This window comes from Miscanthus floridulus, chromosome 6 (assembly GCF_019320115.1).
Source record: "Miscanthus floridulus cultivar M001 chromosome 6, ASM1932011v1, whole genome shotgun sequence".
NCBI classification, from domain to species: domain Eukaryota; kingdom Viridiplantae; phylum Streptophyta; class Magnoliopsida; order Poales; family Poaceae; genus Miscanthus; species Miscanthus floridulus.
In genome coordinates, this window is record NC_089585.1 from 125,224,659 (window position 1) to 125,368,324 (window position 143,666).

Genomic DNA, 143,666 nt, shown 5'->3' on the forward strand with positions numbered 1-143,666 from the left:
AAAAAAGAACTACTAGTATTAAACCACACTAGTTGGCAATACCCTGATTTTTCTATATGCATGTATGTACACACCTCAGGTCAATATATTAATGGATCAATACCAGATGCAAGCATATGCAAATAAGGATGCAATCTAAGCTATGTTTGCAATCTCATTAATTTACTCTATTTTATATTTTACAAGTCTAGCTTTTTTAAGTTGCTTGATTAATCAGCCTACAATACGACCATCGCAATATCACTTCAAAAACCCTGAATTACTAATACTGCTAGTCGCCTACGTAGTTCTACTAGCAGAAAAATAATCTAGACAAGCACTGTGTGTATCGCTTCAAAAGCCACCCATTCTAAATTGTTGGACCAAATATGATTGAAAGCATGCACTTGTGACTTGTCTATATAAAGGTGCTCATCAAAATGGCCTTCTAGGGAGGATTACAGTTTCTACTATTTCAAGACTTATGCAGCGAGGCCAAAACAAGTAATACTATTCCTAGTATTACTAATTTACTATTAGTTCCAACTTCTTATCGTTCAGCCATTGTTTGCAAAAAATTGAAATAATGTCAGTCTGATTTCTCACATAAAACCTCATTAATTGTAATTGCAAAATATCTTCTTCTGGATATAATGCAAGTATAGAAGACGTCACTGTAAGATATCTATTGAAGTACTTCTCCCTGATATGGCTAGCCTTAGAATGCTTCTTCTCCATAACGCAAGGCCTAACAAGTTAAGAGTTCAGTTATGTACTCTGAATAAAAATCTAAATTTTGTGAAAATATAGAACAAGCGTGTAGCTGAGTGAGAGCATGTTGGAAATTAGAGCTGAAATTATCAGTCTATCAAATACAATTTTGAAAGAACAATTGCACAAATTGTAAGATAGAGTTGTTATGCCATGGTTGCTACTTGGTAAAATTACCATTTTCACCCCATCCATTAGTTTTCTGAAAATATAGATTAATGTTAAAATTGATGTAGCACATCAAAAGCTTTTAGTGGTATAATTTTAGTTTATTCAGACAACCCTTAACTCAACAGGATGCGTATTACCAAAAGAAAAGTAGTATGTCAACTAACTAAAACTCTTGCGAAAAAAACTAACTAAAACATCGTGCCTAAATATTCTCCAAGTCTCCTAGTAACAATCAAATGGCACCTGAAATTCAACAATTCCCTCCATTAGATGCATAAAGTTACACTAGATTTATTCAAAATTACACCTAATATATGGAGCAGCAGTAAATGTTGCACACGTCTTCCATGTAAATCCAGAAGTATGCATTCTGCGAGAACATAATCTGTCAGCTATAAAACAACCACAAGAATATTGCAGTTCTTATTAATGAATCAGACTGCCAAGTCTTGTGCTCATATAAATGTCCCAGCAACATAGTAGTAATTAAATAAGTGAATAACTCAAACAAATTGTATGGCCAATCAGAAAAGCACAATACGTGAGACATTACATAATTCAAAAGCTCATAATACCAAGTCTTGATCACTTAGATAATTCATGCTAAAAAACATAGCCACGAGCAGGCTAGCAGGTCACACCTCACAATAACACTTGAGACATTAATCGTTTTCCAATTTTCTACTAAAAACTGAAGTACTAATGCACAAATTAAGTAGAATCTACGAAACAATTAGCTAGCTAATTGAATAATCATAAATCTGATAAGATGATGGTGAGCTACGTGCACTACACAGAAGTTAGAATCAGACATTTATGAGCCAACTAAACAAATTTAGAATGACAAAATAACCTTCACTAAAAACTTTACTATATGCAAGGTATCCTGATAACAAATAATTAAATATATATTGATGGGAAGACCTACATACCTTAAAAAAGCACGTGGACCATAAAAAAATTAGTTATTTGCACCGGAACACATGTGTGACTAGGAAAACATCAACTATTATATGCAAATCTAGCACGTTAAAGTAAGTTTTCTCGTCACAGACTCACAGATAATATGTAGATGCAAAAACCTCTTATTCTTCAACATGACAGGAGCAGACAATAAATAATTAAATTATTTGCACACTACCCTAATTGAAATCTTGTCATGTGTGAACTAAAAAATTAGGGAACCATGCATAGAAACCTAATGTGTGCCCAGAAAAGGCATTATATGCAATCTGGATTTTGAGTTCTGTTGTTTAGGAGCATAATCCATGTGAAGAGCGCCAGCCAAACTGTGCATGTGGGGAGAAGTAGTAGAAGGCAAGAGTCACAAAGAGTCGATGCTGGAAGTTAGCAGCGGACGATATGGGACGTGCAGTTTGTAAATAATAGTAATTTATATAGACCAAATTTATCTGCGATTTATGCATGAACTGAGTTGTAGGAACACATGCATGCAGTAAATATCTTATATATAATTCATATTTCCACAACATTCGTCTATATAAAATCTTAAAATACATTGATCTGCACATACTAGACTGCCGCAGAATGATCAGAGAAATTGGATTTTCAGGGGATACTAAATAAAAAAATTTATCAAATAAAATAAAATTCAGAGCTATGAATAATCATACTTGGCTACAAGAGCCAAACCCTCCCTCCTATCACTGTATAACACACAATTATTGGTTGTAGATACTCACAATCAAAACATCAGCATCAGTATATTTAGAGGGTTTGAAGGTGGCTTCGGCTGTGGCGCCACCTAATAATAAGAGTCAAAACCAAATTATCCACCAGTCATGGTTCACTATACAAAATAAAATGAATAAAGTCTGTGTCGTAAACCCATGTATGAGCAGCAAGGTTAAAATAAAATATAGATGCACCTATAATAATCACACAGAGTGGTGAGCCTAGAATAGACTTACCAACTAAGACAGAGCGTGTCAAGCATGCATACCTGCATTTGCAGAACAAAAATGAACTTCATTTTAGATTGCAACAAATATATTTCTCATAATAGATATGTTTCAGACATCACTTCATGCCATAATATTTAAGATGGATTTAACTATACATTTCTAACAACATTTAAGATGGTTTTTTCTCATAATATGTGATCAGTTTCCAATACATTTGTAATGCTAATCCAAACTACAGACCTCCGAGGTATTAGTTAGCAGGAAGCTACATACACTATTATGGAAGGGACATTTCACTCAAAAGTGAATTGATGCTTAGCTATAGTCGCTACTACCTGAGATAAGAGCAAAGCTACTGATATGCTGCTGTCCACCTGCTTTTGCACAAGAACTGAGCTAATGCTGAAAATCGATAAACAAAGGACCTCCCATCCCACGGTACTCTTCTGAACTGCTGAAAACTGAAAGCAAATAGAAGGTAGGACGGATAACTCAAATTATGTATGTATAATTTTATTTTTAACTTGAGCACTAGTGATCACTCAGCTAAAAAAAGAACAGATAACTCAAATTGGTGGTTGTGCATATTCTAGCATGATTTTCTTTTTGGACATCTAACCAATCAAACAGCATGATGACTAGCTCCATGATGAGTGAGGCTAGAGGGCTAGGTTTTACCCAAACATGGCAACAGACCACTAAAAATGTGCTATTAATGTGTTTATTAATGTGTTTATGTAATCCTGCTTTAACCACTGCATGAGCATAGCAACTATTGTTCACATAAGCATATATCTCAGATTTGTCAATAGTTCTAGAGTGCATTACTGTTCAACCCTTCTGTATCTATAATCTCTCTTGATTATCTCGTATGTTGAGGTTTAGATAAAAAAACAATATGTGGATAGATTGTTTACACCAAGTGTTGGTAGCCAAATCATTTCTCGATGGGATTGTTGACTTACTATGCTAGCATTGCAGATTACTAGATTGAGAAACAGACATCCCTTGGTTATTTTTAAACAAGAATTTAGGTTAGTATAAAAGTTTTCCCAACACTTATTTGCTTTAGAAAATATGGTTCTGATAATTTTTAATTGCATCGGTCTGAATAGTAAATATATTTAGTCACAACTTTGATGCTTAATCTTTTCTTATTTATCATTTTGGGTTTTCTTACCGGTAAGAAGAGAGATCAAACGCACTATGTATAGAACAATTGAATATGTCTAAACAGTAATATCGGCGTCCCTCTAGTAATTAGCCATTTCTATTTTTTTGTTGCACCAATAAATTAACTATTTAGATGTAATGATTTTAGGAATGATGTACATGCTATGCTTACTACAATTCAACAAACTTCAAATTATTTTGTTCGAAGTTGCACATGCTATGCTTACAACAATTCAACGAACTTCAAACTAGAGAAAAAAAACGGGACCAAAATAGTCCATGAACATGAGCTTTATACTGTGATTTTTTATACAATCCTAGCAGTAGCAGCAACAATGCTCACTTGAAACAAGAGCAATGGAGGGGGAAGAATGGAGGCAGAGAGTAAGGATTAAGGAAGGAGCAGTGACTGGTCGCATACCATCCGAGGCTCGGGAGCGAGCGGGAGGAAGAGCATCTTAAAGACGAGGTGGCTTTGAGGGAGTGGAAGGCGGCGAAGCAGGTGATGCTGCCGTGTTTCTCGGTGACCGCCTAACCAGCAGCCAGGCATCACGCAGGTCGAGCCACGTGAGGTCGCCGATGTCCTCTAGGTACCACGCCCGCTTAGATCTCGCCATCGCTGCCCGTAGGAAGATGAGCGATTCCCAGGAGCACTCCACCATCGCATGCTTCTCAATGGAGAAGGGACGGCGGTGGGGAGGTGGAGGAGAGTGAGCCTCACCCACCGAGAGGTGGCGGGGATCACTCTAGTGGGGTTAGGGCGGCGGCGGCGGGGCTGGGGTGAGGTGTGGCGACGGTGGGGCTCGGAGTGCGGACGGGCGGTGCCGGTGGAGGGAAGGAAGGAAGGAGGAGTCCAAGCAGAGGGGCCGGACTAGAGGCAGGGCACGACGGTGAGGGCGGTGGTGAGGCATGGAGCCGATAGGTGCGGGGTGGAGCCGACAGTAGTGCCGGTGCGGGCGGACGGGGTATGGAAATTGGAACCGCAAAAAATCGTGGGTGGGTGGGGGGAGTTGAGCTATTGCGCTTGACCTCGTTGGTGGGCTAGGCCTGTGAGCCTTCCACCCGAATGACGGGTCAGGCCTGTTTGACTGTCGCTGAGTACTGAATGGCTATTTGGTATCCGAGTACCATATAGTAATACTATATATACACACACATTAATAATTCAGTAAAGGCTTAAAGTCATAATGCATAGGTAACGTACAAGGGTCATACAGAATTTAGAACGTCTCACCTTATCTCTTTGCCTGTCCTTAAGTAAAAATAAGTGTAATTATGAAACAAAACTTCAAGGAATAGGTACGATGCTAGTATAAAAGTTATTCCAAATCAGGTTTTAAAGTGATTACCATGTCGCTTTGAGCAATTGAAAAGTGGAACTGGTCTGATACCAAGTCATCACTATCCCTCTATAAAGCGTTCTTAGAGTTTTTATATCTTTTTATAAAAGAAAACATAGCTTGTACTTCTCAAATGGTACTATGTCACTCAGTGGTGTTTAAATTCTCACTAAAGGATTGATGCTTTACCATTTCTTCCTACTTCTAATAGGTTTATGTAATGCTTCAGGTAGGATAAGAGTAAGACATACTTGCATTTCATATATTGCTAAGTCAAACAGTGGATCCATGGAGAAACATGTCATACCCTAGATCAAGATGTGCGTGTGTATGGTATATGATAAGAACTTTGTTGATACTCTTTGTCAAGTATGATCTCTCTATGATTATTATACATAAGGCATGTCTATCTTTTCTTTTTCTTCTAATGGACTAATGCATGGGCCTCCATGTGCTCAGATATCTTCCTTTTTCTATGTATCGACTTTCATGTACCCATTACTTTTCCAATACTTTTGCATAGCTCGTCTCTTTATAAAACTATTGGAGAGAGAGATGATACTTTGAACTCAGAGTATTTATATATGGGAATGAAAGACATGCTTTTGTGTACTTTCAGTGCAGAAGCAGCAAGTGTATGTGGCGTGTAAGCGATCTTGATCATGGGGTCACAAAAATTTTCTCTAGAGCTCAATGCAAAAACAAATTCAACTCGCTTTTGGAAGCTAGACTAAGATGCCCTATGGGCCATGTAATTACCCAAAAGCCTAGGAATATTTCAAGGATATGAGCTAGGTGCAAATTATAATTAGGGAGGTGAAAGGACCTAGGATGTCACCTAGAGGGGGTGAATAGGCGTTTCTGAAAAATAACACCTTTAAATGCGGATACGATTAGTAAAGAGAGTTTCCAAAATGGAAACTCCAAATTAAGTGTAGTACCACCCCTCACAAGTTAGCCACCGAGTAAACAAGGTATAAAGAATATATATAGAAGTTACAACCCTGTTAGAACAGAGAATGAATATATTCAGCATAGGCAGAAAATACCAGACGTGCTCGGTATGCACATGTTCTGTAGAAGAGCTTGTCACAGTGATCAATACCAGACGTGTCCGGTAGCTATACTGGACATGTCCAGTATACACGGTTTCAGTGGAACAATCCTAAACTTGCTTCTTTCGATTTCTAACTTCAAATCAAATTGCGGGTACCTACTAGATATGGCAATATACACAGATAACCTACGCAAGAGCAAGAGCAACACAAATATAGAATGAAATGCGAATTGAGACACGATATTTGTTTTACCAAAGTTCGGACTCATTCAAGTCCTACTCTCCATTGAGGGGGCTACGGGTGACCCCGCGAAGGTCAGCCCTAGACGATATCACGAAGGTCACTCTAGCTAGAGTCTTTTCCAACTCCTTTTCCTCCTTTCACTAGTTGATTCTGAGGCGGTGGAATCGACCGTTACAAACTTTCTGAGGCATACCACAATCTCTCGGGTGCTCTCTGGCGACGCCTAACCGTCTAGGACCGAAGAGTCCAAGAGTAACAAATGCAAATCACAAAATAGATAATATGCACAAGTGCTCAAGTGGTGGCTGTCAACGAAATATGGTCGACAGTCTACCTAGGGGTATGCCCAAGGTAGTAGATTATCGGCAGACAGATGCATAAGCTACAAATAAGATGGTGACACAAGACGAATTTCCTAGGTTTCCAGGGTATTGGGTAGTCGTTGCATTGTTGCCATATCAACAGCTATGTTGGCGCTTAGGGTCCTAAAGACCTGCTTGTCCCCCACCCTGTCAAAGGCATTGTTAAGGTCACGTGGCTGGACCCTTATGCATCGTGCCTCCTCTTCTGCCTTGGCTTCGATTTGTCGGCGATTGAACTGGTCAATATTGCGTGCTTCGCGTGCTAGCCTTTCTTGTTCTGTTTTGCCAACTGCCGGTGGTTCGTCATTACTGACAACATTGATCAAGTCTCCTCGCCTTGGTGGGAAGGATGGGAATCATGGGAACCCTGGGGCGTGGTCTAGGATATCCAGATCATATTCAACACCTTTATTGTCATGATGCTGGAGCTCAGTGTGGATGGAGCCATTAGATGCGATGCTGGACGAGGAGCTTGAGCCACCCTCTTTATGTGTTGACCGATCCTTCTTGATAATCCTCAATCCAGACCATGTTGATGAAGTTGCGCAGGCCATAGGGCTAGGCCTGGTAGTTCTCCATCGAGGCTTCATACTCGAAGAGCCAGAGACCCGTCGTGGGGGCTAGCCGGTGACGAATGGAGCGCCCTTCAGGAGTAGATATGACCACGAGATCCGTACCGAGTCGTGTAGGACGACTAGCCCAAGCTGGTCGGGTAGATTTGTTGTGGGTAACGGTTACCTGCTCATTAGGTTGACCTTAAATCAAACTTACCAGAGCTAGGGTTTTAGCAAGTTTGGTGCCGACCCGATCAATGGAGTCGAGCAGGTCAGTGTTGTCTATCTATCTCCCTTTGTAGCGAGGAAGCGGATGACGGGTTGTCAGCGTGGCTGAAGATGATGCTAGCATGGCCGAAGCCAGATCCACCATGGTCAGAGCCATAGCCAATGCAGATGAAGCAGTGGTCGACGTAGATTGAATTCGTGCCTCCTTCGTGGTCATGGCGATGTAGTCATCGGAGCCAGTGGTCCAGGTGATCTGGTCGATGGTGAGCATGAGGCCGTTCGGCATAGCCAAGGAACCGGGGATGATGACCATCTTGTTTGTCTGGAGAGCAGTATGCATACCCCCTACCTGGCGCACCACTATCAACGAAATATGGTCGGCAGTCTACCTAGGGGTATGCCCAAGGTAGTAGATTATCGGTAGACAGATGCGCAAGCTACAAACAAGATGGTGACGCAAGACAAACACAAGGTTTTATCTAGGTTCGGCCACCATGAAGGCATAATACCTATGTCCTGCATCTGATTGTATTGCTATATGTCAATGAGAGGTGTTTTTAGAGGGGTCCCCTGCCCGCCTTATATAGTCTGGAGGGCAGGGTTACAGATCTAGAAACTAATCCTAACCAGTTATAACTGCCATAGGTAGTCGGATAAGGATTCCTATTCTAACCGACTAGGATCTTGCTTAATCTCCAAATCTGCCTTGGTTCCTTGCGTGGGACTCCGAACAGATTGGTCGGGCCACACGTCGTCTTTTAGTGGGCCAGACCCCCTGGTCCGGGCCGGCCCAAGCCTAGCCATAAGGGTATAGGGGTTAATACACCTACCTGGCACGCCACTGTCGATGAAATATGGTCGCCAGTCCATCTAGGGGTATGCCCATGATGGTAGATTGTCGGTAGATGGTGCGTGTAATCCGGAACCAGATGGTTACAGAGGCACAAGACACAAGATTTATATAGGTTCAACCACCGTGTTGGCGTAATACCTATGTTCTGTGTCTCATCATTCTATATTGATTGAGGTGTCCTCTGAGGGGGACCCCTGCCTCTCCTTATATACTCTGGAGGAGGGTTATAAGTAAAGTATCCTATTTGGTACTATTACAATATCTAGTACAACTTGTAATCTTGCCGTGCACGCCTCGATCTTATGGGCACTGTTCGCCTAAACGGCCGTTTAGCCCGTTTACACACCGTTTAAACGCTACACGGTGGTACACCGTTTCCATTTAATCGGTTGTTTTGACCGTTTAAACGGCCGTTTTTCCCGTTTAAACACCCGTTTTGCCCGAATAATAGGCTAAACGGTAGGTGACCGACTGTTTACCGTTTAGCGTTTAGGATAACACTGCTTATGGGTCGGGCCACCTCTAATGGTGCGGCCCATGTCTTGTCTTAAGGATACCGGGGGCCATACCCCCACAGCTAGTCCTCAAGCCTAATAGTAGGTGACATAGTCGCGTGGTGCTAGGGTCAGAAAGTAGAAGACCAGCCGAGCAGGCAGCCAGTCCCTGGGCGTAGCCTTGAGATGAGAACAAGCATATTCACCACAAGGTGAAGTGTGCTCACTTAGTCCCTAAGCCTGCTGGAAGATGAAGAATGAATCTTGTAACAGGGTCAAAAAAGTCTAAAAGCTTGCCGACGTCATCCGACCTGCGTGTATCAAGACCTTAGACGTGCTGCCCAAGATTAGCACCCTAATCCGAACAGCATGGAGCAGCTTGATAGCACATCGATGAGATGTAGCAAGATCTGAGCAGCAAGGGAGTCCCCGGCGTCGTTGGCGATGACCGAGCACCGAGGAGCGAGGAGTCCCCGGCGTCGCTGGCGATGATCGAGCACCGAGGAGCGAGGAGTCCCCGGCGTCGTTGGCGATGTCTGAGCACCGAGAAGCGTGGAGTCCCTAGCGTCGCTAGCGATGTCCGAGCACCGAGGAGCATAGAGTCCCCGGCATCACTAGCGATGACCGAGCACCGAGGAGCGTGGAGTCCCCGGCGTCGCTGGTGATGATCGAGCATCGAGGAGCGAGGAGCCCCTGGCGTAGGCGGCAATGTCCGAGCACCGAGGAGTCCTTGGCGTAGGCGGCGATGTTCGAGCACCGAGGAGTCCCCGGCGTAGGTGGCGAGGTCTGAGCACCGAGGAGTGAGGAGTCCCCAGCGTCGCTCGTGATGACCGAGCACCGGGGAGCGAGGAGTCCCCGACGTAGGCGGCGATGTCCGAGCACCGAGGAGTTCCCGGCGTAGGCAGCGAGGTCCGAGCACTGAGGAGTCCTCAACATAGGTGGCATGGTCCGAGCACCGAGGAGTCCTCAGCGTAGGTGGCAATATTCGAGCACCGAGGAGCGAGGAGTCCCCGGCGTCGCTGGCGATGACCGAGCACCGAGGAATCCTCGGCGTAGGCGGTGATGTCCGAGCACCGAGGAGTCCCCGGCGTCGCTGGCGATGATCGAGCACAGAGGAGTCCCCGACGTAGGTGGCGATGTCTGGGCACCGAGGAGTCCCCGACGTAAGCGGCGATGAAGCACGAGCAACGAATAGTCCGATCAACTGGTCGGCGACAGAGTCCATAAATCGAGTGGTCCGACCAGTTGATCGGCAGGGAAGCCCGAGCACCAGGTGATTCAATCACCTGGACGATGATCCTGTAATGCAAACATGTAGAACAGGTAGTACATGACACACAATAAATAAACTCGGAGAAAAATTAGCAATGGTGATGAAACGATGTATGCAGTTCGGCGATTAGTTGGTGTGAAAATATATTTACGTTTAATATAAACCGCCCAAATAGTTAGTGTGTAGCTGAGTCTCTAGCCCTAGCTAGCCCATAGTCCATAACATCGAGCGTGGAGCCCGTGCATGTGTAGGAGGAACAGACGTCACCAAGGAGCCACTACCGACCACCCATAACGCAGAGGGCAGACGCTCATGCACGTGTAGAGAGGAGTCAGAGACAAGGCCGTCTCTAGAGGCGTATGAGCATTAACATGACTGTTCGATGGTTCGCCTTAGACTTAGCTGTATGTCATCTTTAAGATGGTATACATGAAAGAAAAACGTTTGGAGAGTAAACATGGAGAAAATAGCTCGGAGAAATATTACGGCGATATACGAAGATTGGAGAATATTTAGGAAAATATTAAAGCGTGACTTAGCTTTAGATAGAACGTCTGGTCGGCGGCATATGGTGTTATCTGATCGGTGCTGACGAAGTTTGCCCAGCGGTCGAGCTTTTCGAACTGTGGCCATGGCGGCGGTTGTGGTTGTCACAGCGCCGTTCTTCGCGACGACCATCATTGCGACATGGCAGGTGGTCGGAGTAAGTAGTCCGAGCGACATCATCTTTATGTTACTGGTCGACGATGCGGGCAGCTCGCTTAAAGGCTCGCTTGCCGGCTCGGACGGTTCGTTCGATAGCTCGGACGGGTACGCAGAGTCATAGGTGAAAGAGCATGGTCGATCACTGTGGTCGAGTAGTCGAAACTGCCTACCGGTAGATTCTCGATCAAGTCGAGCAGTTGCTGAGTAGATCTTGGTCGTGTTCCAGGTCGCCGCCGTGCATCTTGCTTGTATACGTGCATGCAAGCCTCAACAATTGATTAGCTTGTACGGAGTTAGCTTGCAATGCATGGCACTATAGACATGGCCTTTGCTTGCTCATGATCATCTCACATAGACGTGCACGTGTGGACTTGATGCAAGGGCATGTACATCGCCTCCAATGGTGACGTGTCGTCACTTGATGGTGGCGCCGCTTTGCGTGCAGTCTTGTTGAGATCCATTAGACAAAGACTCTGAGATTGGCCCCTGCAATGATAAGCTGTAACCTACGGATGTCCTGAATTCCACGGAGAGCCAAGTCACCGGCTTCAGATTGGAAAATGCATCTGAACCTTGTGTAAGGCGGCGGCGCAGCAAATTGCTGCTGATACTGATCCGGTCGTATAGGGCATGGAGTCATCCTATCCAATGAGGTGTTGTTTCTAACTCTGAACACCATCACACGTCACCAACGTGTTGCCTCGGGGCTCATCGTAGGTGTTCATGAAGGTCGCCGAGGAGTTGCCACGAACGATGTAGATCTTGAGGTACGCCATCTAGTTCATCATGGGATCAGCACGCACACCCCCTACCTAGCGCGCCACTATCGATGAAATATGATCGGTAGTCTACCTAGGGGTATGCCTAAGGTAGTAGATCATCGATAGACAGATGCATAAGCTACAAACAAGATGGTGACGCAAGATAAACACGAGGTTTTATCTAGGTTCGGCCGTCGTGAAGGCGTAATACCTACGTCCTACGTCTGATTGTATTGCTGTATGTCAATGAGAGGTGTTTTTAGAGGGGTCCCCTGCCTGCCTTATATAGTCTGGGGGGTAGGGTTACAGATCTGGAAACTAATCCTAACCAGTTACAATTGTCATAGGTGGCTGGATAAGGATTCCTATTCTAACCGACCAGGATCTTGCTTGATCTCTAAATCTGCCTTGATTTCTTACGCGGGACTCCGAACAGATTGGCCGGGCCACGCGTCGTCTTCTAGTGGGCTAGACCCCCTAGTCCAGGCCGGCCCAAGCCTAGCCGTAAGGGTATAGGGGTTAATACCCCCATAGTGGCTTGCTCTCTTTTTCAAATTCTCTCTTAACCCACAAATGGATTTTACTATTTGGATCACACACTCACTAAGAAAGGGTTTGGGAGAGTTGGCAAGGCTCAAAAACGTATATAGCAACTAGCAGAATCAGCAGCCTCCAAAGGTGTAGGCTTGGGGGTATTTTATAGCCCCCTTGAAAAACTAGCCATTTTATAGCCGTTGCCTTCATACCGGACACGTCTGGTATGACTTGCACTGTGCCAACAGTAACTAAGTTACAGTGTCAATGTGAGGCATCGAAACTCCTGATGAATGTCAGAACTCTCGACCATTGGAACTCCCGACTCACGTTGGAACTCCTGACCCTAAGCCTATTTGAAAACCATGTAACTGAGTTAAAGTATGTGAGGTGTCGGAACTCCCGACTCATGCTAGAACTTTCGACTGTCAGAACTTTCGACTCTTAAAGGCATTTGAGAACTAGCTATTGGCCTCTGGTCGTCTATACCGGACATGTCCGGTATGACCACCACAGTGAACTCTCTAAGTCAGTTAAAGCGCGAGACGTCGGAACTCCTGACCATTGCCGGAACTCCCGATCGTCGGAACTCCCGACGAACCAACCCAAGAACAATAATTTTACCATTGTTGGGTAAATATCGGACACGTCTGGTATTGCCAGACCAACAAGAAATCAGTTAGCTCTTTTGTCTCTCAAATACTCAAAACTCACATGGGTTGGCTTGAGCACTTATAAAACATTATCTATCAACATGATGCATCTCTCTTAATAGTACAACATACCTATTAAACTCAAGATTAAAGGAAAAATGAATTTATACCGTTTGAGTTGACCTCTTTTGAATTAATGCCGTCTCTTTCAATCTTCATCAAGTAAGGGTGCCAACATGTTGATATTGATCTTGTCATTTGAGCATAGCCATCTTGATCACATGACTTGATTCCATTCATCAAATATGAATAACTCCAAATGCATCAAGTCACTTCAAACACTTGATTAGTACCTCAACTAAATGTAAGTACTCCCTTCTTCACCCTATCTAGGTTCTTCGGCTGACAAGCCGTCGCTTGCCCTTTACCTTTGCTTAGTACCTCAAAGCCTTTCCTTGCTATCTTCACCATCTCAAGCCATCAAGTCATATCTTGTGTTGAATCAACCATTCATTTGTATTGTTATCTTTTTTATTTCAATTTAGCAAGCTTCAAATATGACATAATTCTATATGCAATCCCTCATGTCTCATTAATTAATTCTTACGAGCTTGCTTTCACATAGAACATGAAAATCCCATAATAAATAAGCATTTGCATGAATTCCATTTGCATTGTTGTCTTATGCTTGAACTAGATTATTTTATACAACAACGCATCATTTTGGCTTTCATTAAGTACCTGTGAGATAACATATTACCTGTCCATACTTAGCAAACGGGTTAGACCTTTAATCATGTTGTCATTCAACCATTCAAAACCCACTAAAGAGCTAGATGCACTTTTAGGAGGTAACTCCTCAAGTCCCTTTATTTGAATACAAACAACACAGTAACTAGTGGAATACCTGAGAATAAAACCCTAATTTCTATCTTTCCTTGTGCATTGGCTTCTCTTAGCTACTATGTTGCAAGCAAAGTTCTCTAGCTCTCTTGCATTGAAGAGAGTTTCGTGAGCAAAGTCCTCTACCTCTCTTACATTGAAGAGGGTTTGTGGGCTTCATGATCCTAATCGGTGCTATATCAGTCTCTTTTGGAATGTTCTATTACACATTTATGCAACATACCATGTAGGTCATGTATGTTTCGATGTTTCTTTGTTCACACACTGAGAGATTAATGAATAATTGCATCAATTTCAGGGCATTTGTAGCTTGATGATTTGTTTTTTGGTTGGGATGGTTTGTACGGTTGAAAAAAAGTAAATCAAGATATTATTTATTTTAATTATGTGTTCTAAGAATACAAGGATGATGCAATCTTGGAATTTTGATTTGACTTTAGTCATGCATCACACCGTGATTAAAAGGGTTAATAGGCATATGGCTCAGATTATTTTGGTATGTATATTTCGTTGCAAGGAACAATATTATATACATTCATTACATATAATTTTTTTTTATAAACATGTTCATGTTGCGCGTGCATATGAGATAAATGCACTATTAAAAATATTTTTTAACTAACCTAATTAATCTAATTTATTGTTGTGGATGTTTATGTATTTTTTAATAAACTTTGTCAAACCTAGATTCTAGGATGACTTGTAGCTTAAAATGGAGGGAGTATATTTGTAGTGCGTATCAAATGAATATAATCATGATTGATTTTTTACTGTTTAGTGTCGATGATTCCTTTATTAGATTTTTATTACTATGATTATGGATTTATGGATTTTGCGATACTTTCCTTTTCATTCCTGTAATCCCCATGCCATTACCTTTAAATTACATCATAGTATGTTGCCTTCTACATTGACTTAGCACCTTTAAATAAAGCAATTAGGCGATAACATACTAGCAACTTTCTATAGACACGTGCGCATGTGCATGTCTACTAGAAATATAAAAAAGTAATAGCATTTATGGTACAAAACAAGTACAATTAACCGATTGTAAAATATATTTTTTAGCAAACATAATTTAAAGTATAAATTTTAATACTATTTAGTATAGATTGATCGAAGTTAAGCTAATTTGACTTTTATTAGTTTTATGATAATTATATTCTTTTATGAATGGAGGGATCCATTCTAATTTGTATATTGTTTTGATATTTCTAGATACACAATTTTATTATGTATTTAGACATATGGTATGTCTCGTACATGCCATTTTGAACCCCGTTCGCATGGCCACCGCACGCTCACCTCCCCCATCTCCTTCCCTAGCGCGCGTCCCACCAGCATAGCACTGTTCATCTTCCCCACCGCAACACACGCTCTCTCTCCTCAACTTCTGTGTTGTCATCTTCCCTAACTCCGACGGCCACGCTCCCCCCTCTCGCCCCACTCTCTTCTTCCCCAACTCTGGCGGGCTTAGAAGAGAAGAGATTCGGGGGAGGTAGGCCAGCCATGTGGCAGGGACGACAGGAGGGTGCTTTAGGTCCCGGTGGTGGTGGAGGCATGGCCATGGTGGCGGCAACAAGGGATGGGGAGGGGAAGAAAAAGAGATCGCCACAGACGCGCTAGGGTTTCGCCAAAGAGAAGAAGGGCATCGGAGAAGAAGACGCTGGCGCGAGGAAGAAGATGACCGTGCCTTGCATTAGTAGTAACCTAATTAAAATACAATACAAACAACTAATCAATCCCTGTATTAGTAATATCCTAATTCATAATAGAACTAACGTGGGTGCCCACGCTTCGCGTGGGAAGGAGGGCGGAAAAAAGGGGAAAAAAGATAGAATGGGTATGTAATGTTTCATAACGGTTGTGTACCGTTCCTTATCGGACTTATACTGTTCCTTATTGGGTTAGTACTGTTTTCTTATCGGGTTGGCACTGTTCACCCCGGTACTGTTGATCTACAGTAATCTGAGTCTGGGAGGCTTCGGATGACCAGTGAAATGGCACATATTTAAAGATATATATATATATATTTAGCCCTGGATAACGAGCCGGCTCGGCTCGTTTGGGCTCGTTAAGATAACGAGCTAGCTCGGCTCGGCTCGTTATCCTAACGAGCCAGAAAGCCAGCTCGGCTCGACTCGTTAAAAGCTCGAGCTGGCTCGTTAAGCTCGCGAGCCAGGTATAAAAAATACACAAAATATAATATTTGCATTTATCTAAAGTTTAAGAATAATAATAATACAAAAGAAATGCATCTAGACCAGTTACCAGTTAATTTATAGGGTCTAGACCAGTTACCAGTCAATTGTAAAGTGCAAGACATGAAGTAATACAAAAACTAATACAAGTTTTGATACTTTTTTTTTCTGAAAGCTTGGCTCGTTTAGCTCGTGAGCGGCTCGCGAGCTGGCTCGAGTTGGCTCGTTATAGCTAACGAGCTAAAATCTTGGCTCGGCTCGGCTCGTTATCATAACGAGTCGAGCCGAGCCGAGCCGAGTCGAGTCAGCCACGAACCGAGCGAGCTAACGAGCTTCGAGTTTTTCGTCCAGCCTTATATATATTATATAGATAGATATAAATATAAATATAGATGCAAGCAACTAATCAACCTATCTCGAAGTCTCTTCCTTCTCACCGGTCACCCGAGGCCCCGAGCAACAGCTGGACTTCAAAACCACGTTGGATAGCCCCCGAAACCGCGGCTTGACTTGACTTGGGGGCTTGGGCCTTGCTACGTTGTTTGGTGAAGCCGCAAGCCCGCAACGCGCGATCCTCTCCCTCCCCCATCTCACCGTACCGCAACCCCAAACCCTAGGACGCAGCGCCGCCGCCGCCGCCGCCGCCGCACCACCACCACCCGCAGCAAGATGAGGCCGCGCGGAAGGGGCGACGACGTCGAAGACGACGATGACGATGACGAGGACGAGTACGAGGACATCACGCCGCCTCGAAGAACGCCAGGGCCCGAGGCCGACCCCGCCCCCGCCCCCTCGCCCTCACCCTCGCCCTCGCCCTCGCCCTCGCCCACCCCCGCCCCCGCCCCGCCGCAGCCCACGCGTGCCCCGCTCAGCAGCCTCGTCGTTAGGCCGCCGCGGCCGCAGGAGAACGGCGGCGGATCCTCCCCGTACTCACCCTCCGCCCGCTCGCCCTCTCCCAGCGCCGGCGGACACCGAGGCCGCGGGGCCTCGCTCCCGCGGCGACGGCGGGACTTCTCACCGCCGCCTCCCCGCGGTTGGGAGAGGCGCCGGTCGCCTCCGCGGCCGCCTCCGGAGAGGCGGCGTCCTGGGAGCCCGCCGCCTCAGCGGCGACGCTTCACGCCACCGCCCCGGTTCCAGCCACCGCGGCATCCGCGCTTCTACGATGAGCAGCAAGGTTTGTTGGAAACCCTCCAATCTTTCTATTTTCTGTATAGTGTCTCTCTATAAATTATGGGAAGTTCGAACCAATTTAGTCGATTTGTACTTTTCCTTGTGCACTATATTGCTGGATTCGCACACCAGTATTTACTTTACTTTATTTTTATTTGATTCTGATTAATATGCATCGGTGCGATGCTGATGATTCCTTACCTTGAAGGATATATACATCTCCTTCTTTTTCGTTTTTGAAGGATGGATCTTCTTTATTACAACATGTGGTTGTGTTCCTTGCCGTGATATTGATTGGAAGTTATGTGATTAGACATACTGACATAGTTGTGTGGCAATATATGTGGGGGAAGTGTTACTTGTTTTAGGCTATGCAACACGCATATTTAAATTGCTATCTACTTATTCCATGGCTGTTCAATAGCAGCACCTTTTTATTCTTTTAGCTGCACCTTTTCATCGAGTGAAAGTTGTGCAATAGTGGTGTAGAGGATTAAAGTTATGTAGTTGCTCACATATATCTTTTGTCCAGAGATGATTTTGGTTCCAGTACTTCAACTGTCATTTTGATTGCAAAGTTTACAAACAACACTTGCTGTTACTTGTTCTTGCTATTACATATTGGAAACCTAATGACATGAAAAGTGTTTGTCTGTCGGAATGTACTAATATTGCACGGGACGAATATAAATACTTTTGTGTGGTAAAGTTTCGCTGAGCAATTTTTATATGTTTGAGGTTGTTATTGCAAGCGCTTCTGTTGCTTCTAATGGGTTGAAGCAACTAGCAAATGCTGTCTGACTAATCTTTTATATTGGTCTAAAACTCGGAATGATATTTGTGGTTCATGTTGCTTGCTAGATTTAATATGAAATTACCATGACTCTTAGATGTGTTTTCCCCTTTGTGGATTATTGCATGCTTCATTTGCAAGAAGCCATAGAAGGCATGTATCTTGTAGCTGGCTTCAAATTTCATATTAATGATATCAAGCTTGTTTCAACAAGCTTTGCATGATATGTTGTTGTCCTTGTATTATGCATGATTCCTCATATCTTAGGTGCTAATGTGTTGTGCAATTTGCATCACTCAAGCAGTGAAGCCACGAGTGAATTGTTTTACTTGTTTCTCTCTTCTGTTTGATTTTATTTTATTGTAAATGTAGAACTGTACTTTTTTTTTCTCGTTTGAACTGTTCACTAAACAGACTGCTCATCATCTTTGAAGTATAGTATGTATGAATAGACTGCTCATTATATTGGAAGTACGTACGCAAGATCTAGCATTTGAGGAACTGTGATGGAGTACAGTTAAGACCTTTTTAATCTAATAGTATATTAGTATTGTGTCATCGTCATGATAATTTCATGCATAGTTTACAACTATACTATATTACTAATTACTAGTTCAGTTCATCCTTAACTTTTCAGCTTCCTTCATTTACTAAATATAAGATGCCTTGTACCATGATTTCATCATGTTACACATTATGTCTCTCGAGTTCTAGCAGTATCCTGCCAGCTATATAACTGCTAAATGGTTTATTTAATTTAAGCTAATATATTATTGTTAAAGAACCATAATTCTAGGAAAATGTTCCACACAGCGTGAATGTCTGAAACCACCTGATATGCTTGAAAAATTCTAAATATCTTCTAATATTTTGGTGGCTTGGATGTCCAGTGTAATGGCCAAGCACTGCAAGCTCCAGTAAAATATCAAATGAAGTATGGAGTTTGCTGTTCTACTGGAACACTTTCCAACTTGAGTTGCTTGGATGCCATTCCTTTTCAAGATGGACAATATTATTGATGCTTTGGTATTGTGCTACCTGATGATTTGATTAAATTTGCCAGCATAGTGATGTGGAAGTATTTTGCCTTGCTGACACAAGTTTTGTGAAAAGGTAGACACATTTGCATGTGCAGTATGTTGTGCTCTGAAAGGTTTGAAGTTTTGAGAATTGAGATAACATGGAATGAAGGAACGAGATGGACTTGAGGTCATAGTATTAACACAACTTGGGTGTGTTAGTGTTTAGGCAATGCCTAACAACATAATGAGTGGAATTAGCTGTGAGCATGGATATGTAGAAACTTGAGGAGAACATCATCAGTTGGTCCTTGCTGTCATCAATATTTCAACTGTTGAGTTTTGGAGATCAGGGCAGAATTCAGGAAGCCGTGGTTCAAGTGCTTATCTAAATTATAAATCGTGAGTTTGATGACGTTAGTATGGAACTTGGATAATAGACATTTATATAATATGAATTCGAAAATGAACCCACCCTTTTGAGTTCTTTTTGGCAATTTGTGTTTTCTGCACAATGAGCCAAGTCATCAGGTATATTTTAGACATAGGATTATGCCATTTTGTTTGCCGGTCTTTTGAACAACTTGTTAGAGGCTTCAGAGACTGGGACAATGATGTTGGGAGAAGAAAGTAACTGGCTGCTCTAGAGGCTTGTTTGCAAGTGAATTGCTGGCCACATTCACATCTTCATGTTTGAAGCCTCAAGGGAGGTTCATATAGCATCAATATTGGAGCTGTCTCCTGTGCAGTGTGGGACATTCCAACAACTACTTGGTATGCTTGTAAGCTGAAGTTGCTTTTACGGTTGAGATACAGAACCAAGGTGATTGGTATGGAACACCACTTTGTAGCATTCACAGTGACAGCATGCCTGGAGCTTGAGCTTTTCCCTGTTCAAGTTGGAATTCTTCGAGTAGGTCCCAGTGGGGATTAGCTTCGTGATACTTGATGCTTGCTTAATCTTGTGCAATCATGTGGAGGGAGAAGTATTTGGTCATTGGAGCGACCTGCTTGATTCTAGGTTGAGAAACAGAACCAAGGTGATTGGTATGGAACACCACTTTGTAGCATTCACAGTGACATAGCATGCCTGGTGCTTGAGCTTTTCCCTGTTCAAGTTGGAATTCTTCGAGTAGGTCCCAGTGGGGATTAGCTTCGTGATACTTGATGCTTGCTTAATCTTGTGCAATCATGTGGGGGGAGAAGTATTTGGTCATTGGAGCGACCTGCTTGATTCTAATATTTGAGATGCCATCAAGAAACTGTTACAGTGGCCTATATGTCACATAGTTATTGATCTGTCAAATATTTGTTTAACTTGCAAATGGAAACGGGATCCTATATTGGCCAAAGGAACTAAGATTTTCTTAGCAACATCAACTCCACTCTCTGGACACGTAGCTACTAACTACATTGTGAACCACCAGAAGGCTGCTACCTGCTAGTTTCATTCAGTTGAGCTGCAGTGACAATGGTATTTCCTTCTCAGAAATGTGGCCCTTCGCAATTATAACTTCGTTCAGCATATGAAGAGTAGCAATTTTGAAAGTAGTTCTCATGAAGTGGTTGCCTGTTTCAGTTCCATGTGGCTGGTGTAAGCATTTCTTGCTAAACGTTAGTTGGCTTTGTCTTTTAGTGCTTATTTGGATTTTTTTATACTTGCTTTTCAGGATATGGAATGCATGCAGGCCCTTCGCCACCACGCCCACGCAGAGCAGAAGCCAGCAAATTTGATGATGATGTTGGTCCACGTTACACCCATGGATATCGAGGGAATGGTAGAGGAGGTGCAAGGTTCCGAGAGGGTTCTCCACCATATGGAAGAGGAGGCAGATCGAATGGGAGAGGCTATGGCGCTCCACATGGAAAGGATTTCATTAATATTGATGGACAATATGTTCACCGAAATGACCCAAATCTTTCGCCAAGAGAAGGTGACTGGATATGCCAGAACCCTAAGTAAGTTGCTTTTTAGCCTGTCAAGTATGCTTTATTAGTCACTTAAATCTTGGTTTTCTGATTTTCCTTCTTGCATTCTGTGTCAGCTGTGGAAATCTCAATTTTGCTCGGCGCACTCACTGTAACAACTGCAACAAGTTTCGCTATTCAGCGCACGACGCATATGAGCCTAGGCGCAGCCCCCCCTTCAGGAGTTACCCCAGCTCTCCACGAGGGCCTCAAAGGATGGTTGGCCCACCTGGTGATCGTGCCCCTGCAAGAGAGATGACCAGGTACAGATCACCACCTCATGGTTGGGGAGCAAGTGATCCTAGGGCATATGCAGCTCGATCCCCACCAGAACGTGCAGGACGGTTTACAGATCCATCGCCTAAGGAAAGAATGGGCTTCCGTGGTGAGCGCGACCCAAGGGACCGTGTGAAATTTGAGTGGTCTGCCACTGATGACTACATTCAGACGGAGCGCCCACATGATGGTTATCTTGACAGGAGTCGGCGTCACTCAGGATCTCCTCGTGGTAACTGGGGAAATGATCTGCGTGACAGAAGCCGCTCTCCTCCAAGGAACAGGCCTATGAAGAGTTCCTTCAATGGCAGAGGTCGACCTGATGACTATGCTGCTGATCTATATGCCAGCCGAGGTAGACCCAATGGTATGGAGGCTGGCCGTGGGCGTGGGCATGTTTACAGACAAGGCAGTGGCCCGTACCCTGGTGAGGGTCGAGGTGACCGACGTGCTAGGAACGAAGATGGCTATTAGATCATCTTCATGAAGCTGTTGAGTGACGTCATTTTGTCTTAGTTGGTCAGGAAAGGAAAACCTTACGCACGCTGGAGCTTGAGAATATCTGCAGCTTGTAATATTAAAGATCGTGTACTGTGTCCTAAACCATGGTAACTGTTCGGCACAACTGAAAAATAAGCTAAAATAATGTGAGAGAAAATACTGTAGTGTCTGAAAACACTGTTCAGCCGAACAGTGCGCGTGTGAGTGCGCGCCCCGGCCCCAGCCGTCCAGCCAGCCGAACGCGCCAACAGTGTTACTGCATGTTGTGAAGTTATGATTTGGCTTCTGTCATCCTCAGTGTCGGATCTAGTAAAGGGACATGGGTGTACGTGTACCCTGTACACCCAATAATTTCTGCAAAAAGAACTTGGTTTTGCACTGCAGACGGGAAAGAGAAGGGGGTGGAAATACTTTGTTTTACGCCAAAGTATTTCACAAAACTATGTTGTTGTTTTTTTCTTCTAAAAACTCCAAAAATACTTAGGGCCTTAACTGGGTAACGTACAACTGTAGTATCTGACCTGTGCGAACACCCACCCACACACACACACCCCTACGTACATACGAAGACCTACAGCTACACGCAACTTCAAGATCGTCTGTCCCTACTGAGATCGACAGAGTTACACATGGACCATTGTGTCACTGCACGAGTAGGCAGCGAAATTTATTTTGGGGCCATGCCCCGGTGAGACAAGTTGATTCTAACCGGAGTCGAATTCTGGTGGGTGGGATGGAAACCACCGATTCCAACCACTGGGCTATCAACCTGTCCTCGGGGTGGTGGGCACTCTTCATCAGTGAAGAGAGAGACGGAGGCCTCGGCACCTGGTGTAGGAGAGAGAGAGAGAGAGAGAGTTCATCAGTGAAGAGAGAGAGAGAGAGAGAGAGAGAGAGAGAGAGAGAGAGAGAGAGAGAGAGAGAGGAGGAAGGGAGGGAGGGAGGGAGGGAGAGGGAGAGGGTGACAGATGCAGCGGCGGTGGCAAACGGAAGAGAGGAACGCGAGGAGGGAGACGGAAACGAGGGTCGTGGTCTCGTGGAGGATGGTTGGGCTTGAGATGGGTACTTTCAATTGGCTACTCTATCTGACAAGTTGAAGCATCTTTTGGAGCGCGCGTTGCAGCTAGGAGGGGAGCTGCCTCCGATGGTCCCCAGCAAATAAAGCCGAGTACTTGCGCCAGGGAAAGAGATAAAGTTGTTCGCTTGGGTTAGACCAAAGAAGCTGCCTCCGTTGTGAGTTTTGAGAGCTCGATTTTTTTTTTGTCCACGAGTACTGCTGCTTTTGGCTGAGGCAACAAACTTGGGGCCTTTTTAGTTCCTCTTCAAAACACCAAATTTTTCAAGATTTTCTGTTACATCGAATCTTTAGACGCATGCATGAGGTATTAAATATAAATAAAAAATAAAACTAATTACACAGTTTAAACGAAATATACGAGACGAATCTTTTAAGCCTAATTAGACTATGATTGGACACTAATTGCCAAATAACAACGAAAAGCCTTGTTAGCCCGCATTGGTGAAGCCATTAGTCACTCAGTCTCACAACCACATGGTCACTCAGTCACTTCGCCACTGCCACTCAAGAATTTAGAATGGATTATAATGCATACGCATGTGAGTTTATATTTTATTGATATTAATGGCAAATGATGGTGGGAAAATTCACAACCATAATCATCAAGAGCATCATATACAAAAAAAAAACTTTTTAAAAAATATAGTAGTCTATAATTATATAGTCCACCAAAAATATATAGCATGCACACCACGAAAAATATTTTATACACAGTAGTTGAATATTAATGAAATTTTCTATGAGTGAGTTCGTATATCACATATAAAAATGAAATTGGTCTTTCCAACGGTAGAATCGGATACGACACCATGTCCAGCTACAACTCAATTATTTCCAAAGCCCGCTTTCATTTATCCTTGAATGCCATAAATATCTGGGTAGGTACTGCATCAGCAGGTAGCAACACAATGAAAATTCAGTACTCCATAAAAAAACACAATAGAGTTAAACATCCTGTTAAAAAGAACCATTCTCACATCATAATTCATCAGGCTGGATTCGGTTAAGAGAATGAAAAGAGCAATACATGTTTTCATTTCTCATGTCAGAATATACATACATAAGGATTAATCTGCATACCTGGCCAATATCAGCAGACTGATGATTAATCATCTCCATATGCTTTTTCTATTGTTCCATTTTCATAGCTCAATCAATTTCCATTAAAAAAGACGATATTTTGGTGGGTGAACAATCAACAACACCTTATATACGTATTTTTATGACGCAGGCACTAACCATGTTCTTCTCGCTAATAATTTAAGCAACTGGTTCAGTTTAATGAGTGTTCAAAATCATGCCGCAAAACCAAAAGCATGCAAGCTACCTCGACATCTGGTTGGACACGGGGCCCGCCTGTCCCACATTCATCTTTCCCACCACCACCAGCAGATTAGTAGCAATGTATCAGACCACCTAGTGCCGGACGCCCGGCTTCCACGCGCGTCCGGACGCACCTAGCGTCCGACCGGCTTCAGCGTGTTGTCCCGTTTCGATTCGAGTCGAACGCACCAAATAACGTTTCGAGTTGATCCCACCTATCCAAACAGAGCTTCACTCGCCAATCGCGGCATCCCACGCTCGTAGGCGGCCGGTCCCTCCGCCGTGCTGCCCGTCCCCCAGCCAATCCCCTTGACTTGAAGGAGTCATAGAACTCGTCGTACTTAACGAGGAAACCAGATATCTCAATGAAAGGTGGCCTTTTAGAAAAGAAAAGGCGATATAATTACCACAACCGATGTAAAATAAACAATGAACATATAAGCAAAACCTACTAGAACAAAGATGAACGAAGTGTTAAACCAAAAGAAGCTTCAGTTCATAAAACTAAATTATGACCAATAATAAACTTCGTTGTGACAATCAATGAACCATATATTACTACAGAAGTGTTGAAGCAAATGGTCAACAGAATGGTTAAAGTCTCACTTAAGCTAAATACAACTTTGTCTTTAACTTATAACTTCATGTGGCTCATATATACATTTATTTTTGTTGAAGCAAGATAATTCTATAGCTTTAGCTCGGTGTCCCTGAGATGCTTTGCTGCTGCCACGTATTTGCATGTCTCTACACCATGGCCTTCTTCGTGGCATACCAAGCACGCCGAGTCTTTGGCTTTGGTCTTCCTAGCCTTGGACTTGTTCTTCTTAATTGCTTTATCTTTCGCTTGTCGAACAATGGTCTTCAAACGGTCGACGTTGTCCTTAGGCCTTCCCTTTGGATCTTTTGTCAGAGGGTTCTTGAACTTTGTTCGATTCACCCCTCCCCTTTGGATCTTTTGTCAGAGGGTTCTTGAACTTTGTTCGATTCACCCCTCCCTCCACCTTCTTTTCACTCCCAACTGCACGTGGTGGATCATTTTGCCGCGAAATCAATGCTCAGGTGGTTGCCTTCACCTTTTCCCTCAGCTGGTCGATCCCTTCTAAACCCACCATGTACTCTTCTGGCTCGACACAAGCATCAGCTGCAAGCTGTGTCATTTTCCTGCACATCGCATTGTATCTCAACTTGTTTGTCACTGGAACACCAAACACTGGTTCAGACCTGACAAATGTTGAGGCACTTTCAGCGTTGCTTCTTCTGACCACCTGTGCAGCAGGTACTTCTGTGATATGTGCTGCACATCAAGTGTGGTAAAGACTTTCAGGATGTGGGGACATAGGAGACCATCTTGATCGAACATGTTGCAAGAGCATGTGTACGTTTCAGACCCCTGATTCGCAGCAACATTGTATGTTTTCAATGTCGCCTCACCTTCCTTGTATACTCGTTTCACCACTTGGAACACAAAGGAAATATTGTATGTTTTCAGAATAAGAAACTATAAAATAGGGGTATCATGGAACACAAAGGCAATAGAATTCTTGTTGCAGTAGATTGTGGTTAGTGTTTCAGTAGTAATGTAATACATATTCCAGTATTGGTAAAACAGAGCATCTAGTCATGGTATACATAGGCACCCAGAATTCTTATTGTAGTAGACTATGGTTAGTGTTTCAGTACTAGTGTAATGCTTGTTTCAGTAGTAAAACAGAGCATCCACTGCAAAAAGTATGCTACAACAAAGATGTGCAGTCTGAAACAAGACAATTCAAGGAAATTGAGGCATGAATGTACACCTTACCTACACTGTCATTTGGCCACCCTCTTTAGCAATCGAACCTATAGTTAATGCCGTCGAATCACGCAGGAGCTCTTAGAACTTGAAGAAAACACTTCTGGTGTAGAACTTAGATGCTTGCCTCTCAATTTCATACCTCCCCCACAACGGCGGATTTGTCGTTTCACCTTTGGCTGCTTCTTGATACTCCTTCTCAATCTTTGTTTCCATTATGTACTCATACTGGGTAAGGAACTACAACACTGAGTCCCGTGGGTGCACCATTTTCTTGAATAATGCATTCATACTCTCAGATCTCCCTGTTGTGCTTGTGAAGGGAAAGAAGCATTTCCTGAAATATGCAGGCGCCCACATAGACTTGGTCGAAGACATGTTTTGGAAGTGTTCGTTGCCATGCATATCATTCTTCACCTCTATGTTATGCCACAACATTTCAAACTCTTTAGGTGACTCAGTGAAGTTAATGCAATAGTCAAACTTGTCTGCAAAATCTGGGTTGTTCCTGATTAACCAACCAAACTTCTCACAAGCTTTGCTCACCACATGAAACTTGTAGCACTTGTGTGTTGCACAAGGGAATACCTGTGCTATTGCAGCTTTCATGGCCCTGTCCCGATCAGTCATGATGTTGGTTGGTGCCATCCCTCCCATTGTAGCCTTGAGTGTTTGTAGCACACACACAAAGGTTTCAGTAGTCTCATCCTTTCGGGTTCATAAACCTAGGGTCCCCAATGGACCCGCTTCCCCACAAAAAACTTGACCTATCAGATGATGTTGCGACAACGCACGTCGGGCCGGCCTAGATACATAATGACAGGCTAGGGCAATGATCCGGTCCGTGACTGGAAGGCCTGGCCAAGGTGGGGATACAATCTGACTTCGACCTCCTTTTCTGACCAGGGATACACCGGACCTCTGCTCATGATTCTTCCTCGATCGATACGGTCGGGGCCAACTGGGAATGACTAACTGGGGACGCCCGCTCGGTGAGGGCCTAGGGATCAGGCAAAGCAGATAAGGTAAGGCGCTCAAGTCAACCACAATACCGAGGACCATACCCTGCCATACCCTGTGTACCTGCAGGATGGTGTGAAAGGACCTAATGGCTAGAGGGGGGGTGAATAGCCTAATAAAAATTTCTACAACAACACTTAACCAAATGGTTAGACAATTATGAGGCGAAGCGAGTGTTGCGCTAGCCTACTCAAAATGCAAGCCACCTACCACAATTCTAGTTTAGATAGTGTCAATTCACACAAGAGCAATGACACTACCCTATGTTAGTGTGCTCTCAAAGGCTAACTAAAGAGCCACACCAACCAAGCATGCAAGCTCTCACAACTAGCTACACTAAAGAGCTTGTCAACTAGTTTGCGGTAGAGTAAAGAGAGTGATCAAGAGGGTTATACCGCCGTGTAGATGAATGAACCAATCAATCACGAAGATGAATAACAATGATGACCAATCACCTCGGAATCAATGATGAAGACAATGATTTTTACCGAGGTTCACTTGCTTACCGGCAAGCTAGTCCTCGTTGTGGCGATTCACTCACTTGGAGGTTCACGCGCTAATTGGCTTCACACGCCAAACCCTCAATAGGGTGCCGCACAACCAACACAAGATGAGGATCACACAAGCCACGAGCAATCCACTAGAGTACCTTTTGGCGCTCCGCCGGGGAAAGGTCAAGAACCCCTCACAATCACCACGATCGGAGCCGGAGACAATCACCACCTCCGCTCGACGATCCTCGCTGCTCCAAGCCGTCTAGGTGGCGGCAACCACCAAGAGTAACAAGCGAAACCCACAGCGAAACACGATCACTAAGTGCCTCTAGATGCAATCATTCAAGCAATGCACTTGGATCACTCCCAATCTCACTAAGATGATGAATCAATGACGTAGATGAGTGGGAGTCCTTTGGCTAGGCTCACAAGATTGCTATGTCAATGAAAATGGCCAAAGATCTGAGCCACAGCCGGCCATGGGGCTATAAATAGAGCCCCAATCAAATAGAGCCGTTATACCCCTTCACTGGGCAAAACGCGCTCTGACCGGACGCTCCGATCATACTGACCGGACACTGGCCCTCATCGTCCGGTCGCCCGATGGACGCCACGTGTCATCACCTTCAAACGCTGTTCGTCAGATTCCAATGGCTACGAAGCTGACCGGACGCTCCGGTCAAAACTGACCGGACGCTGAAGCCACAGCGTCCGGTCGTTTCCAGTAAGCTCCCCGAGGCATGTTTTTCCGACCGGACGCGTTCGGTCCACCTTGACCGGACACAGACCAGCGTCCGGTGCTCAACCCTACCTACTGTGCCGTCTGACATCTCGACCGGACGCAGCCTTTTAGCGTCCGGTCGCTGAGTGACCCAGCGTCCGGTCAGTAGACCGACGCCAGCAACATTTCGACCAACTCTATTTCAACTCTAACTTCTTCACCCTTGCTCAAATGTGCCAATCACCAAGAATTTTGCATCTGGCGCAATAGAAAATAGACATTTCATTTTCCCAAAAGCGCCGAATCCCGCCTTGCAAGCTCAGCGGGAGGAAGAGAGGGACCCAAACCCATCTCAACCCTACAACCACCTTGTGCATATGTGTTAGCATATTTTCATAAATATTATCAAGGGTGTTAGCACTCCACTAGATCCTAAATGCATATGCAATAAGTTAGAGCATCTAGTGGCACTTTGATAACCACATTCCGATACGAGTTTCACCCCTCTTAATAGTACGGCTATCAAACCTAAATGTGATCACACTCTCTAAGTGTCTTGATCACCAAAACAAAATAGCTCCTATGGTTTATACCTTTGCCTTGAGCTTTTTGTTTTTCTCTTTCTTCATTTCAAGTTTAAGCCCTTGATCATCGCCATGCCATCACCATTGTCATGCTATGATCTTCATTAGCTTCTCTACTTGAAGTGTGCTACCTATGTCATGATCACTTGATAAACTAGGTTAGCACTTAGGGTTTCATCAATTCACCAAAACCAAACTAGAGCTTTCACGGTGCCACCAGGTCATGCCAGATAGACACTATGCAACCTTCCAGACGTGTCAAAACCCAAACAGTGTTGTAGGTGCCAACATTTGCCTTACAGTATTATAGGTGCCGACATTTGTCATACCAGGCAAACATGGTAAAGCCTGCCAACATACATCTGGACATGAATAATATTATGGGCGCTGACAACCGTCTCGTACCCGACAGCATGGGCAACAAGACTAGGTAGCACACGTATACTTTCTCTCTCTTTTTCTGACTTGTAAGAGCCCATCCCCTTTGACTATAAAAGGGATGAGCTCTCTCCTAAAAAGGGATCGGTTTTTTGGATCTGAATAGCTCTAGAATTCTAGAGCAACATAGAGCATACGCTCCAATACTTAGCGTACGTTAGAGCCCCCGTCACTCAACCCTTCGGTTTAGAGTCTGACTAGACCTTTAGCGTCCCCCTTCTTATTCCTACTCGTTTGTAACCCCACAGCAAAACTTTGAGCACCTGGGCTCAGTAATAAAGTCATCGACCGACTAAAACTAGACGTAGAGCATGTTGCTTGAACTAGTATAAATCCTGTGTCATTGAGTGCTAGGCCACATCTAATCACAATACACGGCAAAACTACAAATATTTACTTGTTGGTCACTTTTCGCACCGACACATCCAGAAGCAAAGCACAACCTAGTAGGATGCTTTGGGTGTGATTGTTGATCCCAACAATCGGCGCAAAGGACATGTTGAACCAGTTAGTGCAAAACATCGTGTCAAAGAATATGCAATCCCTGAAGCACTTGTATAACTCCCTTGATCTACCATCAACCCAAAACAACCCCCTCGCTGCATTCGGAACATCTAGCATGACAGCATAGAAGAAGCTGGGGCTCTCGGCTTGCAACTTCTGGAAGTACTCTAGGACAGCATCCATGTCTCTGTACCATACTCCTGCCCTCAAGTGTGTCCTCATATTGGAGACATCCTTACTGTTGAATGTTAGGTTTCCCATGCCTCCATGAAAGTCTCCTAACACCGACATAATCTGCATGGTGGATATGTTCTGATGGTGCAGTGTCTTCAATAGCTCATAATCTACCCATGATATCCATCTGTGGGACTGCAGCTACTTTACCCTGCCCTTTATCTTCACCATAGGGTGTGTGTGCTCTGCTTGAAACACCACAACCCTCCACCTTCCCTCATGCAGACCCACAACCATGTGTGCCTTACAATCTACCTTCTTCAATGTGCTCTGCTTCCTTGTTGCAGTAGTCATTATGGCTGTTGCGCTTTTCTTCTTCGATGTGGCCGTTGCTGCTGATGATGCATTACTTGATGCATTGTCTTCCTTTTCACCAGGTGTAATCCTTGCATGCAAACACTCAAACTCCTTCCTTATCAATTGCTTACTCACACAGTTGTTTCTCGATGAGCCTACCCTAATATTGAATCCCATCTTGAATGCATAAGCATTGTACACCCTCCTTGCTTCCTCTAGTGTATCAAACTCCATTCCTTCAAATGGAACCACCGGCTAGGAGCTTACAACGTCCTCTTCTTCTTCATACACCACCTCATCATCAGTTATATCCACCTCAACAACCTCACATGGCTGACCTTCTGCCCCATGAGAAAGACTCTGATCAAGATTAGGACCAACGGAACCCTGCGTTGCAAATGTGTTGTCAGATTACACATGCAGTCAATAGCAAATAATTATTTTGATGTAAACAAACAAATTTGGTTAGAGTGTGCCCAGAAACATACTTCTAAAACATAGACAACCATGTTAGCGCTTGAAGTTCTAGCAATCTGATGATGTCCAGTGACGGTATTTTTCCCATCAATCATGCCCTTCTGCGCATTTTAGAGTGTTGCAAATTTGGTTTAGTTCACATTTTGTTACAGATGTGAGGAAACTACAAAATAGGAGTATCATAGAACACACAGGCACCTAGAATTTTTGTTGTAGTTCAATCTTGTTTAGTGTTTTAGGAGTAATGTAACACATGTTTTAGTAGTGGTAAAATAGAGCATCTAGTCATGGTGTACACAGGGACCCAAAATTCTTGTTACAGTGGACTCTGGTAAGTGTTTCAGTAGTATTATAACACATGTTTCAGTAGTAAAACAGAGCAGCTAGTCATGGTATACACAGGCACCCAGAATTCTTGTTGTAGTGGAATCTAGTAAGTGATTCAGTAGTATTATAACACATGTTTTAGTAGTAAAATAGAGCATCTACTGTAAAAGTATGGTTCCAAATCGCCAATGTTCAGAAATTTGTAGTCTGAAACAACACAACTCAAGCAAATTGTGACATGGGGTCATAGATGTACATCTTACATGCTATTTTGAAGAAGGGTTCATCTCCACCGCCTCCTTGCCCCTGGCAATTGCAACACGAGACTCCAATCTGCCATAGACGAAGCTTGAGCCCTCCTTGCGTCCCTCTAACCATAGATTTGCTTCACAGCCCTCAACAATCGGTGGGGGACGATGCCCCGTGGGGATCTCCACGTTGGAGAGGAGATGAGACATCTTGATGCGGTGATTGCTGTGGAGGGGCGTGGTGAGGGGATGGGCTGATGAGGACATGGCACCTTCAGATACGAACAATGATTATAAGGTGCGCTCGTTCCTATATTTGCATAGTGGCTTTGGTTATAATTCACTTGGTTCCACATGTACATGTCACTATTTGAATGTAGGTACAAATATGTCTCAACATGCAAGTTCATCAAAGTTCAACTTTTGGTTTGTCGGTAGCCCGACAGTGCCTCATTGGGAAGGCCATAACTCATCCATCCGGAGTGTGATCGAGGTCAATGAGCACTTGATGGAAAGCTTGTTTGATAAGCTTTCAAATAGATCTGGTCCCATCTCAATATCAAGTCGTCCAGGCCTCCAAATCACTAATATATTCTGTCGCTATTTCTGGCGGGAGCTACACTGTCGTCATGGGCTTGTTAGATATCCTTGGGACCCAAGCCCAAGTTGGAGCACGCTCCAAGAAGATGGAGAACACCTAAGAGATGGCCTTGGACGTCCTCCTCCTTGGCCACCACCTTAGGAGGCCAGCAAGGACGTCCAAGCCAAGCTAGAGGCCCAGTCCAATCCGAGTTCGAGTTTGCCTCGGCCATCAGGACCAGTCTGTAATAAAACGGAGACCCAGGATGCATCCGGACTCCGTTTTTGATGATCCACATATGGATGGAAAGATATTTTGATAAGGAAGCCAATCCAAGTGGTTTCACATCAAAATCTCTTCGGAATCAACAAGAATCATCGAAACAAGTCAGTGTCCAGAATCTATCAGGGTGCTGTGACACCTTCTTTTGGGCTGTTGGGCCTTGTAACGTGTTGGGACACCTTTAGGACGTGAAGAGGGATCCTTGGACGTCCTTTAGGCTATATAATCAGTAGCCACCACCTACTTTAGATTTTGGGGTTTTGCTTAGATTATTCTGTCAAGAAATAGTTTTGCTGTTCTTCGGTTTGTGAGACCCCAACTTCGTGAGTTTAATCATTCATCTATAATTTGGTTGCATTCTTTCTTATTCTTGCTTGTGTTCTTCGTTGCGCAGGCAGGGATTAGCCTTCTTGGCGAGGTTAACCTGGTCCATGACTTGGTTGATAACCAGAGGAGCGGTGGTGCTAAGATTGCAGGGTTCGATCTTTTGATCTAAAGCCGGATCGGTGTGTCATTCTCCGCCACAACGATAGTTACCATCACCTGACGGAAGATCGGGATTCCCGTCTCCATTAAATGGTATTATAGCTAAGGTATACCATCAGGTTCACTTTTATTCCCTAGTTTGAGTGTTTCGTATTCGTCCTATAGTCCAGTGCCATACTTTTATTTCCTGTCCTATAACCATCCGTGCCATAGCCTTTGCATGATTCAGTTTCAGAGTCCGCTTTGTTGAGTTTGTGTCCTAGGTCAAAGTCTTGTTGCTGATTTAGATTATGTTCTTTTCTAGTTTGTGTTGATACATCCACCCGCTGCTATTCCGTATCACCATTGGTTTGCATCTTGTGTCCACTAAAACCCTTATTCGAGCAGCTTCCTTAAAACAGTCATAACTTTTGCATTCGAACTCGAAACGGGGAAAAAATTTTATCTACGGAGAACGCCAGAAAATTTTAGATCTATTTCATCCCAGCATAGCTGGATTCACAAAAATTAGATTTGTGAAATTCGATTAGGAAAATTGAGTTTCTGGGCCCACAAGTTTTGGTATGTTTTTTAGAGCACAGTCCTAATTTTCTATAGACCACATCTTTTATTCAATTGAGCTCAAATTTTTTGTGGTTTATTCTTGTGTGCTCCTTGCTGAGAAAAAAATATCAAAAGAGCAAAAACAAGAAAAAAAAGATTGGACAAAAAAATAAAAGAAAAAAAATAGTAAAAGAGAATAGAAGATATCGAAAAGGAGCACATAAGGAACACTCAATAGCTCTATTGTTTGTGGTACCTTTTGCTTTGTTCATATCCGTTGCTACCTTTAATACTTGTTTTCTTTTATCCTTGTTTCCTCTCTTGTTTATCACAATTGGTGATATGAACACGTATAGGCCAGCAACTAGGACAAGTGCTCTGGACATTTATTCAATATTGCTGTCTGTCACTGACTTGTGTGCCACATATATATATTTGTTTTTTTTGTGCCTCCCAAGCTCCACATATATACTTCAGATCAGTACAGAAAAAAGGTTCTTGCAATCTTGGTACCACTACCTCATAGGTATCACGAATCAGCCGCCAGTTGTACCGCCCACTGCTTACATTGGTAAGAACTTTGTAAGAGCTTGGTAAGACGCTTCCACTTGCTGTCAAAAGTGACACCACTGCAACCACGTAGTCATTTGATAGGGATAATATTTTTATATTGTCTTTTGCTGTCTTCTAACAATGACAGGTTGTTCGTATCCACCGACTTATGATGGTATAGGTGCTGATGAGTACATGGAGTGGGAAATTGCCATCGATAACATATTTGCTACTCGCTTTATGTGTCCAAGGAGAAAGGTAAAAAAATGCAGCTAGTGTTTTGCTACATTCTGCTTTATCTTGATGGGAGTCTTTAGATCCTTCTGATAAGCCTCAAACTTGGAATGATATGAAACTTCTTATGCGAGAAACCTTTGTTAATCCACCTCCTATTTTGACTTCATATGATGAGGTGCACCATTTAGAGGAAGAGTTTGTTGTTATTCCTTCTACTATGCCTAACCTTTTGCAGGACAATATAGAAAAGAGCAAGGATGACGTGATAGAAAATGAGAAGCTCACAGCCTCATGTGAAAATTCAGAACCATCAACTATTACCCCTGCTGAACATGAGAGCAAAGGTAATGCCCTTGATGCTAAACTCACAGAAGGTGAGAGTTCTCTTAATGTGCTGAATTTTTTCCACCAATCATGCTATGATAGAGCAAATTTTAGTGGAGCATTCGCTTGATTTACCTTTGTCACAAGATGATTTGCTTGATGTTTCTTACGACGAAGATGACTTGCATGATGATATTTATGTTATACCCATGCAATCATTGAAGAATGATCACGCTATATGTGTGCTAAAAATGAGCACTTGTGCTGAAAATAGACTTATTATTCATAATGCTAGTGAAGTTGATGAGCTGAAATTATTGTCTTCTTTAAATACTTTGGGTTACATTGAATTTGATGTTCCGTGTAATCTTAGTTCTTTAGAGGAGAAACTTTATGCATATGCTGATTTGCTATGGTTCTCTAGACATACATATCATTTTATTAGAAAATATAATTGTAAAGGAGAGTATATGGTGCATCGTGTCTATATTTGTTCAAATCTGAAATCTCCTTATATTGTGCAAAAGTATGATCAACCAAAGGATTGCAATTGCTATAACCTTGTCATGTCAAGTTCCCCTAGTTTTGTTATAAAGAAACATGTTAAATTTCAAGAAGGAGAGCAATGTTGGCTACTACCGACAACTTGTCCACCAGCTAAGCTCAAACCGAGGACGGTTTGTTGTCAAGAAGGGGAGGATGATGAGGACATGGCACCTTCAGATACAAACAATGATTATAAGGTGCGCTCGTTCCTATATTTGCATAGTGGCTTTGGTTATAATTCACTTAGTTCTACATGTACATGTCACTATTTGAATGTAAGTACAAATATGTCTCAACATGCAAGTTCATCAAAGTTGAACTTTCGGTTCGTCGGCAGTACGACAGTGCCTCATTGGGAAGGCCATAACTCATCCATCCGGAGTGCGATCGAGGTCAATGAGCACTTGATGGAAAGCTTATTTGATAAGCTTTCAAATAGATCTGGTCCCATCTCAATATCACGTCGGCAAGGCCTCCAAATCACCAATATATTCTGTCGCTATTTCTGGCGGGAGCTACACTGTCGTCATGGGCTTGTTAGATATCCTTGGGACCCAGGCCCAAGTTAGAGCACGCCCCAAGAAGATGGAGAACACCTAAGAGATGGCCTTGGACGTCCTCCTCCTTGGCCACCACCTTAGGAGGCCAGCAAGGACGTCCAAGCCAAGCCAGAGGCCCAGTCCAATCCGAGTTCGAGTCTGTCTCGGCCGTCAGAACCAGTCTGCAATAAAATGGACACCCAAGATGCATCCGGACTCCGTTTTTGATGATCCACATATGGATGAAAAGATATTTTGATAAGGAAGCCAATCCATGTGGTTTCACATCAAAATCTCTTCAAAATCAATGGAAATCATTGAAACAAGGCAGTGTCCAGAATCTATCAGGGTGCTGCGACACCTTCTTTTGGGCTGTTGGGCCTTGTAACGTGTTGGGACACCTTTAGGATGTGAAGAGGGATCCTTGGACGTCCTTTAGGCTATATAATCAGTAGCCACCACCTACTTTAGGTTTTAGGGTTTTGCTTAGATTATTCTGTCAAGAAACAGTTTCGCCGTTCTTCGGTTTGTGAGACCCCAACTTCATGAGTTTAATCATTCATCTGTAATTTGGTTGCATTCTTTCTTGTTCTTGCTTGTGTTCTTCGTTGCGCAGGCAGGGATTAGCCTTCTTAGTGAGGTCAACCTGGTCCGTGACTTGGTTGATAACCAGAGGAGCGGTGGTGCTAAGATTGCAGGGTTCGATCTTTCGATCTAAAGCCGGATCGGTGTGTCATTCTCTGCCACAACGATAGTTACCATCACCTGACAGAAGATCGGGATCCCCGTCTCCATTATGGGCTGCGTGAGGTAGGATGGCTAGGGGACGAGCGACACGACAGGATGCGGCGTGGTGGAGGGTCTGGCCGCCCGTGAGCGTGGGATGTCGCGATTGGCGAGTGAAGCTCTGTTTGGATTGGTGGGATCGACTCGAACTATTATTTGGTGCGTCCGACTCGAATCAAAATGAGACAACACACTGAAGCCGGTCGAGCGCTAGGTGCGTCTAGACGTGCGCTGAAGTCGGGCGTCCGAGCGCTAGGTGGTCTAAAAAATGAAGGCCCAACATTAGGAAATTGGGGCTACAGTATATGGAAGCACATGTAATGAAACATGTATAGATAGCCACTGCAAGACATAAGGTAGTACCGATGAAATAGTAGAAAATTAGGGCTAAAGTATATGGAAACATATATACTGAAACATATATAGATAGCTACTGCAACACATGAGGTGGTACCAATAAAATAGATTAGCAAAGTTATTGCAATGGGACTACAAAAAGAATATAAGACGAAAGGAAAAAATGAACATACCGCCAAAACAGCAAGGCAAGAGCCAACGTAGGGGCTTGCGACAACACCTTTAGCTTGAGGATCACGGGTCTGGTACTTTCGGACTTGATTCATCAACTCATCAAGGATGTGCCCAGCCTAGTCAAATGATTTGATTTTAGAGACGTCCAGTAAGTTGTACAAGTACCTTGGGGTGGTTGCATTATCTGTTTCTGGGCAGAGTACATACCCTAAGGCAAGCAACATGAGTGCCCTCATAAAAGAGTCATTGTCCTTAGGTTTAGTCAACACCTCCATGCACTTGGGCTACTTCCCTTTGAATCCATCCATAAAAGGCTCACGAATCTTCTGGAAGGCTTCATATTGATTGGTGGTGGAAGTAAGTTTAACAGGCTCTTCTCCGCTAGGCGCACCAAGAATGTTGCAAACAAGCTGCTTGTCAAATACAATGACTTTATGTTTGAGCCTAAACTCTCTCAAATCAACGTCGATGTGCTTCATGATCCATGCAACGAGCTTCACAGGGATAGAAAACTTAGACATGGCAAGTAAAGCACAAAAACCAACATCTTCAATCCACGCTATCTGATCTTGACTGAACTCGTGGTCACGGATCCTGTGGACTGAAAATCTTGTTGTGAAGGGGTCGCCATTGCCTTTGCCTTTGGTTTTGGGAGCATTAATTCCTACGTAAAAAAGACAAAGAAACAACATATTAAAATCAAATTCAAAAATTGGGATACACAGTTCATAATAACGCATAAAAAAGTAGACACAAGTTGCTACATGTTCCAACACGCAGATGGACATCATAGATGTGCCGATAACACATCACATTTAAAAAAGAGTAAAATACATCATAGGTCTATTAACTTTTTGCCCTGTGTCACTTAGGTCCAACATCTTTCGAAGTGCAGGTTTTAGTCCTTAAACTTTTTATGATGTGCACTAGAGGTCCGTACCCTTCGTTTATGTTTTTATTTTACACAAACCTCCCTCTATTTCTTTTTCTTTCACAAGCATATCCCTCCTGCGGTCCAGCTCTCCTATGCGCGCACTCATTGGCTCACCGGCCATGCCCTAGCCCCGTAGGCCCTAGCTCGCCGCCAGCTCGGCTCCACGCGCATCAGCCTTGTAGGTTGCTCTGCCCGGCCGCGCGCTCAAGCTCGCCGCCATGTGCCCGCATGCCGCCTTGCCACGCCGCGTGCGCCAGCGCTGGTGCCCTACATCTCACCTCCCCGCGTCGTCTCAACATGTCGTGTGGCCCTACGCATGTGTCCAGCGGATTAACCGAGAACGGTAGCACAGTACCAAGAACTTGGTTCGGAGCGCCGACATGTGGTTGCCATGCATGCACGCTGCCGCTCGTAGCGGGATTAGCCTGTGACGTGCCGGTCGTGGAGAGCGTCGTGTGGACGTGGTGACAAAAACGTTGTAGGTTTGTTGTAGCACCATGGTCATGTGAACTCGGTGGCAAGGATCAGATCGGAGGTGTCGGAGCGTTGGCGTCCATGGACATGATTATCACCGGCACCGGACGATCAGAGAGGTCGAGTATTAGCATCTCTCGTTTGATCTTGAGACTCTAGCTAGTTCATTCAGTTCACTCCGTACCTTGAAACCTTACACCAGCTAGTTCATTCAGTTCACTCCGTACCTTGAAACCTTACATGGCATCGCATTCACGAATTGACTGACTCGGTGTGCAGGCGATCAATGCAGTGCGTCAGCGGCAGTGTCGGACAGCGAGGTAGCGTCGGCCACGGTCGGCGTGCATGGTCAAGGCCGTCGACGACATCGGCGGCACAACAGACTGCGCAAGGCGAACATGAAGTGCGCGACGCGACAGGGAGGAGAAGCCGAGGCTACGCAACCCGTACGTGCCTCTGCTGCGAGCTGTGCGCGCGCAACGCCGGAGAGAGGAGGGTCCGATGACGGTGAGGGGCGGTGCTGACGACGTGTCTGCTGCGAGGAATGTTGGTGACTATGTGCATCTTGTTTGTCACGGTTCACGCCGGCAGCGGCGAATAGGGAGCAGTAGGAGGCCCCGGTTGTCGTCCGCGGCGAGGTCCTATGCCGCGGTGGCGAAAGGCCTCGGGCGTGGCCGACATCCTAGAGCGCGGTCGTAGCGGCGCCGAGGCCCATGCCGGCAACCACGGCCTAGCTGTGCATGCCGTTCAGCTGGTTCAGCGCCGGCTACATGATCTCGTAGAGCACCCACCCGATGGCGAGCGCCACCACAAAGAGCAGCAGCTGGCCGCGGTTGTCGCTCTCGGCGTCCGTCGCCACGTCCGCCACAAGCTGCACCCAGCGCCGTGTCCAACGACGCCAGCGACGAGAAGAAGACGCCCGCGAGCGCCGCGGCCGCCGCCAGTGTGGTAGACAACGACGACACGGCCACCGCGGTCTTCTTGGCCTGTGTCGGGACGTGCAGCGAGACGTTGCTGGTGGCGGTGCTGCCGCTGGTGGACGCCGCTGACTGTGCCACGATCTTGGCGGGTTTCAGCAAGGCCATCGTGGCTATGGTCCCCATGGTAGGTAGGTAGGCGAGCGTGCTTGAGACTTGCAAGAGCAGAGATGGCGGTGGCACCTGCTGGCGGCAGATGTGAGGTGTGGGTGCGTAGTGCAGTGGCGCCCGACATGGAGGGGCATGCATGTGAAAGAAAAAAAATAGAGGGAGGTTTGTGTAAAATAAAAACATAAACGAAGGGATATGGACCTCCGGTGTACATTATAATAAGTTTAAGGACCCAAACCTACACTTTGAAAGATGTTGGACCTAAGTGACACAGGACAAAAAGTTAATGGACCTATGGGCCCTGTTCGGCTTACTCCATATTCGGCTTGTTCGGTTTCTTTTTTCAGTCGGAACAGTGTTTTTCTCTCACAACAATTCAGCCAGAGCAGTATTTTCAGCCAGTTTCAGCCAAGTTTCAGACCAGCGAACGGGGCTATGGTGCATTTTACTCTTTAAAAAAAATGAAACATGCCAATATATAGACGCCCTATAGCTGATTGTTGCAATATATATATATACACACACACACACACACACACACACACACACACACACACACACAAAACGCATGACAACATAATGAAACATATTCAAAGTTTTTATCCAACACTAACCCTAGCAGGAATCAATATGTTCAAAGTTGCTATCTGACACTAGCCTCAGTAGGAATTAACATACATGTGACCATATATGATAAACAGAAAATCCATTGGAGATGCAATAAAGAGTAATGGCATGTTTGATCTCAAGATTTCAATTATATTCCTTCAATATCTGCAGTCACTGGACATATGCATCTACTGCCTAGCAAGCACAACCAACATACATTGAAGACGCTATCATCCTGTGTGTTGCATTTACGAATTCTGAAAATGTGCATATGAGATGCTTCAGGTACCCAGGAGTTACATGTTCGATGCCATATCTCGCTGGTTCAGGACCTCCTTCATTGGAGATTTCTTCACAGGGATGTTGGTTCGTCCTTTGCTCGAAGATGCTTGGCCTGCCTTGTGGTTGGGGACCTTGCTCGTGGCCAGACCCCCTCGTGCCTTGCTGTTGGGGACCTTCCTCGGCTCCTCGCTGCCAGACGCCCGCGACCACGTCCTCGCCCAGCATCTACCTCCTCGTCGCTGCTGCTGGGCGAGTTGGCCCTGACGGGCGACACATCCCTGCCTGATCTCGTGTACATCACTCGCAACCGGCGTTTGGTCGCGGTGGAGGAGCGGGCGAGAGGCAGGCAACCGGCATGGTACCTGGACAGTTAGGGTTGGGGTGACAGGCAACCGTCGCAATCCCTGTGAAGGCGGGCCGTGCTATGGTCGTCATGACGGTAGGATGACACTGTGGAAACGGTCAGCGACTGTCGAGGCGGAGTGGAGCGGCACGGTGGACCGGCCGTTGTAGGCAGACGCCGCGGCGAGCGGGGCAGGCTTGCGGTGCGGGCCAGGCCGGCGGCGCAATGGAGGCCGCCTCGGCGAGTGGATGGCGCGGTGGAGGCGCCGCGCCGCGCGGTGGAGTCCACGGACAGCGAGGTGGATGCGGCCGCGACCGCGGTCTGGTGAGGTGCTGATTCAGAGTGAGCGAGGAGTGGGGAAAACTGTTCCCTGGTGCCTTGGCCGCCCGTCCACAGGCCCAGCGAGGATGCGTCCGGACGCGCGTAGATCGGCCGGACGTCCTCACCCAATCAATATCGGCAATGTATCACTTTCGTTTCGTCTGGGACAGGAAGCCAGGACCGTCCGTTGCTGGTGGGCACCGCCGTGTTGTGGAGCGAATGAGCACGTGTTTAGTTTCAGGAAGTTGGAATTTGGGGCTATTGTAGCACTTTCGTTTTTATTTGACAATTAGTGTTCAATCATGGACTAATTAGGCTCAAAACGTTCGTCTCGCAATTTCCCACCAAACTGTGCAATTAGTTTTTTTCGTCTACATTTAATGCTCCATGCACAGGCCGCAAACATTCGATGTGATAGGTACTATAGCACTTTTTAAAAATTTAGTGTGGAACTAAACAGGGCGTGAATCATAGTTGTCAGACGCAACGAACGGCGGGAGCAGACGGGCACGAAACGAAACCCCCGCGCGCGCGGATCCTGACGCGCGAGACCAGGAGCAGGAGGGCAGGGCCCCGGCGACGAGCTAACTGCCACAGTCACCACGACCACACAGCCACACAGCTTGACAGACACCCCGCGATCGGCGCGTCACTGCCACACACGTAAAACCACTCCAGAAGTGGCCAAAGCGCAGTGGCCGCCCGCAGCCCGCCTGCGGAGGCACACTGGCACTGCGCAGCTGACGACGACCCGGCACGGCACGGCACGCCGCCTCTTTCCGTGTAGGCTGGCAGCCACCACCACCATGCATCCGCCGAGCTCGAAACCGATGGAAATCGCGGCCGTGGCGTGCCGCGCCGGGCTGCTAGCGCGGGCCCGTCCTGGCAGCAGGGCGCGCAGGCGGGCGTGGGAACACGGCGTTGCCGTCGGCCCCGCCCCGTCCGCCGCTCGAAGAAGGCTGCTCGTCGCGTCGCTCGGGGTCGGGGAGCCACTCCCGGCGCAAACCCTGGTCGAGGAGGCCGTGGTGCTGGAGGTTGGGGTCGTGGAGCCACTCCCGCCGCAATCCCTGGGCGAGGAGGCCGTGGCGCTGGAGGTAATCCGATGTCGTCTTGCCGTAGGTCGTTGGCTTGTTACCAGAAGCTTCGATCGCGAATTCGCGATCACAGATTCACACAACTATATGAAGTCCATTGATTTTGGTGCAGGTGGGTGAGGATGATGATCTGGACTCGCTAGTTTCGGCCGAAAACCTACTGCCTCCCGCTGCTGCTATTGCTGACGGTATGAGCTCTACTCCCAGTGGTCGTGCGAATAGCCGTTTAAGAACAATAGGTTCATGTCAGTGGTGTGGTTTATACGGACGACAAAAAACACTAAACTAACGTTGGCACGTCTCGCGAATCTGACCCTGCCAGTTCCTGAGGCCAGGACAGTGAGCGTCAAGTTCGTGCTGAGGAAGCAGTGCGCCTTTGGCCAGCAGTTCCTCGTCGTCGGCGACGACGCGGCGCTCGGACTTTGGGATCCAGCTAAGGCGATCGCCTTGGTTTGGTCAGAAGGCCACGTCTGGACGGTGACGACGGTGAGCTCCCAGGTCGTGTGTAAGTGCGTTCCTTCAGCGACCCTGCCCATGTGAGTCTGACTCGATCGTTTGTCTGACCAGGATTTACCGGCGAACAGGTCGATCGAGTTCAAGTTCCTGCTGCGAGATGCCTCGGGGCATGTCCGTTGGCAGCATGGCACTAACAGAACTCTGCAAATTACTGAAACCCCAAACACCATGGTTGTCCACGAAGACTGGGATCACGGCAACAAACAGAAAGTATCAGAGGAGGAAGAGCTCTCCATCGGGGAAGAAGATGTGATGTTTTCCGAGGATCTTGCAGGAACAAATGGCGCAACGCCGGTAGATACGGCAGATAATCCCCAAAAGCATCAGAATCTGGAGACCGACAGGTCGGCTGCGGTGGTTGCAGATGCTCCTCTGCAGGGGGAAATGGTAGCAGCCAATGGAACGGACCAACCACAGGTAACCACAACCCCGGCACCACATCTTGTTCCGTATAGAAGCATATATACCTGACAATTCTTCTCTTTTCTGAATCAGCTGATGGTGGACAAACACCAGACGATTCTTGAAGAGGTCCCCGGAGAACAAAACGGCACCCCTTCTGCCGATGATTATGCTGGCAATGGCAACGACGACGACACTACCTTGTATCAGGGAGGTGATCTGCTGCCGAATAGGCCGACAAGTATATTTGAGAACGACTTGGCCTGGGCCGGGAAAGCCATGCAGCAGATGCTCCGGATCCTTGGTTTCCAGATCGGCACAACAAGAACATGATATTCAGCTTCAGCAACCGTCGTGTATATGTTGCAAACCTGCTGTTTTGAAGGAATCACCTATGCCTTCAAATCACATTTCTACGCTGAAAGAAACGTCAGCACTGAGGATTGTAACTGAAACTCCAGTAACAGCAGCAAACATCAGCCGTCTTCCCCTGCACTGTGTTGCATATAGCAATTACTAGGAGATAAGTAACTAGTACTGCAAGTATGTTAAGTTTAGAAATAGTGACTAATAAGGTGAGAATCATCCACTTCTTATCCACTTGTTGTGAAGGCAGACTCCCATCTGTACAATATGGCAAATCTCAGTTCCATGAGAAGTCGAATCTGTGGTGGTAACTCCAAAAGAGGAATAGATGTGAGTGTATTACTCAACAAATATTAGCACTCGAATGAAAATGTATTCATGGTTGAACTAAGTTTGTAAAAGATTTAGCACCATTTATAATAGACATGTAAACATGACAACTGGTACAAGCATTCCATTTTTAACGATCCATAACTGTTAATAATGAGTCACCACACCCTTCAGAACAGTTTAGAATTTTAGATCCACATCTACTCTCCTACTTGTTTACAGCCAACTATGCACTATCCTAAACAAGACAGAACATCCATACTTGTATGGGAACAAGTTGTACATGGGAAGATTCTTTGATGAAGATGGTCAAAAGAATCCATAAAGCACCATCTCCGCTCTCTATGTTACCACCTTCAAAGCCAGGCTTTCCAGAACAAGACATGTGCTTACAGTTTGACACACATCATGTGCTCGAAGTGAGATGCCAACCATACTCACAGAAAGGGTGATGCACTTCTGCGAAATCAATATCTGTAACAGTGAAATGAGCTGTTGCCCTCACATTCCATCCTTCTTGAATATTAAACTCATTTGGTTGTGGAGCTCAGAGCATGGAAGGAAATCAGCCATTGCATCTGAAATAGACAGGACAAAAGGAAACTGTAAGACTGACCACACGATAAACATTTAATATTCCACCCAAAATGTCCAAATATGACGATTTTCTACGAAGGATACAAAATACACCACAATAATAAACAAATTCAAGCTATTCTGTACTCTACAGAAGTTACAAAATAAACTGAAGAGCGAGAACATCCTAAAAGCAAAAAAGTGGAACTGTCAAATTATTACCTTACAGGTCTCAGATACTTCTTAATTTGTGGGTCAGTGGTTGATTTTAAGGTCTTCAGTGCCTCTTCTGCAGCCTGCAACCAAAAGAGGTGGGACAAGAATAACTGAGTACAAAAGTAAAATATAGTGCTTGATACCCGTCAGCCTTCCGCAACAAAGTGACATATCACCATGTAATTATGCTAACAATTATTTGTGTATTTGAGGGCAATTACATTTGTCACGATCCTAGCTACATAGTAAATTAACGAATACTATATTTTTCAGAGGAAAGAAACACATATAGCATGCATCATCGTTTGAAGGTGTCCCGCAAGACTATACATTCCACTATGGGTCAAGTAGCCAATTTGACTGGTAACTGGCATGGCATAAACCCTGAACAAACTGCTCAAATGAGATTTCTTATTTTGATTAAATTTTCAGTTGAAACGATTACTGTTTAAACCATGCTGCAGTAATTTGTTTCCAAAGATACAAGCGCGGATGAAAGTAATCTTTCCATTGCTGCTCTGCAGGTATAATTTGTTTCTTTGTAAATCATATGCATAATTTGTTCCCATTTTCCACATCTGAAGTTTTGGTTTGGGCACCCAAGAAATGACCTAGTGCAGAGAAATTTTCAAGGCTAATTGTTTTGACATGTAAAGAGACAACCATCTCCCAATAGAAACGTGAAAGTAAGTTTGAGAACTTGTCATGACTCTATATCAAATTTGAGATCTCGAGTCCTATAAAACTGTACCATGCTGAGTTTTTGCCAGAACAAAATAGCACATTCTTTTGAATAATGAATGCAGCACGTTAGACAGTCCACTCAATTTATTTTTGCTTTTCCAGTTAGTAATGATTTGGGTAATCAATTACCTGCAGAAGTGCATGTAGAATATGGAAACAATTTGAAATTCATTACTACTTAGGTGAAAATGAATTTCAATTCTAAAAAAAGGTACATAATATGTTCACAATTCTATCTAACTTTGTTTCCCCATTTTGATAACGGTTTACATACAGTAACAGAAGACTACTTTCACCTAAACCTGTGTACTAATCTCCTCTAGACCGGATAGTTGTTGGTTGGTTACCAATGCAATTCTGAACTGTGATCCCATCTGCATAAAATTTAGTGCACTTCCAGATGCAAAAAAAAACAATTTAATGTGGCAATGAATGCAGATATACAAGATTTTAAAAAGGGAAGCACTAGAAAACACATTACCAGAAGCTTCGCAGCTTCTCTGTCCGAACCAACACCCCTCCCGAGAATCAATCCTGCTAGTTCAACCTTCAAAAAGAGAATATAGCGGCTGATTAACAAGCCAGCAAAAGGTGCTGGGGCCAAGCCATCCAAATCAGATCAGTTTCTTAAAAACTGCCGGCAAGTTAAATTTGAATGCAAATATTAAATTCTGAACAGCCGTCAATAGTCAAGAAAACAGGTGGTAGCCAGCCAGTTCCCAATAATGGTTAGGTTGTGTCATCTTTTGAAGAAAAAAACAACAACTGTTTTTCAATTAGCAAAACCTGGCTGCTCTTATATTTGTTCATACACTTATAACTTATAAGCAGTAGAGACAAAAGCTAGTAACAGTCACAGGTGCGACTCAAATTTGTGTTTTCAAGTTTAGAACTACAACACCTTAACACATTACAATATAAGGTGGCCACAAGGCCCAGAACTATCAGGTTTAAGAAAAAATTAAGCATGAACAGTAACTAACCTGGAAATGATATTCTTCATTTCTGGCTGGGCTAGAATTCTGGACTCGATCTCGAAATACTACATGTTGGTCCTCCAAGCACTACAATATTAGATGCAAATTAACATTTAATGAAGGAAACAAAATTTGGAAAAAAAAAGGTACAGCGCATCAAAATAGTATACGGACAAAAATAATGGCAAGTGCAACATAGTCTCTTACATGTTCTCTAATAAGACTCATAATAGACGACAACTTATCCATATTATTTGAATCATCCAGTTTCAATGTACTTAAGGAAGGTTCTCGCATAGAGATATCATTGTCTGAACAAGGAGTGTCCTCCAGAAAGCCATTACCACTCCCCGGGGACTTCCTTGAATCTTTCTTAGGAACTCCGGCAACTGGAGCAACAGATGACAAATAACTGCCTGCAATTCAATCCACTAAGTTATTAGTGCACATAAAACTAGCCGCCAAGTGCTCTCAAACAAGAAAAATTTGGAAAGGAGTTCACAAAGGTAAGTAAGCTTATTATTATTTACAAACTTGTACACAGATAGTAAGGAAAAGCTGAAAACTCCCAAACATGCCCAGTAAAGAATGATCGATTGTTCTTTCGATGTAAAAGAGTTATCCTCTGTTTCTAAGAAACCAGTGTTTTCCTAAACAGTAAATGGTAACGGTCGGTCACCTACTGTTTAGTCATTATTCAGGCTAAACGATCAATTAACAGGCAAAATGGCTAACAGGATAACGGTCAATTAAACATAAATGGTGGACAGCAGTATAGCATTTAAATGGGTTTAAACAGGCTAAACAACCGTTTAGGCGGACAGTGAAGAAAACCTACCCACAAGTTACTTTACTTTTCAAATAAAATTTCTTAAGAGGATATTGAATGAAGTGCTGTTTCCAGATTCCTAGGAGTAACATCTATTACTGGAACGTCCACCAGAGTGGTATTGAGAAGTATGCAAATTAGTGAATGAGTTATTTCAAATATACTGCGTTATTAAGCACTCCCGGTCAGCTGCTATTCTTATTGATGCTAACTGCCACCAGAAATTTCACACTGCAATGGGGACCCAGCTGTAATATTTGGTTTGCATTTCCGTGGACAAGGTGATCTGTGTGCCCATTAATCAGACATGATATAACCAGCTTATGTTATGTGCCTACAGCTAGTCTGACAAACAGTACCAATTGACAAAATCTAAAAACCCAATAGATAAGCCAAGATGAAAACTGATCCATCGCATGAAAAATCATAGGCTGCCAAAACATAAAACACAATGATAGTAAAGCATTTACAGATCATCTTCAGATAGTTTACCGACACTTAAAAGGACGTTGTCTATAAAACTACATGAAAGCATTTTAGTGCTTCCAGGATGCTCGGTTGCTCAGGTGTATCTATTACAACTTACAAGTAACTTTTTAAGTACATAGCAAAGCCTGGTGTACACAAGATGTAGAGGATATATACTCACTCTCCAAATTTTGGAGAGCTTTTTCAGCAGCTTGAACTTGAGCTTCATCTCTTGTTTTTCCGATTCCTATTCCAATTTTTTCATTACTAAACAGAACCTGGAACACAAAATAGATAAGGTGAATGTGAAATGATTAAGCAAAAATTTGGTAGTATCCCAATATAAATCTAAGAGTAAAATGCACCTGGAGACCTTAAACTTTTCTTGGATTCTCACCTAGGCCCATAAGCTCTCAAAATGAGGATTTAGGTCGTTAAACCTTTTAGGTGGTTCACTCCAAGCGAAAACCAGGTGCATATCGAGCGCACTCAAAATGTTGAAGGACCTATAATCCTCTCTTTGAGAGTTTATGTACCTATGTGCAAATCCGGGCAAAGTTAAGGACCTTGAGTGCATTTTACTCTGAACCTAAAAATGCATAACTAAGCTACCACATAAATTTAACCTATAGCAGCTTTACTGCTTTCAAGCCTTGTTACATCTAGAGCAGCTGTAGACACTGAGGCTACATGCTTTTTCAAGTGTGAAATATTTTACCAATCACCACAAAACAAAACTTCTAGAATGAAGATGTTGTTGATGTGCACTCAGGCGGTACGCTAACATAGCTCTTTCAATTCAAAATGGATACAATTGTTGACAAGAGAATATATACTATAAATACTGATAAGTCACAAATTCAAAATACTAACCTCTACAGAAAATAGCATACTTTTGCCATTGCTCACAGTAGATCTGAATTCCACCTGTACGAGAAAGGGTTTAGGATTACTTCAAGGCCAAATAGGAAAACAAATATAAGCTAAAACAATAAGATGCGAATACCTTGGAGTCACATAGCCGCCCGATTTCTTGCAACACTGTGACATATACCGAGGGGGTTATTGCTAGTGATCCCCCATTTGGCTGGATAGTCCTAACTCCTCCAATACCTCGGATAGGCATTCCCTCGTCATCTAGACCGAAGATTCCAGTGAGTTAAGCCACCAGGTGTTGATTCTTATACAGCATATGCAAGGTTGTCAGGAATAAGAATCCTAGGCAGGAATGCATTCAGGATGGCATTATTAAGATCATATGATAACTGGCCTCAAATGAGAAAGGCCATATGGTCCACCAAGTCAGGACTGGAGAATATGGTATCTCGTAATTACATATCTATCCCTAATATTAAAGAGCAAAAGGTTTCTTCATCATTCATCGCTCACAGCTGTCTGATGGGGAACAGATCGACTAAATCTCTTCCATGCATGTACAAGTTAGAGTAGTGTGTCCAAGCACGGTACAAGTTAGAGTAGTGTGTCCAAGCACGGTATGGGGTCCAATTCTGAAATGAATTGGAATACGAAATGTTTCCATGGTCGGCTACTCTCTCCCATACCCGTACGAGTTAAGTGTTTGGGCATGATGCAAAGTCCAATGCCAAAACAAATTGGAACTTGGAACGCATGACACGACATTGATAAATCTCTAAACATCTCGTACCCATACGAGTTAGATCAACATGGGTCCAGGCATAGTACGGAGTTCGATTCCCAGACGAATTGAAACGCATGACGCGATATAGCTAAATAAATCTCCAAGCCGCAAGTCATCTAGGTAACCACGCAACAAGCTGAACATCCTGTTGCAAAGTATGGGTATGTTTGCTAGTGAGATAATAAAAATAGGATCTGAGATCCAGACAGCCTTGGATAAAAGTCTTAGTACTGATTTAAAAAATGAATAACAAATCATGGGGTAATGGGGGTAAATGAAAGAGCAGCACAATTCCTTCATATGTTCAAAGCATGGCCAGTGACAAAAGAGAACAGACCATTAATAATATTAAGTAAATACGAACCAAGTGCAATGTTCTATCAAGCATCAGACAAGAAAATTTCTTCTCATGCCAAATGGCTCAAGATAAAGTTCACCATGAATAACACAGTAACATTTCTTTGATAAAGGAAAATGGCAGAAAAAAAGCCAAATCCTCTTAGCAAATAAACACAAGAATCCAATCAGTGGAATTTTTTGAGCTAATAGACAAAATAAATATATCTGGAGATGCCTAATATAAACATAAAAGGTAACAGGAATTGCCAGAAAGAGAAACCAAAAGATAGCTAACCAAATTTATGAAATTGAGAGGTACCTGGTGAACGGGTTAAGGATGACATTTGCTGTCCTTCCCTTTGCTCCCACCGATATGACTGATAAGGAAAATAATTGAAAACTCATCCTCTTGAGTTTATTTCGAACGTTACGAGATTAATAACAACAATTAGTCAAGTGAACAGACTAGAGTACTTGGGGCCCTAAACTTTGTAGAGGTGCAGATCCATTCTCAAGAAGAGCAATGTAGTAAATAAAAAGGCATATAGTTATAAGTGGCTAAAAGCAGACTGCATGAACCATATGTTGCCATTTAAACAGTGCTTGCTAATATATTCCAAAGGAAATAGGGCACTATTAGCCTGCATCCGCTAATTAGATCCAAGTAACACGAAGATATAAAAATTCACCTGCCCATTTAATCTCTTCTCTACTTCAGTTCCCCTCATGCCCTCAGGTATAGGAGCCTGATCTTTGTTGCCTGGTACAAAATTGGTCTCCTGTAGAGAAATTAGAAGGTAGCATAAAATTTCAGAAAAAATAAACTGGAGGGAGAACATATCCAGAATATTAATACCTCGCAGACTAAATAGTCACCAACATCTGGAGCATATGGAAGATCCAGTAACCCATTTTCATAGTATAGTTCAAACACTTTCCTCAGAAGATTCTCATCAAACTCTCTGCACGAAGAAGAAAAACATGCCCAGTATTGAAGAAGTAAGAAATATATAATTACAATACAGAAATTTCATTACACACATTTACCAACCTGAAAAACCCACCACGAACATTGCAAGCAACATTCCTTGCAACACATAGAACTGGAACAGCATTGGCCATCTAAAATTTATAGAAAACACACATATCATTCCATAATGGGTATATGTTCAACACAAAATACACAGTAATTAAATAATAAGTACCTCTGCCTGTGGAGCATAGTATGGAGTATATGCAGGGACAACATGAACTCTGTGTTGATCTTTATCATCCCAAACATTAAGTCGGTCATCAATTACCATGGCCATCTTTGGATGGCATCCTCTGTCTCGGAAAACATTCTGCAGGGACTTTCTGGAACCTGCGATGCAATAAAGAGAAAGGATGCAATAGATGGTTAACCCAGAAAAATTCTGGAGGAAGATGAAACCAGAGTGATAGGAAGGTTGTGCACTGTTCCATCCAACCACACTGTACGCTATTTCATTTACTCCTATATATTACTACATATATTACAGCAGTTCCACTGGGAACAAGTTATTTAGGAATACAAAGGATGCTGTATAGATAAAATGGAGCTAAATACCTTACTCATAAGTGTATGCATAATGACAATATGTTCCAATAAAAGGAGGGCATCGTAATATTAGGAAAGAAAAGCAAAAACAAAAAGAACATTTGGAATATAAAGTTTATGGCAAAAAGGTGTTGCTGGTGAGTTTGTCAGGATAAACGAAACAAAACAGATACAGGAAATCATTGCACAATAGTTGAAACAAGTTCACTTGCCTGACTTTACACAATTTACGCGTTCTGAGAGCTGTTGTGGACTTATTAAGTTGCCTTCTGGATCAAGAAGTCTCCACATTTCAAGAGCATAATCTCTCTCAGCCATTGTACATACATAAACCTCAAATCTTTTTCGTCCTTTTGCAGTTAGGTAACTCCTCAATTCTTCCCAAGCAGGCCTTAGCTTTACGAAAACACTGGTATCACGAATCTGAAAAGAATATATCATGTAAATGGGTAAGATGATACTAAGCATGAAAAAGGTAGAGTAATCACAGAACAGTAAGTTAAATGAAAGAATTAAATCTCTAGATATCCAAAATTGTCACCTTCCAAATATAAAAGAATTTATGCTGAGTGCCTCAGTCCAATAGTTTTGTATTAAATCTCGAAAAGCTTAGTAGGGTCAATAAATCATGTCCCCAAAGTAGACAAGGCTCTATTGCAGCCCACAAAAAGCCAACAACAATATCATGGAATTCATTCTACTAATTGAAACATACCTCTGGATTGATGCGAGTCAAAATTGCATTCCTGTCAGGCAGTCTGATAACTGGACGAAGAACACGCTCCTGACCACCAGACATAGGTTGAACCTCCTCTTTCTGGGTTCCAACTATTTTGCCATTGTCCGTAACTGTATCGGTGTCAATGAATTCTTTGAGAAGCTCTTTGTCCTCAATATACCGTTTGATTTCTGCAGACATCCCTGCTATTCTGTAAGGATCATCTTCGACATCCATTCTGCGGGAAAGCATCTCAATCCGATCCTCAAAGGACTTCATAGTGTTAGCAACGATAAGGGTCTCATCAAGATCAAACACAATGGCAAGACAGCGCAAGTTGAGCATGCCAACGGACGCTGCATAGAGCCCAGAGCGTGCTGAGCAGCACCAAAAGCATGGCACCTTCCCTGATTTGGTCGGCATTGCCACCAGGTGCAGCTCCTCATCCCCAACTACTACCACAGCGCTCTACACAGACAAATGAGAGAACGTGTTATACAAATCTTAATGTTCTGTGTAAAGTCCTATCAAGAAGAAACAGTCCCTGAATCTAACTACATGGAACTTACAACCCATGAAAGACCCGAAATGAAATGTACACAATGCTTCAGCATATGAAACTTGTCTCACGAAGTACAAGTACCACCTCAGTAAGTTACGTTTTCCGCTTCGACTTCAAATGAATATGGCAATGATATAAGCACATCGAGCCAAGACACCTATGATAACCCAGAATGAAATGTGCAAAATGCTAACTCCTGATACTTGTTCGACGAATTACAAATACAGTGAATAGATATTCCTAAGAGGTCACGCTCTTAAATATGTATACTCCTTCGATTTCAAATGAGCATAGAAACTACAGTCACATGACGACAAAACCACATATTCGCGGTTGTCCAAAAACAATTGGGGACAAACCTTGAACTCGTTGAAACAAGTGAGATACAAGCGCTGGAGGCTCGGGTTGGGAGGCGTCAGCTTGGTCTGCAGCTTGCATCGCACGGAGAAGGGCGCGATGGTCTGCAGGATGGCGAGGGGCGGGCACCTCTCGCTCGCCGGTGAGAGGTGGCTAACGCGGATCTCGTTGCTCGGGAACGGGAGGCCTCCCTCGCCCCCCTGCTTCATCGGGAATACCTCCATCTCGCCGAGGTACACCTCGCCGTGGAACATCCGCATGCTGACTCCGGCGGGCGCCCCGGCGGCGGGGGCGGCGCCACCGCTGCCACCGACCCCGCCTCCCAGTGCCCCCGGCGGCGGGGGTCGAGGCGCGGCCATCGCGAGTGGGGAATCGGAGTGAGAAAAGAGAGGGAGGGGGAGTGTAATTTCACGCAGCGGGAACAGGAGATTGCCCCCGCCCGCCTCCCGCTTCGGCGGAGACGCGGAGCCGCGGGTTTTGGTGTTTGGGGAATGAGGGGGCGGAGAAGGGAGATTGCAGGAGGGGGGCTCGGCTGCGTTTATATAGAACTTTGGGACCGGGCGGCGGGGTGGATGGTTCCGATAGTTCGGTCCGGTCACCGGTCTGGCTGCGGACGCGCGGACCAGCCGACCAAGTCGAGTCCCGAACCGAGGCTGGAGCCGGCGCGTCAGTGACCGTGACTATCTTTCCGTGTCGCGTCTGGCTCGGTGCGCCGCGTGTGGGAGCACCGGGAGTCCGGGATGATTCCGTTTCCTGCTGATTTGGCACGTCTGGCAGTCTGGGGCATGGCTGTGGGTGCGTGTCGCGTGTGATTCGTGAGTGAAAGTGGATTCAACCGTTCAAAGATAGTCATTTCGGACAACGTTTTTGTACTCACGACAACACAAACAGCAGCAATGCGGCGCGGCCCTGAATTATCGTGCGGGCTACGGGGGTCAGGTACTCTGGTTTGTGATGCTAAAAAGACATAGCCATCAGGGTGAAGAGGACATCAATGAAAGATTTAATATTGCGAAGGGCCATATCGTCGATGACGAAATATGTTATCCTTAACATAGCCGCAAAACACTAAAGTCAACGGTGGACTCTATCCCCATCCCTCGTGTTCTTCTGTCCACCGCCCCAATGGCCACGCCCACTACCCCATATGATTAGTTGGTTTTCATTTCGTTTGAATTCGCTTAGCTAACATTAGCTACGTTAGTCGGAAGAAATCAGCCAATACTTATTTTTTAGTTGGGTGGCAAGTAAAATACGAGTTGATCTATCCATTAGCCGAGGGTCCGAATAGAGTCTTTGCTAATTTTTTAGCAATTAACTATAGTTGTATGGGAACCAAACAAGTTTTAGTAAATCATGGCTAGAATTAACGATATAGACTTTTTTTTGTAAAACAAAATTTTGATGATACAGTAAGCACATTATCTGCCACATTAAACTACCTTGTAGAACTTATGGGTCCGTTGCTTTCAGCTGTCATTAACAGCCTCTGCTGGTGGTTGCAGCTAGTACTGTTCGTCTGTTCTACAGAAACCCGTGTCGCGAGTGAGAACGCAACCTGCAGCAATGGCAGCGGCAAGTATATGTAGCTACGTACATATACCTATGTATATTGTCAATCTTTCGTGACAGGATATGTAGCTGTCATTGCCTAACAGCCCGTACAGAGGACATTTCAGCAAAAACCATACACCGCGGGCTGTCAGGTTATCTCAGCCCCTGGCTCACCATGGTTGCATGAATCAAATATATTTGCTGCTCCTCCAGCAGCTGTCTGACTGAATCATATATCTATTCAATCAAGATGAAAGATGCAGCTTGATCTCTCGTACCATTTTGAGTTTATTTCCTACTCTCACAAGAATTAATTGACTGCATACCACCACTAATAAACGGCCATCTACGGATGTTGGTCTCTAGGAGTCCCCAGCACCATTTGTGAGTTGTAGCAAACACCGCCGCGTCATGCTAATACCATGGGCCCCAAACCCATCATCATCCACTGACCAACGCTTACCTGCTATTGACGGTTCAAGCACGCCTTCCACATGGCGCTGCCTGCCTCAGCGCTACAATTTCCTTACCCCGAACCGCCTGTCTCTGCTCTGGAAGGATACCAGTGCCTCGAGGCAGTCGGCCTCTCCGAAGTCGGGCCACAGCGTGTCCGTAAAGAAGAGCTACGCGTACGCCGACTGCCACAGCAGGAAGTTGCTCAGCCGCAGCTCGCCGCTGGTTCTCATGAGCAGGTCGGGGTAATCAGGGAGCTCGTTGGCATGGCTCGTCTCGAGCTCATCGGCGAACAGCGACTCGTCTATGTCCTCCGACTTCAGCAGCTTGTCGTGCACCTTCTGAGCGAGGTTCCGCCATGCTTGCACCATGTCCCTCCGCCCGCTGTAACTGATTGCCAGTGTCAGGTCGAGCCGCGAGTTGTTCCGTGTGGCCTCCTCGGCTTCTCTCGCGGTCTTCTGAAGAGAAACCGGCATTTGTGCCGTCAGATGCATTTTTGAGGAATGCATCTGCCGGCAGTAAGTGTGAGGCTATTATCTGACGGCGCAAATGCATACCTCAAAAATTCAGCTACGCTTTCGCGGATCGCTCGCTCAAACTGCCCCATCAAGAATTCCACCTCCACCTGCGAATTGGCAAAGAGAACCGCCAAGCTCGTCGGTGACAAAGAAGGCGACGGCGCGCGGGGGCAGGAAGCATACCTTGGGCCGGCTCCAGTTCTCATGGGAGAAGGCGAAGGCGGTGAGCGCGCGGACGCCCCAGGCGCGGGAGAGCCGCACCACCTCCTCCAGCGCGCGGCGCCCGGCCTCGTGTCCGGCCGCGGACGGCAGCCCGCGCGCGCGTGCCCACCGCGAGTTCCCGTCCATCACCACAGCCACGTGCCGCGGCAGCAACTCCGCTCGCAGCCCGGCGGCTAGGAGCGCAGCTTCGGCGCCGGTGCCGCCGCCGGGGTCGCGCCGGCTCGCGGGCATGCCAATGGCAATAGGAGCGTGCGGCGGGAAGGGGCGAGTAGCTGACTTGTAGCAGCTGGGGAGTGGTGGGAGAACGGCATGGGAGCTCTCGTTTTGGGCCTCCTGGTGGTGTCGGGTTGGGTCTTCTTGGCTCAAACTTCTCCAGCACCACAGCTCAAAAATCACCCGCGGCAGCGCTGCTATGCCTTGCCCAGTGCGGAGTGCGCCGAACGACTTGGAGACCGGAGACTTCAGAATACGAGAATACAATAAACATAATAGATTAAGAACCTACAAAAACAAGCAGCACTCTACCTTCAACGATAGGGAAGAGAGGCAGAGAGCTGCTTCCAGGAAGGCGATGCGTGCGTCAATACCTATTTTTCAAAGACCTCCATCTCCATGCCACCTTTCAAGAAAAAGAAGACATCCCTGCCAGTACTCCACAGCCAAAAAATCAGCCTGATCGGAACAGCTTGCTGCAGCAGCAAGCCTCAGCCGGCACAGCCATTTGAAAAGGGCAGCCGAGCAGGAAGACACGGACAAAATGCCACGCCTTCACTGATCAAAGATATTTAACGCAACGCACGCGAGAAGACACAGACAAAATAGTCTCTCCTTCACGCGCATAACAGCAAACACAGGATTTGATATAAATTTAGTTATATTTGATATTAATTGACTCCTCATCAAATGCATTCTTTTGGTACACAAAGCGAGTACTTCTTTACCACGTGTGCACTGTTGAACGAGGTGGGGAAGAAGAGCTACCTGGCTAGCACCTCATATCTATTTGCAAATTGCAGTCCAACCTATGTCATACATTCGTTGTGTCCTTTTCTCATTCCCCCCTTTCCTTTCCCCAAAACTGTACTTTGCCAAGATAGAAAAGGATATCAATCTCACATATCACGCCTGAAAAATCATATGCATTTAACAGTTCACATCTAACACTAAAATTGACATGGTCCTTGAAATTCCTGGAGCCTTGAATGTGCAAATTTTACAAAGGAAAAGGCACTCCAAATGATCATCTGCTGACTGGCACTAGGGAATGACAAAATATATCACATCCATGCCACAAGGAAGGATGACAGATATCCCAGAGGATCTTTTTATGGAATATTAAATTTCCGGCAGGAGCAAGGCAAGCAGATGATGTGGACATACGTTCTTTCATGTGAGCTTAGTGTCCTTTAATTTGAGATTCGTGTCCTTTGTCACCAGTCACCAGTCACCAGGTCGCCAGCATGCCACAATCACCGGTGTCAGTCTCCCTGTGCATTTCCACTCCTCCAACAGCCCCTGCAATAAATCAGCAGCTGTTAATGTGCCGTGAAAGCTTATGATCAGATTATCAGGGAAATTTTGGTTTCATGAGCGTACCACGGAGATTACAAGAAGAGGCCTCCACTAAGTCAATTGTTCCACGTATCTGTTTGGAAGTCAATGGCGAACCTGCTGACTAAATTCCATACACAGTTCACAACTCCATCTGACATAATGGAAAATGCATTTTTTGCAGCTCTTTGACGTGCTCCTAGAGTGCTGGCATCACCAAGCAGTTCTTTTAGTGTTTGCAGAAGTTCGAATTCTCCTGACACCTGAATGAAAAAAGAACACTCTGTGAAAGAATTTTCAGGCCCAATTCCCTCTGTTAAACATCAATTTTATCATGCCCAACTAATTTCAGCAAGCAGTAGGAAAAGAGGCAAGTCTAGAACCCAAAAAAAAATCACTCATCATACGACCGACCTTGACTGATTACTTTTATGGAGAAGCAACTGAGCTAGTGATCAAATTTACTATGCAATGGTGTGCTAGTCACAGAATGGTGTTTTGTTTAGGTAGCAAAATAGCTGAAAAATAATTTTGTGACTTTGTCACCTGCTTGACAGCTAAAGGATTTATTTGCCACATTTCAACCAGCATATGGTAGAAGTGTCCAACATGGGGTCCTGCATGCCAGAGTTCACTTTGTGAACAACAAATATTGTGACTTTTCACAAAGAAATGCCAAACATAAGTATGTCAATACCATTGACTCACCAGTCATAACAGCACAACCAGCTGCAGCAGCCTCAGAAATATTATGGACAGCTAAGCCAGATAGAAACGAACCGCCAATAACTGCAACTGGAGTGACCCTATAAAGCATTCTTAATTCCCCTGTTTTTCATGGTATTTTACGCTGTTAGCTAATACTCCCTCCGTCTTGGAATGATAAGTGTATTTTATACAAGGAAAGGCAATTTTACAAATTTTGACCAACAATTATTCAAAATAGATGCAACTTTAGGACATAAAACTAGCATTGCATCAATAGATTTTGTATTCAAAGTGCCTTTGAGAATTGAGATGATGGTGATTCTGTTGAGGTCACTACTCGTTCCTCTCAGGAAGTAACCGTGGGAGATGGGAGGACGTGGCTTGGGGTCTCGGCGGCGAGCGTGCGACGCCGTCCTGAAGGCCGGCGTCGAACACTGAGCGGCAAGGGGTTAGGAGCAGAAGAGGTTAATCCAATCTCCAGCTTACCCCTTTTATTATTCCATCTGTTTAGGCTATATAGCCGAGTGTTCCATACTTTTCTAACTGACTAACAAACTCAACTGACTAACAAACGTGAATCTGAGATCCTAAACTCAAGGCACTGCTGGAGCCCGTGGCCGTGACCCCCATGCAGCCGCATGTCGTCGCTTGGCCGTTTAGCCACGGCTCCGCTTGCGGCGCTGGTAGACGCGGCCCACCATAACAGATTCTTTCGCAAATGACGACATGTTCTAATAAGAGAAATTAAGGGTCCAAATCTATTTTGCATGACTTTTTCTTGATCAAAATATGCCTATTATTTCGGTATGGAGGGAGGAGTTGAAACATGGTATACACAATTTGTGCAGCAATACATCAACTTTCAGAAGGAGATGATCACAAACCTAAAGTATCGACCATGTATACCCTAGTGCTTGAAGCCACCACTTCCCTAGTTGACCTCAGCACAAAATTGACCTTTTGTTTCTTTAGTGACTGCAACAACATACACAAAGATGTGTTCAGATATATTATACTATCATAACGAATAGCATCTCATACCAGAACAAAGTTGGAATCCTAAATTAAAATGCTTAATCTCTTCACGCTGAAGAAATTCAAATTTTAAACAGTGAAGTCAGTCACCAGTAACTTACCTTTGTGTGTTCAATTATTTTGACTTGAGTATCCAACAAGATATGATACTATAAATACTGGTAACAAACAAGTATTAAAGATTTAAAAGGGGTAAGAAATGCACCATTATCATACCAAGGAAATATTCTTGCAGTCCTCAGGATGTCTTGGCACAAGAATTAGTAGTAGAGTGGGATACATCTTGACTAACTCATCATGAACGCGGAGGATGACTGAAAAAATAAAGTAAGAAAATCGAGATGGCTTGTGAAAAACTGAAAACCATTTCCTTCATGTTGAGAACGCGAGAATAATAAGTCAGCAATGTAATTCCTCCATGTCACTCCACATTGAAAATGTAAAAATGATGAATAAACAACTGAGATATAATTTCACAAAAGCTACTCCATTTTTCCTGATCAGAGTATGAACAGAAATACAAAAAATGAGGCAGAATAATGATATGACAGACGATCATTCATAAGAAACTACATGAATATTGGTCACGGCAAAAAATAAAACTACATGAATGAAACTATGGCAGAGGTGATTCTCTAAAACAAAGACAATTTTAGTATTACGTTATTAAGCTTGAGGATATAGAAGCATCCACTGACACAGTACTCCTGTATATTTTGAACAAATAGTCCATCAGTATGACAATTTACATGTATACGGCATTTAACTACCTTAAGTAAATGTAAGTCAAACTTTCAATCCTGGTCAGTATGTAACAACATTATATATCTGTCATTCAAAGTATTTTTCTTGGTATAATATTCTAACAGCATTTTCAGCAATTAATTGAAGGGCGGGCCTGGTGCAAGCGGTAAAGTCTTACCACCTGTGACCGGAAGGTCCTGGGTTCGAGTCGCGGTCTCCTCGCATTGCACAGGCGAGGGTAAGGCTTGCCATTGACACCCTTCCCCAGACCCCGCACAGAGCGGGAGCTCTCTGCACTGGGTACACCCATTTTCAGCAATTAATTGTTGCAGGAGGTGGAAATCGAAGTTGTTCAGTTGTTCTAGGATAACTCGAAGAAGTCAACAAAGTTAGGGATAGGAGTAACCATTATTATGAAAATGTGAAATGCTAGCAGTTTTTTGTACAGCTTACTGGAAGTGAAGTGATATAATACATTGTATTAGTCCAGGAATCAGCAAAAGGTTCAGCTCCTGAGTTCTTACCTTCTTCTTCACCTCTGTGAATAGAAGCAGCCATCCAGAGGGGCCTATTGCTAAACTGCTGTTGCAGATCTTTTATTTCATTGACCTGATTCTCCCCGGCATTAACATCTCCGACAGCTATGTGAATTACATGAATCCTCTAATAAATCATTTGACTTGTAAACCTGGTTATCTTTCAAGCTCCCAAGACAACCTTTGAAACTAAATCACTTATAGGATCACTTAAAATCTATTCTCAGGAAGGACTAGACAAAACTTGAGTATACCATATTTTAAATCTCCAGCAAAATGTATGATCCCTGGTTGTGTATGTAGCAGCTGAAAACGAACAGCCTGAATAGTACTCTGCAACGATAAGAAATGAATGATGGCAGCAGTAATAGATGTACATAAAAATAAGGTCAGCATTACCATGGGTACTTACCAATGGGACAACAAGTGATAGTTTAGAGAGCATCAGAGCAATTAATGGGGACCCTAGAGGCATCGACCAGTGGTTGAAAGATATCAATGATATGCGAGCATTTAAAAGAGCCACTGCAATCTGCAGATAAGTAGGCAATTCATAACAAATAAGTAACTACAGCTTACAGCATGAATGTGTGATGCAGAAACTACGAATAGTACAGACAAAAGTTCTGCTCTTGCAGTATGAAAAACTAAAGAGAAGGATGAACACTAGGAACTAGAAAATAAGCATTATCATGAACAGTGATCTCATGCTCCAGAATTATGAGAAAGCCACTTACCCCTTTTGCTGCTGCAGACGTAATGAGGTTTGGCCAGAGTTCACTTTCCAGAAGAAGTATCAAACTTGGCTTCCAGTATCCAATAAAACTGTCTATTGCATTAGGACAGTCAAGAGGAGCAAACTACACGCATAAAAAAATGAGGTTGGAAGGGAGAAATAAACAAAGCATGCAAAAATTGCGCATGAAGCTGCTTCCAATGTACATTTCCGAAATCCTTAAGGCAGCCCGTCCCAGCATCTGAACATACTACACTTTCCCTCCCAATTTGTACTCAAAGTTTACTATTACAACCTAATAGCTGCAGTTAGGTAAATACCCTGTAACCTTCTTAGGGCAATAATCCTGTGAAATTGAAGTGATAGTGCAACTGTATTGTATCAATGTATGATTATCTCATTAAACAGAAGTACTCGAGCATGAAGAAGCATCAACAAATGACCAAAGCCAGACCAATTCGAATTATCAAATAGTAGTTACGAAGAAAACACACTGTTCATCCTCACTAAACTAAATCCAGCACAGCCACAAGGGTCTGAAGCTACGCGAGCAATCTGCAGACGCACCTGATATATGACACCATCAGGAAGTAGATCCTTGATAACTTCGCTGCATACAAGCCAAATAGCAGTATTTAGGCGACGACAACTCAATATACGGATTTTGAAAATGGCACACGCGGTTGAGAACGGGAGCTTACAACGAGGAGAGAGTGGTGGTGGTGACTGGTGAGTAGCACGGGGAGGCCGGGATGGAGGCGGACGCAGTGGCGGACAACGGGGAGCGCGGCCATTCCCTCCCCGAGGGATACGGCATGAAACCACACGAGCGGAGAGCCCGGCCGAGGCCGCGCCGCAGACGGCCGGCCTAGCCGCTCCGGCCACCGCGTCGGGTGCTCCAGCCCTTGCAGTCGCCGCCACAATAGCACCGCCGGCGCCGCCGCGCGGCTCGCTGCCCTGTACAGCTCGTATAACGCCCATCCCCCGCGCGACGCCGGCGACGCCGCGCGGGCCGACAGCATCGAGAGTTCGAGAGTGATCGAGTAGCCCCGTTTGGCAGGGCTCCGGCGGCCAGGCTCGCCCACACTCTCTCTCCCACACTCTCGATGCCGCCGGCAGCCCCGTTCGGTAGGGCTCCGGTTTGCACACTTGTCCGCCGCTCAGGGGCCGACAGGGGAACGAGCTTCTCCGGCTCCGCCTCCGTCTGTGAGAGAGGAAAGGATGAGAAGGAAAAACGATTCTAATGAACAGTATATGGTGTCGGTCGCTCAGGGGCCGACAGGCTGGAGCCTGGCCAAACAGGGCTTAGCGTTGTTTTGGCGGCGGAGATGACGGAGGCCACTTCCGGGGACATAACTTTTTTTTTGCCATCCTTAGCAACAACACTCCTGTCATTTTTATACAGCACCTGCACATTTACCATCATAAACAGTAATACTTCTAATTTTTTACCATTTTTACTGAGGTGGCATGCCACACAGTCAGTCAGCCTGGCAGAGCCTCTCCTCCCGCTGCTTCTTCTCTCTCCCTTCACTCGCTGACATGTGGGCCCCACCAGTCAGGCCGGAGAAGGGGCGAGCATGCATGCGGGAGGGGGACCATGTTCCTGTGGGCGCTCTTCCTGGTGGCCATGACGACCACATACCTGAGCGTTCACTCCTTCGTCGCCACCTCCTCCCGCTACTTTGCCGCATCCTGGGGCGAGCTGTAGTGGGAGTGCTAGATCTGAGCGTCGGCGTCGCCGCAATGGCCTCCCGGGTCCGCAAAGGGCGCCGCCGACATCGTGGGGGCGTCCTCCTCCTTCGTCTATGGACTCAACGACCGTGTCCCCCCGTGCTCACGCACCACGGCGAGGCTCCGACTCCGACTCTGGCTCCAGCCACGGCTGTGTCCGCCTCGCACCCAGTGGTCGGCCTCCTCCGGGGCCCCCACCATCGTTGCCCTGGCGCCCTAGGCCCACGCGTCCCCAGGCCGACCCCGCACGCGGACGTGCCCTGCTTCGGCCGACCCTGCGAGGAGACTGCGCCCACAAGCAGCTTGGGCATGGGTGCGGTCGCTGTTAGAGAGAGTAGGGAGCGGGTCAGCGTCGAGGCATGTCCACGGCGCGAGGGCCTGCGTAGAGGCGACGGCGAGCATGTCGGGGCATGTCCACCTAACTATTGGGGCCCACATGTCAGCGAGTGGAGGGAGAGACAAGCAGCAGCGGGAGGAAAGACGCTACCACGCTGGCTGACTATGTGGCATGCCACATCAGCAAAAATGATAAAAAATTAAGAGATTTACTGTTTACGATGGCAAATATGTAGGTGCCCATATAAAACTAGCAAACGAAGGAGTGTCATCCGTTGTCAGTGTTTCGTACAAGCACCGGCAAGTAGATTTATAGTAATGCGTGTTAGGCTCGGATGGTGCGCTAAAGGACACAAGATTTATACTGGTTCGGACTGAATGTCCCTACGTCTAGTTTGTTGCTGCTCGTGTTATTAACACCGAAAACGGTTCGTAGTAGGGGGTACAAATGATCAAGAGAGGGACTGATCCCAAGTCTCTGATAGAAGGGTCGAAAGGGGGCCAAGAGCTTGGTAGCAGCTTGACTGTGTGTGTTATGTGTTGTGTCGTCAAAAGTCGGTCCCTCTGTTGAAGGAAGCGCATCCCCTTTTATAGATGAAAGGGACGGCTTTACAAGCGCGAGAGCTAGGATGTGTACTCTACCTAGCCTTGTGGCTCACGTCTACCCAACCTAGTTACCCATTCTGATGGGTGCGAAAGGATGATAAGCGCCTATAATAATGTCGATACCTCTGTAGAATGTCAGGATGATTACAGAATACTGCCCTACGCAGGGTATGGGCTGTGGTACAGTGGTTTTGACTTATGAGCCTCGCCCAGCCTTGCTCTGCACGTCTTTTGGTTCCTATGAGTCTCTGTCGGAGGGACAAGGGGTCGGGGTCCGGAGTAGCGCCGTGGGCATGGTCTTCCGATTTGGTGGACCCGAGGGGTCAGGAAGCGGGCGCCACTCCCTTGGGTCCATAACATGGTGACGGTATATCCGTCATTCGTGGAGATTGCAAATCCTTTTCTGGAGCGTAGTGGTTGTCGTATATCTTTGTCGGGTTCCATGTCTCAGAGCTGAAGGCGGCGCCTACAACTCTACAGGGTGAGGAGCACGTACTTGCAATACTTTTTAGGCTCTACGGCGCCTGGAAGGGTCTAAAGCATCCGTCCCGTCGTTCCCTAGCAGTACCTTTCCTGTCGGGGCATAGGGTATGGTCCTTGAAGCCGTGGTTGACCCGAACATCTCATCTTACCCTGTACCCATCATCATGAGGGAACGAGGAGAAGTTGTCAGGTAAGATAAAACCGGTCTTTAGACATCGAGCGGGGTGAGGTTCGTCCTCGGTCGTCGGGCGAGGCAGAGACCAGTCCTTATCCCTTGAGTGAGACCGAGCCTGCCCCTCGAGGGTCAGGCGAGGCGGAGACTAGCCTTTAGCCCTCGGGCGAGGCGGAGCTGTCCCAAAGGCATCGAGCGAGACGGAGACTAGCCCTTAGCCCTCGGGTGAGGCTGAGCTGTCCCAAAGGCGTCGGGCGAGGCGGAGACTAGCCCTTAGCCCTTGGGTGAGGCAAGGCCAGCCCAAAGGCGTCGGGCGAGACAAAGACTAGCCCTTAGCCCTCGGGCGAGGCGGAGCTGTCCCAAAAGCATCGGGCGAGGCAGAACCAAACTCCTGTCATTCGGGCAAGGAACGTAGTGGCGCCCTTATCCATCCAAAAGTTTTTAACGTTTGATGGTTATTGATTCCACCTTCTGGGGTACCTCGGTATTAGGTCTCCAACAGTAGCCCCCCGAGCCTCCGGGTGATTGGATAGAATTGCCTAGGGGTGTTTTTGATTTCATCGGAGTTACTTTGCTAGAGGGTGCACGCGAGCGCACCCAATGGGTGTAGCCCCCGAGTCCCCGGGTGATTCGAATAGAGTTGCCTGAGGGGTAGTATCAGACCCTTCACGGGTAAGGCTAAAAGACTTGGTTTTTCATCAACTGGGTATTTTTAAGGGAATCGTGGTATTCCGTTCGTGGGAATTTCATTCAGTGTCGACCCGGCTAGGACCCTACTGCGGATCGAGGCCCTGGTGGTCTGTGGGCCTATCCCTCGTTGGGATGGCCCTCTGGCTCTAGGAACCTAGGTGGGTCGACCTCCGATCATTTATGGGCCCAGACGGGTTTAGTGAAGAGATTTTTCTGGTCCACGTCCCCTCTGTGGGAAAAGAGTCCAGTTGCTTCAGGAAAGCGAATCGCCCGGCGTGATTTTGGTGGGAGAGGATAGGGATCGTGGGTGCGTGTCCCACGACATGACATGATGGTGCGCGTGGCTAGCCCGGAGATCGAGGCAGACGGTTGCCCTTCTCGCATCCGTCGCCACTATAAAACCTCGGGGTTCGCCCCCAAGGTTCCATATTTTGCTTCCTCGCCTTCGCATCCGCAGCTTTTGTCGCCAGTCGCCCTAGCTTCCCATACCAAAATCACCGCCGCTGTTAGGTTTGCATCTACGTTTACCGCCGCCGTCGAGCTCGCGTCCGCATTGCCGCCCTCGTTTGAGCTCACACCCATCTTTCCCCCGACGTTTTAATGGAGCTGTGGGGCAGATCCAGCATTACTTCTCGGCATTTGGAGGGCCTCGTCCACCGTGGCCTCCTCCGCCCGCTGTCCGCCGTCGGGGAGTGGCTGTTGCCTAGTGATGAGAGCGAGCCTGCGCCGCCCGAAGGGTACGTCGTGTCTTTTGCCATCTTTCATGAGCGGGGTTTTACCGTACCTGTGCTTAGATTTCTTCAGGGGTTGTTGGATTATTACCAAGTAGAGCCGCAGCATCTTACCCCCAATGGTGTCCAACATATGGCGGCGTTTGTTGCCCTATGTGAGGGTTTCCTAGGGATCGATCCCCACTTTGATTTGTGGAGGCATTTTTTCACCGTTAGTTTGTCGAAGAGAAAGATTGGGGGGAAGGATGTGAGCGTGCCGATGGGATGTGCCAGCAATCATCTATGCCACACCCAGTCAAGGGACTACCCGCTGATGCGTCTATCATCCTCAAATAAGGGGTGGCACTCGCAGTGGTTTTATATCAGGGACGACCTGAGCGCCACATTGCCGAAGTACTCTGGGCGCCTCATCGACGAGGCTCTAGAGTCGTGGCAGTAGGGCTATCCGAATTCAGAGAAGAAACACCTTGCCGACCTTCTTGCCACCATTCACGCTCTGAAGGCCCGGGGCATGAAGGGGTCGGGAATCATTGGTGCCTATCATGCAAGAAGGGTGGCGCCACTAATGGCGCGCGCACTTCCCCTGTACCGGATGGTTCCTGGAGAGTCGTTCGAAGGAACGGTGCTCGTTGATGAGGCGCTTGCTCCTTCTAAAGTGGCACAACGTATTAGGGAGGCGATGGAGCCTACGAAGGACACCTCCGGCTCCACCCTTGAACCTGTGTATCTGGTGCCAGGACACCCCCCAATGCGACCAGAACCCGGGTTCCTTGAATTTGTAAGCTTTCCTTCCCCGTACCCTCCTTTTTTATTGAATTTTTGATCCTTTAATACCAACCTTGGGATGGCAGGACCAGCCGAGGAGGCTATTCTTCAAGGACTGCCCAGTCCCACTACTGAAGGATTAGGTCGTGGCTGTGGTGAATCGTGTCGCGGCCGAGTGGGAAAAGAGGACAAGGGAGCAAAAGAAAGCTGAGGAGCGGCGGAAGCAGGAAGCACAGGACCGAGGAGAGGATGTAAGCAGTGATGACGACGATGATGACAGCGATGATGATGGTGATGATGAAGTTGATGAGGTTGCTGCCGGTGTGGATTGGGGCATCCTAGAGGACGAGGGCACGCTGACCAATGTCCCCTCGTCTATGTAGGAACCCCCCTCGTCCCACGTGGAGGGAAGTGAGTCCACAAGGATGGAGGAGGTTGGAGTCGAGGAGTCTACCGTTTCGCACGGGGTGCTGGCAGAGGATCGGTGGGTGGCTGGATCCGAGGAGGCCCCTGAGGTGCCAATGGAGGAGGGGGGCCTATTGCCATGTGTCATGAGAGGATGGAGGTGAGTGGATCCGCCACCCAGCCTGAGGTGTTGACCGAAAGGGGTGCCTCTGCAGCCGTGCCCTCAAAAACTAGGAAGATAAGCTCCCCTGCCAGGAGCAGGGGACTGGTTCAAAGTGGTCCCGTCCTAATGAGTTGGGGCAGGGGTCTAGGGGTTCATCCCTAAAGCGCTCCTGTCGGCCGAAGGCATCAGGGTAAGCCACTGACTCCCCTGTTTTTCTTTTATTTTGTTTTTCTGTTTTGACTTTATGCCTTTTTCTTTTGTGTAGACTTTTGTGGATGAGCCGTGTTCTAGGGATGGTGCCCAAGAAGAGCCTTGCCCGTCAGGCAGGATGGGGGCCATCGCTCGACGCTGCTCCTATTTTGGGCAGGAGTGGCGACGAGGCTACGGCAGCGTTGGTCGACTTGACGGCAGCCATGGCCGTACCCGTGCCCTTGGTGGCCACCAAGCAGGCAGGATCTTCCGCAGTGGGTGTGGCACCACTGGCTAAGGGTCATGTATCGCCGGTGGAGGTGGTCATGACTGCGCCAAGCCAGGATCAGCTGGGCATAGCCATGGTGGTGCTCGAGGGCGTAGTACAGTCTGCGCCACTAGGGGCCCAGGCGGATCCACCTGTGGCGCTCGAAGCGACCCGATGGAGGAGGATCCGACCGAAGGGTCCTCGGGCGTTGTGGCAGTGGTGCGGAGGACCAAGAGGGGGTCTCCCTTGGCCCCTTTATCGAGAGGTAGCCCCCCCCCCGCGTGGGGTGAGCCACCGCTTCAGTGGATGGATGCTCAGGACCCAACTGTCGGGTACCTTAGAATGGGGTACCCCAAGCAAAACATCAAATGGGTCGCTAAAGTCCCATCTAAAAAAATAAAAGCTAGAAGGTAAGTCGTGGGCCCCTCATCCGCCATGATCGAGCCCACTAGGCCCTCCCCCTCCTCGCCTCGAGCCTTGAGCAGGAGGTCTCGGCATCTCGACGCAAACTCCGCTTCGTGCGAGGCTCCCCAGGGAAGGCCTCGGCAGGGAACACCGTCTTCGCCTCGCCCGAGGCCCTCCATAGAAGGCCTCAGCAGGAGGCGTGTTCTCCGTATCGCGTGAGGCCTCTCGCGCGAGGCCTCGGCAAGGAGCCTGATCTCCATCTCGCGCGAGGCCTCATTCTCCGTATCGCGCGAGGCCGGCTCGTCCGCAGTCCATCGCCCCCTGCCTCAACCGATCCTCCCGACAGCGCGTCATGTCTCATTAATGCTTCAACCACTCCCACAATCTCAGCCAGACGGTGGCTTAACGCCACAGAATGGCCGACGCGACCCGAGGTCGCATCAGCGCCATACCGGCTGGGACAGGGCACGGTGGGGATTACCGGCCACTGTGTCCTAACACTGTGTCCACGATCAGCGCCATACCGGCTGGGACAGGGTACGACAGGGATTATCGGCCACTGTGTCCTAACGATGTACCCATGATCATCCAAGGCCTTAGCACTGTACACTAGGGCCTCGGTGATCTTGGGGTTCATGCCTGCTGAGACCCCCCCACCGCAGTGCAAGCCTCGGCACCGACCAAGTCTCGGCCTCGCGTACAATCCCTCCACAGTGGCTTGCACATTCGCCGCCGCGTCCACTCCGAGGCATTCCCAGGGCTCCCACGACGCACAGGATATGATGGGACGACCACGCCGCCCCAGTACTCCAAGGACGGACCACTCCGACGACCACGCTGCCACAGGAACAGGCCATAGGGTTCGGACATGCCGCCCCTGTTGGAATGACACCGCATAGTAATACATGTATTGTCCTTGTCCTCCCTTCAACTATAAAAGGAGAAGACTCGGGCCACTTAGAGGGGGGAGAACACCTTGTAACACACACACGCACACATTCCCGCCGCTTGAGAGCAATGTCTCAGACGGCCCACATGACACCTTGTCGAGACCTGGGACTAGTTTCCTCTTTCCCTTAGCTTGTAACCCCCTACTACGAGCACTTCGGTGTAAGGAATACAAGTTCGATCTCTCAGACTGGACATAGGGTACCGATTGCCCGAACCAGTATAAATCTTGTGTCTCTTTGCATCACCATTCGGGATTGGGAGTATGCAGAACAAATTCACTAGTCGGTTGAGGACCCCCCGGTCCAAAACACCGACAGTTGGCGCGCCAGGTAGGGGCCTCTGCATGTCAGTTTCATCATCCCAGTAGGTGCCGGATGGTAGACCCCGTACGACCATTGCGTCTTAGTACCGTGGTTTGGTTCGGGAGCCTAGAGTTCATGTCTCTAGGGCATGAGTACGACATGGTACTCCTCACTCCTCGAGCCCCACCGTCCGACGATGAAGTTACGTACCGGCAGCCCAGGCGTAGGCAACGCCCGGGCGGCCGCTCTCGCTGCGCTCGCCAGGCATGACGTGAGCAAGGCCACCCCGATGCTACGCAAACCCGAGGCGGCACGCCACTCCCCACCGATATCCTACGACCAGCTATTGGTACGGGGTCCCTGGCTAGGGACCTGTCTGGCCTGAGCTTGGACAAAAGAAAATCGCCGGTGGCTCGAGGCGATGCCCAGTTGTCAAGCTCCGCTCCCCCACTCCCTGAAGAACCGACCCTGGCAGAGCAGAATCTAGCAACGACACCATCCCCATACCCCTTTGGGTTGAGAAATGCCACCGCTTCTTACGCCTACGCATACGCTGCCGCTCACGAGGATCCCTCAGAGCGCTACCAGCGCTTCGGTCTCGACCTAAGCGCCCACACCGACTCCTTAGATGAGGACGCAGCATGGCCCGGAGTGGATTTCTCTGGGCTCCACGACTCTAGGGCTTTGTGCCAGTTCTTGGCCGCAAGCGACTACTGCTTTGGTTACTCTGACTCCGACGACGAAGGCACTTACGATCCCACTCGTGAGTGTTTCCACGTTGGGCTCGGGATGCCGAGGGCAGGCGAAGAGGACGAGGCGGCAGGTAGCCGCTCCCCACTTTGCCCAGGGGCGGGCGCCGCCACGCCCCCACGCATTGCCCTGCCGGTCGTACGAAATGAGAACGTTGCTCTTGCACGACCTCAGCGCCCAGACCTAGAGCAGCTCCGAGAGCTCTAGGCCAAGGTCGAACAAGACCAACTCCTTCTGCAGCAGCTTCGAGACACTCTCGAACAAGAACAGCGAGGCCACGGCGAAGGCGGGGGAGCCCGACGGAGGACCCGCGATGTGCATCACCGCATCCACGATGACGAAGGGAGTGAGCAACCCCTAGTCTTTAATCGCGCTAGCTAGAATGTCGCGGCTATGGCAATGCTGGTCCGCGCAATGCCCGAGCCTTCTACCATGGAGGGGCGGCGGGTCCACGGCGAGCTCTGCGATCTCCTAGAGACCGCTGCGGTTCGGCAGGCCGAGAGTTCTGCCTCTCGACGGCACGGGGGTGCCTCGAACCTGCCCACGGCACCGCCTCGGCAGGAGAGGGAAGCCCTGGCTCACCCCAAGCCCGACCGAGCGCCAATAGCCCACAGGGTCCCCATGCTTCTGAACCGCCTCGGCAATCGACGCGAGGTGCAGGGAGACCATGAGGTGGTCAGCAGGCAACGACACCACGACAACGAGGGGCCTGCTCAGGGCTACCACCCACATCGGGGCGGTCGCTACAATAGTGGGGAGGACTGCAGTCCTTCCCCTAAACCGCTAGGCCCTCGGGTCTTCAGCAGGGCCATCCGCGCTGCTCTTTTTCCCACCCGGTTCCGGCAGCCGGCCAATCTCACAAGGTACAGCGGCGAGACCAACCCGGAGCTCTGGCTTGCCGATTACCGCCTGGCCTGCCAGCTAGGTGGCACAGACGATGACCTGCTCATCATCCACAATCTCTCCTTGCTCCTGTCGGACTCAGCGCGAGCCTGGCTCGAGCACCTTCCTCCCTCGCAAATCCACGACTGGCGCGACCTAGTTAGGATCTTCGTCGGGAACTTCTAGGGTACATACGTGTGCCCTGGGAACTCCTAGGACCTTAAGAACTATCGCCAGAAGCCGGACGAGTCTCTCCGAGACTTCATCCGGTGCTTCTCCAAACAGTGCACCGAGTTGGCCAGCGTCGGCGATTCAGAGATCATCCAAGCTTTCCTCTCCAGCACCACTTGTCGGGACTTGGTCTGAGAGTTAGGTCAAAATGTGCCACGCTCTGCTGCCGCGCTTCTCGACATCGCCACCAGCTTCGCCTTGGGTGAAGAGGCTGTCGAAGCCATCTTCCCCGACACCGACACCAAGGGTAAGCGGAGGGACGAGGCCCCCAAGGCCTCAGCCTCCCACCTCCCTAAGAGAAAGAAAAAGGGGCGCCTGGGGAAGCAGGAGGTCCTGGAGGCTGATCTGGTCGTAGCCGTCGAATGCAAGAACCCCTGAGGCTTCAAAGGCCCTAGGCCCTTCGACGACATGCTCAAGAAACCCTGCCCTTACCACTAGGGCCCGGTCAAGCACGCTCTTGAGGATTGCACCATGCTGCGGCGTTACTATGCCAAGCTCGGGCTCCCCAACGACGACGCTAAGCAGAAGGGCGCCGGTGGTCGGGACGAAGACAAGGACGACGGGTTCCTCGAGGTACGCAATGCCTTCATGATCTTCGGTGGGCGCTCTGCCTACCTTACGGTGCGGCAGCGCAAGAGGGAACGCCGAGAGGTCTTCTCGGTCAAGGTGGCCACCCCCCAGTACCTCGACTGGTCTCGAGAGGCGATCACCTTCGATCGAGATGACCACCCTAACCATATTCTGAACCCCGGGCAGTACCCACTGGTCGTCGACCCGATCATTGGCAACACCCAACTCTCCAAAGTGTTGATGGACGGAGGCAACGGCCTCAACATCCTCTACGCCAACACCCTAGAGCTCTTGGAGATCAACCGGTCGAGGCTCCAAGGCGACATCGCACCCTTCCATGGCATCGTGCTAGGGAAGCGCACGCGACCCCTCGGGCGCATCGACCTTCTTGTTTGCTTCGGCACCCCCTCCAACTACCGCAAGGAAGTCCTCACCTTTGAGGTAGTCGGGTTCGGGGGAGCCTACCACGCCATCCTGGGGCGGCCGTGCTACGCCAAGTTCATGGCAGTGCCCAACTATACCTACCTCAAGCTCAAAATGCTAGGCCCTAGCAGTGTCATCATGGTCGAGTCCACGTACGAACATGTGTACGACTGTGACATCGAATGCATCGAGTACGTCGAGGCTCTTGCAGAGGCCAAGACCCTCATCGCCCACCTCGACCAACTAAGTGGCGAGGTACCTGACTCCAAGCGTCGCGCAGGGGCGTTCGAGCCCGCGGAAACCACCAAACTCATCCCGATCGACCCCACCTGCCCCGACAACCGAGCGCTAAGGATCAGCGCCTCCCTTGACATCAAATAGGAAGCCGTGCTCGTCGACTTTCTCCGCGCGAATGCTAACATATTCGCATGGAGTCCCTTGGACATGCCGGGCATACCAAGGGAGGTCGCCGAGCATGCCCTGGACATCCGGGCCAGATCTAGACCCATGAGACAACGCCTGCGCCGCTTCGACGAGGAAAAGCGCAGGGCCATCAGTGAGGAGATATAGAAACTCTTAGCGGCCAGGTTCATCAAGGAAGTGTCCCACCCAGAGTGGTTGGCTAACCCCGTGTTGGTCAAGAAGAAAAATGGGAAATGGAGAATGTGTGTAGACTACACCGGTTTGAACAAAGCCTGTCCAAAGTTCCCCTTCCCATTACCTCGAATCGATCAAATCGTTGACTCCACCGCAGGGTGTGAGACCCTGTCTTTCCTCGATGCATATTCTGGTTACCATCAGATCAAGATGAAAGAGTCCGACTAGCTCGTGACTTCTTTCATCACACCATTCGGCATGTACTGCTACGTCACGATGCCCTTCGGCCTCAGAAACGCAGGTGCCACATACCAACGATGCATGACCCAGGTCTTTGGTGACAACATTGGGCGGACCATCGAGGCCTACGTAGACGACATCATAGTTAAGACCAGGAAGGCCGAGGGTCTCGTCGATGACTTAAGGATAACCTTCAAATGCCTTAGGGAGAAGGGCATCAAGCTCAATCCTGAGAAGTGTGTGTTCGGGGTCCCCCGAGGCATGCTCTTAGGATTCATAGTCTTGGAACGCGGCATTAAAGCCAACCCAGAGAAGGTCTCGGCCATAACCAGCATGGGACCAATCAGAGACCTCAAGGGAGTGCAAAGGGTCATGGGATGCCTTGCGGCCCTAAGCCGCTTCATCTCACGCCTCGGTGAAAAAGGCTTGCCTCTGTACCGACTCTTGAGAAAGTCCGAGCGTTTTTCTTGGACCCCCGAGGCCGAGGAAGCCCTCGATAGACTCAAGAGGCTGCTCACCAATCCTCCCGTCCTGATACCCCCGGCCATGGATGAGGCCCTCTTACTCTACGTCGCCGCAACGACCCAAGTGGTCAGCGCCGCCGTAGTGGTAGAGAGACAGGAAGAAGGGCATACTCTGCCCACCCAATGACCCGTTTATTTCATCAGTGAGGTGCTCTCCGAGACCAAAGCACGCTACCCCCACATCCAAAAGCTGGTCTATGCCGTAGTCCTAGCCCGGCGCAAACTGCGCCACTACTCCGAGTCACACCCGGTGACTGTGGTATCATCCTTCCCCCTAGGCGAGATAGTTCATAACTAAGGATGAAAATGGTTGAACTCAGTCGAAAAACTTCTCAACCGTTTTCTATTTTTACATTTGAAATACGAAAGCGAAAGCGAAAGCGGACAAGCCGGACACGAAAACGAACACGAACTTACGGAATATCTAGAATTTCGAAAATGAACCAATTCGAACGGAATTATGTCGAACACGGTCGGTATGCAAAAATTCAATACGAAATACCGACCCACAGTGCATAGCATTAAACAAGTGCATGACCAAATACATAACAAGTTTACAACTAACAAGTGCATGATCTAGTTCAAGTGCATAGCATTAAACAAGTGCACGACCAAATACATAATAAGAGAGATGAGGCTGGGCGCCATCTATAAGAGAGGGCAGCTAGCCACCGGTAGAAAGAACACAGCTGCGTGGTGAGCAGCCTGTAATTGGGCTGTATGACCTGTGCAGTTGGCCAAATTCGGTTTAAATCGAATTTTGAATTCAGAATATTTCAAATTAAAAGTAGAAAAGTAGAAAATGGTCGAAAAAATGTGTAAACCGTTTTCTACTTTTACATTCGAAATACGAAACATCTCAAATGCGAAAGCGAAAACGGTAAAGTCGGACAAGAAAATGCGGATTCGGTCGGATTAAATATAGAAAATGATGCGGTTCGGTTCGGGATATTTCCATTCCGTTTTCATCCTTATTCATAACCGAGAGGCCTCGGGTAGGATAGCCAAGTGGGCTGTCGAGCTTATGGGGGAAACCTTGACCTTTGCGCCTCGAAAAGCAATCAAGGCTCAGGTCTTGGCCGATTTCGTAGCTGAATGGATAGATATCCAACTATCGCCTGCTCAAATTCAGATGGAATGCTGGACCCTGTACTTTGATGGATCCCTGATGAAGACCGGGGCAGGCGCGGGCCTGCTCTTCATTTCGCCCCTTGGAGTACACATGCGCTATATGGTGCGGCTCCACTTCACCGCCTCCAACAATGTGGCTGAATACGAGGCCCTCATCAATGGCTTGCAAGTCGCCATCAAGCTTGGGGCACGGCTCCTCGACATCCGAGGTGACTCGTGGCTTGCCATAGATCAAGTGATGAAGGAGTCAAACTACCTCGACCCCAAAATGGAGGCTTACTGCAAGATGGTACAACGCCTAGAAGACAAGTTCGACGGTCTCGAACTAAATCACGTCGTGCAGAAATACAATGAGGCCGCCGACGAGCTAGCAAAGATGGCCTCGGCGCGAGCTCCGGTCCCCCCGAACGTCTTCGCCAGGGACCTCCACAAACCTTCCATCGGCTGCACCTCGTCAACAGAGGAGGGCCCACCTGTGGAGCCCATGGTGAAGCCCAACGCCCCCTCTGCTGCCGAGACCCCCTCGATCGAGCCCGAGGTCATGGAGGTCAACACCGAGCCTCTACAGATGGATCAGGACGTGGATTGGCGGGTCCCGTTCCTCGGTTGGCTTGATCAGGGGGATCTCCCTAACGATAGGACCGAAGCGCGATGGCTCGCACGCTGAGCCAAGACCTACGCCCTCTACAATGGCGAATTATACAGGTGAAGTCCCTCAGGTGTCCTCCAACGTTGTATCAGTGCCAAGGCGGGCCAGGCCCTGCTTTGGGACTTACATGCAGGCGCCTGCGGGCACCATGTGGCGCCTCGGACGCTCGTAGGGAACGCTTTCCACCAAGGGTTCTACTGGCCGACGGCGGTCGCCGACGCTACAAAGCTAGTACGCTCCTGCGAAGGATGCCAGTACTACGCTCGGCAGACACATCTCCCGGCCCTGGCCCTACAAACCATCCCCATCACATGGCCGTTTGCCATGTGGGGGCTCGACATGGTTGGGCCTCTGCAAAAGGCCCCCGAGGGCTACACCCATCTACTGGTATCAATCGATAAGTTCTCCAAATGGATCGAGGCTCGTCCGATCAATCAAATCAAATCCGAGCAGGCGGTGCTGTTCTTCACTGATATTATCCACAGGTTTAGGGTTCCCAACACCATCATCACCGACAACGGCACGTAGTTCACCGGCAAAAAGTTCCTGACGTTCTGCGACGACCACCACATCCGTGTGGCCTGGTCGGCCGTAGGACACCCAAGGACCAACGGCCAAGTAGAGCATGCCAACGGCATGATCCTACAAGGCCTCAAGCCAAGGATTCACAACCAGTTGAAAAAGTTTGGCAAGAAATGGCTCGCCGAACTCCCGTCGGTCATCTGGAGCCTGAGGAATACTCCAAGCCAAGCCACGGGATTCACGCCTTTCTTCCTAGTCTATGGGGCCGAGGCCATCCTCCCCACTGACCTGGAATATGGTTCCCCGAGGCTGCAAGCCTATAACGAGTAAAGTAACCACACCACCCGAGAGGACGCCCTTGATCAGCTGGAGGAAGCCTGAGACGTCGCGCTACTACACTCGGCCAAGTACCAATAGAGCCTGTGGCGCTATCAGGCCCGACGCGTCCGAGGCTAAGACTTGAAGGTAGGCGACCTGGTGTTGAGGCTAGCACAGAGCAACATGGGTCGCCACAAGCTGACCCCGCCATGGGAAGGACCGTACATCATCGCCCAAGTACTGAAGCCCAGGACCTACAAGCTGGCCAACGAGAAGGGTGAAATCTTCACCAACGCTTGGAACATAGAACAGCTACGTCGCTTTTATCCCTAAATTTCCAAGCATTGTATATGTCATTTCCCGAAATAATACAATTAACACGACAAGGGAGACTCGGCTCTGCCTTGGCAGAACCAAGCCTCCCTCAGGGGCTAGATGGGGGACTCCCCCTAGGTCCCACGCACTATTCTTTAGTTGTTTTTCTCAAAAATTCCTACGCCAAGACTCTAGCAAGCTCTGACGAATCGTTTGTAAAGACTCCTTGGACCAAGGTCTGTTTCCTAAGCAAGAGGCCGATAGAGTCGCGAGACGGCCTATGCCCCTAGGCTACGGCACTCCCTCACTACCTCTCGCTCAAGGGATGGCTTAGGCCCCAAAGGGGTATTTTGCAAAACAAAAACTGATCAGAAGCAATAGCGGACAAAGGCTCGGAAGCATGAGAAAAACAACTAAGAAATACAAATACTTCAGAAACAAGGGCCTCGATGGCCACAAACGTTATGATACAAAAATAACCCCTGTTCTATCTTTACATAGCCCTCGGGGCCTAGATTAAGGCTCGGGGCCTTCAGCACCGGCAGATGGTAGGGGAGGAACCACCTCCTCTTTGAAGAGCGTCGCCAGCGCCGTGCCAGGGCCCTTCGCCGCCTCCATCAGCTTCGCGACCGCCACGTTGGCCTCCTCGTCATCATCAGGCAGAACATAGCCATCACTAATGGCCGGGAGGTCAACACCAAGGTAGTGAGAGGAGATGATGGCCATCGCCCGCTTGACACCCATGTGCAGCGCCCCTCGGAGTCGCTCGCGCACCTGGCTGCTCAGCGCAATCAAGCGACTCCTAAGGGAGCTACCTGCCTGAACCCCCTCGACCTCCAAGGCCTCGCAGGCGGAAAGGGCGGCGCATTTCAGCGCCTCATGCTCCTCGATCTCGGTGTTGAGCACTGTCTGCACTGCGCTGGAAGCCTCGGCGGCCCAAGCAAACTCCGCCTTAGACTCTGCACCGTGGAAAATGAAATGAGGTCGAGCTAGAGAAAAAACAACCCAAGTTAAGGACGGAAGCCCACGAAACTCACCCTTGGCCTTCTGCTCCCAGCATCGGGTCTCGGCCGCCGCCCTGGAAGCTTCACTCCCCAGCTCTGCGTCATACAAAGAAGTTAGGGAGCGAACATAAGGAGAAGGAAACGAAACGGGGGGACTGGAACTCACCCTCGACCGTCCCCCTCAAAACTATAGCCTCGATTTGCGAGGCCTCAACCGAAGCAAGGGCCTCATCCAAAGCGCCTTTGGTTAGCTGGTGCGCACTCTCCTCTGCCCCCAGCTGCTCGGCGAGGGCCTTGCCCGAGGCTGTCGCTTCTTTAGCCCGGGATCTGAAGGCATCCCGATCACTGATGGCATGGGTAAGCTCCTCCTCCAGCTCCTTGATCCGCGCCGCCAAGTGGGCAAGCTGTGTCTGAGCTGTGGCCGCCTCAACCCTCGCGTCAGCACAACGAAGGCGGAGGTCCTCCACCTCCGTGTTTCATGCCGACAGGAGCTCGTTAGCATCAGCAAGAAGGCCCCTCTACCACTGAAGCTGGTCCTAGATTCCCCTCTCCCACTGGAGGAAGACCGACTTCCCGAGGGACCGGGTCTCGAGCTCCTGAGGAGGCAGAGTAGAGGTCGTCGATCGCGACAAAACTAAGAAAAGAACGTCACGTGAGAAAGGAAAACACGAACCTGGGCGACTCCAGGCAGTTCGTCGGCCACCACGGACAGCGCTGTCTGTAGCGACCGCTCCGCCAGCTCACGGTACTGCTCGAAGGTGCTCCAACGCCCGCCCTCGGTCGTGTCCTCGAGGGCGAATAGAGGCTCCCCCTCAGGGTCGTCCCGGCTCCACCACAGTACCCACGGGTGATCCCACCCGTGGGGCTCGGGTCACACCCGCACGTGGGCCGAACTTCCCTTGCCTAAGAGCGGTGCTGGCTGCTCCATGGCATCGGTCTCCTCGGCGCCGACCACCTCCCGCGCCCGGGAAGTATCATCGGAGGAGATCGGATAGACCTCCGTCTCCCGGGCGCTCTCCCGCAACAACGGCGGGCCCTGAGCCAAGGGCACGGCCGAGGCCTCCACCGCCTGCATCTCCGCCTCCTGCACAGACAGCCTCACCACCATCACGACGGTCGTGGTGACCTCGGGAGCTCTGGCCTCTGCAATCACGGCCTCGGTGGTCTCGGGGGCTCCAGCCTCCGCCATTGTGGCCTCGGCAGACGTAGAAACACCGACCGTGGACACTGCGGTCTCGGCGGTCGTAGGCGCCTAGGCCTCCATCGCCCTAGCCTTGGAGGCCCCGGGAGCCTCAGCAACAAAGGGCACGACGGCCCCATCCGATCGCATAGGGGCCGCCTTGGCAACCCCTCCTTGGGCGGCCGGTTCCTTTGGGTCGACCCTCGCCGACGCCGCGCCACGTTGGATGGCGGCTTGTGCCTCTGCCACCCAGTGGGTGGAGGAGCCGGGGCTCGCCTTAAGTGCCTTGAGGGGCGCCAAGGGGAGGTCATCCACAGGACGCTTCCGACTAAAGAAAATTAACCTACAGGGTCAGCACGAGACCAAAAAAGCGAACGGAAGATACTACGACCCTGCCAAAAATACACTTACTTAGAACGGGGCGGCCCCCACTTTGCCACAGCAAACCTCATCCGCAATGGCGGAGGTGGCGGTAGTGGCATCACATCCGTATCCATCGGCGCTGGTCGGTCCTCAGCGGACCCCGGCGCCCCTTCGGTCCTCTGCGGGGGTGGTGGCGTTGCTTCCACCGCTACCTGCTCCGCCACGACCGCCGAGCCTACTGGGCTGACGACGCATTTGCCTAACGCCCGCGCCTTAGGCGTATCGGCCTTGGCCCCAGAGCGGGCAATCGCCAGCCCTGGGTCTGCTTCTCCTCCCCTTCCCGGGGGTGCCGGGCTGCTTGCCGACGCCCCGGGCGCCACCCCCACGACATCAGGAAGGTAGTCCAGGGGACCTCACCCTCCCTCGCCCTTGTCATTCCCGTCCGAGGCCTCCGTCGACAACGACATCGACGGGGATTCCCCCAACGGGAGACCATCCTTCCGTTGCTGACGGCGGTGCTTATCCAATGCCTCACGTGCAAGGATGTGCTTCGTGCGCTTCGCTGCCTTAGCGTCCTTTCGCTTCTTCTGTGCGTCGGCGTGGGCGTGGTTGATCGCCCGCTGCCCCGCGTCCTCGGGAACAGGTGGCGGGGAGGAGCACACGTCCCTCATCCCCTGAAGGAACGACAAACGCACATGAGGAAACAAGGGATGAAGGGAGATTGAAGAGGCTCAGAGGCCACAGCGGCACTCGACTTACCAACGAAAGGAACCCCCGCGACGGTCGCATCGCGAAGGGGGTTAGGTTGCCGCCCCTCAACTTTGCATCTACCGTCTCCCCCACCTGACGGTGAATTTCCTCATCGGAGAGGGCGGAGGAAGACATCTGGGTGCCTTCAACGGGCTCACCCGGCCTCATCTCAAATAGCCGCCGCCACCGAGCCATCAGCGGCAGCACCCTCCGGTGGAGGAAGGCGGCCACGACCACAGCGACCGTGAGGCCATGGCTCTGCAGCCTCGCCAGCCCCTCCAGGAGTGGCTCCAGCTTGGGCTGGTCGACCTTTGGGATGCCCCACTTCCATCTCTCTGGGCAACTCCCCACAATCCGCCTAGTATAAGGGGGAAGTCCTCCATCGTCGTTGCGGAGGTAAAACCAACTCGTGTACCACCGGCGGTTGGAGGACGCGAGTTGGGCCGGGATGTAGAGGTGCAGGCGGTCCTAACGCACTTGGAGAGTGCAGCCTACAGGGCTCGATGCCTACCTCTTACCCGACATGCCTGTCAGCTTGGTAGTATGCCCTGCCCGGAATAGGTGGAGCCACAAATCCTAATGGGGAGCGATCCCCAAATACCCCTCGCAGACGGCAACAAAGATAGCCGCCTGAGTGATGGAGTTGGGATTAAAATTGTGGAGCTCCACGCCGTAGTAGTGCGGGAGCACCCGCATGAACCGGTCCGCCGGGACACCGAGGCCACACTCGTGGAAGGAGACGAAGCTCACGACGTAGCCGTCGCGGGGCCTCGGCTCCGGCTCACCGTACGGAGCAATCCACTCCGGCCTACTAGGGTCTGTCATCGGGCAGAGGAGTCCACCGTCGACAAGCGACTGGGGCATCTCCTCGGTGACGTCCGACGGATCCCAAGGGTCCGCCTCAATAACAACGACGTTGCCGGCCATGGGTGCGATGGAGGAATCGGGCGCGGCGGTGAGTTTTTCTCTCTCCCTCCCACGCTCTCGCTTTTTCCTCACTTTCTCCCTGGGCTCGCTCTTCTCTCCTCTTCTTCCTGGCACTCGCTGCTCTGGCGATGGCTCGACGGAGGTGGTGCTAATGCAGGCAAGGTAAGACAAGGAGGGGCAAGATTCCTTAGGTATTTATGTAGGGAGGAGGCAAAACGAGCGGGCAATGAAATCGGGGAGGTTTTCCCCTGTCCGGCGCGGTTAACCACGAGTCGATTTCGGCGGCCCACGCGCCCACGTCTCCCGCATTAAATACGTGGACAGTTACGTCCCGTCCATCACGTCGCGCTCGGCCACTACGGCAATAGGCATCGTTTCGCCTCCCCATGAAACCACCTCAAAAGGCATGCCACCCGCGGCCAAGCCAATAGGGAAGATATTTCCCACGGCATGTTCCTTTCATAGGAAGGAACCGGGCTCTGAGGCTATTACAATCTAGGGGTTCGAAGGCTGGACCCCAAAGGGTTTCGACAGCTACCCTAGGATAACAAAGTCAGGGGTGACTGCGGGCGAGCCTATACGGGGCCGAGACCCAAGCGAGCGAAATGCTTGGGACACCCAAAGTCGTGTCCGAGACTGGCAGGAAAGTATCCGAATGGGATCCCACCGTAGGGAGGCACCGAGGCCCAACGAACGGCCTCGGCACCCACTAGAGAAATCCTCTGGTACTCTTGGAGTGTGTCTCTAGACCGCTAGCCGTCCCCTAACGAATGGGGTTCGGGCCTCCACTCGGACTACCCGATAATAGCTCACCGGAAGTGCCACCGCTCATGCCCATCGAGGGTAGCGAGGCACATTCCACCCCTCATTCCGAGTGAAAAGGAAGTGCGAGGGTTGCATAAAAAAGTCAGGGGAACCCCTGACGGCCTTCTCAGAGGCTAGGGGGCTCCCCTGCAAATATGCCGAGACCCCATGACCCGGGCTCGCGCCCAAAGGGGCCTCGGCAAACAAACCCTCACACGCAAGGGGCGTATAAAAAGCCGGGGGAACTCCCGACGGCCCTCTCACGCAGAGGCTAGGGGCTCTTCCTGCAACCTTACCGAGACCAGAATGGGCTCGGCAAACTAACCCTTCGTCCAGACGAAAAGGACATGTGAAGATCAGATGAAAGGGCCAGAACACCCAAAACAAAGACAAACAGTCCAAAACCGTGCTAGAGGTTTCGCTACAAACACGATAAAAGGACACCAAGCCCGTTACGGTCCAGGGGTTCGAAGGCTGGGCCTCCAAAAGGTTTTGATAGCCGCCCCAGGGCAACAGAGTCAGGGACGACATCGGGGCGAGCCTATGAATGGCCCAGGCCCGAGCGAACGGTCGCTTAGGGAGCCCTAAGTCGTGTCCGAGACCGGTGGGGAAGTATCCGAATGGGATCCCACCGTAGGGAGGCACCGAGCCACCGAGGCCCGCGAATGGCCTCAGCACCCACTAGAGAAACCCCCTGGTACTCTTGGAGTGCATCTCTGGACCACTAGCCGTCCCCCAGCGAACGGGGCTCGGGCCTCCACTCAGACTACCCGCTAACAGCTCACCGGAAGTGTCCATGCTCGTGCCCATTAAGGGTAGCCTGGCACATTCCACCCCTCCTTCTGAGCAAAAGGAAGCGTGAGGATCATACCCAAAGTCAGGGGACCCCTGACGAACCTCTCGCTCCGTGTAGAGGCTAGAGGGCTTCTTCCTGCAGCCTCGCCGAGACCCCCGCAACCCGAACTTGCGCTTGGGGGCTCGGCAAATGCAATAAGAACTACTTGTTCAGACGCGAAAATAAAAAAAAGCCCCTAGAGGAGTAACTCCACTCCTCCGGGGGCTCGGGGGCTACACCCGGCGGGTGCGCTCGCGCGCATCCACCGGAACCTCAAAAAACAAACCCTAATTCCTACGGGGCAGGTATGAACCAAGCCTCGGCAAAACCACAGGGGGAGTGCACGCACTCCCCCCGAGGCTCGGGGGCTACTGTTGGGTACCTTAGAATGGGGTACCCCAAGCAAAACATCAAATGGGTCGCTAAAATCCCATCTAAAAAAATAAAAGCTAGAAGGTAAGTCGTGGGCCCCTCATCCGCCATGATCGAGCCCACTGGGCCCTCCCCCTCCTTGCCTCGAGCCTCGAGCAGGAGGTCTCGGCATCTCGACGCAAACTCTGCTTCGTGCGAGGCTCCCCAGGGAAGGCCTCGGCAGGGAACGCCGTCTCCGCCTCGCCCGAGGCCCTCCACAGAAGGCCTTGGTAGGAGGCGTGTTCTCCGTCTCGCGCGAGGCCTCGGCAAGGAGCCTGATCTCCATCTCACATGTGGCCTCATTCTCCGTATCGCTCGAGGCTGGCCCGTCCGCGGTCTGTCGCCCCCCGCCTCGGCCGATCCTCCCGACAGCGCGTCATGTCTCATTAATGCTTCAACCACTCCCACAATCTCAGTCGGACGGTGGCTTAACGCCACAGAATGGCCGACGCGACCCGAGGTCACATCAGCATCATACCGGCCAGGACAGGGCACGGCGGGGATTACCGGCCACTGTGTCCTAACACTATGTCCACGATCAGCGCCATACCGGCTGGGACAGGGTACGATGGGGATTACCAGCCACTGTGTCCTAACGATGTACCCATGATCAGCCAAGGCCTTAGCACTGTACACCAGGGCCTCGGTAATCTTGGGGTTCATGCCTGCCGAGACCCCCCCACCACAGTGCAAGCCTTGGCACCGACCAAGTCTCGGCCTCGCGTACAGTCCCTCCATAGTGGCTTGCACATTCGCCGCCGCGCCCACTTTGAGGCATTCCTAGGGCTCCCATGATGCACAGGATATGATGGGATGACCATGCCACCCCAGTACTCCAAGGATGGACCACTCCAATGACCACGCCGTCATAGGAATAGGCCACAGGGTTCGGACATGCCGCCCCTGTTGGAATGACACCACATAGTAATACATGTACTGTCCTTGTCCTCCCTTCAACTATAAAAGGAGAAGACACGGGCCACTTAGAGGGGGGAGAACACCTTGTAACACACACACGCACACATTCCTGCCGCTTGAGAGCAACGTCTCAAACGGCCCACACGACACCTTGCCGAGACCTGGGACTAGTTCCCTCTTTCCCTTAGCTTGTAATCCCCTACTACGAGCACTTCGGTGCAAGGAATACAAGTTCGATCTCTCAGACTGGACGTAGGGTACCAATTGCCCGAACCAGTATAAATCTTGTCTCTTTGCATCACCATCTGAGATCGAGAGCACGCAGAACAAATTCACTAGTCGGTTGAGGACCCCCGGTCCGAAACACCGACACCAACATCGGCCCTTTTCACGCTCGACGACCATTCTGAGAGCATGGAGCGAGAGAGTCTCAACTTCGGGCTTTCAACAATGATGAATGCCCTGGACCATGTTAGAGGGGCCCTGCGTGAAATTGTCGTTCCTACTAGCCAGGTATCTGCTCGTTCTTCCTTATTTTTGATACTAGTCTTCTTTTCAGGTCATCGTTGCTCACAGTCGGAGCAAATCCTAGTTCCTTCATGAACAGAAGGTGGAATGGGATCGCCTTGCCGAAGAGGCCCGGCTGCGAGGAGATGTGGGCGCATAGCTTGCTGCCACCCAGCAGCGGGAGGCCTAGGCATGTCAAGACGTGGAGGAGGCCCATGGGATGTTTGAGGACTTGTCGGCGAGGACAAAGCTGGATGAGGAGGAGATCGTCAGGCTCCGAAAGGAGTGAGATGAGCTACTGTAGAAGAATGCCGTGGCTAGTGAGAAAGCCAACGAGCTCCTGGCAGAGCTACAAATAGAGTAGGACCTCAAGCTGAAGGCTGAGGAGAGGTCTACGACGTTGTAGGAGAAGGCAAACCTGGATGCCGCAGTGATCGAGCGTACGACCCGAGAGCACGATGAAGCGCGTCGGGAGGCCAAGGCACGCCAGGCGGATCTTGGAGTTGAGGTGACCCGATGGTTGGATGCCAAGGAAGTTTCTACCAGTTTGCGCACCGATCTTGCCGAGGCACGGCGGCTTCTTCAAGCTGAAGGTGATGAGTATGATCGCCTATCCCTCACCATTCAGGCGGTCCATGACAACCTGCAAGTGGCACAAGAGGAGGGGACCAGCTCGCTTACGACTCGTGCCGCTAGTATCATGGCTTGGGTGGGCCAGCTTGAGGAGAGTGATTTTCACGCCGGGATCACCTAGGCCTTCACCGTCGCCCATGCTCATTAAAAGAAGGAGATCAACTTAGAGGTGATGAGCGAAGGTTTCTTGCCTACCTATGAGGATGATGAGCTGAACACAATTGAGAAGGTGGTGGCTCCTCTTGCGAAGAACCTGGCGGATAATCTAAAAGAAATGGTTCTCCCTTCGCGGAAGTAGTTAGTCAAATAAATTTGAACAAAACTTATATGTAATATGTGAACAAGTTTCGGTACTATCGAGTCTGGAAGCAATTTTGTGATTTTGCTTCATAATTTCGTTTTGTTTGATTTCACCTTCGTAGCTGTCTGGTCGTTTGGTTTTTTGTGGTCTTACCAATCTGTTCCCCCGAATCTTGCCGTTGGCCTTGACGCGAGGAGGGAATTTGATGTAATGATTGTTTCAAAAAAAGGAAGGGAGGTAGCCGTACCTTAACTAGCCCTCGAGTAAGGTCTGACCCCCTGCATTTGCTAGGGTCGGGTGTTACTAGAGACCGGAATATTCAGATGGAATCCCATTCCATGGTTTTTGTGACAAGGTCGGCGAAGTCCTTGGATGGCGTTGCACTATTCCCCGCCCTGCCTTCCAACAGAATTCCCCAAATAGGGACTCTATGGGCTCGGTAAGGGAGGGCCTTCGAACCTGTGTCCCTGTATTGAGCAGCTCATGCCCCCGAGCCTTGTTAGGGTCTGATAGGGGTCAGTCGTAATTCACGTGTTACCCTGTCCTCGATTTTCATAATCGGAGGGGCTGAGTAAACAACACTTGCCTCGGTGGCTTGAGTATTGTGCTCAATGAGCTCACTAACGGGTACGTTCATATGGAATCCATGTCCATCATTTGTTGATGGGGTCGTAAGAGTCCTCTGGTGGCATTCCACAACTTCTTAACCCACCTCCTAGTAGATACCTGAGCCGTTCGATAGGCTTAGGTGGCCCAATGGCCTCTCCTCGATGGAGATTCTATGGATTTGGCTCGGGGTTAGAATCGAACGAGAAAAGGATGAGACGTCCTTGTCCGCTTCTGAGCGGGGTCGGGCAGGGCCGCTGGGGCTCATCTCAGTTATTTCTCCTTGGCTCTATTTGGCATGAGGCGGCCTTGAGCCCTTCGTGGGCTAGCCTTCGAACCTTGGCCTGCTGCCACCCATATTAAATGAGGCAATGACCATTTTGTGACACGACACGAAGCGTTGGAATGCAATGTTTTGCATATGTAATGTTTGAATGTATAATTTAATCGAAATAAAGGCGGGTCAGTAGTGTTACCTTGGTAGCATGAGTGATGGAAAGCTCCTACCGGATGTGTTCGAGCCAGGTTCTGGGTCTGATGTTTCCAACGAGGCTAGTCATAAACTGCATAAGTATTGCTACTTTTATTTTTGTGATTGATTCTTAAGCGATCTGCCAGCCTCCCCCCCAAAGGGGGACTCTGCGGGTGGACCCCTCCAAAGTCCTTTCGGGAAGGTGGGAGCTAAGGCTAGCAGTGTGAGGAACTGTGAACTCGATTATGTTGGTGAACCAAAAAGACTCTGTAGCCGACGGAGCATAGGGCCCGGTGGTTCGTCCAGTTGTATTCATCGTTATATTCCCACATGCCGTGCTTTTGGTTTCCCAAACATAAGGAGGGATTGGGCTAAGAGGGTGTTTAAACAAACATGCGCCCTCAGCAGCCCCCGAGCGATGTCCATGTCCCTGCCATTGCTGGGGTCAGAAGCTTGGCAAAGAATTCAACATTCAATAGTAAATAGACAAGGGTGCTTATGTTACGGTCGGTCGGTCGTTGTTCATTGTTCGTTGTTTTGCCTGGGCCAAGCGATCGATCCAGGAGGCCCGTTGGGCTTCCCATGGAAAGAGGTTCCATTGTTGGGTCATCCCTGGTCCTGCCTAGGGAAGCGAAGAGTCGCCTGTAGGTGAGTGTGCCCCGATGCTTGCGTCTGGGGCACGTTAGTGGTGGGCCATGCCTGGGTGACATTCTGGCTTACCAGGCGGCGTCCCGTTGATCAGAGCATGTCCCGCCGTTTCCGGCGCGTCACCTCAGATTCCTGTCAGCATTGATTTCGCATTTGTATTGAATAGAGGATGGCAGAGATCTTTTTGTCTGAACCTTTTGCCTTTCCTTAGCTGCCAAGCCCCCTCTTTAAATAGGGAGGGGGGAGAGTTCTTGTTGTACCTCCTCGCCAGCCTTTGAACCGCCACCTCTTCTCCTTCCTTTCCACCGAATGTATCGGTTCCTAAGTAAGAGAGGGTAATGCCAGGGAGAGATAAACTCATAGGTCCGCCCATGATTTTGGAGCGCGATGTCGAGCTAGAGGTTATCCAACATAGATGAGATGGCATGGTTTGCCTGTGCTGAGGAGGGGTCGCCGCTGTCGGAGGAGAAGAGGCGCCGGAGGGCGATGAGCGTTGTTGATTTCGCCGCCGCTGGTCGTGGCCTTTCTTCAGCAGGAGGCACTTTCTACCTCAACACTGTTGTTGGGGTTGGGGCTGATGATGATGGCATAGTCCCTGAAGGTCCCGATGGAAGGGCGCCGTATTCGCCGATGCGGTGCTCAATGTTGCAGATGACGGTGCCTTCGAAGGTCCCACAACACGGTGGGATATTGCCAATGGAGGGCGTGGTGCGGCGGCCGCAGTAGATGAACTGGCCTGTGTACATGCCCGGTCATTGTCGATGGAGAGCTCAGCGCGGTGGGTGTAGTAGACAAACTGGCCCATGTACATGCCTGGATGTTGCCGATGGAGAGCTCGACGTGGCGGCCACAGTACTACTCATAGCAAAGCTTAGCAGAGAATGTAATTGAATAAGTTCGGAGGAGCCCCCGAGTGAACAATCCTTTGGATTTTTAGGAGTACACTAGTCTTTTATGTGATGAAATCATTTTGTAAGTGGTTAATTTGTGCAAAAAATGAACAAATTTTCATCTTTTGCTAGGGTAAACAGCTTTTCGGTTCTCTTGTTGTAGAAGAGGTTTCAGTGCCTTCCCATGGCCCAAGTCATAAAAAACTAGGAATGCGGGTGAATTAATTCTGATCATGCTGGTGAGCAAAGAGGTTATAGCTGCTGGGGCGTGGGTCTCCTGCAGTCCTACCAGTTGTACTCGGAATTTCTTCCCGAAATCTTAGTCCTTAGGACATGTTTACGAGAAGATCAGAAAACATAGATAAAGTTTTCAAAGATAATACGGGAAGTGTTTGCAAGATAAACGTACTTATACTTATATTAGCCCCCAAGTGAGGTTCAACCCCTCGCAATTTGTAGGGGTCGAAGGTCACTAAAGATCAGGGATTTGTAAAGACAAAGACTGATAAGAAGAAACATGCGTTTATTTAAGGGTAAAAACGACGTAGCTGCTCAATGTTCCAGGCGTTGGTGAAGACCTCGCCGTTGATGGTTTTCAACCTATAGGCGCCCAGGCGAAGTACTTCCACGATGACGTAGGGCCCCTCCCAGGGCGGGGAGAGTTTGTGGTGGTCCTTGTTGCTCTGCACAAGGCGGAGGATGAGGTCCCCGACGTTGAAGGCTCGACCCCACACCTGTCGGCTATGGTACCATCGCAACGCCTACTAGTACTTGGCTGAATGGAGGAGGGCGATGTCGTGGGCTTCATCTAGCTAGTCCATGGCATCTTGGTGAGATGCCTTGGCCCCCTGCTCGTCGTACGCTCTGATTCTTGGTGCTCTATAGTCAAAGTCCGTTGGGAGAACAACCTTAGAACTGTAGACCATGAAGAAGGGTGTGTAGCCGGTGGCTCAGCTAGGAGTTGTCCTTAGGCTCTAGAGCATGGCTAGAAGCTTAGCGAGCCAGCACGCGCCAAATTTGTTCAACCGGTTGAAAATTCTAGGCTTAAGGCCTTGGAGGAGCATGCCGTTTGCGCGTTCGACCTGCCCATTCGTCCGAGGGTGCACGACGGCTGCCCAATCGATCCGGATGTGTTGTTCATCGTAGAATCGAATGAGTTTCCTACTGGTGAATTGCATGCCATTGTCTGTGATGATGGAGTTTGGTACTCCAAAATGGTGGATGATGTCGAGGAAGAACAGCACAGCCTGTTCAGATTTGATCGTGGAGATCGATCGTGCTTCGATCCATTTTGTAAACTTGTCTATGGTGACAAGCAGGTGGGTAAAGCCCCCAGGCGCTTTTTTGAGTGGCCCAACCAGGTCAAGCCCCTAGACTGTGAAGGGCCATGTGATGGGGATCATCTGGAGCGCCTAGGCCGGAAGGTGAATCTACCGAGCGTAGTACTGACACCCTTCACAGGTGCGTACAATTTGCTCAGCATCGGCTACTGCGGTGGGCCAGTTGAAGCCTTGTTGGAACATGTTCCCAACCAAGGTCCTTGGTGCGGCATGGTGACCATAGACTCCACTGTGGATATCACTTAGCAGAAGTTTTCCCTATTCACTAGGGATACAAAGCTGTAGGATTCCCGTATGGCTCCATTTGTAGAGTTTGCCTTCTACAAGAACGAAGGACTTAGCGTGACGTGCAAGCTATCGGGCTTCCATCTTGTCTGCTGGTAGTATGTCATGGAGGAGGTAGTCGAGGTAAAGTGTTCTATAGTCGTCGAGAGGGTCGGACTCTACTGTTGGGTCCTCTTCAAGCTCCATGACCTCAGGGTCAGGCGAAGCAGTTGGCGGGTCAGCCCGTGGGGTCGGACTATATGGGCCATCATCGGCCTGTTCTGACCCCGAGTAGCATACCGAAAGTTTGTGTTAATCGCTGGCGAAGATGCCTGCTAGGACTGGCTCTCGGCCAGATGCCGCTTTCGCGAGCGTGTCAACTACTTCGTTGAGGCGCCTTAGGATGTGATTGAGTTCGAGGCCATCGAATTTGTCCTCCAGCCATTGGACTTCTTGGCAGTATGCCTCCATCTTGGTGTCGTGGCAGCTCGACTCCTTCATGACCTGGTTGACAACTAGCTAGGAGTCGCCCCTAACGTCAAGGCGTTGGATGCCCAGCTCGATGGTGATTCATAGGCCATTGATGAGCGCTTCGTATTTTGCGATATTATTCGATGAGGGGAAATGGAGCCGAACCATGTACCTCATGCAGACCCCAAGGGGGGATACGAAGACTAGTCCCGCGCTGGCGCCCTTCTTCATCAGTGATCTGTCGAAGTACATCATCTAGTACTCTTGGTTGATGACTGCTGGTGGTATCTAGACCTCGGTCCACTCCACGATGAAGTCAGCCAGCACCTGGGATTTGATCGTTGTTCAGGGGGCATAAGTAATGCTCTGATCCATCAGCTCGAGCGCCCACTTTGTGGTTCTTCCTGTAGCGTCCTGGCTATGGACAACCTCACCGAGGGGGAACGACATCACGACTGTCACAGGGTGTGACTCGAAGTATTGGCGTAGCTTCCTCTTGGTGATGAGGACGGTGTAGAGGAGTTTCTGGATTTGGGAGTAGCGGATTTTAGAGTCGGATAACACCTCGTTGATGAAATATACAGGGCGCTACACCTTGAAGGCGTGCCTCTCTTCTTCCCGCTCCACCACTAAGGCAGCGCTAACCACTTGCGTGGTGGCCGCTATGTACAGGAGGAGAGATTCTCCGTTGCTTGGAGGGACCAGGACCGGGGGTTTAGTTAGAAATTGCTTAACCATGTTAAGCGCTTCCTAGGCCTCGGCCATCCACTCGAAGCGGTCGGACTTCTTCAGGAGTCGATAAAGGGGGAGTCCTCGCTCGTTGAGGCACGAAATGAATCGGCTAAGGGCGGCAAGGCACCCTGTGATCCGCTGAACCCCCTTTATGTTTTGCATTGGGCCCATCTTTGTGATGGCTGATATTTTCTCCGGGTTGGCTTCGATGCCGCGCTTGGAGATAATAAAGCTGGGCAGCATGCCCCTTGGAACCCCGAAAACACATTTTTCAGGATTGAGTTTGATGCCGTTTGCCTAGAGTTTCGTGAAGGTTTGTTCAAGGTCGACGACAAGGTGGTCAGCTCGCTTCGACTTGACTATGATGTCGTCGACGTAGGCCTCAATGGTCCGCCCAATGAGGTCTCGAAAGCAATTGAGCATACAGCGCTGGTAAGTTGCCCCAGCGTTCTTCAGACCGAACGGCATTGAAATGTAGCAGAATGATCCGAAGGGGGTGATAAAAGACATCGCGAGCTGGTCGGACTCTTTCATCACGATCTGGTGGTAGCTAGAGTATGCATCAAGGAAGCAGAGGGTTTCGCACCCCGAGGTGGAATCAACTATTTGGTCTATTCATGGCAAAGGGAACAGATCCTTTGGACATGCCTTGTTGAGGCCTGTATAATCGACACACATTCTCCATTTCTCGCTCTTTTTTCGCACAAGAACAGGATTTGCTAACCACTCTGGGTGGTGTACTTCCTCGATGAACCTAGCAGCTAACAGTTTCGCTATCTCTTCACCGATGGCTCTATGTTTTTCTTCATCGAAGCAGCGCAGGCGTTGCTTTACCGGCTTGGAGCCTAGGAGGATTTTCAGGGTATGCTCGGTGACCCCCCTCGGGATGCCTGGCATATCCGAGGGTTTCCACACAAAGATGTCTTTGTTGTCGCGGAGGAAGTCGATGAGCGCGCTTTCCTATTCGGAGGAGAGTGTGGTCCCAATGCGGACTTTCTTACCCTCGGAGCTGCTAGGGTCCAAGAGGACCTCCTTGGACCCTTCCACCAGTTTGAACGACCCGGATGACCTCTTTGCATCGGGTGTTTCTTCAACGACCTCCTCCCTGAGGGTGGCGAGCTCTTTGGAGGCGATGACTGCTGTGGCGTGGCCGCAGCATTCGACTTCGCACTCGTAAGCACGACGGAAGGAGGTGCCGATGGTGATGACCTCGTGGGGGCCCGACATCTTCAGCTTAAGGTATGTATAGTTGGGGATGGCCATGAACTTCGCATAGCATGGACGTCCAAAGATGGCGTGGAAGGTTCCAGAGAACCCTACCACGTCGAAGGTGAGGGTCTCAGTCCTATAATTGGACTGATCCCCGAAAGTGATGGGTAGATCAATCTGCCCTAGTGGCACGGCCTGCCTACCAGGTACGACGCCATGGAAAGGCGCTCGAATGGGATGGAGGTTCATTCGGTCGACGCCCATCTCGTCGAGCATCTTGGCGTACATGATGTTGAGGTCGCTGCCCCCATCCATCAGTACTTTCGTGAGCCGCTTTGGGCCAACGATCGGATCGACGACAAGCGGGTACCATCCCGGGTGTGGGACGACATTCGGATGGTTGGTCCGGTCGAAGGTTATGGTGGATTCTGACCACCGGAGGAAGGTAGATGCGGCCGGTCCGGCCATGTAGACCTCACGACATGCGACCTTCTGGCTGCGCTTGGAGTCGTAGGCTGTTGATCCTCCGAAGATCATGAGAGCACCGGTCAGTGTTGAGAAGGCGTCGTCCTTCTCCTCGGCGTCGTCAGTGGGGGCAGGTTCCTTCCCCTGCTCCTCTTTGTTGAGGCCCCCGGACAAGTATTTGCGCATGAGGCCGCAATCCTTGTATAGATGCTTGGGCGAAAAAGCATGGTTTGGGCATGGCCCCTCGAGCATTTTCTCAAAATGGTTCGGAGCGCCCTCCACGGGCTTTCGACCACCCTTGCGGTCGGCTGCGGCCACAAGCGAGTTGTCGTGCCATTGCTTCTTATTCTTTCTTTTGGCGGGACGGTTGGAAGCGCCCTCGCCGTCGTCCTCGTCCCGCCTCACCTTGCCGTCGGAATGGTCGAAGATGGCTCCAACTGCCTCCTCTCCTGAGGCATGGCTGGTGGTGATGTCCAGGAGCTCCTTGGTGGTCCACGGGCCCCTGCACCCCAGCTTGTGTACCAGAGACTCGTAGGTTGTCCCATATAGGAAGGCTCCTATCACGTCAGCGTCGACGACGTTAGGGAGCTCATTGCACTGCTGAGAGAAGCATCGGATGTACCCACAGAGGGTTTTATCGGTCTTCTGGCGGTAGTTCTTAAGGTCCCATGGGTTTCTAGGGCGTTTGTACATGCCCTAGAAGTTCCCCACGAAGATCTCTGTCAGATCCGCCCAACTTTGAATGGCGTTGGACGGTAAGTGCTCCAACCATGCTCATGCCGAATCGGCCAAGAATAGTGGGAGATTACGAATAATGAAATCGTCATCACTCGCACCACCGGCCTGACATGCAAGCCGATAGTCTTCAAGCCAAAGCTCGGGTTTGTTTCCCCAGAATACTTAGGGATGTTGGTAGGCAGTCGATACCTTAGTGGGAACGCAGCGTTGAGGATGTGTCGGCCGAAGGCCTGAGGGCCTAGCAGGCCAGGGCTCGGGCTTCGGTCCTCGCCACTATCATAGCATCCACCACGTCGGGGATGGTAGCCGCGGTGGGCTGCCTCTCCTATGTCGCCGTGGGTGCGCCTACGAGCGTCAATAGTGCTGCGTACGTCACGGTCATGGCCGAGGCATTGATGCATCGGGACGGCGAAGGGCTGCCTACCGCCTGACGATGTCTGGTGAACGGATGCGTCCTTGGTGGGGCACATCGAGGGCATGCGCTGGCTGGCATTGGGCTCGCGTCATCAAGACAATGAGCTTTTTGCCTGCTGCCTCGCCACACACTCGAGCAACATGCAAATTTCTCGATGGGCGCGACGATCCTCGGACGTCGTGGCCTCCGGAAGGTCGTGCGGCAAGGCCGTCGCTGCGGTGATGTTTTGGCTTGCCCGAGCGAAGTGAGGAAGGCCCCCGTCGTTGGTGAGGATCCTCTGGTGTACGGTGTAGGCCGTGGCGCGTGCGGGCCGTGGCGCGTGCGCGCCCACCGTCTTCGCGGCGTTTAATCTCGCAATTGATGTCTGTGTATTCCCGGACGAGGCCTTGTCCGGCCTCATCGATCTCTAGCTTGCGGGCTCTTAGCTGCTCCATCCTCAAGCGAGATGGGGCTGTTGCCTCTCCCCCGGACCTGCCATCAGGGTTGCTTGTCGGGGTAGCCTCTTCCCCGGAGACGTCCTCGACGTGCCCCTCGGGGGTCCGCACCATGAAGCACTCTCGGGAAGGGTGATGGCTCCCCCTGCTGGAGTCCGAGCTGGAGAATGATCCCGGCTCCTCCGTGAGGAGCCTATGGAGGGTCTCCGTATCAGGTTCAATTGTTCCCACGAACTCACTGTCCATGGGCGGCTGAACCATGCGTAGTGCCAGAAGGTGGCCAGCGGTTGCCGTGGCGTTGCGGAGACCGAATGGAAACGCTATCGGGGCGCTTCGTACGGGGCCTTCCGAAAATAGGGTGATGCTGTGCGGGGCCTCCCTAGATAACTGGGGTCCAAGGAAGTCGCCTGGCTGGCCCTCAAGCCTTAGATGGCTGAGGTTGATGGAAGAGAGAGACTGTGTGACCGTGTGGGCCAGTACCAGCTCTCCTCCTAGTGTGACGATGAAATCTAGGTCGCCAAAACGCACGTGTGCGCCCGGGACCCAGCTGATTGTGTGGGTGGCCATCCGAGGCCTAATTTAGAACACGCAAATCCCCCTACCTGGCGCGTCAACTGTCGGTGTTTCGTACAAGCACCGGCAAGTAGATTTATAGTAATACGCGTTAGACTCGGATGGTGCGCTAAAGGACACAAGATTTATACTGGTTCGGGCTGAATGTCCCTACGTCCAGTTTGTTGCTGCTCGTGTTATTAACACCGAAAACGGTTCGTAGTAGAGGGTACAAATGATCGGGAGAGGGACTGGTCCCAAGTCTCTGATGGAAGGGTCGAAAGAGGGCCAAGAGCTTGGTAGCAGCTTGACTGTGTGTGTTATGTATTGTGCCATCAAAAGTCGGTCCGTCTGTTGGAGGAAGCGCATTCCCTTTTATAGATGAAGGGGACGGCTTTACAAGCGCGAGAGCTAGGATGCGTACTCTACCTAGCCTTGTGGCTCACGTCTACCTAGTCTGGTTACCCATTCTGATGGGTGCGAAAGGATGATAAGCGCCTATAATACTGTCGATACCTCTGTAGAATGTCAGGATGATTACAGAATACTACCCTGCGCAGGGTATGGGCTGTGGTACAGTGGTTTTGACTTATGAGCCTCACCCAGCCTTGCTCTGCATGTCTTCTGGTTTCTACGAGTCTCTGTCAGAGGGACGAGGGGTCGGGGTCCGGAGTAGCGCCGTGGGCAAGGTCTTCCGATTTGGTGGACCCGAGGGGTCAGGAAACGGGCGCCACTCCCTTGGGTCCATAACGTGGTGACGGTATATCCGTCATTCGTGGAGATCGCAAATCCTTTTTTGGAGCGTAGTGGTTGTCGTATATCTTCATCGGGTTCCGTGTCCCAGAGCTAAAGGCGGCGCCTACAACTCTACAGGGTGAGAAGCACGTACTTGCAATACTTTTCAGGCTCTGCGGCGCCCGGAAGGGTCTAAAGCACCCGTCCCGTCGTTCCCTGACAATACCTTTCCTACCGAGGCGTAGGGTATGGTCCTTGAAGCCATGGTTGACCCGAACGTCTCGTCTTACCCTGTACCCATCATCATGAGGGAACGAGAAGTTGTCAGGTAAGACGAAACCGGTCTTTAGACATCGAGCGGGGCGAGGTTCATCCTTGGTCGTCGGGTGAGGTAGAGACCAGTCCTTATCCCTTGGGCAAGACCGAGCTCGCCCCTTGGGGGTCGGGTGAGGCGGAGACTAGCCTTTAGCCCTCGGGCGAGGCGGAGCTGTCCCAAAGGCATCGGGCGAGACGGAGACTAGCCCTTAGCCCTCGGGTGAGGCTGAGCTGTCCCAAAGGCGTCGGGCGAGGCAGAGACTAGCCCTTAGCCCTCGGGTGAGGTGAGGCCGGCCCAAAGGCGTCGGACGAGACGGAGACTAGCCCTTAGCCCTTGGGCGAGGCGGAGCTGTCCCAAAAGCGTCGGGCGAGGCGGAACCAAACTCCTGTCATTCGGGCAAGGAACGTAGCGGCGCCCTTATCCGTCCAGAAGTTTTTAACGTTCGATGGTTATTGGTTTCACCTTCTAGGGTACCCCGGTATTAGGTCCCCGACATCCGTAATAGGGTAAAAAGTTAAATATCCCCCACTTCCGAATAGACAGACCGAACAAGAGAAGGCGTAAAGAGAACAATACGCGTACTCAAGGACGGGAGACTATACAGTAGTAAAATTCTGGTATTCATCCGTATCAATGACTGACTATTGGGCCCGAGCGGCCAGTGGATGTACGATGGGTGCTTAAAAGCAACCTCTGTGATTGGTTGTTCACATCGTCTTCTAAATCCAGTCTCATTTAGTCATTTTTACTCAAACACTATAACTAAATAGGATTAAAAAAGGCATTAGCCAACTAGTCACCTAAATGTTGCTAAGTTAGACTAAAATCCACCTTTTAGTCAGGCTGCCTCACCTTTTAATCACTTTGAATCAAACATCCTGACTGAACTAAAAGATCTCTTTTAGTATCTTTTACTCCACCAGACTAAATAGGAGATGACTAAAATTTTGGAGACAGTGACTGGGAGTTGTGAACCAAACTCGCCCTAAGAACTGATATGCTCACCCCTTCATCTGAATAGGTAACCTTACCCCACACTATTTTTCACGTTCCTGTGAAAGGGCCGACGCCATTTCACCCCATCTCTCTCACCAATCTTTCCCTTCATCCTCTTACTCCTTAGACGAGCGGCGGGGAGAGTTGCTGACATCGCGAGCGATATGGAGTGGTCGGCGAGGAGGCGGCTGAACTCGGCCTTGAGGACATCGAGGACGGCGTCCAGGAGCCCACTGTCGAGGTCGCGGCAAGGCCCACGGCGTGGTCGGTATGGGGCCCGGCGGCTGCGAGCTCGGCTCACGGCGTGCGGATCGGGAGCGCCGCCTGGATCTCCTCGAGATGTGACTCCATGCGGGCCAGCACGTGGCCCAGCGAGCAGGACTCGTCCACGCCGGCACGGATCGTGTGCCGCACCGCCGTGAGCACTGCCGTGATCCATCCCGCCGCTCAACAGGGACTTTCTCCTCGTCACCACCAGTCACGGACACGATGGGAGCAAAAACTGCAGAGATGAGCAGGAGAGCAAATGGGAAAGAGGGACGTGAGCACATGGTGACCCCTCAAGCCCCGCCTGCATCGGGCGTTGCAGAGCGGATGCAGGAAACACGCCGCGGACTGCACAACGCGTGCACTGCTGGTTTGCATAGCTGGATACGCCAATTTCTAGCGAATAGTGGGATACAATTTCTGGGTCCTTTGAGGATAGTGCTGTGCTGCTCGTCAGCGACAACGTGTGTGACAAGTGACATGACTACATGAGACACCTATTCTCCGTTGTCCTATTCTTCGGCAGAACTTCAGCGGTACCTTTTAGCAAATAAACTATGTTTTTTTTTCACGACAAATCAACATAAGCGTCGGTATATGTTAAATTTCAGCGAAATGAACATGTCCTTCTATCAGTGGGTGATTTGAGCCTTAGAATCGTAATTCTTGCTAGAATCTAACTTCAATTCCATCTAATTGAATTGAAGGGATGTAATCAGATCGATGTTGTCCTCGTCGCTTGTGCTCCATCCGTCCTAAACCATGTCACTGTAGGATACGTGATAGTCAAACTTTCTTAGGTTTGACTAGTTTTGTAGAAATAATAATGATACGGTGAGGGCGTTCGTCCGCCCGAACACGCTCTCCTAAGCCTATGGGACCAGCCCAGCCTGCACCTCCTCACAGTCCATTAAAAAATAAAAAACGGACGCATTTATCTTCCTCCATGTCTCGTTGCGTAGTTTCTTCTCGTCTCCATAGCCACGATGCCCGCACCGACAGCTGAGTCGGCACTCCCCGCGGCCTTCCTTTGCATCTCATCCCCACTCCTCTCCATGCCGCTCCCCGGCGCCGCACTCTCCGCCTCCACCGCGCCCTCCTCCATCCTCCATCTCCACCGCATCTGAGCGCCGATGTCCGCTAGGGATGAAAACGAAAATGATAATTTCCGATTTTTGGAAATCGTTTTCGAGTTTTTTTTTCGATTTGCAGGCCTAAAGAAAATGGTAGTGGTAACAAAAAAACAAAAATAATAACGATAAAAATAACCAGAAACAAAAACGAAAACAATTTTGCCTTATTCCGACCATTTTCGAAGATTGCCGTAATTAGCCAGTAATTTACCGTCGGTATTTACCGATTTAAAGGACTTGAATCCTACAGACTATATAATGCATATACTTTAGGTCCAATTGTCCTACGTCTAAGCACCCCATCTGCACATACAGGCACACATAAGACAAATTATTTTTTTTTGAAAGGAACTATACAGCAAGTATTTCATCCGTATAAGAGCAAGAAGGCAATCAACCAATCACATACCGCCTCCGTGGCTCTAGCCAGTGACCATGAACACGAACGGACTCTGGGGTTTAGCTTGTTTGAGATCTGAGATAGTGTGAACCGTGGTTTTAGCTCGTGGTCTTGTTAATTGTGACTTTATTTATTATTGTTATGTGAAATAGGTTGAGTTATATGGCTCTTCTCATGTTCTACGGTTTGGCGTGTTTATCAATTTTGAGGATATCTTTCTCATGGATTCCGATCGTTATCGATGTATTTTCTGATCGACTACTATCGTTTTCGAAATTATTGGAATATCGGTGTCGTATTCGTTTCCGACAATATCGTATCGATTTTGGTTTCGAGAAAACAATATATGAAAATGAAAGTGATTTGGCCTCCTATTTATCGTCTTCATCCCTAACGGCCGCCTTCCTCCGTCTCCACCGAGCTCACCGACCGCCTCACAAGAGGGGGGTCGTCGCTGGACGGGCCCAAGCCAGGCGTAGGCGCAGCTGGCCATTGCTAGGTCGTGTCACCATCCTCGGTCGTTGGCTGGCCAGAACCGACCGTTCCCCGCTATGCTCTGCGTCGTCCGGAAGAAGAATGGTGAAAACACGTGTTTAAAGTGTTTCAGATGTTCCATAGATATGTTGCAAGTATTTCGTACGGATGTTGTAAAGCAGATCGTGATGTTTCATATGTTGCAATGGTTGTACACCTATGTTGCAAGCTTCCATTTTTAATGTTTCATCTATTTTTCAGACGCATGGTGTAAGTGTGGTTATCTGAATATTGCATATATTTCCACACATATGTCACAAGTGTTTTATCTGGATATTGTGTATATTGCAATGGTTTTCAAGTGTTTTTATGTGTTTTTGCAAGTGTTTTGGGCGCATGTGTTTTATCTGCCTTTAGACGTTTCAAACGCTGCATATGGATGTTTCAAAAGTATATCGGTGTTGCACATATTGCAATGGGATCCACCTTCCACAGCCACCAGCTGCAGCTGCTGGGGCGTCGCCGAGCGAACGCAGACGACGGAGGGAGCGCAAGCGGCCCCGCACGCGGGCGATGTCCGGGTGGCGTGGGCGCGTGAAACGCGGGCGCGGTGGGGGCATGCTGCCGTGGGTACGGAGTGCGTGCACATGCAGGAAACGAAGTGAAGCCACGGGCGTCCGAACGCACGCGTCCGTCTGAACGTCCGGGCTTTAGCACTGCCGTTGCATAAAATATTAATAACATTTAAATCTCCAAGCAAGTCTATGATAAAAATATATTCAACGGAGTGAGAATGACACTTGTTTGAGGACGAAGTGAGAATATATATTTATCTAATAATACTAATTATGCATTATAAATATTAATATTTTTTATATGTTTGGTTAGAGTTAAGAATGACACTTGTTTTGAGAGTTGTGCGTATGACTTGTACTCATCGATAATCGACCATACCCAGACTAAATTCTTGGCTTACTTGCGAGCTTCCTTAGGAAAACACATTTTTTGCGTGTTTATACCATCGTAGATACACCACTACAAAACGCTCACGACAAAACATCTAGGGCGTTTGCAGCTGCGTCAGTTCGGGGTCTCCTCACACGTTGGCGAAAAGCTTGTAAGTTTTGGCGTCCAAGGCAATCTGCCGCACCGCCGCGACGGACGCGATCACGGCGAGCCCCGAGAAGACGACGGCGATCGTCGTGTTGAGCCAGAACACGACCCCCTTCTTGGACGGCTTGAAGGTGACGTTGTAGAACAGTGCCGGCACGGCGAAGTCGAGCGGCAGGAAGCCGAAGGCGCCGATTAGCGAGTTCATGTCCCCGAAGAAGGGCAGCATGGCCGCGACGGTGGTGGCCAGCACGACGGCCACCGTGCGCGACACGAGCCGCGGCACCACGTTCCGCGCCGCGTACTGCCCCTGCTTGGCGTCCGAGAAGAGGCCCTCCAGGACCTCGTTGGTGGGCTGCAGGTACACCACGCCCACCGCCGAGAGCTGCAGCAGCGTGAAGAGCTGGGTGACGAGGAGGAGCCCCTTGGGGATCACGGCCGCGCCGTCCACCATGAAGTTGCTCAGCAGGATGCCCTGTGCCTGGTTGCCGACCGCCCAGTACCCCGAGATGGCCACGCTGAAGAAGGTCGTCACCACCACCGCGTAGCACAGGCACAGCCCCCGGAACATCTTCCCCGTCACCGGCGCCGCCACCGTTGCCTGAGGCGCACATGTTACATGGCAAAGTCGATGGTTACAGGAATATGTTACGACTGCGACCATCATTGTCCACAGCTAATGACTACTACTAGTAGATTATTTGATTCAGAGCTAGCTCCGGATGACCAGGGCACCTGTATCTCAGGGATGATGCCGTTGCCATACGTGGTGGCGATGATGGCGATGGCGTTGAAGACGCCGAACACACGGTTCTGGGCGTCACCTGAGATGGAGTAGTCCTTGGGCAGCGCCTTATCGGAGTTTCCTGTCATGTGCATCGTCGTACCGATCGATTACTACTGGTCACTGGATTTTCCCCCCTTTGAGCTGCTGAAGTGCTGGTCCAGGAGCTACTATCAGTACCTAGGTATATGGAGCCGGCGACGGCGCAGAAGCTGTAGGCGAGGCAGAGCAACAGGGAGATGAGGTTGACGTGCCGGAGCGAGTGGAAGGACGGCAGCTGCGCCAGGATCATCATGAAGACGCCGAAGATGGCCACGAACACGTACAGCTTGATCGTGCCGCCGGGGTTGGCCAGCAGGTAGATTGCCTGAAAGTGAAGTAGGAATACACATTCATGCCCAGGCACGTCAAAGAAAAAGAGTAGGAACGCAGGGGATGGATCATGCTCGATCCATCTCTCTGCCATAACTGGCAGTGGGTAGCATCGGTACCTTCAAGCTCTGTCCGGCTAGGAGAGTGCACCCGATGACTGCTCCGAAACACACCAGGAACTGGATCGGTCCAATGTAGTATTTTCCCCATCCAGGACCTTTAGCATAACAAAGTTTATCACATGTCAGTGAACGGGTTAGCCGAAAATCTTACATGTGTCATGTGTGATTTTTTTGGCAACTGATGATATTTTTTCCAACACGTATATTTGACACTGACTAGTCGTCCTATGTTAGCATCTGGTAGCGCGTGATGTCATATATAGGTGATTCCAGGTTTGAGAAACTTGCATGGCAGTGAATAGTGATGGGAAGTCTCGGTCAAGCCAGTGCTGGACTGCTGGTTTTCGTTGCAAATCTCCCACGACTTCAGATCCAGGCCCGTTCAGCTTACTCTATATCCGGCTTGTTCAGCTTCTTTTTTCAGCCGAAACAGTATATTTCTTTCACAATATTTTAGCCAGAACAGTGTTTTTCAGCCAATTTAGCTAAGATTCAGCGAGCGGGCCGAACTCTGAAGTGGTACGTTCCCTAGGACCCCGGACAAAACTGTCAGCGTTGGGCCTTGGCCTATTACTGTTTTCAGAGGAACTGCGCTGGGCCAGCGCACATAACGTGCCCTGTTTTGTGGAAACAGTCGAGCTTTCTCTGATGGCCACGTCCTGGCGTCTATCTACTGCTACTCTACTAGTACTCGTACCAATCGACATGAGCAATGAGCACTAGTAACTCGTAGATGGCCTTCTATTCTGGCTTGGCCGCATCGAGGTATAACGAGGTTCATCAATTATTGGAAGCCGCTGTGCCGACATGAGACTGCCGCCTCTACCTTGACCGATCTGCTGTCCTAGTCGTTAACCACGTGCTTTGAAGTTTCAAGTCTGAAACCCCCCCTAAAACAACGGCTAACAACGTGTGTGGCTGGACAGACTGGCATCACGGGGGGGGGGGGGGGGGCTAAGTTCAAAGCAGGACGATTGGTAAGAAACTGAATTAGAGATGCAGTAGGCGTATTAATGCTGCCAACAAAGTGCCTAGTATAAGAAAGTCTACTCTGCATGCATGATTGCAATGGGCTATGGGCAGCACAAAGGGGCAGATAAGCTCGTGATTCAGTGGATGCGCCAATTGGTGTTTTCAAAATGCTCAGTTGTGCAATTTTGCTACTCTTTGATACGTCCGTCCTTCCGTCGGATGCACCCTTATTAGCACAAATATCTACGCTAATTGGCATCTTGGACCCTTTAATTAATTCAGGCTGCCAATGGACGCGACGAGAATGATAGTGTATGGTTAGTCCAACGCAGTCGTCTCATCATACATTATTTGCCCCAGCTGCGGTTACCATTCAACGAAAAGCTCTCTTTGAGAGGTTTAGCTCTCTACTACAATGCCGCTGCGACTCGCGAGGAGTAGGAACCGGTAAAGCGAAAAGAACTTACTTTTGGCAGAGTTAACTGACCTAGTATGTCCGTGGCCATGTCCCTGAAGCGGAGCTGTCGGCGGCCCTGCGCCGCGTGGTGCTCCAGGACGAGGGAGATGAGGTTGTAGGAGTAGAAGGTGACGGCCGCGCCGATGACGAGGCAGATGATCCCCCGCCGTCCACCCCAGCGCCGCGAACGCGAACGGCAGGCTCAGCAGCGCCGGGGCCACGATCGACGTCGTCAGGTGGTACCCGCAGTGCAGCCACGAACCTGCATGCGGCATGTATAAGCTCAATATTTACCACCCCAAATAAACCTTCAAATTGAACATCATCCAAATTCAAAAGTCTTCATTGATGAAACAAGTACGCATAGAGAGTTTGGATGTGCTTCCCTCAAGTACGTGCATGTGTGCTATACTGCTATCCACGTGTATACACGTGCACCATATATAAACCATATAAATATACATCATCTTTGAACCGATACATTCGCCAAGTTTTCAGATGTGCACGTCACGGCTTATCAGGTCCCTTCAAGATTCAGAAAAGCAGAAGATACCGAAGCGGCGATGTGCCTCGTCCAGTGGTCAAAAGATGCGACTTTTGGAGTAAAGGGAAACTTGCTTCGTCAAGTCTCAACTGTATACCGTATCGTCGGCAAGCAACTCCAACCTGTACTATATCTGCACTTGATTCGTTCTTAATTTTCTTATGTGATGAAGTGCAGCGAACATGATTAAGCGGAGCCTGACCCATAACCAAGCACTTGGCCAACCTCCCGGCTTATTTCTGCACAATTGTTGCTCCTCGAGCGTGTATGCAACATGGGCGCATGATGCTTGTAAGTCAACGAGGTGATGATGGCCCGAACTGCACGGACCAAGTTTCCAAATAAAATAAGATCAAATGGCCGTCGGATCCGTCAAATAAAACCCACATATTTGACTAAATCAACTGAATTTTGTTAGAGATGTTTTACTTAAATGGATGAGCGCTGTTGTGTTAGTTGGTCCTGTTTCAACTGCAATGACAATAAATACAAATATGCGCTATTCCCTGGAGCATCAAATTTCGTCGACTCGTCGTGGTTTAGTAGTTGTGTGAGAGCATGGCTAATAATATATGTCGGCCGTAAGAATTTTATAAGCCTTCTCTCAGCTTACTTCATATAGGAGTTAGGTCTTCATTATTAATACATGCTCACATGTCCTCTCTACAAAGTTTATCGATTCTTGTATCTAAACTGACTGTAAACTTACGACCCGCTTCTCTTCTCTCCTCTTTCTTTTACCTTAGCATTACAGCCTTGCAATTATACTTCTCTTATGGGGACAGATAGTATGGCACGCACATGTTGGAGACTGGAGCGTTCATCGCTGAGGCATCGGCGGCAGGGATCGGAGAGACACCGCAAGTACACCCTGTTTTGTCTCTTCTTTCTCGGTTGCAAAACACCATGAGGGGGATGGACAGAGCCAGGGAAGTGATAAAAGCAAGAGACGAGCCACTACCGTAAAGTGAAACTGTGAAAGGAAAACTTGGATGACCACGTGATTGGCAGGAGCATTGAAACATGCATTCACTCTCCGAGATCTTTTGATCAAGAGATGGTCTGTGGTCAGAGGAGGAACAGTGGCATCAGCTGGCCAGGTCATTCTCCAAGCACCATTCAATCAATGAAGTTTCCTATGCTTCTCTCTCTTTTTTTTAAAGGAAAAATGTTGAGTCATCGTCTTCTCGATCTCTCGTCTGCCAACAGCACTTATTGATGATAGCTGGGGGTATGCAACCGTACCGTGAATTCACTACTGGCTGTGGCTAGTTCTTAGTAATTAGGACTGCAATCATCTCACTCTCCAGGTGAATCGAAGCAGAATCGCTAAGGTCGTGTTTACTGTTTAGAAATAACCACCAGTTATTCTGCTTGTTATTACTTGCAACAAGGGGAGAGAGAGAAACAAAAACCCAGCGGTCTCACCGTGAAGCTTGCTGATGCTCAAGAAACACAAAGATGCATGCATGGTTGCAGGTTGGTAAGCAGCACACATGCATGCGCTTGGCGTGCAGCACGGAAAATATGGCGAGAACGGAAGAAGCGCCGCGGTAATTAATTAATTAAATCACCTTTGGACTGGAGCACGAAGAGCGCGCCGGCGTCGAGCTTCTGGCCGACGGTGTCGTCGCCGGCCTCCATCTTCTTCGCCTCCTCATCCTCCCGGGTCGCAGCCACAGCTCCCATCCCCATGTCGTCGTCGCCCCTACCGCTGGAGCCTGGAACGAAGGGTGCCTAGCTAGCGTAGCTAGTTTTTTGCCGAGCTGCGAGCTGCACGTTGGAGCTGGGCTGGCTGAGACGACCCCCGGCTGCTGTGTGTGCTGTATCGTCAAGCTGGGTTTGCGCAATCGCAGTCGCAGAGCTCGCGAGAGCTAGGCGGCTAGCTATATGGGAACGGGAGCTGGGAGCTGGGGGCTGGGGGCTGGGGCTGGGGCGAACTGTATCGAGCGCGGACGAAAGGGGCAGGCAGCTCCGTGCCGCAATCTTTGTTTTGGGGGTGACTGGCTAAACGGCAGCGACGATAAAAAAATGGTGACAACAACTAATAGGACAATATGGCGATCGAACTGATGGCATCGACTGGAGTCTACGACAAACGGTGTCCTTTTTTTTTTTTTTGAGTGAACGAAAAACGGTGTTCATTTCGGTATAGTACAAAAACTAAGCCTACTGCACAACGTCTCTGCTCTGTTTGGTTCAAGTACTTTTCAGTTTAATGGACGCTTGCGTTGCTCGCATAACGTTGATGGACATGGACCAACCGAGACATATATGGCGCATCTTGTGGCTCCGGGCTCGGGGCTCCCCTGCTGTATTGCACCAGATCAAATCTCTGCTCTATCCATGGGTTGTAGTGTACACGTGTGCATGCCGGCTTGACCAACGACCACACTCCAGAATACTCCCTTTATCCTAATATATAAGACGTAACTACTTTCTATTCATGTTCCATAATATAAGACATGCTCTCACTAAACACGTGTACATTGATGCAGTAATACTAGTGTTGAGAGAGAGAATTATATACGTTTCTGTGTCTTTGAAACAGAGGTACGCCTCGGCACGTTTGGATAGGGATGAGGATTGGCATAGGAATAGGAAGATATTGTATCCTAGCCATCCGTTCTTCGCGTCTCATTTAATCCTAGCCATTCATTTATTTTCCTTTTTCTATCCCACACCCAATATCCCAATACCCAAATGGCCCATATATATTGGGATGGAGTAACTGGAGATACCGAGATAGCAATGCTCAATGCTACCTGAACATGATCAAATCTCTGCTCCACTCCTTACATTTTATTGTCTCTATTTTTCTCTCTTTTTCATTTTCAATTCTGTACCTTTTGGCTTTTTTAATATGAGTCTGTTTGGCAACATGAGCTGACGAGGGACTTCACCAAAGAAACTTCAGGAGCCTAACGAGGCAGAAATGAAGTCTTCGGGCCTGTTTGGTGGAGCTCCGGCGGCTACAGCTCTGGCACGGTAGCAGCACTGTGGCGGAGCCGCCGAAGCACCAAATCACAGGCTCCTCCGGCTCCTCCACTCGTCCCGTTGATTTTTGGCTGAGCGAGAGCCGGGCAGCTCCGCAGCTCCGTGCTACAGGGGTAAACAGGGCTGCACAGTGCCCATGCAGATGGAGCTGGAGCCGGCCGGCGCCGTGCCAAACGGCCCTTACATCTCTGCAGTTTTAAAATGACTAGCTTCACTCGAGAGCCATTTCTCGCATAGTCGCACTAGTGTTTGGTAGACATTCTGTTAGAACCATAGAGGAGCCAGAGCTATTTTTTATATAAAAAAAACTCTGCTAAATAGGAGTGAAAACCAAAGAATGTAAAATCAGGAATCTCAATCCCTACTTCAGTCAGCCCATCTCTCTCTAATACGAATCCTACACCAAAAGCGAGTACCCGATAGGGCCACGTCACCCGCTAAACAGCTAGCCGTCGGATCTGGCCAAAGCACCTTCTGTAACGTCCCATCATGCATGCTGGTGCCCGTTAACGACCTCGTCGCCTCCTCTCGCTCTTTGTCGACTTTCCCCTCGGCCTCGCCTGCCTGCAGCCGCGCCGCGCCGCCCCCCCCCCCCCCCCCCCCCCCCCCCCCCCCGGCCATTTCGCCGCGGACGCCCATGCTCCCGAAGTTGGCGGGCAGGCTCCTTGTGCAGCCTGTGCCTGCGCTCGCATGGACAGGGCACCAGAGGCCCAGAAGGCCAGAAGCTGATGAAGGGCATCTCCATTGCCGCCCACAATCGACCTCAATACTGGCGTCAATAATTTCATGGACGATGCCCTCGACGTGTTCGATGAAATGGGCATAAGGTATGATTTTTTTTCCCTTTTTTATCTCCGCAAAAAAAACGTTGCTGATTTTGTACTATCCCCATCTCTATCAGTGCATATTGAGGAACAGAGTTCAGTCAGAGATTGACATGAGTTCAGTGATTTCGCACCAGCTCTCCTGTGAGCCGCTAGCAGCCATGCAGAGCCACCTAATGGGTTAGGAAATCCTCCTTGAATGTGCCATCGCCTTCTCTGAGTAGCCTGTGTATCACTATCAATGTTTTCAGTGCAACCTGTGACCAAGAAATGGGTTGCCATGTGCTCATGGTTGTCTTCCTCATCCTTAGTGAGGCTCTCTTCTGTAACTGTAAGCAGCCTTTAGCATTTCTTAATGGCTTAATCTACGTTTCCATTAACCGATAAGTAAAGAACTTAGCTATTAGTTAGATTTGAGAACTGAATGGCCCTTCACCAGTCCAGTATGAAAATTTGTTCGTTGTATATATTATAGAAAATAGTTATTTGCATCTATGGATTGCCTTCTGCCCTGCTCTGCTTTATCTCATATATTCTTGCAGCTATATCGGTAGGTGCAATACAAATAGCTGCTTCACATGTATATTTTGTAAAACTTATTTTGATTGCACTTCAATCAATAATAGACTTCCTTATTGTTTTCCTTTGTTCTTTTTAATCGTCATACTGGGTTCTTCACATTCTAGAACCAGGCCCAACACTGATGCTACTGTTTTCTATCCATTGTCATTTGAGTTGCTTAGATCAATAATTCATAAATAAAATGTCTATGTAGCCCCAACAATTAGACTGTTTAGTGATCTGAACTTGGGAGATCTCATAGAGGTTCAGAAACCTGCAAAGGCCATTGCATACATGAGAGATTAGCTCCAAGAATGTGTCACATTTATTATCCAGAGCTAAACAAACCATATGCATAGGTAAAATGTAATGATTGAAACAATTGTACTCCATTACTTCTATCCAAATTTACCATTTACTTTCTCTTACACATATCTTTTTGTATGTAATAGAACTTGTAGGTGCCTCCAAGTAATCTATGAAGGTACTAAAGACCCTAGCAGTGTGGAATCTTCTTTTTTCTATATTTCTAATTTCTCAACTCAGATTTCTAATTCTAATTCGGATTGACCACTGGCCTAGCAATAGTTTAATCTGCTGATTACCTGCTCATTGTAGTGCAATATAATACCGCTAGGTAATTCATACGCACTCCCTTCTTTTAGGCCCTGTTTGGTTGAGCTGCGGCTTTTGGAAAAGCTGTTGTGAGCCGTGAGATGTGGAAAAGAGGTGTGGGAAAAAGGCAGAAGACTGTTTGGTTAAAGTGGCTGTGAAATTGTAGGCTTTGTATTAAATACCTGTAATAACAAATTTGTTCACTGATTCGCATGTAAATGAATATTTTAGAATGAATGAAAAAATAAATTTTCTAAGTTTTGCATCATCTTGGTGATATAGTCCACAAAATATAACAAATACTTTATTTACAGAAGGTAAAAGGACTTGTCATCCATCAGTATAATTATCTTCCTCTTGCATTAACAAAAAAGCATCAAGAGATGGATGGATGGTTCACGCTTGTTGCCTGTATAGGGTAGGTATTCTAGGTGTATTTCTTCTTTTATTTTTCTATAGGAAAACGGCGAGGTGACATGCTTGTTCGTCCATTACACAGCACGGCAGGCACAGAGCACGCAGCAAGTAGAGCAAGCATTACCGTGCAGCAGGAAGGGATAGAGGAGGGGTGGAGAGTGGTTCACGGCGAACAGCGGTGATGGCAGAGGAGCAGATGCTGGAGCTGCCCGCTTGGTCAGAGAAGAAGGGAGAGGCGGGGATGACCATTGCGCTGGTGGCAGCTCCGGCTCCGGAAGACAGCGCATAGGAGCCTGCGCTCACCCATGGCAGCCGCGAGGCTCGCAGCTCGCTGTGGTGGCCACGCCTGCCGCTGGGGCTCCCGCCGGAGCTGTGCCCACGCCGGGGATCGCCGGGCAGGGCCGCGCGCCGGAGCTCCCGCCGGAGCTGCGCCCGCACCGGGGCCGCTGGTGGGAGCAGCCTGACGCCGCCGCCGGCCTCGAGAAGTGGAGATGCACGAGAGGGAGCGCGACGACGCTGCTGGAGTGGAGGAAGAGGGCCACCGCCGGCCTGGAGATGCACGAGAGGGAGCGCGACGATGATGTGCTCGACGACCGGAGAGGAGGGAGAGGGCACCGCCAGAGAGGCCGGAGTCGTAGCCGAAGTAGAGGGAGAGGGCGCCCGCGGAGGCGGCACGGAGGAGCGCCGGAGAGGCCGGAGTTGCGGTCGACGGCGGGCTCGCCCGCGCTCTACGGTTGCGAGCTCTGTTTCTCACGCGGACGGGAAAGAAAGAAGGGGAAAAAACGAACAGGTACGTGTGTCACCAGTACTGGCTAATTTTTTATCAAAAGCAGCTGAAAGTAGGGGAGAGCTGTTTTCATTTTTGCCCTTGTTTAGTTGGATCCCAAAGTCCAAAAAGTTGCTACAGTACCTGTCACATTGAATATTTGCGGCTCGTGCATGGAGCATTAAATGTAGACGAAAAGAAAAACTAATTGCACAGTTTGGTGGAAAATTGCGAGACGAACGTTTTAAGCCTAATTAGTCAATGTTTGGATAATATTTGACAAATAAAAACGAAGGTGCTACAGTAGCCCCAAATTCTAAATTTGGCGAACTAAACAAGGGCTTTGCATACTAAGGCAAAAGCTGCTTTTGGCATAAAGCAGCCGATATTTTTAACGTTTTGATTGACTTTTGGCTTTTGCAAAAAAAAAAAAAAACAGGTTCAAAAGCTCAACAAAGAGGGTCTTAGTATCACTTCAGCTATCATTCGATTGCTACCTATCTCAACATTTGTTAGATTATTGAAAAGAAGAGCATTAATATGGCAATTCCACCACTGTATAAAGTTTGTTATTTTCTTTGGGATGTGCATTTCTTATTGCTTCTCATTCCGATGAAAGAATTCCCTAGAAAACATGGAATCGCTTTGAGAAATCTGATCCTTCATCTTAAGTGAAGTACGTTAATTCTGTACCAAAGCTTTGCATTATCTGTGTCACAGGAATACCATAGAAACATTCTATCTAGTTATTATAGGAACTGTACTGTTGCATTGCTTTTATAACGGATTGTTCTGCAAAAAACTAATTGTCGGGTTCATAAACCCGGGGTCCCTCATGAACCTGCTTTCTAGCAAAAGCTTAGCCCAGCAGATGACGTTGCGAACGACGCACAACTCCTGGCCGGCCCAAATACCTAACGACAGGCCAGAAGGGCGATCCAATCTCCGACCGAAAGGCCTGGCCAAGGAGGAACGACGCCCACTTCCGACTTCGGCCCGCCTCTCCGACCGGAAGGTCTGGCCAGGAGGAACGACGCTCGTTTCCGACTCCGGCCCGCCTCTCCAACCGGAAGGCCTCGCTTCCGACTCCGGCCCGCCTCTCCGATCGGAAAGCCTGGCCAAGGAGGAACTTCGCTCGCTTTCGACTCCGACCGCTTCTCCGATCGGAAGGCTTGGACAACGCTGCTTCCGACTCCGACCCGCGTCTCCGACCGGGGATGCACCGAACCTCTACTTACAGCTCTTCTCCGACTGGTGCAGTCAGAGCCGACTGGGACCAACCAACCGGGGACGCCCGCTCGGTGAAGACCCAGGAAACAAGCAGACCAAGTAAGACAGGGCGCTCAAGTCAACTGCAATACCAAGGATCATCGCTGCGGCGGCGATGCTCCTACGCGGCCTTCTCGAGCCAGACAACCCCTAGGAATAGGGATCCTCTGGAACCTCTGGGCCCTGGTGGAAAGCGTCGTCGTTCAACAGGCAGAGAGCTCCGCGTCGCGCCACCGACTCGCGACCTCTCTTCCCACCAGGTGAAAGGTCCTAATGGCTACAAGAAGGGTTAGTGGAAGCAACAATGATAGGCATAGATAATGATTCATCAATTATATCACAAGTTAAGCCTATATTGCAAGTGTCAACATGCTTCTTTTTATTTTGCTCATTAAGCAAAGAAGAATGAGCTTTTTCAAGCTTCTTGTGAGCCTTGCCTAGTTTCTCATGGGCTTCCTCTAGCCTCTCATGAGATGCATTTAGCTCGTCAAAGGCTTGCTTAAGGTCTTTTAGTTCCTTACGCAAGCTTTTGCATTCCCTTCTTTTGATGTCAAAGTGTTCTCTAGCATCCTCTAGCATGTCAAATAATTCATCTTTAGTAGGTTCATCATTATCACTATCACTATCATTTTTATTTAAATGTTCATTTTCATCATCATGTTCTTCATCACTTTCATCATCACAAGATTGTACCTTAGTGGCCTTAGCCATGAAGCATGATGAAGATTCAAAGAGAGAAGGCTTCTCATTGATAGCAATGCTTGCAAGAACTTTCTTCTTGGTGGTCTTTACATCATCACTATCATCATCATCATCACTTGATGAAGCATCGCTATCCTAAGTGACTATATGAACCACCCTTCTTCTTGAAGGCCATCTTGTCCTTCTTCTCTTTCTTTTCCTTCTTTTCCTTCTTGTTGTCATCATCATTGTCGCTATTGTATGGACATTGAGCAATAAGATGATCTTTGCTTCCACACTTGAAGCACCTTCTTGACTCTTCTTTGTTCTTGGATGAAGACTTCTTTCTTCTAGCACGATAGCCCTTCTTCACCATGAACTTGCCAAATTTCTTGACAAAGAGGGCCATCTTCTCATCATCATCATCATCCCATGAATCATCTTCTTCACTTTATGTTTCTTGCTTGGCTTTACCCTTGGATGATGTGGCCTTGAATGCCACGCTCTTCTTCTTGTCATCCTTCTTCTCATCTTTCTTCTCCCTCTTTTCTTTCTTCTCATCATCATCTCTATAAGCATCATCGGTCATAATATCTCTCAAGATTTGGTTTGGTGTCATTGTGTCCAACCCGGTCCTTACTAGCAAGGTGACCAACATGCCAAATCTTACGGGTAAACATCTCAAGAACTTATTAGAGAAATCCTTGTCCTCTATCTTCTCACCAAGTGCTTTGAGATCATTGACAATCACCTCCATCCGATGGAACATGTTTGACACACTTTCATCCTCCTTCATCTTGAAGCTTGCAAACTTCTCTTTGAGAATATATGCCTTTACACCTTTCACGACTTGAGTGCCCTCAAATGATTCCTCTAATTTCTTCTAAGCCTCATGAGCTCTCTCAATGTTCTTGATTTGCTCAAAGGTTCTCTCATCCAAAGCATCATGGATGGCACTAAGAGTAATGTCATTGTTTTGGAGAAGTATTTCTTTGGTGGCGGTGGGAGCATCTTCATCTTCAGTCTCAATTTTTGTTTCTACCACCTTCTAAATCTTTCTATTGATTAACTTGCTATATGTTGTCATCTTAGCCTTCCAATAAAGATGACTTGAGCCATCAAATTGGGGTGGCTTCTTGGTGTTGTTGATTTGAGCCATTTTTACACCGAAGGTTGTTAAGCCTCAAATCACGGTGACCTCGGCTTCGATACCACTTGAAAGGTCTCAATGGCTAGAGGGGGGTGAATAGCCTAATAAAAATTTCTACAACAACACTTAACAAAATGGTTAGACAATTATGAGGCGAAGCAAGTGTTGCGCTAGCCTACTCAAAATGTAAGCCACCTACCACAATTCTAGTTTAGATAGTATCTATTCACACAATAGCCATGATACTACCCTATGTTAGTGTGCTCTCAAAGGCTAACTAAAGAGCCACACCAACCAAGCAAGCAAGCTCTCACAACTAACTACACTAAAGAGCTTGACAACTAGTTTGCGGTAATGTAAAGAGAGTGATCAAGAAGGTTATACCGCCGTATAGATGAAGGAACCAATCAATCACAAGGATGAATAACAATGAAGACCAATCACCTCAGAATCAATGATGAACACAATGATTTTTTACCGAGGTTCACTTGTTTGCCGGCAAGCTAGTCCTCGTTGTGGCGATTCACTCACTTGGAGGTTCACGCGATAATTGGCTTCACACGACGAGCAATCCACTAGAGTACCTTTTGGCTCTCCGTCGGGGAAAGATCAAGAACCCCTCACAATCACCACGATCGGAGCCAGCGACAATCACCATCCTCCGCTCAATGATCCTCATTGCTCCAAGCCATCTAGGTGGCGGCAACCACCAAGAGTAACAAGCGAAACCCATAGCGAAACATGAACAACAAGTGCCTCTAGATGCAAACACTCAAGCAATGCACTTGAATTCTCTCCCAATCTCACAAAGATGATGAATCAATGATGGAGATGAGTGTGAGGGCTTTGGTTAAGCTCACAAGGTTGCTATGTCAATGAAAATTACTAAAGGTGTGAGCTTCAACCGGCTATGGGGCTTAAATAGAAGCCCCCATGAAATAGAGCCATTGTACCCCTTCACTGGGCACAACACGGGCTGACCGGACGCTCCGGTCAAGTTGACCAGACACTGGACCTCAGCGTCCGGTCGCCCGACGACAGCCACGTGTCCCGATCACAACGATCACTTGAGTTGACCGAACACTGCGCACAATACTGATCGGACGCTGAGCCACCAGCGTCCAGTCGTTTCTAGTGAGGTTCCAAAAACGCCTTTTGCCCATCGGACGCGTCCGGTCATGCACGATCAGACCCTGCCAGCGTCCGGTCAGAGACCCTAGCCTCTGTGTCCTGCCCGACAATAGGACCGGACACACCTCGCCAGCGTCCGATCGTTCAAGACCCAGCGTCTGGTCGTTTGACCGACGCCAGCATCTCTGCTGGTACAACTGACCGGACGAGTCAGTTCCACTGGAACCAGTGTCCGGTCACCTTGTGACCAGCGAGACTAACTTCTCTTCACCTCTAACTTCTTTACCCTTGCTCAAATGTGTCAACCACCAAGTGTATCACCTTGTGCACATGTGTTAGCATATTTTCACAAATATTTTCAAGGGTGTTAGCATTTCACTAGATCCTAAATGCATATGCAATGAGTTAGAGCATCTAGTGGCACTCTGATAACCACATTCCGATACGAGTTTCACCCCTCTTAATAGTACGGCTATCAAACATAAATGTGATCACACTCACTAAGTGTCTTGATCACCAAAATAAAATAGCTCCTATAGTTTATACCTTTGCCTTGAGCTTTTTATTTTTCTCTTTCTTCTTTTCCAAGTCCAAACACTTGATTATCACCATGACATCATCATCATGTTATGATCTTCATTTGCTTCACCACTTGGAGTGTGCTACCTATCTCATGATCACTTGATAAACTAGGTTAGCACTTAGGGTTTCATCAATTCACCAAAACCAAACTAGAGCTTTCACCAGGGGAGTGGGAACGCACCAGATGAATCGCTCCATCCGCTCGCCGTTGTAGCCACCAGGCACAGAACAGGAGGCCACAGCTGCACCATGGCCTGACCTGACGCCTGCTCCACACCGTCCGCTTGTGCGCAAATGCCTCGAGCCGAATTGAGACGCTCGCAGCGTCATCAACAACCGGTGTCGGGTCCGACATGATGATGACGTGCATTGGGTGGTAGTAAGGACAGGCGACACGGGCTCCGGTCAGACCATCGAGGGGACCAATGAAACACACCCTAGGCGTGGTCACCGACCCAACGATCGGAGTCCCAGCTCGGATAGCCCGGGACCACGGGCCTTTGGCCCGCGCATCTAGAGAGCGCTGTTCCCATAGCATTTCCGACCGCCGACCAAAATCACCAAATATACCGGGGAGACGAATCCCGGTATATGGTTCGAAGACTTTTGGCTCGCCTACCGAGCCGGGGGAGTGGATGATGATCACTTCATCATTCAGTACCTCCCCATTTGCGTGGGGGAACATATTCAAGCGTGGCTCAAATTCCTCCTGCACGATAGCATCCACGACTAGGTGGACCTCAAGAGGATCTTCGTGGAAATTTCCAGGGGACATATGTCCGCCCTGGGAACTCCTAGGACCTGAAGAGCTGCTAGCTAGAGCCCAATGAGTCCCTGCAGGATTACATTCGTAGGTCCTCGAAGCGGTGCAACTCCCTTCCTTATGTCGTCGACTTGGACGTCATCATCGCATTCCTCTCTGAGGCAACCTGTGAGTCCCTGATCCACAAGCTTAGCTGCCTGAAGCCCCGTACCACCCGTGACCTGCTCGATGTCGCCATGAACCACGCCTCTGATGAGGAGGCGATCGGAGTGATCTTCAATGGAGGTCAGGACAAGGGCAAGGCCAAGCATGAGGATCAAGATGAGGGCCCCTCCATGCAGAGGGGCAAGAAGAATAAGAAGGATCGGCGTCGAACGACCGACTTCACGTTGGTCGCCGTAGCGGATCGTGTGGGCAAGCAGCCCCAGCAGGGTATGCCCGACCACTTTGACAAACTCATGGATAGCCCCTGCACCAACCACGCTTACTCCATCAAGCACCTCTACAAGGACTATGAGCTCCTCAAGCGCTTTCTACGACAGGTCGACGGGCCAAAAGAAGGAAAGGGCAAGGAAGCAGCAGCCAAGAAAGGAGGCGCGGTGGGCAAGGATGGGGACGGCTTCCCCGACCCCGAGGAATGCATCATGATCTTTAGGGGATCTAATGTCATCTACTCCAAGCGCCAGCACACAGTGCGCTATCGAGAGGCGTGCATCTCCAAAACGGCCGTCCCCTCCTTCCTTCGCTGGTCGAAATCTCCTATCACTTTTAATCATAGGGACCATCCATCCCACGTCGCTAGACTAGGACGCTACCCGCTTGTCATCGACCCCATCGTCCGCAAGAAGTGCCTCACTAAGGTGTTGATGGATGGAGGCAGTGGCCTCAACATCCTTTACGTCGACACTCTCGACGCCATGCGCATCCCCCGATCAGAGCTCCGCCCGGCGAGCTCTCCCTTCCACGACATGATCCTAGGAGCGTAGGCGTACCCGCTCGGGCAGATCGACCTACCCGTCATGTTTGGCGACTAAGCCAACTTTCGCTCGGAGGTCCTAACCTTCGAGGTGGTGGACTTTTCGGGGTCTTACCACGCCATCTTAGGGTGGCCATGCTATACCAAGTTCATGGCGGTCTCCAACTATACCTACTAGAAGCTGAAGATGCTAGGATCGAGCAGCGTCGTCATCGTGGGTAGCACCTTCTTGCAAGCCTTCACATGCAACCGTGAGCATTTCGAGCTCACCACTGCCATCATCAACTCGTCCAAGCTCTCGTGGCTCGGGGAGTTGTCGACCCCAGCAGTCTTGGACTGCAACAAACCAACATCCTCAACGACCTTCCGCCCACTCGAGGAAGCTAAGGCGGTGGGGATCGACCCCACTGACCCAACCAAGACGGTGCGGATCGGGACCCAGCTCCTAGACAAATAGGAATACGAGCTCATCGACTTTCTACGCGTCAATCGCGATGTCTTCGCATGAAAACCATCTGACATGCCGAGCATAGCGCGGGATGTCGCCGAGCACGCACTGCGCCTCATCCTAGGCTCGAAGCCCGCCAAGCAGCGCCTGCGTCGCGTCGAATTCATTAGAGAGCGTGTCTAAAGGATCACTTTCCTTTGCCATGCATAGACCAGATAGTCGACTCCACCTCGGGATGCGAGATCCTCTCCTTTCGTCTGGGCGCCTACCGACTGAAGGATGACAACGGCGACGTTCTCACCAACACTTGAAACATCGAACAGTTACGTCGTTTCTTCCCCTAAAATTCGGTCTTTACCATTTTTCTTTCATTCAACGTTCGCTCCTGCAAAGCACCTTGGCCCGAACACTTTTGGCTCAGGTCGCTCGGGTGCTCCATAGGGGTACGGTACCCCCTCTATTTTTTACTATCATATGGTAAATACATTTTTATTCGAACGAAAGGGTAGTCCGTTCCTTTAAATTACCTTATGTAACTTTGCTTTGAACATTTCGATCGACCACACCCCGCCTCTACCTATGGTTACGAGCAGCTAAGCCTCACGGGCCATGCTTGGGCTCTTAAGGTTGCAGCCTACGGGACGAACGGGTAGGTGCAAAAAAGAAAAAAAAGAAAAAAGAGAGCTATGCTAGGGTAAAAACAAGGAACGAACAGGACAAGCTTCCCCGAATGAAGTGATTTCATCACAAAAACAAAACAGATTGTATTCATTAATATACCAAAATGTTTACACGGGGGCTTCCCCACGAACTCATCCTTTACATATGCTAAGTACTTCTACTTTACAAGCTATTATGGCTGCCCGGCGGCATCGGCTGCCGGCGCGACCGGCGAAGGTAAGGGCTGCTCACTCTCCAGCACGGCGACACTGGGCTCGGTCAGAGGCGGGGCGACATTCGCTTCCGATCCAGGCTCCGCTCCATCCGCAAGTTGGGCGACGTCCTCCTGGCGCACGCCTTCGGCCATGTTCACACGACGGGCATCCATCACCCACTGTGTGGAGACTTACTCGGCCACCAACTGTGTGTGTGGTAGCAAGCTTTCCCCGAGCGCATAGATGGCCTCCGGGCTCTAGCCGTCGGTGTACCCGCTGCAGATGGCGGCGAAGTCCAAGTCCGGGTGGTGCGTCGCCACCGAAGTCAACACCCTCGACATCCCGTAGAACATTCCGTCGGAGATGAGGGCCCAAACCTTATCTAGAACCTTCACCAGCTGTATGGCGGGCGTGCTGGTACTTGACGCCGACCCGAAGACCTCCGAGATGACAAGCTGGGCAACATTGCGCATCTGGTCAAGTTCCCCCTCAAGAGCACATCGCTCTTCAAGGGACTTGGCCAACGCCTTTGCATTTCGGCCAATCGTCGCCTTGGTCGTCTCTAGGTCCTGCTCCAGCGACCCAACCTTTCCGCCCAGCTCTGGAAGAACGATGACAAGCTCAAAAGAAAGCTAAAGGAAGAAACCAAGACATCAAAAGCAGAATAGGTACATATCGAGGCGGGTGTTCTCAAGGACGGCAAGTCCTTCCTCCTGCCGAGTCACCTGCTCACACAGCCAAGCGTTCGCCTCCTCTGTCCCGAGCACCTGGCCCCAGAGCGTGAGCACTTCCCGGTCGATCTACGATCGGGCCTTCTGCTCTGACTCTTAGGCCTCCAGGGAACTCTGGAGTGTCGCCTCGGTCTCTGCTTGGCGGGCCTTCACCGCGTCAAGCCCCCGCTCAGCGGCGGTCGCCCGCTCCACTGCGAGCACTTCCGCCGCCCGCGCCTCGGTCTCCTCCGCCGCTCGGTCTTGGGACTTGCAGTGGGTGGACTCCAGCTCATGCTCGAGCTTGGCGACCCGCCGCGACGTCGTGGCTTCGCGCTCCATCCGTAGGAAACGGGACTTGCGGCTCAACATCTCCTCCAGACCCTGCAAAACGAGAAGCAAGCATGCTGAGGCAACCGACGAAAGACCAAGGAGTCAAGGACGAACGCAGGAAACTCACCTCTATGATACGGGGCAGATCGACCGCAACCGCCTACTGGACGAACTTGACCTGCTTAGGGCCTCCTCCAGCTTCACCCTGGTTTGGGCGAGATCGGACTCCATCGCAAGTCCTCTCCCCAAGCACGTCCCAGAGCCGATCCTTCTACTCATCTCGAAGGATGAACTGAACCTTCCTTGGGTCCTTGGGGCAGGGCCACACCAGGTCAGTCGCCCCCAACCCGTTGGAAGGCCCAGCCGACATTAGACCACTACTAGCTCCTGCGACGACGCTGATGGCTCCACCTCGTCACCTGCTTCGCTGTCGGTAGAGACCTCCACTACCTCGATTTCGTGGCCCGCCGACGGACGTTTTGCCTCTAGCCTGGCCGCATCCTCCCACGACACCTCTGGCTTCGACCAGGAGTGTGAGCCGTGCGGCCCTCCGCCTGGCGAGGCAGGGAGCCCGGTCTCCCTCTCCTCTTTCGCCACAACCAGTGGGGGAGGGACTACTAGGGTCACCTCTGACCCAGCCTCCACCGCCGTCGGGATCGCCACCATCACCTCCGCCGCTGCCGTACTTGCGACCAGCTAGGAAGGCACCACCCCCAGAGGGGAAGGACGGGCCGCCATCGGCCTGCTCTCCCCGCCACTTGTCGCGGCTCGATGCAGGCTAGGTGTCCACTCCACCCACATGGGAGCCGAGGCGATGCTCAACCCTGTCAGCATCTAGCCCCTGTCAAAAGGAATAGGTCAGTCATAGTCCAAAAACTCAACTATGAGATAAAAAAGAAACATAGAATACATACCGAGACACAAGCGGTAGGGCTCTGAAGCCTTGACCCACCGGCAATGGGCCCGCTGGACGGAGACCACTCGCGGGTTGCGACCCACGCCCCCTCACTTCGATCGGGGGGGAGTCGATCCGGCTGGTTCCCGATCGGCCCGCGAATCGCCGCAACCTTCGGCTCAGGTCGCGCCAATCGGAGCAGCTGACGGGGCATCCCCCCGTTGTGGGTCACGTGATGGTGCCGACCTCGATGACGTGTGGGTGCGAGCCCGCTCCTTCGACCGCCTGGCCTGCCCTGTCGCGGCTAGAGCAAGTGGGGATAATGCTGGCAACACCTCCAAAGAGCGCGGCAAAAATGTCCGCTTTGCCTCCCGCTCACCGATGGTGTCTGAGCTCGTAGCGCGCTTCCTTGGCGCGGGAATGTCGATGCGCCTCTTCGCCTCACACCCACCGTTGGCAGACACAACCGCAGGCTCACGACGCACCACCGAAGTCGCGACCTCCCGGCCTCCCTCCTCGGAGGAGATCACGTCATCACCCATCTCTGTGGGGTCCTCCGACTCAAGCTCCGCCTCGACGTCGCTCCTTTTTGTCCCCGGCCTACACGCGGCGGGCGATATCCTGCTCCTTCTAGTGCCTCCTCTGAGCCTTCTCAGCTCTCTTCTTCTTTTGGCCGTCCGCCACCTCCTTCAGGGCCGCCTGCCGAGCCGCGCCCTCTGGCCCCTTCAGAAGATGGGGCCAGGACTTGTAGCGCTCAAGTCCCTACGAAACAGATGACTCGAAGTCAAGATTATAGGAGAGCAGGATCAAAAGGGACATGAAATAAGGAGAGGAGAACGTACTAGGTTGGACAGCTTTGAAGTGTGCAGAGCTCCGGGCTTTCCTTTGAGGGTCTCTTTGGCCCTCAATTGCAGCACCCAGTCGAGTCGGCTCCAGACTTCGTCCGACGCCAACTCCTCCGACGACACGCGGTCGGGTTCCGTCGGGCCAGTGTGCATCCACATCGGTCGTGCCCTTTTCGCCAGCGAGCGACCCTTCAACGGAAGAAGGTGTGGAACACTCGCACCCCATCGAGGCCCTGCTTCACTAGCTTCTGAAGCTCCACCCCGATGACCTCCAGCTTGTTCTGTCGGCTAGATGGGCCCCACGACTAGCTGTCCCACCTCTTTGGCCTCCTTCCAGTGAACGGCGAAAACAACGCCTCTGTCGGGTTCCTGATGTAAAACCACTCCCCATGCCACCCCCGATTGGAGTCGTAGGGGGTCTACACAGGGTAGGCGCCCGATGCACTCGGTTTTTTCTGCAAGGCGAAGCCCCTAACCAGCGTGGTCCTAGGCAGGTTCCCCTCCGACAAAGCTTGCCCTGAGAAGAGCTGCCGAAAAAGAAATCCACATGCGGCTCCATCCCGAGGAAGGCCTCACAGATGGTGATGAAGCCGGCGATATGCAGCACCCAGTCGAATTAAGGTGATGCAGCTCCAGGCCCAACTCATTGAGGAGCCCGCGTAGGAACCAGTGCGTGGGGTATCCTAGCCCGTGCTCATGGAAGGCGAGGAAGGAGACAACCTCGCCGGCCTGAGGACGCAAAAAATCCTCCCCCGCAGGAGCCCTCTAGTGCGCCACCTCCTTCGGTGGCAACACCCCCTTCTCGACGAAGGCGGCCAGCACCGACTCACTCACAACAGATGACCTCTAGCTCGACATTGCGCTCCGAATTCATGAATGGATCTATGAGTTTCTCCTCTCCCTCGCTCTCCCCTTTTTTCTCCTAGGAACCGCCACACACGAATGCTCTTGGCAATAAAGGAGGAAAGGCGACAGTTGGGGAATAGGCGAAGGAACAGGACGAAAGCCCTCTTCCTTCCCCTATTTAAAGAGGAGGCGCCGTAGTTGAGGAAAGGCGAAGGATTAGGGTGAGAAACCCTCTCCCTTCTCCCATTCAATGCGGATGGGATACGATGAGATGCGCCCTGACCGATGGGACGCACCCTGCCCGACGAGACAACGCCTGGTCATACAGGACGTGGCTTGGGTATGGCCCACCACTACCGCACATCAGGCACGAGAAACAAGGCGCAACTGCGCGCAGGTGGCCCTCCGCCTTTCCAGGCAAGACTTAGAAGGGGCCAATGATGGGATCTCCGCCCAAGAGAGACCAACGGGCTTCCTGAGTCGATCGGACGGCTCAAGCGAAACGTCGAGAGACAGGTATGGAGCAGAGGGACGCCCCATGTGGGCCATGCCGACTCCATCACGAACAACGAGCATAGATCCTGATCGAACATATCCGATAGGAGCTCCTCAAACCCCGTCACTTGAGTTATCAAGGTAACATTATCAGCCCCCACTATTTCTTTATATGATCATTCATTCATCTACTATCATTCATACATTCATACACGCATTCACACATTCATTCATCCCATACATCCGAAGCATCGCATATGTAGTCAAAATCATCATAATGCTCTGTGTTGCGTCATGAAGCGGCAGTTGCCTCATTCAACATGAGCAACGACCAATCGGGGTTCGAAGGCCAGCCCACGAAGGGCTCGAGGCCACCTCACGTCAAACAGAGCCAAGGTAGAAAATGCAGATGAGCCCCAGCGGCCCTCGCCCAGTCTGCTCCGAAGCAGACAGGGTCATCTCAACATTCTCGTTCGATCCTAACCTCGAGTCATGCCCATAGAATCTCTATTGAGGGGAGGCCAACGGGCCACCCAGGTCGATCTCCGGAACTACCCAGGCATCTGCCGGGATGCGGGTTAAGGAGTAGTGGAATGCCATATGAGGGTTATGCCAACCCCGTCATGAACGATGGACCCGGATTTCACTCGAACGTGCCCGTTAGCAAGCTCACTGAGTGCATCACTTGAGCCATCGAGGCAAGCGGCGTTAGCTCAGCCCCTCTGGTTGCGAAAACCGCGGACAGGGTAACGCACGAAACTCAACCAACCCCTTCCGAGCCCAACGGGGCTCAGGACTCGCCCGATCCCTCGGCACGTCCGACGTCTGGATCCACAACTTCGACTTGCCCGATCCCTCGACGTGCCCGACGCTTGGATCCATGACTTCGACTCGCCCGATCCCTCGGCACGCCCGACGCCTGGATCCACGACTCCGACTCGCCCGTTCCCTTGGCGCGCCCGATGCCTTGATTGGCGACTTCGACTCGCCCAATCCCTGGATCCATGACTCTGACTCGCCCGATCCCTCGGCTGTCCTTTGGCTACGCCCGACGCCTAGGTTCGTGAGTCCGTCTCGACCGATCCCTCGGCTGTCCCTCGGCTACGCCCGACGCCTGGGTCCGTGAGACCGTCTCGCTCGATCCCTTGGCTGCGCCCGAAGCTAGGGTCCTCAACTCCATCTCGTCTGATTCCTCGGCTGCGCCCGACGCCTGGGTCCATGAGTCCATCTCACCCGATCCCTCGGCTACGCTCGATCCCTCGGTTGTCCCTCGGCTGCGCCCGACGCCCTGGCTGACGACTCCGTCTCGTCTAGTCCCTCGGCCGCGACCAAATGCCTGGGACCACGCTCCTAGAAACGATGGGCCAGAAACTAGAAAGAGGAGGCTACGCCCACCAAGGTGCACACACTCACGCCCGCTGACAAAACCCCCTAGGCGATTCTGCCCGAATCACCCTTGCGCGCACCCGCTGTCAAAATAAAAATCCCTCAGACGATTCAATCTGAATCGCCCGGGGGCTCGGGGGCTCCTGTCGGGTTCATAAACCCGGGGTCCCTCATGAACCTGCTTCCCAGCAAAAGCTCGGCCCAGCAGACGACGTTGCGAACGACGCACAACTCCTAGGCCGGCCGAAATACCTAACGACAGGCCAGAAGGGTGATCCAATCTCCGACCGGAAGGCCTGGCCAAGAAGGAACGGCGCCCGCTTCCGACTCTGGCCCGCCTCTCCGACCGAAAGGCCTGGCCAGGAGGAACGGCGCTCGCTTCCGAGTCTGGCTCGCCTCTCTGACCGGAACGCCTCGCTTCCGACTCTAGCCCACTTCTTCGACCGGAAGGCCTGGCCAAGGAGAAACGTCACTCGCTTCCGACTCCGACCCGCTTCTCCGACCGGAAGGCCTGGCCAACGTCGTTTTCGACTCCGACCCGCGTCTCCGATCGGGGATGCACCGAACCTCTGCTTACAGCTCTTCTCCGACTGGCGCAGTCGGGCTCCCGTCACTCTCGGCCCTTCGGTCCGAAGTCTGACCGGACCTCTTGCACCCCCATCTTTCTCCCTCTCGTTTGTAACCCCACAGCAAACTGCGAGCACCTGGGCTCAGGAATAAAGTCACCGACCGACTCAAACTGGACGTAGGGCATGTTGTCTGAACCAGTATAAACCCTGTGTCATTGAGTACTAAGCCACATCCGATCACAACGTATGGCAAAACTATAAATATTTACGTGTTTGTCACTTTCTACACCGACACTAATACTTGATTTGATGCACCCTAAATCTTTCAAAAATACCTTATTTCTATATTTAATTTTGTATCTCACATCAGTTGTTTAATGTATGCATCGTCTTTCAACTTTGAGAATTAGTTGCACTGTACTCAGACCTCACATGGTGTGCATCGAATCATCACTTCTACCCAAATTTACCATTGACGATATTAGTACTAGTGGTACACTTTTGGTGTAAGAATGGCATTACTTCTATCAAAATTGACCACTGGTTCTCTTACATATATTATGCTATTGCTGTTTCAAAATCATCAATTATCAGTAGTGGATGATCTTGTACCCCAACCTTTTGCACTAAGTACCGACCCTAGTAACGGATGATCTCATTTTTTTAGAGAAGTAATGTATGATCCCATAGCTCAACCTTGTGGAGAAAGTACTAACCCCATGGTACTAATCTATAGGAAACATTTTGCTACAAATATTATAAAGACAATAAAAAATTGCTAACCTAGTGAAATCCAACAAGGGCGCAGAAAAGCCGCGCCAGAGTTTTCAAGTGTAGAGTTATAATTCACGTAGAGATCAATAATTTAACCATATCGTTGGCCAGATTTGAAACTTCAGACCCCAATGATTCTAACGTGAGACAACAAAAACATAACGCATTGCATGTAAAAGTAAATGACAGTAACATAAAACATAACCATACAGATGATTACTTAGTTACAAGTTCAGAATGTAAAGTTGAAAGCTGTTCGGCTTACCCCATATTCGGCTTGTTCGGGTTTTTTTTTTCCAGCCGAAACAATGTTTTTCTCTCACAACAATTTAGCCGGAATATTGTTTTTCAGCCAGTTTCAGCCAAGTTTCAGACCAGCGAACGGGGCCAGTAACATAAACATCATCATACAGATGATTACTTAGTTACAAGTTCATAATGTAGACTTGAAATAAACTAAGAAAGATATGCTCATGGAAGTCTTCACATCAGACAGTGATCAAAGCATCATAATGCATTCAACATTATCCTTAGTTGATCCTCCCTGAAAGGAATTGTCATTAAGTCAATATCTTAAAGGAAAGAGGAAGGGGATGGGGAAATTAGAGAAAACCCTCTAGCAAAAATATAAGGTATCCTTGTTGCAGCCTATATGGGGACACACGGGCAATTCTATAACCCAGAACCAGTAGCGGCCTGGTCAAGTTGAGCAAATGTTTTCACAGATCTTTAAAAACTAAGCCACACACATTCTTAAGTTTCATATACATCATAGAACAGACTAGGTAACAATTATTTAACACACTAACATTGTTAGACCCCTAGTTTAACCAGTGCTGGTTTGATTGCTGGTTTGGACTTTTGTAGTATATTTCTATTGTATATTGTTGCTATTCAAACTTAGTCTTCAATAATGCCTAAATTGGAAAATTATTTTAAAAAAATATTACCAAATATATTACTTGACAAATGTAAGACCACAGGGGGTATGACAAAATGGAAGCAGCTAGAACCAAAGAGGTCAGGGGGACAATCCCTACTGCAGTACTGCTGCAAAAAATTGACATGCCTGTAACAATAGATTGTGTTACTACAACAATTTCAAGTACCTTCTAAGTATTCGATTTGCCTTTTCAACTCGGAGAGTTTCTCAGCTGTGTTCTTCTGCTTCTCTTTCACTGAGGATGCACCATGATGAATGTTGATCGCTGATGAAATTGCCATAAGAGTCCAAATGATAGGACCGACAAGCACCCATTTAAAATTTTTGTAAAAGCTGCTTCGAACCTCCAACTTCAAAATCCTACGTTCTAGCTGCTTCAGGCTCCCCGAATCAACATGACCCTGTGGAGGCAGATAATATTTTTAGCAACTACCAGCTGACAGGTGTGTAAGAATGCATCATATGAACCATTTTACCGCAACTGCAACAAAACTTCATTTACTTTTGCCTAGACTCATTAGATAAGAAAATCAACATGAAGCCAAAATCCATAATGGCCTGAATATCCTAGTTTTGCACAGGATGAAAGCAACCATATGTATACGCGAGTAAAACATAGTTCGTGCAAAAATAATTATCAAAGCATGAGTTAGCAAAGCAACACACAGTTATAGACTCCAAAAACTCCTAAAAACATGTACATGTTTCATTGACATCAATTTGCACAAGACCTTCTGGGCCTTTATTACCTTCAAGGATCCCTTCTGGGCGTTTATTACCCCTGAAGCAGTTGCAGTTGTTTTTCCAACGGAAGCAGCTGCAGTTGTCTTTCCAACGGCAACTGCAGAAGGTGAAGAAGAAGCCGTCGGTCGTAACCGTGCACAAATCACAGAAGGACAAAAACGTCCAACAAATAAAAATACATGAAAGAATACTATAAAAGGAAGAAAATATATAGAATGGCAAGAAAATAAGTGTCAAATGTTTGAAGGTCTATTTTTACGAAATCGACGTTTGGAGTCCCAGAACAGCAAAGCGCCACGATTGGAGTCCCAGATATGCAATTTCCTCCCGGAAAAAAAAGGTTTGAGAAACATTACCTCCTGGCGAGGCAAGGGCCAGAGCAGATTTTGCGATATGAGCGGGTGTGACCCCGCCGCAGTTGAGGCCCCTTTTTTATTACGCATCCTAAGGACAATGCCTCAATTGAGGATCCCTTCTGGGCCTTTATTAACTCCGACTCCGAAGCAGACGCAGTTATCTTCCCAACGAGAAGACAAGGACGGAATATTAGTAAGGGATCAAAAAAATTGTGAAGAGAGTAGAAGGTGAAGAATATTAGTAAGGGATCAAAAAAATAGTGAAGAGAGTAGAAGGTGAAGAAAACTTACATCTTTATTGGAAGAAGAGGAAGCGCATACATGCCTCTGCTGTAGCCAAAAATAAGTCTGCCGAAGGAGTCCGAACATCGTGCGAATCTATGGAGAACCTCCGTTAGGAGTAGTACGAACCGCCGCAATAAAGGGATTTGAGAACCATTACCTCCTGATGACGCAAACGCCGGAACAGATCTTGCGACATGAGCGGGTGTGACCCCGCCGCAATTGAGGCCCCAAACACCGTGGTCTGGATGCGCCATGACACGGCAGTTGAAGCCGCGAGCGCCGTAGACTGGATGCGCCGGGCCGCCGCCATCAGTTGTGGCTGCTCGGCGTCAGCGAAGCAGCGATCGGTGGGGGTCTGGCTCCTGGTACTGGCCGGCACCGCAGCCTAGCGCGAGCCACCAGGCACCGGCGTGGAGAGATGACCGGCGCAGAAGCACGCTAGCGCTCGCGCGGCCGAACCGCTGGCGGCGTCGGCGCTTGGCCCAGCAGGGGGCTGGGGGACTGAAGAGCTGAGGTACTCAACAAAAGCCGGTGCTGGGCCTTGGTGGGCCGATTTGAGTTGCGCCCGAAGCCCTGAACGCTGCGAACTATTGCGTCCTATACTCCTGTTAGCGGGGCCGGTTCGCGGCCGAATTTTTTTTTTGTTTTTAGCCATTTTTTTGAAAAAATTTCAAAAATTTGTTCCTGGAGGTATGTTTTTAAAATTAGGACCTTTAGCTTGGCGTCACCAAAATCTGAACTCTTAGCTCGGCGCCATCGTTGGTGACGCCGAGCTTACACATCTTGGCGCCATAGATTTTGGCGCCTAGGTCTTGGGCTCGGTGCAAACGTGGCGGTGACTTGACAGGCACCTTGCCGCCGTAGATCTTGGCGCCGAGCTTGGCGCCGTAGATCTTGGCGCTGAGCTTGGCGCCATGGTTATTGGCGTCAAGTTTGGCGCCGTGGTTATTGGTGCCGAGAACAACGCCAAGATCTATGGCGCCGAGGTGGTGTTTTAATCCGGCTCCCAACCTTCCTGCCCGAGCCTTCCTCCTCTTCTTTCTCCTCTCTCTTAGGTTTTCTCTCCCCACTTCGCCCTACCTCACAAATCGGCATATTGGACCTTGAAAACTTTGATTTGATCCATAGATCTTCGGGTTTTCTGTCCCCACTTATTGGCTCCCTCCTTGTTTTTTTTCAAATCGATTCGGTATATATTAGTCGGATTTTTCAATTTAATAATCGTCATTACTTAGGATTTCATGCAATTTTAATATTTATATTATACAGCCGTAGGATGCCAAGGCGTGAAAAAGCTACCAAACCAAGGTAACCTCAGCGCACGTTGTTATGATATAGGTTCATTATTGTAGATCAAATGGGAAACCCTAGGTGTAGGGTTTAATGTTAATTGCTTTCGGTTCTTAGAACGAAAATGGCTAAATTGTAGTTATGATCAGATGACCGAAAATGCCTTCGATTCATTGCCTCTGCCTAGTGGTGTTCCAGTGCCCATATGCTTTTGCGGCGATCCTTGCAAGGTGGCCAAGTCTGATGAAGAGGACACGTGTAGGCAAAGGAATTGAATGTGTTCCAATTTTGCGTTTGAGCCTACACTTCGTCAGCACCGCATTAACAAGATGGTGAGGAATTGATGTTTGTATCATATGACATCTTGCATGATTTGTTTGTTTTGTAACAATTGCATTTTTTGTGGACCCCTCCACCGCTTTGTTATAGTGGATCAACACTGAGATCAAGCCTGAAGACAAGGAATGGATGCAATAATTATTGCGGTGGGAGGCAGAGGACAATGAGATGATGGAGAAGAGACGCAGAGAGGAGGCTGCAAAAAAGGAGCACAAGGAAGAGGAGGAAATGAGGCGTGTTGCTGCGTACAAGGAGGAGAGGGAGAAGAAGCTTGAGCTTACACGCCGAGCGAAAGCAGCGATGGAGGAGAATCCCGATGCCCTGAGGAAGGGAAAGTGGCATCGTTGCACTCAGTAGTCTCCATTACTTGCTAGTTCTATGGTTTATTCATGAATAATGTTGTCTACTGTTGGACTTTTTATTGTGTTGTCATGTAATGCACTTTAAGTATGGGCATGCTTAGGTCATGTACTGTGTTATTTAGTTTGTTGGCACGTACTTCTAGTATTATTATGTTGTTTAATGTGTCATAGTATTAGACTTTTCATTATGTAGTTGTTTTCATTATTGGTGGTCATAATATTCAATTTAATATTGCAGACGTAGTGAAATATGATCACGTGCTGCAAACAAAACCTAACGAAGTAGGACATTATATAATTCAACACACAAAACACATGAAATGGCATGTGAGAACATGTACTAAACTAGGGTACATAGGTCCTGAACTAAACCTAGCATGCCTTAGGTAATTGAAGCGAACAATAAGCACAAGAAATGGCATGTGAGAACATGTACCAAACAAGGGTACATAGTTCCTTCGACTAAACCTAACATGCCTTAGGTAATTAAACCAAACAACAAACACATGGATGTGCCATGTGAATAAGATAGGGTTGTCCTATTAGTGTGGCCACATAGCAAATTCTGCTGCACCTTCTCCACAGTAGCCTCCCATTGTTGGTGGTGGTGGTGGCGGGGGTGACGGCGGAGGCCCCTTGTTCTTGTGATTATGGCAGGTGCAATATGGATCATTGCAGAGTGCCTCTTGTGAACTTGCACCATTGTTGTTGTCGTCGTCTTCGTCTTTATTATATCCGCTGCTAACTTTCCTTTGTAGATCGAAGATTTGGTCCTGATGCGGATAAATTGGTCGAGGATCGACCCACCTAGTGAACCCATAATTTTCTTCGGACTCGGAATACTACAATAAGTATGTCCTGTGAGTTGTAAGGGTATTCGAGAAACATATTTAACAAACAAAATGTAATAGCAATTACCCATGCTCGTGGGCATTTGAAGAAGCAACGACCTCCGTCGATCCCCTTGGTGAACATCTACACTAAGCGGTCCTCACCATGCATGCATTTTGGCCAATCTTCCTTCCTGTTATCATATCCTCTGAGAGGGCACTCTTTAGTGAAATCACTCTTGCTCTCGGGGGGAAACTGATACACTAGTTCCTCAAAGAAATCAGGCCCAAGAGACCCCTCCCACACAATGGGAGTTCCCTTCGCCCCCCCCCCCCCTTCCTCTCCCACTCCCGAACCCCTTTCCTCATTCGGGGCAGATTGAGTATCGAGAACAGTAGGTGCAACCTCTACATCCATATCAGGTTTCGGGACGGGAGGATCAAAGTGTGCCTGTTGACTCATTGGTGGGGAAAACCCATAAGGGATGGGATCAACTAACACCTGACGCACAACCACATCCAAACTTTAAAACTGGCACTTCATAGCCGATCTCACATAGTTCTCCCACTGGTCTACACACCCAATTGGGATCATCTTCCTTAGGATGTTGGGAGGAGAACCTAGGTGAAGTACACCCTCCACTACGATGCCATCATCATCATCAGCTCTATGGCAATGTAGCTCCCCCCGAGCCTTTGTAACCAACTTACTAAATGAAGGCTTCTCATTGAATAACACAGGCACGCTTTGCATCTCAACAAACTCAACATATCCATAGCGATCTCTTTCCACGATGCCTCTTTGATATATGCTCACTAGGTTGTCCATCTAGTAGTTCAAATAAAAATTAAAATACAGTTCGTCTAGTCCAAAGTAGCTACTATATAGTACCTCTCTAATAGATACTAACCAACTACACCCTAAATAACCATGTCACTAGCTATCTAACTATATTTATCTTACTAACTAAATCAACTAGCTATCTAATAACTATATCTATGTACCTATGTCACTAGCTATCTAACTATATCTATCTCACTAACTAAATCAACTGCCTACATCATCAAATTTACTAGAAACTACCAAATAATTAAAGTAGCACTACAATTCAAGCTAACTAAGTACCTACATTGCATATTCAAAAAATTTATCGGTCCAAGTCAATGCAACGATGTGACGCGGATGCGGACGCCGGGACAGGAGCAGGACGGGGACGCGGAGGACGGGATCGACGGTGAGGTCGCGGCGCGCTGGGAGCAGGGTCCGTGGCGCGGGAGCGGGACGGCCGGTGCTCCTTGCGGCGAGGAGGCGCGAGCGGGCTGGGGCCACGGGCGGCTGGCACGACGGGGGCTGGCGCAGGGGCGGCAGCGCTGGCGGCGCCCTAGCTCGGGAGCGGTAGAGAGAGAGGAACAGAGAAAGAAATGGTCCAGATTTTAAAACCATACCTCTAGGGATATATTTGTGATTTTTTTTAAAAAGATGTAAAAAACAAAAAAAAAATCGGGGTTCGCGGGGATCAGGTCGTTCTCTTCTCCCAATTCCGAGAGTCTGAAGTTCAAAAAAAAAAAAAACTCCGAGAGTCTGAGTCGCGGCATCCGCACTCAACAATAACCCCGGGCAGCCGCCGGTGAGGATCAGCCCCCGTCCGCAGCACCGGCACCCATCAGCAGTCGAGCAGTACTCTAGTCGTTGGCCGTGGCCCGTTGCTTTTGCTTGCCTCTGGCCCGTGCTGCTCTTCTTAGTCAACTAGTCATATATGTTTGTTGTTCTTGTTGATTCTTCTATTTTTTGCTTCCAAATTCTTTATAATCTGTAATATCTACATGCTATGCGTACTAGAAGTCACTAATTGAGTAATAATTTGTTGTCTATTGAGATCTTCTGATGCTTTTTGAGATATTTTAAATCTTTGCTATTTAATTTGTCCTAAGCCCCAAATTGCATAGTACGTATGCCCTATGTATCTTGAGAACTGTGACCGAATTATAAGTACTAAAGCTAATTTCTTCATGGCCTATGTACATATGATTTTAATTAATGAGCAAATTGGCGCCCCCCTATATAATGGTTCAGGCTTCGCCACTGCTGATCATGTGTAGCATAGGTAAACAAAGCTGCTTATCTCCATAACCGACGAAGGTTAGACAGCTCTACATTCAGTTTACCACCTGTTCCTCCCAATTTGAACTCTTTAATCCTTTGTCATAATTTCTTTGCGGCAGGTTGTCGCGAGTCTTTTTTGTGTCTAACAAACATAGTTACCTGTTTAATCAACTGCCTCTGCTCCATACATAATAATAATGATAGTTGCTTTGGTTGTCCACCAAAATTAAAAGTTTTGGTTAACTGACTAAAGATACAGATATTCTTGATAGACTAATTAGGGCTCTTTCAGGATCCTATGTTCACTTATTGAGATGGTAGCTCTATACTGCCTGTGTTTTCAGTTTTTTTTTATTTACATACTCTTGCCCTCATTAGTAAGTGTGATGTTATTTTCCCTGAATGTAGAGGCTATGCAGGCGTATGCCGGTGTTGGCTTTGAAAATAAAGATCTTTCTTATTTTTAGATTAGATTTATACTTAATTCACGTTTTCCCTACACACTGTTTCATATTATTCCTCATACCACATTGCTTTGTATTGGAAAAACTTTTGATTTACTTCTCAGCCTCCATATGGACAACGTAGCTGCAGGTACCGCCTGTGTTGGCAAGTTGTCATCCTTCTCCTTTTTTTTTAATTCTGCAAACTATATTGCACATGCGAGGGTAAGGCTTGCCACTAACACCCTTCCCCAGACCCCGCATAGAGCGGGAACTCTCTGCACTGGGTACGCCCTTTAAACTATATTATACCTGCTTACCTACTAGAAACCGATTTTTTCTGGTTTTTTGTGCAGTGACGAAGTGGTATTTTGTAGTGATTTAGTCACCACAAGCAACTGCTAACCGATCTGTTCATCTGCTGTTCGGGTGAGAATCTTCTTTTGGTCCCTTTTAATTTACATTTTATTCATGTGTTGCTTCTGTTTGATTGTGATGGTGCCAATCTTGTTTTGTTCGTTGGAAAGCCTCTACTGTTTTCCTACTTTCAGAGTTCAGAAATCACGGTTGTTTACTTGTTTTGATATGCTCCTACTGTTTGCCTACTTTTATAGTTTGAACATCGCGGGTGTGTATGTATGCCCTCACCAAGTAGTGTTTTTTGGTCATGCCATGTTGGAATCTGTCGGTGCTAATTTTTCCCTTCTACTGGTGCAGCGGACGCGAGGTGTTTCGCGCTGATTAAGCCACCAGGCTGCTTTCCTACAAGTCTTCTGGTTCTGCTTAGTGCATACTTATGTTCATATGTCATTTTTTGCCATCCTGTTTTGCTTATGAAGAGATTTCTGCTCTCTTGTTCTTTACTGCTACTCTTAGCCTGCTATTCTAGGCAGCTTGTTCCCACAGCAGTTTGTTTCTATCTGCTTGTTTTTAAAGTAGTTTTGCCATTCTATCTTGACACGGGACTGAAACTGAGCTTTTGTTGCATAGGTTGCATTGTGTGCTTTCTGCTCAGCATGCGCCAAAGTAAATATTATGTGTTCTGACAAAACACTACCGTTTCAGGATCTTGCAACCCACATTCCAATATTGGTTGCCAAACCAACTCAAGTTATCCTTACCAGAAAAGAAAACCACAGCTGGCCAGCACACTCATCATCGGTGAATTCGTATGTGCCACCAGGTAAGATCTCTTGGTTCCGAATATCGAAGTCACAGTTCGAAACTAATTCTGCATATCCATTCACATGAAAAACATCTCAAGTATCGATTGTGTTGGCTATTATTATATAGATTTTTTCTTGACTGTCTGTCAAAATATATGATGAACTATGCCATTACTGCCATTAATCATATATTGCTCCTACTACCAAATGACTCATTTCCACTGGTTTCCTACCATTGTCTGTTCCTTTTTAGTCTCTACTTGCCAAACTGCTTTGTTGTTCATATTTTGTCCTGCTATCTTTCCCTATTTCAATAAGGATTCCAAAATTCCAAAAAGGAGAACAAATTCTTTTATGTTCTCTTGTCACTTCTTAACTGTCTGGTTGTTCCACTGGTGGTTTGCTTTGCTGATGTTCTTTCCTGCTTAAGGGGAACCACACAAGACATACCGAAAGGAAATTCTCATATGCGCTAAAGCTGTCACCATTCATTTTTATTTTGATATCTTGTTTTTTCACTTCAGACTTAAAAACTTGGTGAATTGGTGTTCAACCATTTTGTTTTCAGTTTAGGTTTTCTATGGTTTGCCACCCAGTGGAAAACAAATACACCAGGCATGGTGTTTCCTCCACTTGTTCTATCACGTGCTAAAAAATGTCTTCAACGTATGGAGCTTATAGTGTGTAGATTTATTGCGTCATTTTGTAGATGTGTGTACAACACTGTCATATAGTGGACATAATATGTGATAACGGTGTGTGCTGTTTTTTGTAACCCTTTGTCCTTTAATATGATGGCAATCCACAACTATTATTGTAAGATCCAATATTACTGTTTTCCACTTACTCCTACTTTTGTCATGTTCATCACTGTCATGACTTTCACTCTTCTACCAGCACTCAAGTCTGCGGGCAAACATTTGGTCATCTGTGTTCGTGCAGTATCAACTTTTGTGATTGAACTAACAATCTGTTATATGCGTTATAGGTTCGAAAACATAACACTGCCTCGGTGTTGTCTAGCTTCAGGAGAAGAACACGACTAAGTAACTTTTTGCTTACATGTATGAGCACCGTGAGGCTCCAAAATTTTAGAATTTCGGTACAAACTTCACCTTGTAGGAACTTCAGATACTTCATGATATGTGCTGCTGGCCCTATCGTCCGCGGCACCAGAAGCTCCGACGTCACCTTCGCATGCAACCATAAATTAGCTTCCTTGTCAATCAACAATATATATATATATATATATATATATATATATATATATATATATATATATATATATATATATATATATATATATCCTACAACTAAAAAGAAAAAAAAGTAAGAGCACTATTTCGTACAACAATCGTCGCTTCGTTGGTCCGCCCCTCCCCTTGCGATACCACATCACGCGCTCACCTCCGCCTCCTCCTCCCCCTCGCACCCTTGGTCGCCGGCGCGTGTCCCCCGGTCCGCCTCCTCCTCCTCCTCCCCCTCGCTGCCTCCTCTCGTCGATCTGCGCGTGCTCGATGAAACCCTAGCTGCTCCTTTGTCGATGCCAACGGCGACAGCGTGGCCTTAGCTCGTCATCTCAATCTGGCGGTACATCACCCCCTTCTCTTCTCCCTCATGGACGCACGGTTGCCGGCGTGCGGGTTGCGACAGGCATCTGTGCTGCCATGGCTGGCCTACAGCGTGTGTTTGCCTGCGCTGCGCGCCTGCATTTGCCCGCTGGCCCCTGTGCGCTATGCGTGCTTGGTCATCGAACCAAGCGCGGGCACCGTCATCCTCGTCCGCCGCCCCCGACGTCTCCCTCACCCTCAGGGTCCTGCACCGTCTTCGCCATCGCAGACGCCACCGTCATCCTCACCGGCCGATCCCTTCTCCCTCGGCGCTGCAGAGCCCAACGAAGACGAGGAGACGCCGCTCATCGCCGCGATAGGTTAGTCGGGATCCAGGACGACCATTCTCCCTCACTCATCTAGATCCGTCTCCACTGCCGTCCATCGGGCCATCGATCCACCTCTGCCTGTCCGACATTTGCATCACCAGCCAAAAACTGCAGGTTTGTTCTTGTGATTGCTCAATGGATCATTCTAATGACTGTAGGTTTGTTCATGTGATTGCTGAGCCTTTCCACTGAGTTCGACAGGCATAATCTGGTCAAGGTTCTAATATGTGGAGTTTTGCAGTAAAGTCATCGCCTCACCGCCTAGTGCGCACACTTCGGCCTGGTCATACCCGGGTACCCCCACACCCCTCGGTTGCTGCTAGCCATCTTCCTGTCTTGTCTCTCTTGTTGTGTTTCAATTGCCTATGCTTACAAATCGAATAGCAGGACACATATTATCAGTAGTAGAACACATTAGCAGAACACGATCGCTATGGTTTAATCGATGGATTTGTTTTCAATATTTTTCTTCTTCTGGGATATGATTTTAGGTGCCTCAGGAATTGATGAATATATATATGCTGGTGACACGGAATTGATGGATAGCAAAATTATTAAACATGGCCATTTTACTAAAATCATATGCTCAAATCAAAATAGCAATGACCTGTTTTGCTTAGGGCCTCTTGCTAGGTAGACACTATTTTTTTCTTGATAACCAAACCTTAATGTACCAAAAATATATATGTTCTTATACATGTTCAAAATTGAAGAATTTAGTACTCCGTACATCACAACTATCATTGTACGAGGAGCAGCAGTAGCAACTTCCAATGGATTGCTTCAGTTCTTGATCTGTTGTGGGATGGTGATTATATTCCTATAAGAAATAATTCCAGTATACAAATAGCTTTAGCTTTAAGCGGGTCTAAATAGTTTGCAGTCTGAATTCTATTTTGCTATGGTGTGGTCGATGTGCAAGTTATTGAAGTAGACTATCAAAGAAAACAATAATATCTCTGTTTAATCATTTAGTAGATAAATATATCTACAATAGCAGTGTCATGTTTTAATAATAATTTAGTTTTCTTGTACTCTGCTTTGATGTGTTTCTATTAGAAAGTTCTCACTTGGCTTTATTTGTGTAGTCTTTGATATGCTCTTATGTTGCTGATTGTTCTTTTTAAGACCTCAGTGTCTCTTATGCACACTTTATGTTAGGCTTGTGTCATGACCAAGAAAAAAACTTGAAATCCAGAGCATTGTATACTCCCTCCATGTCCCTAAAGGAAGTTGTTTTGGACATCGACACGGTCTCCAAAACCAAATTTGACCGCTATTGCCCAGTTTGATTTTGGCAATGTGACTCTAACTCTAAAATCAGAAATCTTTCACCACTGACATCTTGAAAGTTGTTGTTCAGTTGTAGTATTAGTACAGATAGTTTTCTATAGAATATGACAGGGTGCGTGAGGGACAAAATTGATGGAAATTTGCTGAATTGAATTTCACTTGCGGCATCAAAATTTGCTACCCTCAAGGTGTCTTTTAGAAAATCACTCTGCTTGTGTTGATGGCATTTTAAGGCAAATTCTGTGGTCTTTCTATGTTTGAGAAAAAAAATAAATTTTGGGTAAAGTCAGCTGAAACTGTGTCATGGCTTCTTATCTTGGATTTTGAAGTCAAGTGCTGTAAGTAAATAGAAATTCTTCTTTTGGCTTCTTAACAGAAAGAATAGACATCTAACTATGAATTGTTTTCTGTCAATAAGCTCTATGAATTGTTGTGTCTCTGTTGACAAAATAGTTGCCTACATTAAGACCAGAGTACAGATAATCATACATCTGCATGAGGTAGTGAGGTGCATGATGATTTTTAACTTGTTCTCCGGCCACAACCTTAGTGTGACCAATGAGGTACTTTAGGCAGTAGTTCAGGTCCTATCACCTGTTACATGATGGAAATCTGGTTTAGGGTAGTTATATCAAAGTGAACACTCCTCTTATATGAACCTGAACTCTATCATTAGTATGAATCAAGCCAATAATATTGTCTGCTGGCCACTATGAAAACATATAAATTGTCAATTGTGTCAAACATATACATTCTTCGGATGTCCGGTACGTAGCTAGATTAATTATCTGTTAAGTAGAGCGGTGTATTGTGCATAACTGAATTTCAGTCATTGCTTGTTGCACTGATTTTTTTGCAAAGTATAAGATGTTTTTTCATTTGTGAAACAGTATCTTTTCAATCCGGGACTTCGACTTTGAACCTATATAAGCATTCAGTGGATGGTTTATTAATTGCTTAGCTTCGTGAGCAATTTATATGTTCGATAATGCACTACTGGAAGCTCATGGCTGATTGGGTATGGTTCTAAACTAACTGTCTCCACTGGAAGCTTCAATCCAGTGAGTAAAAAGATAGGGTGCAGTGTGCTTGATTTGTCTTCCTTTTCCCATCACAACAAAGATAGTGTGCAGTGTGCAGTGCTCTTGATTTGTTATTCACACCAGAGCAATTTCTTTGTTCTATGGATCACAGAAAACATTGTTTTAATCTATATGCAGTTAAGGTTTTTTCTCGCTTCAATTGTTTATACAAACTGACAAGTCCTTGATAATATTCAGTTAATGTATTATTAAATTTTTAATCTATATGCAGATCACTCTTCAGAAATACAGGTCTCTGTCAAGCTTGTGCAGGTGCGTATTGTTTTTTGCAAGCTATTTCTGTACGTGCTGGATGAGAGGGTCTACTCTTTTAGTTGTTGGTTCATTACTATTCATTGGCAGACAGTATATTGCATTGCCCTTATTGCTCTGAATTTTACAGACAAAATGGAATTCCTGTATAGTTGTTTGCATCCCAAGGTCTATAACAAAAAATTAGCTTGTATTCTTGAATCTATGAAAGAACATGTGTTCCAGTGCAGTTTTTCATGATTTTTGGCACATGTTTTTCATACGACTTAGTTTATACCACTGGAGGACCTATTGATTTCATAGTAGTGCTACTAACTGAAACCATAACTTACGGGAATCATACCAATGTGCAATTTTTATAACCACAGTTTATCCATTTGTCCTATTTTTAACCATAACAAAAGGGTGCAATTTATAAGAGGCGTCGTGAATCCTATCATCAAAGAAAAAACCAGCATGTTATTGGAACTACAAATTGTAATGCATTCTAACATATTGACATTATCATGTAGTGATGAAATAACATGTATTTTTTTCTGAAGATAAGATATATGCAATGTGTAAACCTTTTGTAGATAATGATGCCGCATCAAATAAGGAAAACATGGATCCTGCAGAAACAAATTATCGTGGTATTATATGTTTCCGCTGCAACGCACGGGTATTTACCTAGTAAAAGAGAGAAGCAATTAATTTCCTCAAGCGTAAAAGATGGAAAGAGATGGAAGCATAATGCTTCGTCCAGTTCGGCATGTCTGCTGTTAGAAAAAGTAGTATTCGTGGTAAATGCTTATAATCAAGGAAGATATTGTCTAAAAATTCAAGAAAGTAGATCATCATTTAAGATTCCTTATCAAGTAGTAATAATCAACGCGTCACGGCATTAGTAGATCACCATCCAGTTTTTTTTTTATTTTTGAACAGGAATAATACTGGTAGTAAGTATTTAATTTTTGCAACCGTTATAATTGAATTTTTGCAACCGCGCTGCGCGCTGGCGGGAGTCCCACCAAGCAATAGCTCGGCAGGTTGTGACCCCGCAACCGTAATATTTAGCGCGTCGCAGTTCTCGGCTCTCCGTGGTGACGCAGACCAGGCGCTCAACCGAGATCGCCGATGTAATCTTTTGACCAACTTGGTTCCTCAACCTTAAAAAACAGATAGGAGCTAGTGCTTTTTTTTACAGCGGTGGACGCAGAGCCCGCCGTGTCTGTTGTTGCAGTTGCAAAAGCATTGAGGTTTCCACAATCGTAAATTGTTGTTGGGAGTAGTAGTTCGTGTCTGCTGTTGTAGTTGGAAAATAATATACGTCCGATTGTTGTCGTGATTAGTAGTAGAAGTCATATTCGTTGTTTTGAAGGACTCACGGCCATTCGCTCTAATATTCGTAAAAAGATAATTGTCCACTGCTCATAATAACCATAAAAAGGTTGATCAATTATTTACGATGCGCTACAAAACACAGACATGCAATAAATGGCAACGTGAATTCATGATGCGCTGCAAAACACGGACATGGCCCTGTTCCGCTGGCTGAAAAAAAAACGAATGTTAATGCTGATTTATTGCGAGAAAAAAACGTTATTTCACAGAAACGGTATGGCCGATAAGTTTATATAAATAGGGCCATGCAATACGGAGTAGCAAAGGGCAACGTCAAATCACGATGCGCTTCATAACACGGACACGGACATGACATGCAATAAAGGGCAACGTCAAATCACCAGGGACATTCCATAACTTCTCAATATGGCAAAGTCAAATCACTCCATAACTTCTCAATACTAGCAACTGAGGGCCTCTTTGGCAGGGCTCCGGCGGCTTCGGCTCCCGCACCTGTCGGCCGTCCATGGGCCGAAGGTGCCAGGCGGAGCCGGAGCCGCGGAGCCAAAAAAAACGAGCTTCTCCGGCTCCGCCTCTGTCTGTGAGAGAGGAAAGGAGGAGAGAGAAAAATGGCTTCGGTGAACAGTAGCCCCCTGTCGGCCCATGGACGGCTGACAGGTGTGGAGGGGTGGGAGCCGGAGCCACCGGAGCCCTACCAAAGAGGCCGAAAAAGCACATTCCATTACTTCTCAATACTAGCAACTAAAAAGGCTAAAGGCTAAAAACAGTGGTTCGTTTAAGGACATCGGTAGAATGCATCGAGTCAGACACACCTTGCAGGAGTTGCACCTTTCCTGCAGCAATTGAACATATAGTAAACCTCGAGAATACATGAATGGGCAGTTGGATATAAAGCAAAGAAATTCCGAGAATACATGAATGGGCAGTTGGATATAAAGCAAAGAAATTCTACGTTACTGAGGCCAGATTAGTGACCGAGCAAGATTACCTGCATGCCCCTACTTTATTCCGTTGGTAGACGCTCGCAGGTGCACTATCGGTTGTGGCAGAACCGCCCGAAATAACACATTTTCAAAGGCGTTCGTCTTTCACTAGACACTAAGCACCCTGAAAGTAAGCTACATCGGGTGGATTCCGTCGGGCACACCCCAAGAGAGAGTCCGAATAATCCACGTTTTCTCGCAGGATCCAATAATGAGAACGAGTTTACATAACTTAGTCCATTTCATACATCCAGAGTTCATAAAAATATATTATTACAGTACCAAATTTAGAGTGCGAAAACTTCACAGCGGAATGAAAAGAACCATCTATCAATAATATACAAGGATCTGTCTGTGCCCACCAGAAGAATCCTTCACACAACGGCTACTCCTCACGCAGTATCTGCAACAGGGGTAAATAAACCCTGAGTACATAATGTACTCGTAAGACTTATTCGACTAGTGGGAATACTTTTCTGACTCCAAGAGATGTGATAAGCTTTATGGTTTGCTGGGTTTCCTTTTTACAGAAAGCAATACTGTCGGGTTCATAAACCCGGGGTCCCTCATGGACTGGCTTCCCAACAAAGGCTCGGCCCAGCAGACAACATTGCGAACAACACGCAACTCATGGGCCAGCCCAAACACCTAAACGACAGGCCGGAAGGATAATCCAATCTCCGATCGGAAGGTCGAGCCGAGAAGGAACGGCGCCCGCTTTCGACTCCGGCTCATCTCTCTGACCGAAAGGCCTCACGAAGAAGGAACAACGCTCGCTTCCGACACTGGCCCACCTCCGGACGGCCTCTCCGATCGAAAGGCCTGGCCTAAACACCACTTCTGACTCTGACCCGCTTCTCTGACCGGGAATGAGTTGAACCCCTACTTATAGCTCATCTTCGACTAACGCAATCAAAGCCAACTGGGACCAACCGACCGGGGACGCCTACTTGGTAAGGACTAGGAAAAGGATGGAGAAAGTAAGGCAGGGTACTCAAGTCGATCGCAATACCAAGGACCATACTCTATACACCTGCCAGATAGTACCCTGTGACCTTCCTGGTATGACAGAACCCAAGCAGTGTTGTAGGCGCTGATATTTCTCCTACAATGTTATGGGCGCCATCAACTCCCATACCAGACAAACATGGTAAGGCTCTCCCCACGTGCCTCTGAGGCATCAACAGTGTTGTGGACGTCGACATTTACCGTACCAGACGAACATGATAAAACCCCTTGCATGCCTTTGGGTATCAACAGTGTGGCAGGCACCGACGTTCGCCATACCTGAAGAAGACGACGCGACCCACCACATACGTCTAACATTTACAGTGTTATGGGCGCCTACAATCATCCTGTACCCGATAGCATGGAAATCAAGACTTAGCATACGAACACTCTCTCCCTCTTACTTGTAAGGTCATCCCCTTCATCTATAAAAGAGGATGTGCTCTCTCCTAAATAGATAGATCGATCAGTTCACAAAGACACAACAACAGAACCACCAGGTTCAAACCACTAGCACACGCTCGAACACTTAGCATATAGCGGAGCTCCCGTCACTCTTGGCCCTTCAGACTAGAGTCCGACCGGACCTCTTGTACCCTAATCTTTCTTCCTTCTGTTTGGAACCCCACAGCAAACTTCGAGCACCTTAGCTTAGGAATAAAGTCACCGACCGACTTAAACTAGACGTAGGGCACGTTGCCTGAACTAGTATAAACCCTGTGTTATTGAGTGCTAGGCCACCTCCGATCACAACGTACAGCAAAACTACAAATATTTACGTGTTGGTCACTTTCTGCACCAACAGTTGGCGTCGTCCGTGGGGAAGATGGTGTACGTTCACACTTTTTGGTCATTGGATGGCCCACTTTTCCGCCGCCTTCGCCATGGCGGGCTCAAGCGATACGACTCGCTTTGGCTCACTGGAGTTTCCCGTACTCCCACCTATGGGGATGTGGGTTCCACCCGTCTTCGAGCCATCCCAAGCCTTTCTCTTTAGAAGCCTAGACTTTGTCACTGACCTTCTCAGCGTACTACACCTCCACGAGGAGGCACTTGTTCCGATGTGATGTAGACTAGGCCCGATCTTCCGAAAGGTATGATAGCGTCGATTGGTGGAGACTCGACGTTCATGATCTAGGCTTTGAACCAAGACTGATTCAGACCCCCGCAACCGTTACACCACTGCTCTATTGGTTATCAACCACATGAACGCGATTGACCTCGCCGAGAAGGCTTTCCTACAAGCGAATCGAGAACACAAGCAAGAACGAGATAAACGCAATCTAAAATTGCAAATAAATATGAGGCTTATGATAACAAGAAGGAGTTCAAGTCTTTATTCGAAAGGACTAATCGCCACAGGCGAACAAGATCAAGAACTGGGGCCCTAGTTCACAGCAAGCGGCCTTGGCGGCGATAGTTGCAGCAAAACGATGTCTGTTTCACGAGGAAATCAAGAACTAAACAAAACCCAAACCCTAAGGAGAACGATGTCTGCTATTTATAGAGTCTTGGGTGTCACCCCCCTAGACGTGCCCCCTAATGGGCCCAAACACGATACACGGTCCAACGGACCAAAAGACGGTGTCGTAGCACCCTAATAGATTCTTGACACTGACTTGTTTTGACGATTCCTGTTGATTACGAAGGTCTTTTGATGTGAAACCACTTGTATTGGCTTCCTTATCAAATTAGCTTTCCAACCATATATGGATCGTTGAAAACAGAGTCCGAATGCGTCCTGGGTGACTAGTTTAAGGCAGACTGGTTCTAGAACCCGAGACAGACTCGAACTTGAGTTGCTTTGGGCCTCCACCTCGGGGACTCGAACCAAATTAGCCTCAGACCTCCTTCTTGACTTGGACACCCTCGCTGATCTCCTTGGTCTCTATATGGTTCTCCAAGCATGGTCATATGTATGGAGGTCATGTCCTCATCATCCTACCTTTCTTGACGAAAAGTCATCCTCGGCGTCGATTTTGTTTGAAGTCGATCCTGCACAATATGAGGACAAACGAGGTTACCAAAATAATAGGAATGGACAATGTTGTGAGAAAGAATATGACCACATGTCTAGGTTTGTAGCATGTCTCATCCTACAGACATGTAGTCTGCTCGATTGAAATACACACGATCTTTGCCAATACTATCCTGTAAAAGATTAGTACTAACAAGAAATATATGCTCCCTTTCTTTGGATTCCACTTGTGTTCGAAAAGCAAAACTAGAGAAATATGGCATAACAACAGTGTTGATTTTACTATCCTCTAGTTTATCATTAATTTGTACAACAAAAGGAGAATTTGAATTTGTACAAATATAAACTCGTTGTATCAAATATTGCCCTTGGTTGTTATATTTACCAAAAACATGATATGTATGTCTAGAGAACCATGGTAAATCAGCATATGCATAAAGTTTCTCCTCTAAAGAACTAAGATTACACGGAACATCAAATTCAATATAACCCAAAGTATTTAAATAAGACAGTAATTTTAGTTCATCAACTTCACTAGCATTATGAATAACAAGTCTATTTTTAGCACAAGTTTTCAATTTCAGCACACATATAGCATGATCATTCTTCAATGATTGCATAGGTATAACATAAATATCATCATGCAGGTCATCTTCATCATAAGAAACATCAAGCAAATCATCTTGTGATAAAGGTAAATCAAGCGAAGGCTCCACTAAAATTTGCTCTATCATAGCATGATTGGTGAAAAAATTCAGCACATCAAGAGAACTCTCACCTTCCGTGAGTTTATCATCGTGGGCTTTACCTTTGCTCTCATGTTTAGCAGGAGTAATAGTTGATGATTCTGAATTGTCACATAAGACTATGAGCATCTCATTTTCTGTCATGTCATCCTCGCTCTTTTGTACATTATCCTGCAAAAGGTTAGGCATAGCAGGAGGAATAACAAGAGATTGATCTAGTTGATGCACCTCATCATTTGAATTAATTACAAGAGATGGATTAACAAAATTTTCTCTCGTAAGATCTTTCATATCATTTCAAGTTTGAGGTTTATCAGAAGGATCTAAAGACTCCCATCAAGATAAAGCAGAATGTCGCAAAATACTAGATGCATTTTTTACCTTCCTCCTTGGACACATAAAGCGAGTAGCAAATATGTTATCTATGGCAATTTCCCATTTCATGTACTCATCAGCACCTATACCATCATAAGTCGGTGGATATAAATAACCTGTCATTGTTAGAATCAAACAAGAAAACACACAAGTATGTATTTTCCTATGAACTACTATAGAATGTGGACAAGGAAAAACAAGGCACTCAACTCTCAAGCGTCTTACCACAGTCTTACAAGTGTTCTTACCAAAGCAACAGACGGCGCAATCGGTCGGTGAC

General features: G+C 48.3%; 5 protein-coding genes, 1 long non-coding RNA gene and 3 pseudogenes across 8 annotated transcripts; 3 read left to right on the forward strand and 6 right to left on the reverse strand.

The window, feature by feature from the left end:
• Positions 1-16,696: 16,696 nt before the first annotated feature.
• LOC136456874 (uncharacterized) lies at positions 16,697-22,198 on the forward strand. The gene is made up of 3 exons (XM_066456861.1): positions 16,697-17,355; positions 20,834-21,122; positions 21,209-22,198. Exons 1-3 carry the CDS (start codon positions 16,851-16,853, stop codon positions 21,879-21,881), a joined length of 1,467 nt encoding a protein of 488 aa, XP_066312958.1. The 5' UTR covers positions 16,697-16,850; the 3' UTR covers positions 21,882-22,198.
• Positions 22,199-24,997: 2,799 nt separating this feature from the next.
• Positions 24,998-30,726, reverse strand: LOC136459470 (protein FAR1-RELATED SEQUENCE 5-like; annotated as a pseudogene).
• A 10,817-nt stretch (positions 30,727-41,543) lies between these two features.
• On the forward strand, positions 41,544-43,515 carry LOC136456876 (uncharacterized). Of its 2 annotated transcripts, none has more exons than XM_066456865.1 (5): positions 41,544-41,999; positions 42,112-42,187; positions 42,322-42,497; positions 42,567-42,932; positions 43,011-43,515. In XM_066456865.1, exons 1-5 carry the CDS (start codon positions 41,712-41,714, stop codon positions 43,248-43,250), a joined length of 1,146 nt encoding a protein of 381 aa, XP_066312962.1. In that variant the 5' UTR covers positions 41,544-41,711; the 3' UTR covers positions 43,251-43,515. The 2 variants fall into 2 exon arrangements, with proteins under 2 accessions (XP_066312962.1, XP_066312961.1); XM_066456864.1 differs by having other exon boundaries at positions 41,545-41,999; positions 42,322-42,485.
• Positions 43,516-43,892: 377 nt separating this feature from the next.
• Positions 43,893-53,143, reverse strand: LOC136456875 (RNA polymerase II C-terminal domain phosphatase-like 2). 2 transcript variants are annotated; one of them, XM_066456862.1, is made up of 16 exons: positions 52,641-53,143; positions 51,717-52,187; positions 51,214-51,424; positions 50,628-50,785; positions 50,474-50,544; positions 50,279-50,384; positions 50,112-50,201; positions 49,742-49,799; positions 48,430-48,560; positions 48,297-48,350; positions 47,605-47,701; positions 46,334-46,542; positions 46,133-46,213; positions 45,631-45,696; positions 44,412-44,485; positions 43,893-44,191 (listed from the first exon to the last, which is right to left on the reverse strand). In XM_066456862.1, the coding sequence occupies exons 1-16, from the start codon at positions 52,995-52,997 to the stop codon at positions 44,179-44,181; spliced, it is 2,247 nt and encodes a 748-aa protein (XP_066312959.1). In that variant the 5' UTR covers positions 52,998-53,143; the 3' UTR covers positions 43,893-44,178. The 2 variants fall into 2 exon arrangements, with proteins under 2 accessions (XP_066312959.1, XP_066312960.1); XM_066456863.1 differs by lacking the exons at positions 43,893-44,191; positions 44,412-44,485; positions 45,631-45,696; positions 46,133-46,213 and having other exon boundaries at positions 46,409-46,542; positions 47,542-47,701.
• A 1,030-nt stretch (positions 53,144-54,173) lies between these two features.
• Positions 54,174-55,465, reverse strand: LOC136456878 (dehydrodolichyl diphosphate synthase 2-like; annotated as a pseudogene).
• Positions 55,466-55,697: 232 nt separating this feature from the next.
• LOC136456877 (probable 3-deoxy-D-manno-octulosonic acid transferase, mitochondrial) lies at positions 55,698-61,895 on the reverse strand (annotated as a pseudogene).
• A 9,934-nt stretch (positions 61,896-71,829) lies between these two features.
• On the forward strand, positions 71,830-72,132 carry LOC136461182 (uncharacterized). The gene has a single exon (XM_066460589.1). It carries the CDS (start codon positions 71,830-71,832, stop codon positions 72,130-72,132), a length of 303 nt encoding a protein of 100 aa, XP_066316686.1.
• Positions 72,133-99,149: 27,017 nt separating this feature from the next.
• On the reverse strand, positions 99,150-104,349 carry LOC136459471 (GABA transporter 1-like). Its single transcript, XM_066459317.1, is given in 7 exon segments — positions 99,150-99,948; positions 100,083-100,213; positions 100,312-100,498; positions 100,623-100,720; positions 102,085-102,217; positions 102,219-102,316; positions 104,173-104,349. Coding segments are annotated over 7 exon segments (1,383 nt in total). The 5' UTR covers positions 104,294-104,349; the 3' UTR covers positions 99,150-99,333.
• Positions 104,350-123,708: 19,359 nt separating this feature from the next.
• LOC136459472 (uncharacterized) lies at positions 123,709-126,305 on the reverse strand. The gene is made up of 6 exons (XR_010760206.1): positions 125,989-126,305; positions 125,838-125,924; positions 125,547-125,707; positions 125,196-125,287; positions 124,613-124,847; positions 123,709-124,047 (listed from the first exon to the last, which is right to left on the reverse strand). It is a non-coding gene; the product is annotated as an uncharacterized lncRNA (long non-coding RNA).
• Between the last annotated feature and the right edge of the window lie 17,361 nt (positions 126,306-143,666).

Bases quoted from the DNA above. Each gene is read 5' to 3' on its own strand.
- LOC136456874 (XM_066456861.1), top strand. From the start codon at position 16,851: ATGAGGCCGCGCGGAAGGGGCGACGACGTCGAAGACGACGATGACGAT. The intron at 17,356-20,833 runs GTTTGTTGGAAA...CTTGCTTTTCAG, and splicing joins CTTCTACGATGAGCAGCAAG to GATATGGAATGCATGCAGGC. The intron at 21,123-21,208 runs GTAAGTTGCTTT...ATTCTGTGTCAG, and splicing joins TGGATATGCCAGAACCCTAA to CTGTGGAAATCTCAATTTTG.
- LOC136456876 (XM_066456865.1), top strand. From the start codon at position 41,712: ATGCATCCGCCGAGCTCGAAACCGATGGAAATCGCGGCCGTGGCGTGC. The intron at 42,000-42,111 runs GTAATCCGATGT...ATTTTGGTGCAG, and splicing joins AGGAGGCCGTGGCGCTGGAG to GTGGGTGAGGATGATGATCT. The intron at 42,188-42,321 runs GTATGAGCTCTA...TGACCCTGCCAG, and splicing joins CGCTGCTGCTATTGCTGACG to TTCCTGAGGCCAGGACAGTG.
- LOC136456875 (XM_066456862.1), bottom strand. From the start codon at position 52,997: ATGGCCGCGCCTCGACCCCCGCCGCCGGGGGCACTGGGAGGCGGGGTC. The intron at 52,188-52,640 runs GTTTGTCCCCAA...TTGTCTGTGTAG, and splicing joins CTTGTTTCAACGAGTTCAAG to AGCGCTGTGGTAGTAGTTGG. The intron at 48,561-49,741 runs GTACCTCTCAAT...TCTTCGGTCTAG, and splicing joins ATCCTTAACCCGTTCACCAG to ATGACGAGGGAATGCCTATC.
- LOC136461182 (XM_066460589.1), top strand. From the start codon at position 71,830: ATGGCAGTGCCCAACTATACCTACCTCAAGCTCAAAATGCTAGGCCCT.